This window comes from Cetorhinus maximus, chromosome 2 (genome assembly GCF_964194155.1).
Source record: "Cetorhinus maximus chromosome 2, sCetMax3.hap1.1, whole genome shotgun sequence".
Classification (NCBI taxonomy): Eukaryota; Metazoa; Chordata; class Chondrichthyes; order Lamniformes; family Cetorhinidae; genus Cetorhinus; species Cetorhinus maximus.
Genome location: NC_135880.1, coordinates 124,204,860 through 124,349,038, shown reverse-complemented (window position 1 = coordinate 124,349,038; position 144,179 = coordinate 124,204,860). Strand labels below are relative to the sequence as shown.

At 40.2% G+C, this 144,179-nt stretch overlaps 2 protein-coding genes across 2 annotated transcripts; both read right to left on the bottom strand.

Annotated features, from left to right (window-relative positions):
• Positions 1-25,346: 25,346 nt before the first annotated feature.
• On the bottom strand, positions 25,347-46,962 carry LOC144697328 (very low-density lipoprotein receptor-like). Its single transcript, XM_078569317.1, has 16 exons — positions 46,860-46,962; positions 45,415-45,537; positions 43,758-44,129; positions 41,487-41,609; positions 41,288-41,410; positions 35,225-35,341; positions 35,020-35,145; positions 32,488-32,659; positions 31,948-32,169; positions 30,626-30,744; positions 30,404-30,543; positions 29,877-30,018; positions 27,765-27,914; positions 26,034-26,147; positions 25,683-25,763; positions 25,347-25,493 (listed from the first exon to the last, which is right to left on the bottom strand). The coding sequence occupies exons 1-16, from the start codon at positions 46,960-46,962 to the stop codon at positions 25,387-25,389; spliced, it is 2,334 nt and encodes a 777-aa protein (XP_078425443.1). The 3' UTR covers positions 25,347-25,386.
• Positions 46,963-50,190: 3,228 nt separating this feature from the next.
• On the bottom strand, positions 50,191-142,747 carry LOC144691378 (uncharacterized). Its single transcript, XM_078559420.1, is given in 56 exon segments — positions 50,191-50,393; positions 52,154-52,295; positions 53,321-53,460; positions 54,471-54,589; positions 58,238-58,462; positions 59,197-59,368; positions 62,715-62,840; positions 63,706-63,822; positions 64,982-65,101; positions 65,194-65,316; positions 66,757-67,122; positions 73,400-73,519; positions 73,974-74,096; positions 74,714-74,860; positions 75,345-75,486; positions 76,169-76,308; positions 76,391-76,509; positions 77,151-77,372; positions 77,725-77,896; positions 78,376-78,501; positions 78,584-78,700; positions 83,988-84,107; positions 84,184-84,309; positions 86,065-86,183; positions 86,185-86,434; positions 87,412-87,534; positions 88,424-88,510; positions 94,968-95,111; positions 95,659-95,800; positions 98,735-98,874; positions 98,957-99,075; positions 100,551-100,775; positions 101,236-101,407; positions 102,066-102,069; positions 103,719-103,840; positions 104,631-104,750; positions 106,946-107,123; positions 107,125-107,264; positions 111,143-111,511; positions 112,040-112,048; positions 112,953-112,972; positions 112,974-113,064; positions 115,600-115,722; positions 117,260-117,406; positions 118,042-118,183; positions 118,953-119,092; positions 119,171-119,289; positions 119,786-120,010; positions 121,682-121,853; positions 122,815-122,940; positions 123,017-123,136; positions 124,438-124,560; positions 124,643-124,759; positions 126,037-126,405; positions 126,957-127,079; positions 142,462-142,747. Coding segments are annotated over 56 exon segments (8,433 nt in total).
• Between the last annotated feature and the right edge of the window lie 1,432 nt (positions 142,748-144,179).

Here is a 144,179-nt window from a genome sequence, read left to right as displayed (position 1 = left end):
CACCACGAGGGAGCATCTATATCCAGGGAGATCACCATGTGGTACTGGTGGTTCTGGGAGATCACCATGTGGTACTGGTGGTTCCGGGAGATCACCATGTGGTACTGGTGGTTCTGGGAGATCACCACGTGGTACTGGTGGTTCCGGGAGATCACCATGTGGTACTGGTGGTTCCGGGAGATCACCATGTGGTACTGGTTGTTCCGGGAGATTACCTTGAGGGACAGTTATTGTGGGTTCGGCTACACTATAGCAGTGCAAAGAGCACAGGAACTACATGGAGAATGTCATAAGGTCAACAGTATAAAGAAGAAGTGCACACTTCCCCACTTCCCCTCCTCCATCCGAAACGATCTATACCTGTTTAATGTAGAAAGAGGGGAGACTGGTTTAAGCGGTTACCAAGCTGAGTGCAATGATGATTATAAACTGCCAGTGTGGATGGGGAGGATGCCATGGAAACCAGGCCACTTATTCCAGCAGACAGTGAGATGCCATTACACACACCCGGGGCGAGGCAGAAAACATTGAGAACTCACAGACCCTGTTGTTGTGGAGCTTGCCAAGCCCACTTGTGGTTTTTCTTGAGCAAACCGTATAATGGAGCCAGCACTGTTGATAAATTTGGGAGAAAACAGCCATAATAGTTAATCATCCCCAAGAAGGACTTGAGTTCTATAGTGTTTCTCGGTGCTGCCGCCTCACGAAAGCTCTCACCTTGTCTTCTGGGTGAAGGCCCTGCGAGTCAACCCTATGACCCAGGTAAACCACTTATTTTGCTTGGAAGATATATTTTTTCTCTTTTCAAACGTACTCCGGCTTGTGAGAAATGCTTCAATACCTCTTCCAGGTTAGCCTGGTGTTCTTCATCAGTTAGTCCTGTTACTAGGACATCATCGAGATAAACCACAACATGGGGCAGTCCTTGAAGTAAATTTTCCATAGTCGATTGGAAAATGGCACAACCTGTTGAGATTCCAAAGGGTACCCTAGTACATTGGTATAAACCCTTATGTGTGTTGATGGTCACAAAATCCCAAGAGACCTTTTCTAGCTCGACTTTCTGGTAAGTGTGGTTCATGTTGAATTTCATATATGCAGTTCCCCCTGCCAGCTTGGAGTACAATTCATCAATTTTCGGAAAAGGATGCCTGTCAAGTCTGGCCATTTTGTTAACGGTCAACTTGTAGTCCCTGCATATTCACACACTCTGGTCAGGCTTCAATACTGGAACTACGGGTGCTGCCCATTCAGAAAATTGTACAGGTTGTAAGACTCCCAACCTTTCTAGCCTGTCTAATTCGACATCAACTTTTTCTCATAATGCACAGGGGACTGGCCTCACCTTCAAGAATCTGGGGGATCCATGTGGATTTTAGCTTGCAGCCCCTGAGTCTTCCCAAGCTCTTCCCTGAGAATGGAGGCATATTTCCATAATAATTCTTGCAGATCTTTCATTCTGAGTTGAAAAATCTCAGCCCACTCCAACTTTATTTCCTTAAGCCAGTTCCAACCAAGTAGACCTGGACCCTCCCTTGCTACCACTATCGGGGTAAATTAACAGACTGATTTCCATACAGTACAAGAACCTTGCATATTCCTCTTACTGGCATATCTTCATCTGAATTTTCCAGATTTAATGAGTGGTCTCCTTCATTCAGATATTTGAATGTATGTTCCCCTATAACTGCCGTGGATGGCCCTGTATCCACTTCCTTTCGGATGGGTTTCCCATTGCCTTCCACTGTCATGTAGATTGGCTCTGCTTTACTCATTTTTAAGTTGTGTAGTGAGTAACTATCTGACTCTGTTTCTTCCGGTTCCTCTATTATGTGAATTTCACGATTTCTACCTTTTTGCTTAAAGCTTTGTTTTAATCTGTCTTTACAATATAGCATAATGGTGCCCATTACGATGGCTTCTTGATTTCTTTAAATTGTTGTTCGCTTGCAGGCTGTCTGGTTCCATTTCTGCCATTAATAATGTGGGTTTTCTCTGTTAAACCATTGCTTTTTGCTGGTCTGTTAATGGTGGCCGTTTCCTGCCTTTCCGCAGAGCCCCGCGCTTCCGCACCATTTCTAACCGGTGCTTCCCTCCCGACACGAAGAACGGCACCATTTTGCACTCCCTTAATTGCTTCTGAACCCTTGACTACGCTTTCAATTGTGAGTGCCAACTCCAGCGCTTTGCTGATGTCTAAATTCATTTCTGACAACAACCTTTTATGAATGGCGTCTTCATTAATCCCACATACTAACCGGTCTCTTAACATGTCATTAATCGATGTCCTGCAGTTACTGTGCTGACACTTGTTTTACGGCTGCTACATAGCAAGTGACTGTCTCTCCAGGGGCGTGACAACTTGAATTAAATTTAAAACGCTGCGTTGTTACTGAGAGTTTCTGCTGAAAGTGGCTTTTCACAAGATTTACCAACTCATCAAAGCTCTTCGAATCTGGGACATTGGGTGCCATTAGATTATGAATTAGGCCATATGTTTTACTGCCGCACATCGATAAGAGGGCACCTCGCCTCTTTTCCTCCCCTGATATATCATTGGCCAAAAAGAAGAAATCAAGGCGTCCAGTATAATGTGACCAGGCATCAGGGGTCTGATCAATTGGTTCGATACAGCCACAAACTGTGGCATACTGTGTGGAGATAACTTTGACAACTATGATGAAGGCTGTACTTACAATCGCCTTGCAAGGTATGGCTGATTTACTTCTGTTTAATTTCTGCGGTGCCGTCAACTGGTTGTGTTTTGCCTCATCGCCAGTTATTATGTTCCTTCTGTCACACTGCTTTGCTCAGCGAATACGGTTGCACACCTATCTACTGGTGAGTGAGTTGGTAAACAAGATACTGCAGACGCAGAGACCGATGTAAGATGAAGCACATGCTGTTTATTAACACAAGTAACGAGCACTAACACATGTGCTTCTTCAACTAGACCCTATTCTAAACTACTAGTTAACATTGTAACCCGCGCTATACGGCAATTGGGTAATGCCATCACATGGTCAATCTACTCATATTTTCTTAATCTGCACCTCAGATTACCACAGTTTCATTTCTCTCTTTATCCCTACATGCTGCATCCAGACAGCTGCTATATAGCTATCCACACCTCATCTGGACACATCTTTTGTTACTATACTATACCCATTACCATTCTCTTTAGCTTTTGTACCATGAAACCTTTTTCATTTAATCTCTGCCCTCCACCCTATCACAGACTTTCCCTTTTGTTCTTCCTGCCCCTGCCTGCTCCCCACCCTCTCCCCCATTCACTGGCTGAAAACCTGTTACGTTTCTATCTTTTTTCAGTCCTGATAAAATGTTATCAACCTGAAACATTGAACTGGGTTTTGGCTACCAAAGTGGGCAGCTCAAGTCGGGAAATTTTCTGACTTGCCTGACCCAGCTTGGAGAAAAAGGCCACCAAATGTTGCAATCTTTGCTCCATGGGCGCAGGCGTGGGTGCTGGATAGAGCCAGGCCCGTTGACCCCAGAAGCAGAGTGTAGATGGCCACCAACTGCCAAGGTGGGCTGGTTAAAAGACCCACCTTCACTTTCGAGGACTTTGTTCCAATTATATTATCACATTTTAGGCCCTCTATCCCTCAGCCCCCCCACCCAGGCCCCATGGGTCCTTATGCCCTCATGCCAACTCATGCCCCCATCCACCTCCAATGGTCCTTTGTACCCCATGCCAACTCATAGCCTCACCCACTTCCTTTCCTCTTATACCCATATACAAACTCATGCCAACTCAGCCAGTATCCACCCTGGGCAGACTTCAGGAGACATTAAGATGAAATAAAATGAAGTTCTAAAAATCTAATAGTGTTCTCACTATTCAAACTTGATAGTTAAAAAACCTTTCATGAAAGCCCGTTCAAAGCTTATTTTTCATCTCAAGTACTTAATTTTTAATAAAACAAACAAACCTCGATACATACACCACACCAAAGATGGCTAATTTTTTAATAGGCTTTTTAACCTGTCAATCAAACTGTGATAAAAAGAGAAAATGGTGGGAAAATGCTGGTTTTATGCTGTTGAGAAAGGGAGAAGGGACAGGTGGAGCAAATTAAAAAGTCAGGGATAGGTTGGAGGTCAGGAGAGATTAAATAACAAAGATGCCATGGAACACATGACAAAGAGAGTGGTAATGTTAGTATTAAAGACTAAAGCAGGTGTTAATAGCAGAATCAAGGTCAGCACTGCTGAAAGCAATAAAGCAGAATGTGTTACTAGCAGAAAAAGTGCTGTCTGAAAGCAAAATAACGAGAACAAGATGCAGGCTGACAGTGTGTGGGTGGGGGGTGGTGGGGGGGAAGTGTCATATCAAAATAGTGGACAGAGTACATGGTCTGAAGTTATTGAATTCAATGTTCAGCCTAGAAGCTGAAAATTGCCTAAATGGAAGATGACGTAGTGTTCCTCCAGCTTGCGTTGGGCTCCACTGAAACATTGTAACAGGCCGAGAACAGAAATGTGAGCATGACAGTGAAATGGTGAATTGAAATGGCAAACGACAGGAAGTTCAGGGTCATGCTTGCAGATTGAGCGAAGGTGTTTTGCAAAGCTGTCACTCAGTCTGTGTTTAGTCTTCACCATGTAGAGGAGACCACATTGTGATCAGCGAATACAGTAGACTAAATTGAAAGAAGTGCAAGTAAATTTGCTGCTTCGCCTAGAAGGAGTGTTTGGAGACTTGGACAGTGAGGAGTGGGAAACTAAAGGGCCAGGTGTTACACCTGTGTTTGTATGAAAAGGTGCCATGGAAAGGGGATGAGGTGTTGTGGGGGGGGAGCGGTGATAGAGGAGTGGACCAAGATGTCTTGGAGGGAATGGTCCCTTTGGAATGCTGACAGAGGAGGTGAGGGGAAGATGTTTTTGGTGGTGGTGGCATCATGCTGGAATTGGCAAAAATGGCAGAGGATGATCCTTTGGGGTGGAAAGTGAGGACAAGAGGAACCCTATCATGGTTCTAGGAGGGAGGGGAAGGGGTGTGGGCATAAGTGCAGGAAATAGGTCGGACAGGTTGAGGGCCCTGTCAACCACAGTAGGACGAATCCTCGGTTGAGGAAAAAGATATGATAGAAGTGCCATTGTGGAAGGTAGCATCATCAAAACAGATGTGACGAAGCTGGAGAAACTGGGAGAATGGAATGGAGTCCTTACAGGAAGCAGGGTGTGAGACGATGTGGTTGAGGAGCTGTGAGCATCGGTGGGCTTGTAATGAATATTAGTAGACAGTCTATCAACAGAAATGGAGATGGAGAAGTCAAGGAAGGGAAGGGAAGTATCAGAGATGGTCTATGTGTAGGTGAGAGACGAGTGGAAATTGTAAGCAAAATTGATGAATTTTTCCATGCCCAAACAAGAGCACAAAGCAACACCAATGCAGTCATTGATGTACCAGAAAAAGTACTGTGAACTCAGAGCTGCTGAGCTAACTGTAGCTTTTGGAAATCAGCCAAGCAGTCATAAAGAGTCCTTATGGAAATATCAACAAACGATTAGTGAAATTGCAAGAACAGATGCTACATCACTTGGCCTGTCATTCAAAGCATGACATCAGAGCTTTTTTTTAACTCTCACGCTCTCCTGCAGCCAGTTTTTCTTTCATTTTTAAAGGGCTGGTGATTTAAATAACTACACGTCATGACAGTTAAACAGACCTTATCCACCCTTCAAGAATGTTTATGTCTACTCCATAAATTTCTGACTCCTATATTGCAGGTTAAAGCCCTTATAACAGTCAAAATGGGGTCTGTTTGAACTGGCCCTGTTAAGTTTGAGTTTCTGTCATGTGTGATTCATACCCTGCCCCCTTTCTCCTGCTGGAAAAAAATGGGAACTGTCGGAAATGGGGCAGGATTTCCGCATCCAAATACTGTCTGCCATTTTTGAAGGTTCATGGAGTCTTTCCAATTCCACAAAATTCCAGCCCATTAATATTTTTTCTCCTCAGGTGCTGCCTAAACTGTTGACTATTTCCAGCATTTTCTGTTTTTGTTTCAGAGTTCCAGAAACCACAGTATTTTGTTTTCATGTTCATCCATTGCTATATCCAATTAAACTGATCTGAGTAGCATTTTCAGAAACCTTTGACATATCTGATGATTTATGCATCCATTACACTTTGTGGGTATACTCAGATAAATATGAAAGGGTGTGATTAATAAGGAATGATGAGGGGATTAAATTAGAAATGGACATTTACTAAAAATTTCAAAATATCAACTTTGATTATTATAGTAGAGGATGCATAAATCATCAAAATACTGTGGATTCTGGAAATTTGAGGGCAGAGCATGAATCACACGTGAGAGAAACCCAAACTTAACAGGACCAGTTCAAACAGATGTATTGAAGCAACTCCAACAATGGCAACTTATATTTTAGAGCAGCTTTAATGCGATAAAATGTCCCAAGGCACTTCACAGAAGCTTTATTAAGCAAAATTGGACACTGATCTATATAAGGCGATATTAGGGCAGATGGTCAAAAACCTGGTCAAAGAGGTAGGTTGCAAGAGTTATCTTAATGGAAGAAAAATAAGTAGCAGGGAAGGGAGTTTTAGGGATGAAATTCCAGAGCTTGGGACCTAGGCAACCACATAGAAAATAGGAGCAGGAATAGGTCATTCGACCCTTCAAGCCTGCTCCGCCATTCAATATGATCATGGCTGATCCTCTATCTCAACACCATACTCCCACTCTCTCCCCATACTTGATGTCTTTGGAGTCTAGAAATCTGTTTCCTTATAAGTATATTCAGTGACTTGGCCTCAACAACCTTCAGCGATAGAGAATTCCACAGGTTCACCACCCTCTGAATGAAGAAATTTCTCCTCATCTCAGTCCTAAATGGCCTACTCCATATCCTGAGACTGTGACCCATTGTTCTAGACCCTCCAGCCACAGGAAACATCATCCCTGCATCCAGTCTGTCCATCCCTGTCAGAATTTTATACATTTCAATCCCCTCTCATTCTTCTAAACTCCAGTGAATACAAGCCTAGTTGACCCAATCTCTTCTCATACGACAATCCTGCCATCCCAACAATCTGTCTGGTGAACCTTCGCTCTACTCTCTCTATGGCAAGTATATTCTTTCTTAGGTAAGGAGACCAAAACTTCACATAATACCCCAGGTGTGGTCTCGCCAAGGCCCTGTACAGCTGCATTAAGACACGCTTGGTCCTGTACTCTAGTCCTCTTGCAATGAAGGTCAACACGCCATTTGCCTTCCTAACTGCTTGCTGTACCTGGATGCTTGCTTTCAGTGACTGGTGTACAAGGGCACCCAGGTCCCTTTGTACATCAACATTTCCCAATCTAAATAATACTCTGCTGTTCTGTTTTTCCTGCTAAAGTGGATAACTTAACACTTATCCATGTTATACTGCTTCTGCCATGTATTTGCCCACTCACTCAACTTGTCTAAATTACCTTGAAGCTTCTTAACATCCTCCTCACCACTCACATTCCCACCTTGTTTTGCATTGTCAGCAAACTTGGAAATATTACATTTGGTTCCCTTATCCAAATCATTGATATATATTGTCAATAGCTGGGGCCCAAGCATTGATCCCTGCAGTACCCCAGTAGTCACCGCCTGCCACTCCAAATAAGACCCATTTATTCCTACTCTGTTTCCTGTCTGTTAATCAATTCTCAATGCATGCTAATATATTACCCCCAATTCCATGTGCTTTAACTTTGCACACTAACCTCTTATGTGGGACTTTATCAAAAGCTTTCTGAAAATTCAAATACACCACATCCACTGGTTCTCCCTTATCTATTCTGCTAGTTGCGTCCTCAAAAAACTTCAGTAGGTTTGTCAAACGTGATTTCCCTTTCATAAATCCATGTTGACTTTGTCTAATCCCATTTATATTTTCTAAGTATCCCATTATCACATTCTTTATAGTAGATCCTAGCATGTTCCCTACAATTGACGTTAGGCTAACCAGTCTGTAATTTGTTGTCTTTTCCCTCCCTCCTTTTTTAAATAGTGGGGTTACATTTTCCACTCTCCCAATCTGCTGGGATTGTTCCAGAATCTACAGAATTTTGGAAGATGACAACCAACGCATCCACTATTTCCATGATCACCTCCTTTAGTACCCTGGAATGTAAATTATTGGGCCCTGGGGATTTATTGGATATCAGTCCCATTAATTTCTCCAGCACTATTTTTTTAGCAATACTAATTTCCTTCAATTCCTCCCTCTCACTAGACCTTTGGTTCCCTCGTATTTCTGGGAAGTTATTTGTGTCTTTCTCCATGCCACAGGAATCAGTGCTGGGGCTTCAACTTTTTACAATTTATATAAATGATTTGGATGAATGCACCAAAGGTATGGCTGTTAAATAAGATAGATAGGAAAGTAAATTGTGAAAAGGACTTAAGGGGGCAAAAATGGGAAATAGATAGGTTAAGTGAGTGGACAAAGATCTGGCAAATGGAGCATAATGTGGGGAAAAAGTGGAATTATCCATTTTGGCAGGAAAAATAAAAATGAAGCTTATTATCTAAATGGTGAGAGATTGCAGAGCTCTGAGATGCAGCAGGATCTTGATGCATTAATCACAAAAGGTTAGTATGCAGGTACAGCAGGTAATTGGGAAAGCTATTAGAATATTATCGTTTATTGTGAGAGGAATTGAATATAAAAGTAGGCAGGTTATGCTTCAGTTGTACAGCGCATTGGAGAGACCACATCTGGAGTATTGTGTACAGTACTGGTCTCCTTATTTATGGAAGGATGAAAATGTGTTGGAAGCAGTTCAGAGAAGGCTTACTAGACTAATGCCTGGAATTGGAGGGTTGTCTTATGAGGAAAGGTTGGACAGGCTAGGCTTGTATCCATTGGAGTATAGAAGAGTAAGAGGTGACTTGATTGAAACTTATAAGATCCCAAGGGGTGTTGACAAGGTGGATGTGGAAAGGACCCAGTCTTCACTATAGAGGATGCAAGTAACATTCCAGAAATAGCTGTAAATCAGGAAATGGAAGGTAGGGAGGAACTCAAGAAAATTACAATCACCAGGGAAGTGGTACCGAGCAAATTGTTGGAGTTACAGGCTAAAAAGTCCCTGGATCCTGATGGACCTTATCTTAGGGCCTTAAGGAAGTGGCTAGTGAGATAGTTGATGCATTGGCTTTAATTTTCCAAAATTCCCTAGACTGGAAGAAGGTTCCATCAGATTAGAGAGACAGATTAGGGAGACAGAAAGCAGGAAACTACTGGTCAGTTAATTTAACACCTGTCAGAGGGAAAATGTTCGAAGCTATTATTAAAGGTGTTATGCCAAGGTGCTTAGATAAATTCAAAGTAATCAGGCAGAGTCAACCTTCCCCATAAGAAAACCTTCCCATTCCAGGCAGTAAGGATTTTCCGGCCCTGTCGTGGTAGGAACCGCCGCAGCAGATTCGGCAGCCCAGCCAAAAATCCATTGACTTAGTGGGACCAGACAATCCCAGCAGCAGGCAGGACCAGAAAATCCCGCCCTAGCAGTCCTTGTTTAAGAATAAGGGGTCACCCAATTTAGACAGTGTTAGGAAATATAGTTAAAGTAAGTTATATAGGTATTTGTGGGTGTTAGGAATGAGTTTTAGCTTTAAAGTTTAAGTTTGATTTGAATTTCTGTATCTCTGTGCTAAGAATGGTCAAATGGAGCTTTAGTTTCACTTTTAAAAAGGTGCTTGCATTTCTAATGAGGAGTTTTATAACTCCCAAAGAGAAGGTAAATAAACAAGGGTAGAAGAATTGGACTGTTGTCTAGCAACAGGGGGCCAGAGATGCGGGTCCCTCCCACAAACACACACACACACAGAAGAAGAGGACCAGCAGTTTGTTTAGAAACTGTTGGAATTCAGCTGGTTTCGAAGCTGCTGCCAGGAAAGACTGGAGCAAAGGGGACAGATAGCCAGTCCCAAGCTAAAGAAAAGACTCCAAAACTCCAGGGGAGTGGAAGAGAGGAAAGTCAAAGGCCTTCTAGCCCAAGGAAGGACAGGAACCTGGGAAAAGGCCCTGTTAAGTGAAGTTAAGAGTGAGGGACAAAGAAAGGCTCCAAACTTCAAGTTTAAAGCTTCATGCTTAAAGAGATAAAGGTTTGAGAAGAGGCAAAAAGGCCCAAAGAGACAATTCTAGGTTGTAACTCTTTGCTATGGGCATGTGAAGCAGTGGTACTGTTGACAGCTGAGTTGATGAGAGAGCTTGAACGCATGTGGTGACTCGGAAGAGGAACATCGGAAGGAGCGTTCAAAACCCTGAAGGTGAAACCTTGCGAAAGGCATCTGAGAGAAAGTGTTGGTTTGGGAGAAGATTCCAAGGTGAGTTCTTGGAGAATGGAGATTAGAAACCCTCGTGTGAAAGATGAAGTTCAGTGAGACCAGTGTGATAAGCGTCTGGGGTAGGGAGCGTGAGTTAAGGAGAGATCCATAGCATCTGGTTGAGGTGGCATCTGTCACTTGGTTTCAAGAGTGTGGTGTGTCTGACCACAGGATGCCATAGGTTTACATGGACTGTGTACTTACTGTGGACATTAGAGTATAAGATAGCATTTGTAACTTGTGTTATCCTTACAAATCTGTATACATCTGTAAAGGTATATTGTTGGTGAAAGAATATTGCAATATAGTTCATCCTTTCTTGTTTGATAAATGTTTTATGTTGTGTTAAAAGTTCATTAGCTGACTCCAGTGACTCTGTTCAGTAGCCACTCTCCATGTATCTAAACAAACAAATTAAAACTTAGGATCGATCAAGCTGGATCTATCAACACTGGGATCAGGCTTCTCCAAGGGTAACCTCAGCTGGGGATCATAACAGAGATAAGGAGAATTTCTTTGTCTCAGAGGGTAGTGAGTCTTTGGAACTCTTCCTCAAAAGGAGATGGAAGCAGAGATTTTGAATATTTTTAAGACAGAAGTAGACAGATTCGTGATAAGGGGGTGAAAGATTATCGGGGGTAGGTGGGAATATGGAGCTGAGGTTACAATCAGATCAGTCATGATCTTATTGAATGGCGGGGCAGGCTCGAGGGGGTGAGTGGCCTACTCCTGTTCCTAATTCCTTTGTTCGTATGATTTCATAATTGTGAAATTTAACTCTTTGCCACTTAAAGTAATGCGATAAGAAAATGCCATTTATGTATTGAAGAATACTAATGTCTTTGTCATTAATTGTGAATTGGGATTGTGCTTATAAACTTGGAATTGAAAACAGCAAGTGGCTTTCCTTTAAGGATGTGTCTCTGCACCTGTATATTAGTGCAATGTAAAAGTAATATAGTGCAGGTGAAAGCAATACACTGAGTATGGGAACAGCACATCCTATTGTTAGGTAAACATTATATTCTTGAGAGGAGAGCATCTTACTTACATACACTATATCTGTAATGCATCCTGTGGTCAAAGATAACTACGTTTTTATCTGCCAGTGGGTCTTCATTGCACAATTGTCCATAAGAAGAGAAATGACAACACCATGTTCAGTGAAATGCTTAACAAAAAATCAGATTTTTAATTTTCTTTTTCACAGGATCACAGAATCTTTACAGTGCAAGAGGAGGCCATTCAGTCCATCAAGTCTGCACTGGGTGCTTCCTTTTTTCTGTTGGCAATGAGACTTTATCAGTTTAAACATAGAAAAAGAGATTAGAAAGAAACAGAAAGATTTATGGTGCCGAAGAATGCCATTTCATCTATCATATCTATGCCAACCAATAAACAGCTTTTCAGCTTCGTCCCATATTCTAGATCTTGGCCTGTAGCCCTGTAGGTTATGGCAGCTCAAGTGCATATCCAAATGTTTTTAAAATGCCTTGAGGATTTCTGCCTCTCTAAGCCCCTTTCAGGCAGTGAGTTTCAGACACCATCCTGCCACACCCCTAACCTGCCCCACCAGCCACAGAGTGAAAAAAATTACTCTTCAACTCCCCTCCAATCATTCTACCAATTACCTTAAATCTATGCACCCTGGATACTGAACTCTCTGCTAATGGAAATAGTCCTTATCTACTCTATCTAGGTCCCTCATAACTTTATGTGACTTAATTAATCCTCCTCAGCCCAGACATGGTAACATCCTTGTCAGTCTTCATTATACTCTCTCTAGTGCAATCATATCTTTCCTGTAATGCAATGACCAGAACTATATGCAGTACTCTAGCAGTGGTCCAGTAATGTTTTATTTGGCTCTAGCATAATCTTCCGGCTCTTATATTTTTGGCCCCAGCCAATAAACTAAGTATCCTGTCTGCCTTCTTAACCACCTTTCCTACCTGTCCTTTAGGGATCTGTGAGCATGCATTTTGGCCCCGATATTCACTTGGTTGGGGTGTTGGAGTGCGATGAGAAATTACCATTGGGAAACCAGTAGGGGTTTATCTCCATGTCAGGTGTGCTTTTTTTTTTTAAAAACAGATTCCCAGCCTGATGAGACTATGGTTAGGGGCATGGAGAAGATCACAGGTGATCAGGAAAATTGGAGATTGAGGATGGGGAGAACAAGGGTTGGTGATGGGGGTTGGGTGTCAGTGATTACTGCGAGATGTCTTGACGGGAGTTGTTAGGGGAGAGATTGTGGGGTTGGGCTGCAGTCATAGCATGAACCATTCACCTGATCCTTGGGGCTGCAGATTCAACACTATTATGACAACATTGGTCCCAATCCAAGTGGCAGATACTGCTGACTCTCAGAATGGCAGCACCTTACAGACCTTCCTCCCCCCTGCCCTCCATGTCAAAGCAGCAGGATATTTGGCTGAGAGTCATTTTGGCACCAGGTGGAAGTGCAGTGTCTTGAAGAATTAGAGCAAGTGTCTGCTTACTGAGTCCACCACCTTCAATTTTCACCTTGATACGCTGCTTGCACTATGAAATAACTGAGGGATCAGTGTACTGTTAAATATGATTGAATTGCAAATTCTGATCAGTTTGTTTTTGGCCATCACAGTACAGGGTTTATTTTTCCCCTCTGACAGTCCCACAGACATTTTTTTCCTGTAATTACTGCAAACAGCTTAATAATGTTGCATGGCATCTGCTGCAGTCCTGTTTGTCTAAGGAAAGTTAAGGCTGAACAAATATTTAAACAGCATTTGTAGGAAAATTCTTATAAAGTTACATAACACTTTAAAGTTGCTAATCAGTTACTTCTGCATTGTCATTCATGCTGGCTTTTGACAATAATCAGATCTTTGTTAAGGTAGAATGCTTACCTGTTGCATCAAATGTCAGAACTTTGATTGCAATACACAGATGAATTATCAGCTTTGGTGAAGGGTGTCGGCCTCACCATCTGGCACTTTTGTTTAAAAGTTACGTTTTAATGGTCCATTGCTAATAAAACCAGTTTTCTGAATAAAAGTTCAATGTTACAAATTCATTTTTTACATTGTTTTGTCTGTCCAACTTTTCAATTACAACTCCACAGTTAATGGTCCACATGGATGGTTGAAAGTTCTGATGTTATTGATGTCAGTTCACTGCCAGTGGTGGATGGAGGTGAGGAAAAGGGGAGCAATCGATTGCTGGACACCTGCAGAATTGACAGTTCAGCACCTCTTAGTCCCAGGATGTCCAGGTTAGGATTTGATGGCTGTTATTTCTAGTTACCTCTGCCATTGAAGGTGGGCAAAAGTAATATTTTCACCCCTGTTAGTCTGTTTGTAAACAACATCTCTCAAAAACTAATGGTCAGGCTTCAATGAAACTTAGTACAGAGATAGGGTATGGCCCAAAGAGGAGCTGATTAGTCTTTGGCGATGATGCGGATCTACACCTGATCCTGGAATTTTTTAAAGGATCCATTAACATTGGGAGTGGGAAAATTGATTCTCTTTTTTAGACTGTTGTGGGTTGCTTTATTTAGAATGTTAATTGTTTTAGAATATTGTAGATTGTCTCAGCTGCTGTGATAGAAATTGTCACAGATGTCAAAATGGATGCAGAGTTTTCAGAGCAGGTTTTTTAATGTGGATTGGCCTGAAGCTTCCTCAATGAGATGGAAGCTCTTGTGAGGAAACATGTGTTTTAAATTCACTCTGTATATCTTTGAGGCAGAGGACTACAAATTCTGGCATGCTCCAGCACGAGCACAGAAAGCTGCAGAGGAACAGACTTGCATGCTCAAAGATGGCTTAAAGCATTTATTTTAACTTAAGGGCTTGGCCAGAGGTAGCAGTGTGCTTGTGTGGGGTGATGGTAGGAAAACCTGACCATGGGACCTGGTAAGATGACTTGAACAGTCACTCAAAGGAGAGGAGCTGAAATCTCTCATGAGGAAAAGTGTTTACTGAGAGTTACAAAAATCCTTCAATCACTGATGTCTGGATTGTCTGCTGAGAAAACTTGTGGAATTTTTTTTGGTTGTATATGCCATTTAATACGCAGCTTATAGTATACATTCTTCCACAGTTTGCTGGTTAAGTCACTTTTAACTCATGTTAATTCTGGATGTTAAAGTATAGGATAGATGGTATTGGCTGTTTGCTTTGTTGACTCTTGTATAAGTATTTCTGCCTGTTTTTAAACTGTGAAATCTTGTGGCTTTATTCTCTCAGTAAATACCTGGGATTTAAAATTTTGTCCGCTTTAAAAAAGTTACTGGTTCCTAACTAAATCATAACACTCTTATTGAAATGATTTCTTTTTTTGAGTTTTGTAGTTACAGAGCATAAACCAGACAGGGATAAGTCTGAAGAAAGAGCTGTATAATTGAGTTAACACAGTGTGGCGGAGTTACGCGTACTACTGAGTGCTCCCTTCACTTGTTTCAGTTTGAGATTGTCAATAAAACACTTCATATACCTTGGGCAGAATGTTATGGTTCCCAGCTGGCAAGTATACAGGTGAGGTGGTGTGTAAAATTTCCCAGGTGGCCATTCTGCCACCCTAATGCCAGTCCCCAACCTGTCCACAATTTTACATGGGACGGGCGAGACCTAGCCACTTGCTGCCAGGCCTCTGAGGCCAGCAAGAGGAGTGCAGGGGCAAGGGGGAGATCAGCCTGCTCATGCGTGTAGGAGGGCATGATACCCTCAAGGACCTCCTTTCCACTTTGGGTACCCTCAAAGGTTCTCCCTCCCTCTAGTCTCTCAATCAAGATCCTCATGATCCCCTCCCCCACCCCTGCCCACCATGCCCCTGCGCATCACCTCCCCTCCCTACTTTGAGACTCCCCCACTGGCACTTAACTGGTCCTGGACTCTTGGACTTAGAATCTGGGGACTGCTTATAGTCCCAACCCTAGGCACTGCTGCCACTAGAGCTGCTAGGACTACAAAACTGTTGGCCAGTCAGATTGGCTGTCAGATCTCTGAGGCAGGGTTTCCACCTAAATGAGGGGTGGAAGTCCCTTCAATAGTCAATTAACCTCGGAGTGTTAAATGGCCACGGAGATGCTGTGATTGTTGAGATGCATTCCCCACCCAATCTTCAGGGGGGTAGTCTTGCAATCTGAAAAATCCTGCCATAATCCTAGAGGAAAAGCTTTTATTTTTAAAACTTAGATCCCACAATGAATGCAAGCTATTCATTGATTGTAGAATCTCGTATCCTGAATAACCCAAAAGAGTATTTAATGTAATAGTTCTCAAGTAAGATTTGTCAGCTGACAAGCTTTTTTTGTTGTGTTGAACTTTGTGCTGGGAAAACCCTGCATTTAATTTTACACAATGTCCCTTTAAGACCAAAAGGGGCTGGTGATTATTCTGAAAGAGGGTTAATTGGTTTCCTGATTATAACATCATTAAGTTTCAAGAAATGCCCATGTGACTGGAAGTTGCCATGGGGATTCACAGCTAAGAAGCAAAGGGTAAAGAGAAAGCCAATTGCTGTGGGTTTGGGTCAGTCTGCCTTTTCTGTTTGGCAGTTCAAAACACACTTAGAATTTATATAAAGAGGAAACAAGTAAAGTTCTCTCCAAATGGAATAGTTTTTGGTTTAGCAGTCTTTGAACAGATCCTAATGTTAAAACAAGTCCCTGAGAATAGAGGAGAGATTATGTTACTGTGTGCGTCATATAGTTGGAAAGAGAAGAGAACTGAAGACAGAAGAGCAATGGATTGGACAGCACCCATTTCTGCTCCTTCAGTGCTGTCAGAGTGCACCAGACCATCTAATGGGTTAAGAGAAGGGAGCCTCTAGGGATCATGACCAAAGTGAGAAGATTCATAGAGATGTACTTTGTCAGTGGTAACTGTGTCCAAGAACTTCGGATGGAATATAGTTACTGGAGGATATGACTCAACAATTGAAATGATTGTGGGGGAAGAAAGAGACTACACGTAGCAGAGTCCGAGTTGGAAAGATGTAAGATTACAAGTGGCCCCATATATGTGTTGGAAGTAATACAAGTGCTTATAACTAGGTGAGATGTATGTTTGTTGTATTAACTACTTAAAGTGAAATTTACCTTTTTTTTGGGGGGGGAAACACTGTTCTACTGTTAATTTTCAAATTATGTTGATTTTAGTTAGTCTGTTATAGTAAAAGTTTTAAAATGTAAAATTGTGCCCAGTGGTTTTCTTTCCATTAACTTCATGGGGATTCTCTTTTTAAAAAGTTATCGTCTCTTTTGGGATTGTAACAAGCTGGGGGCTCGTCTGGGATCTTGAAATGCTGAGACAGGAAAACAAGCACACTAAAATGCTCTAGGATTTAAACAAATAAGGCTTCACATTTACATTTGCTGTATTCAAAACACATCAATATGTATACCTTTAATACTCATACCTTTCTGGAGAGAACAGATTTATCTCTTGGTGCCTTGGAATGGCAAACAAGGGTTAACTTAAAAGACATCGTAGAGGAATTAAGGGTTAACTTGAAATCAGGAGCAAGAAAAGCAGAGATTGAAGTAGTGGCTCAGCACTTGAAGCTCAAAGACAAAAGGGTGGTTCTACTAATTAGCAAAAATTGAATTAGAAAAAAGAATGAAATTCAGAGAGAAATAAATGCAAAAAACTTGAGTTCAAGAGAGAAAGAGAAATGAAATAAATGAATTAGAAAGAGGGGTAAAGAAGAAATGAAAAATAAACTTGATTGGAAAGAAGAAGAGAGCAATGTGAAAAGCCTGAATTAGAATTAGAAATGGAGAAGTTAGAAAGCAAGGAAAAGAGTAAGGAAAGAGACAAGCTTAAAGCCCATGCATTGGAGGGGAACAGTGAGGATGGTCCAGAGACAACAGATCATACTTTTGATTTAGCAAAGGATTTTTGCTTGGTACATAAATTAGCAAGGAAGGAGTAGAAATGTTCTTTGTGTCATTCGAAAAAATTGCTACAAAACTGAACTGGCCTAAAGAAGAATGGATTGTGCTCCAACAGAGTGTTTTTGTGGGTAAAGCCTTAGAGGTGTGCTCAGCAGGTGACTATGACAGAGTGAAGACTGCTTTTCTCAATGCTCATGAGTTAGTACCAGAAGTCTTCAGAAATAAAAATAGATATTTTAAAAGAAAACAGAATCAAGCTTTTGTGGAATTTGCTAGAGAAGGAAATGGTGTTTTTTAGGTAGTGTAGATCAATGAAGGTTGAACAAGACTTTGAGAACTTTAGAGAAGTGATTCTGGTGGAATAATTGAGTGTCCCTTTGGGAATACATTCATAAAACAAAGGATGCTGCAGAAATACCAGATGATTACAAATTGACTCAAACATGTGAGGAACAGGCGCCAGTTTGGAAACTCACTGGTGGAATTTTCCTCACCCACGAGCAGCAGGAATCATGGCAAGCGAGGAAGCAAGATTTGGTGGGATGCCAAAAATCAGTTTCCCAATGTTGGTAAATCAGTTTGGAATCTTGTTCTCTTGACTTTCACAGCAGCTTAAAGGTGGGTCGAGTGTCCCGTGGATCTGTTGGGAACCCTATCTACATCTCATGAATGCTCATTAAAAGCCCAACACACCGGAATCTTGTCCCCCGTCCAAAATTTAGCACCCCACCAGTGGGAATTTAGAGTGTTCACTTTCACTACTGTACATAAGAGATGTGCATCTGGTGATGTAGACTTCTTCCTGGACATTGTCAGTAGACGTTGCTTTCACCTTCCTTTCACACCATCACTGAGAGATATCAGCTGCCTGTCTCAAAATGCACCAAGGTTGGGCACAGGGAAGGGGTGAGACCAAGGCAGGACTGGGGTGGAGATTGGTGGGGGTGCAGTGGTCAGTGGAAGAGCAGAGTGGAAGGATGAATGGATGTTCAGGTGCCATTCAAATATGGCGCCCAGATGTTGGGCCCCAAGAGGTAATGGCAGGGCAGGCCAGGCCATATGCTGCTGGCCTCACCATGAGATTCGACGTGCTCCTTGTGGCTGCATAATTAATAAGCAGAACAGCACATGATTTCACGTGTTCAGCCACCCTGCTCTCCAGCGGAAGTCATTCCAACTTTCGCTTCCACCACTGGAAGGGAAAATTCTGCCCCAGAGAAACTGGAGAGAAAGGGTTTTTGGTGGTGAAAAGTAACTCGGTTCCAGTAAGAAAGAAAAGGTAAAGGTACAGGTGCTCCTCAAGTTAGTAAAAGAGGAAATCCAGGTGCTAAGTCTGATTTGAGGTTCTTTTGCATAAAGCTAATTTAAAATGTGACTTTTATTGATCTTGTTACTGTGGGGATCATTCCTAATTTGCTTGTTGAAAGGGTGGATTTGTTATTGAGAAATTACTTGGCTGGGGACAAGGTATTGATATTTCTAGTGGTTTTGGGAGAGCCTGCTAGGGTTGTGAACACTTAAGTTTGAGGGAAGAATTTCCTGGACTAGCCCTGGATTGTGTTGATGCTAGATCCCAGCTTCATAGGGCTGGGTCAGATGAGAAGGATTCAATTGCAGTGGAGGACAAGTTGAAGGTTTGGTTAGCGGAGACCTTTTTTGGAGGGGGCGGGAAGAGAATGGGATTTGAATGAGGAAAATGAGAAAGCATTTAACAGGTCTTCCCTGATTGAAACACAACAGGCCCAGAAACAGGAAGCTTGTGCCAGACAACATGTACTGAGACAGAAGCTGAAAAGGTCCCTGGGTATTATGATGTCAAAAATGACATTTTGATGAAGTGCAGGCCTGCAGAGGCCAGCTGCTGAGGCTTGTCCATCAAATTGTTGTCCCTCCTTGTTACCACAATTGGGCATAGATAGCTCTTAGCCATCATGGATTTTTCCACTCTGTTTCCTGAGGAAATACCCTTGAGAAAGGTCACGGCAAAATTTATGATTGAGGAATTAGTAGTTTTTTTTTTTAAAAAAAGTATGGGTTGCCTAAAGAAATTCAGTCAGATGCAGGGTTAAATTTCATGTCAAATGTTTCAGGAGATCATGCGTGAAGAATCCTGCTTCAGACACCATGAAGTAGGTTTTGTAGTCTTGTGTATACTACAGCACATCTTTAACAATTCATTACTATATACATATACAGTAGAGGGTACAGGCATGGAGCTGACTCCATCCTAGGTCTTTACACATTTGTCTTTTTACACTGCTCCTGGCTCACGTGCTTTCTTACATCGTGCGAGCCGTACTGTACTCAGTCCCACATTAACCCTGTAGGTACTAGACCCAACCAATACAACAGGTACTTTAGAAATAAAACAGCTCAAGTCATCTGCCTATCCTCCAGAGTCCCAAAGGGCATTGGAGAGATATCAAACTTTAAAAGGTAATTAAAGTAAAGTATCGCTAGGATTGGGATAAGGGGATATTGTTCTTTTTTGTTCACAAGGAACACACCAAATGAGTCAACTGGTTTCAGTCCTTTTGAATCAGGCTGTGGCCATGAGGTTGGGAACCCCCTTAAATTCAGAGATATTTTTGGCACAGAAAGAAACTGCCCTCCTGAATTACATGTTGAAGTTGACAGGCTCTCAAAAACCTGTGAAATGACTAGTGAACTTCTTAAAATTTCTCAGGTGATAAAAATCTAAGTAGATAGAACTGCTAAAGCCCATGGTGTGAAGGCTGGGATAGGTGCTGGTATAGTTGCCTTTGCCCTGAGATCCATTGAAGGCAAGGTTCAGTGGACAATCTATAGAGGAAACTCTGAGGTGTGTTCAGTACCCTAGGCAGACAAACGAGTCAGTGTCATGTGAACATGTTAAAGAGGTACTGACTGTGAATCTAGTCAGCCCAGTTAATAGAAAAAGGGAGATGGTGAAAATGATGCCAGTGATGAACCAGATGATGAATCTGAGAATTCTCAGACTGAACCTCCTGTGGTGAGACTGACAAATGCAGTAGTCTTAGTGCAGTTCCTTACCACCTCCCTGGGCAGATAACAAACATAGCTGATCAAAGGAATGTAAGCCTGCAGGTAGGCTTGATCAAACCGTTCTGACTATACATGAGGTTGATGTAGGGGAAGCTATCCTAATTAAAACAGAACCCCTGCAGACTCAAGAGCTCAGTAACTAGACTGAGGTTAGGAAAGAAGCTCAACTCATACTAAATAAATTTATAATCGAACCCAAAGTATTTGAAGTCCATCTGTTATGCTGGTACCTAAGCCAGACTATTGAGATTTTGCGTCAATCACTGCAAACGTTAATGATAACTAAGATGGATTCCTACCTGATAAACAATGTCTCAAAGATTATATTGATAGGGTGGGTAGTTCAGCCTTTGTCAGCAAGATTGATCTGCACATCAGCTATTGACAAGCTCCCTTAATTGAACAAGAGAAGGAAATTGCCACTTTTGTAACACCAGTTTGTTGCAATATAGTCATGTCATTTGGTCTGAAAAATGCACCTGGAATGTTTCAAAGACTAACCAATCAGGGATTTCTGGGTTGAGTAATTGTGTGATGTTCATTGATGGCCTTTTGGTATACAGCAATCAGACATTTGGGAGCTCTATTTGACCGACTAGCCAAGGCTAACCTTGTCATATACCTGGCAAAGACTGTGTTTGCCTACCCCAAGGTCACTTATTTGGGGAACTACTGTAGGCCAAGGTCAAGTGTTGCCTTGAGGTGCCAAAGTTCAGGCCACAATAGACTGTCCTAGCCCCAAGACAAAGAAGGACTTAATACAACTTCTGGGTATGTGTAGGTTCTAGAGGAAGTTTGTCACCAATTTCAACACAGCGGTCACCCCCTTAACAAATTTGTTGACCAAAAACATGAGAACTGAGTGGTCAGAGTCCTGCCAAATGATATTCAAGAAATTAAAGGCTACTTTGATAATTAGGCAAGTTTTGGCAGTCCAATTTTAGTAAGCTACATAGTTGGCTATCAATAGCAGTGATGTAGGAGTAGACTGGCTTGGAGTGGCCAGTTATTAAGCTTGAGCGAAGTAGCTAAGCAAAGAAAGTACTCAACCATCAAGAAAGAGGTTTTGAGTTGTGTACTGGCTCATCAACAATTTGAAGTGTATGTGACCAATTATCTGAGGGGAGTTGTGTCCAATTTGACCACAACCCATTAGAGAAAAAAAAGCAACCCTCTGGCTTTTCCCTTGGTGTTTAATGCAGTGTAACTGCTGATGTTGAGTCCAGAGTTTGAAAAAGTGTAAAAGGAGGAAAACTAAGTTATGATAATTCCCTGTTAGAATTCCTTAAAACCTGCCACATGTGATTGTTTTTGTTCTGGGTTAAGCCTGGTGTTGACAATGCAAAATGTTAAATTGTAAAATTAACAGGATAATGTTATCTGAAGCATGTGTTATAAGATTAATATTAGAGTGTTTAATGTGCTGTATTTCACTGATGATCTAGCTGGCGTAAAAAGCCCACATTTTCTTGTATGATGTCCCTTGAAGACCAAAGAGGGCTGGCAATATTCTGAAGGCAGTGGGTAATCAAAAGCAATTAACCTGTATCCTGAAGTTGCCGTGGGGATGAACAGTTAAGAAAGCTTTCTCAAAGCACAGTAGGGGTGGATCAGTGTTTTCTATTTGGCAATACAGAACACAATGTAATAGATGAAACAAGTCTTCAACTAGATCTTGGCATTGAAACGAATCTCTGATAATAGAGCAGAGACTGTTACTGCATGCTATACAGATGGAAAGATCAGAGAGCTGAAGACAAGAAAGGCAATGGATTATGGACTAGACAAGGCCCATTGCTGCTGCTGGGGTCAGAAAGGATTCTGTACCATCAAGACCATCATGACCCAGCGAGAGGGTTTATGGTTACCACAGAGTGCACATCTATGGTCCAGGGCAGATGGAATATCGCTACTGGTGAATGTGACCCAGGAAAGTAGGTCTCCTATTCAAACAGATCACAGCTGATCACCTACCTCTACACCATTTTCGCCACTTTCCCCATATCCCTTGATGTCATTAGTATCCAGAAATCTATTGACTTCTATCTTGAAGATGTTCAATGATTGAGTTGCCACAACCCTTCAGGGTAGAGAATTCCAAAGATTCACCATCCCAAATGAATTCCTCAATTGAGTCTTAAATAGCCTACTCCTTATCCTGAGACTGTTCCTTGGTTCTCATCTCAACCACCAGGGAGCAAAGCCTTTCCACATCTACCCAGTCACATCCTGCAAGAATTTTTAAGTTCTAATAAAGATCACCTCTTATTCTTTGCAACTCTAGAGAACACAGGCTCAAATCCCCTTGCATTGAAGGCCAACATACTATTTGCCTTAATTGCTGGCTACACCTGCACGCTAGCTTTTAGTGACTCATCAACAAGGACAGATCACTTTGGACACCTGCATTTCCCAACCTCTTACCATTTAAGAAATACTCTGCCTGTTTTTTTTTTTCTAGAGGTGGATAACTTCACTTATTCACAATATATTCTATTCACATTATATTCCATCTGCCATGTCCTTGCCCATTCACTTAGCCTGATCAAATCCCTTTGAAGCCTCCTTGCATCCTTCTCAACACAAAACTTGGTGGGAATGCATGATATCAGCAAATTTGGAATTACATTTGGTATCCATGTCTAAATCATTTATATAGATTGTGAACAGCTGTGGCTTAAGCACCAATCCTGGCAGTATCCCACTAGTAACAGCCTGCCACCTTGAGAATGACCTGTTACTCCTACTACTGTTTTGTCTGTTAACCAATTCTCAATCCATGCCAGTATATTACCCCTAATCCCATGTGCTCTAATTTTGCTTGCTAACTTCGTGTGGGACTTTATCAAAAGCCTTCTGAAAGTTCAAATACCGCATCCACTAGTCCTCCTCTACCCAAGCTACAAGTAATATCCTCAAACTCCAAAACGTTTGTCAAATATGATTTTCCTTTCATACATCCATGTTGACTCTGCACAATCACATTCTCAGTGTCCAGTTATCACATTGTTTATAATAATAGATTCTAACATTTTTCCTACTACTGACACCAAACTAATAAAAGTCTTAGTTTTGAGTTCTCTCCCTCCCTTCTTAAATAGTGGGGTTACATGTCTACAGGAACTTTCCAGAATCTATAGAAATTTTGAAAGAACCATCAATGCATCCAATCTCTAATCACCTCTTTCAATATTCAGGGATGTAGATCATCTGGTCCAGGTGATTTTATCAACTTTCAATCCAATTAATTTGGAGTAAATATTAATTTGTTTCTCATTTTCACTAGTGCCTTGGTTATAGTATTTTTGGGAGACTTAATGTATCTTCCATCATGAAGACAAAGTATTGGTTTAGTTTCTGACATTTCCCTGTGCTCCATAAACACCTTCACCTGTTACTCATTTATCCTTGCTAATCTTGACTCAAGGGCTGAAAACAAATGGAGTGGGAAGTGAAAGACCTTACATAGCAGGCAGAGTTGGAAAGAGATTGCATGTGGTTCCACATTTTGCTGCAAGTACCAAAGTACTTTCTACACGGATATCCCGTAGTTACATCAACTAGTCCTTTCCCTACAAGGATTGTAACACTATCCACTAAACAAACTGATGGTTAGCAAGTCTGGTAGGTACTACTGTAGATAAAGCTGACACAGGGTGCAAGCCCTCAAATATTATTCAAGGCCTGAAAAAATGTAGTATTAGGTTGAAGGACAGTTACACAATAAACAAGAGATGGACTCATGAACTAACAGGACTTGTATTAAACAAAAGGAGTGTCATTTCCTTCACACCTAAGCCCCAATCTTTTGGCCAATTCATCTAGATGGAGTATCACTTCCCTCATCACCCACCTACACTCTTGCAAGGTGTTTGCCTATTTTACAAATAGGCTGTTGTCTTGTTGTGCTCCATGTATTAATTATAATGACTAGATAATCAAACTATCAAGTTAAAAGTATTTTGTATTTTAACCGTCTCACTAATACATCCCCTTCCTGGTATATAGTTTGATAGTAAGCTATCACAAGCTCCTGCTTGCTTGTAATTGGAAAGATGAATAGACAGCTTGCAGCACCAACTCAAGATAATGGAGGCCAGAATTAGTGTTAGGTTAGTTTCAGGATTGTTTACAGACTGGAGTTACTGAACACAGCTTTAAGTTCAGAATCTAGTAATTTTTCACACTTTTACTTGACATCCAATTTGCTTTTATGACTCATTAATCTGATCCTTGATAAGCGTAGGCCACATCTACAGGCAAAAATCATGCAGCACACAAACCAACAACAGTACAGGTACACCAGCAATGCTGTTTAGGAGTTTTGGATTTGAACCCAGCAATTTACAAGTCAGGATGGTGTGGGACATGGACAGGGAACTTAGAGGTGGCATTTACACACATCTGCTGCCCTTGTTCTAGGTCAAGGTCATTGGTTTTGGAAGGTGCTCTTGAAAGAACCTTGAGGAGCTGCAGTCCATTTTGTTAGCAGTATACACTGCTTGCACTGCATACCAGTGGTGGAGGGTGAATATTTAAAACGGTGGCGGATGGAGGGCCTATAAAGCAGGCTATTTTGTCCTAGATAGTGACAAGCTCGAGTATTGCTGGAGTCCCACTCATCCAGAAAAGTGGAGTGCATTCCATCATACTGACTTGTCTTATAGATGGTAGACAGGCTTTGGGGAGTCAGGTATTACTCACCTCAGACTTCTCAGCCTCTAATCTACACATGTAGTCACAATATGGCTGGTCCAATTATGTTTCTGGTCAGTGGTGACCCCACAAATGTTGATAGGGGATTTGTTGATGGTAATGCCACTGAATGTCAAAGGGGAGATGGTTAGATTCTCTTGGAGAGAGTCAATGTCTGGCACAAATTTTACTCATGACTTAAACTCAATCAAAACCATATTGAACACATTAAGTTTTTCAATTCATTGTATAAGACATGAAAATTTTACCTTTAGATTACAATGTGAAACCCAGCGGGGTCACATTTTTAAATGCTGTCAATATCTCATTGTTCTAATGAAAATAATGAAATGAAAATACACTTTAAAAATTAATTTTATTTTGCCTTCTGCAATTAATCAATCACATTCAAAGGCTGGGTTCTCAAAATACATGCTTTGTTGAGTCTTCCTCTTCCAGTCCTGCCATTTAATGTAGCCAGCTACACCAGCCATGGTCAAAAGTACTGAAATACAGAAGTCTGTATTAGGCAGAGGAAACAAAATATATTCTCATACTTTATCTTCTAAATCACTAACTGTTCAGTTTAAGAATTATGGTGACTCTTTAGAACTGTTACCCTTTGATTCAGGGCAGGCAAAAATTAACAGCTTTAAAAGTCAATAAAGGATGTTTTCTGTGTAGAAATACTTACAAATACCAAGTGCAATCCAACCTGCTCCAGAACCCCACTCTGATTTGTTCACTTTATCAAGTGTAGCATTTGCTTTTTTTCCTGTATGGAAATAGTGATATTTGAATTCTACTGAAAAAATAATTTTAGAAGCTACAATCCAATCTAATCTGAAAAAAAGACAGTTTGTGCTTTAACTTCAAATAGTGCACCATTACATACTGCTAATAATCTTATGAGTAACCACCAACTATACAGTAATAATGCTGAAAGTCAAAACAAAGTTAAGGTACTAACTAATGGTTTGATGCTATAAATTATAATAAGTGACTATTAGAAGAAAAATTAACATAATAAATGCACTTGCATTACCTCTGGAAGGCACAACCCTTGCAGAGAGATCAGTAGACAGGTGTTTTGCAGTACCCGAGGATAAAGTAGACACCAGTGTGGTTGCAGTTGCTGCAACAGTTGCATGTACTGCGACTGAAAGGGAATAAAATCTCATGAACCATCATTCAAATTTAATTTGAAGGATTAAAAAGATTAGTGCAAACTTGGGTGAAGGTGCAATTAAGTTGCCTTTTTAAAAAAAAAGGCAACTGAGGTAGTGTCGATTTAGTTTGTGATCTGTACAAGGACTACAACACAACCACAGGCTTTAACATAAGATGGAGTTTTATGGAAAAAAAAACTGCCGAAAATTAATCTAGTTTCTATGGACTTTCTTTTGGGTCAACCTAGTGTCCAGCACAGAGAAAAATACTGCTATGTGGAAGTGTCTTCAACCAAACAATTAAATCCACAAGCATACAGTATGCCCAAGACATACCAATCTCCCCTCAGGGGCCCATGTGACTGGTGATCTTATTCATGGAGCATTGCATCAAAGCATTAGTAATCTTCATGTTGATTGTCCAAACCTTTAAAAGCACCGACTTATGGGAAGAACTTCAGCTAGGTGGCCTAATCTTCCAGAAATGAGCCAGCCTGGGTGATCAGCATACCATAAACCTGCTTGGCTCATTTAGAGGCAGGTAAGGCACAGACAACTGACCTTGTTCTGAACTTCTTACAGTCACATCTTAGACAGTAAGATAGCAGAGACCCTACTTATCCCTCAGCAATCTATCTTCAAGGATGAGATTAAAAATCAAATAGTGACACTCATCTTCTCCTTCCCCTCCTCCTCCCACACTAACTGCCTAGATGACTTTACATTTGTTATGGGATAAGAACATTGAAAGGCAAATACGAATAACTGAGCCAGAACAATGGGTCGAGTATTCTCCTGCGCTGTATCATTCTGACAATAAGTTAACATCTAAATATTGTACATGTGCACTTGAAGATCCAGTTTCCATCTGATTGCTTTAAGAAAAATTGCTTACATGGGCAAGATAAATATCAATTTCACAATTCTAAATAATGGGCCAGAATTTGCTTTCAATGTAAAGTGAGGCTAACAGCATACACTCACTTGCATACATGCAAACTGTACAACTTCTGAAAAGAGGAGATATGCAGCTAAGTGTGAAAATCTGGATGTTGCTGTCCAACATATTGCTGCTGCGCCATTAACTTTGTAAGCTAGTTATATGGCTGCCTCACCATTCAAATTCAGTGAACAGCATGAAGTTTCTGCTTGCAGAGTTGATATGAACTAAATATAGCCATTTTAATTCATGTACTTTTTTTTAAGTGTCAGACATTATCCAAACATCTATGGCACCAATTGAAAATGGAGTCTCAGCCCTTAATTCACTATCCTAACTTCCTGGTTCAGACCCTACATTGCATATTCAGTATTAGTTGAGATATAGTTGCTTGCTCTGTTCAAATTCCAGATGCCTTTAAGTCTCCCACTTACAACTTCCAATGCAAAATTTGGTGGTAATTAAACATTGAAGGGCAAGTCTAATAGCAGCCACCACTCACTGAGTACAGTAAGTTCTGGCCCATTACCCCAACTCAAGTTAAAAAAATTAAAAGGCCCATTCTCACTGAATTTTACATAAAATTGCATCCATACACTTCCTTCATTGTGCAGAGAATCTATAAAGTTGGTGCTAAGTGTATGCTCTATATAAATTTTATACATACCCATTCTACAGTGTTGTCCATTTGGCTCCAGTTCCTTTCCAGATGGACACACACAGGTGTATTTAGGTGACCGACTGTTAAACCAAGGAGCAGGAAGACACATGAATTCACAACCTCCATTCTGGAAGCTTTTGACACACCAATTTTTACCTGTGAATGAAGTATAGATATTCAATTAATGCAGAATTGGAACCGTGACCTTTGTTCTATAGCACATTTTCCCCCCTCTGCCAGGTCAAAGTGAAGATTAGCAAATCATATGTTGGAAATAGAAGATTGCCCAATAGTTCCTGGAAAATTCACAACACTGGAAAAAGCGAAAGGTTGCACGATGTTGTAGTGGACTCTTACAAACATGAACTGATTTGAACATAAGAGGACCAATTAGCTGAGTCACTGTACATGTTGGCTTAAAAAATAACCAGTAGTTCTCTCAACTCTGCCATTTTGTGGCATTTGTTTCCAAAAAGGTGACAGATGGCATATCTGGCCAAACCCTCTCCGTCACAGGGAATCTTTTTAGTTTCTATATATGTTCCCAGTATCCAGCGACATGTTTTACCACCAAACATTCCACCAGCATCCCAGACACTTATCACCAGTAATTATCACATCCTGGATGCATGCATAGGAACGTTGGAGGAAAATTCCTCCATTCTCTCAGTTCCTTCGCCTCCGTCGCATCTGTTATGATGATGCTACCTTCAAAAACAGTTCCTCTGACATGTCCTCCTTCTTCCTTAACCAAGGTTTTCCATCCACGGTCGTTGACAGGGCCCTCGACCGTGTCCGGCCCATCTTCCGCGCATCCGCCCTCTCCTCCCTCCCAGAAATATGATAGGGTCCCCCTTGTCCTCACTTATCACCCCACCAGCCTCCGCATTCAAAGGATCATTCTCCGCCATTTCCGCCAACTCCAGCATGATGCCACCGCCAAACACATCTTCCCTTCACCCCCCTGGCAGCATTCCGTAGGGATCGTTCCCTCCGGGACACCCTGGTCCACTCCTCCATCACCCCCTACTCCTCAACCCCCACCTATGGCACCTACCCATGCCCACGTAGAAGATGCAACACCTGCCCCTTCACTTCCTCTCTCCTCACCGTCAAAGGGCCCAAACACTCCTTTCAAGATAAGCAGCATTTCACTTGCATTTCCCCTAGTTTAGTCTACTGCATTCGTTGCTCCCAATGCGGTCCCCTCTACATTGGAGACACCAAACGCAAACTGGGCAACCACTTTGCAGAACACCTGCGGTCTGTCTGCAAGAAAGACCCAAACCTCCCTGTCGCTTGCCATTTTAACACTCCACCCTGGTCTCTTGCCCACATGTCTGTCCTTGGCTTGCTGCATTGTTCCAGTGAAGCCCAACGCAAACTGGAGGAACAGCACCTCATCTTCCGACTGTTGGCCAAAACTTCAAGCAAAATTCCAAACATCTGATCAGAGCATGGAGCAGGAATCAGAACAAACTGGATAAGAGACAAGCTTGTGGAATGAAACCAAGCAACAGGGGAAAGGAGGGGGGAGAAGCAGGGGAAAGAGAAAGAAGCAGGCATTGTCGTCATTTATTCTGTTCAAGTCCGAATCAGTAACAGTTGAAAGCTTCAAGCACATTACAAGGCCATGTTCCCTTCTGTTATTAAGTTGGTGAGAAAAAGATTTAGCCTATTTTCTAGACGGGTTTTTCTTGCTGGGGAGGGGGAAGGAAGAAATATGACAAGGAGGTAGAGATTGAGTGCTGCAGTAGGGTGAGCACTCAAAAAAAAGAGTGCGCTTTTCAAAAGGGGAGGCAGGGAAGAAAATAGTCCAGAAATTTCTGGATATTTTGATGGAATGTAATCCAAGTCAAATTTTTAACCAATTCTTTTGGCATCATAGAACATTTCATGGTGAAATTAATGCAAATGTGATTCCAAAGTCCAATCGTAAGTGATTGGCCAAAAGAATTGAAGCTTACTAAGTAGCAGACTATAGCATTACAATGATAGGGTAGGAAAATTGTGTTGATTTAGAAGTTCCTCCATGATTTTACTGAACAGCAGAGCAGGAAGTGAAGATACAAATTTCCTTTTGTACGATACAAGATCTAATGAAATAACAAACCCTACCAAATGGTTGCAACAGCTTATTGTAAATAATGATGTCTCGAGGCTCATGAAGGTCAGAAGCCAAAACCACCACATCATCTCCTGTATACTTGTTGGCTCCGTAGATGGCTTTGCTCTCCTCATCACTCCAGAAGACACGATCCTGGAACAAGACCATTCACACAAGAAATATAGTAAGCGACCCCCAAGGTCTAGTCAGATCAGTACACTCCCTGAATGATCAGAATTAGAATTCTGAACTTGATATATTTAAAAATCAGTTATTCTCTGTTCTGCTTTGTCCCACAGAAGTGCAATAAAGAGACAGTAAACTCCAGTCCAACAATTTAGCTCAAGATCAAAGTTCAGCTTGCAGCTTATTTTGTACCAACTAGCAGCTACATTTCCATTGTATGTTTAATCTCATTATAGTACAAGTGTCAATGAACAAGCATTCCATCTAGCATCATTTAACATTAAAAACTGCCTTCATTTTGAATTCTAAGTTTATGGTAACACTTCCAGAATATGGGAAAAAAAAGCAATACCTCAAATACAGAGACAGCAGAAGGATGACTAAGAAATTCCAGCGACCACAGCACAGTTCTTCTATCCTGACCATTCAGGCCTACACTTGATAATGTGTGCAACTTTGAATCGATCCAATACAAGCAGCTTTTCACAAGATCTGTGGATAAAGTTTACAAAGGTCTAAACCATTTGTCAGTGAAAGGCACCTTTTCCAACTTCCTAAATAAAAATCTTCTTACCAAGTGTAATGCCACTTGGCCACTGAATCTCTCTGGCAACAAGTTGCTGGCGGTCAGCACCATTCATTCCTGCTTTTTCAATCACTGCTGGATCACCACAGTCTGACCAGTAAATAAACCTTCAAAAGTCAAAGCACAAGAAAAAGGTTAAATTTAGGTCCATGAAAAAATTACTTTTAACAGATCAGAACATTAACCTTAGAGATAAAAACAAAAAACTGTGGATGCTGGAAATCCAAAACAAAAACAGAAACAGAAATACCTGGAAAAACTCAGGTCTGGCAGCATTGATGGAGAAGAGTACAGTTGACGTTTCGCATCCTCATGACCCTTCAACAGAACTGGACCCTTCAACAGAACAGACCCTTCAGTTCTGTACAAGGGTCATGAGGACTCGAAACTTCAATTGTACTCTTCTCTGCCGATGCTGCCAGACCTGCTGAGTTTTTCCAGGTATTTGTTTCTGTTTTTGTTGTAGAACATTAACCTTGTCGAACTCTGCAAAGGCAATAGGGAAGTGTCAATAAAATGTTTAAGAATACAAACATTGCCAAGTGACTTCCTCCAACCAAGCCATTTTCAAATCACTAGTAAATAATTGCTAACAGAAACTCAATTTGGGGAGATTTCCCAGCCCTACATTAATTTGATCATTTTCTATTTCTTGTTTCTCTAGTCTCTCTTCAGCTAGGACAGGGGACAGACTTCTGCCAAAGTTGCTCTACTCTATCAGGATATAATAACAGTAGGACAATTCTCCTTTCGATTCTTCAACCAAATGCACTACAAATCAGAATATAATTCAGTCAATAAGGCAGAAGACTGGAGGAACCTGAGGGGTCTTGACAGAGCCGATGTGTAGAGGATGTTTCCTCTTATGGGAGAAACTAGTACTAGGGGCTACTGTTTAAAAATAAGGGGGTCGCCCATTTAAAACAGATAGGAGAAATTGAGGGTTCAGTGTCTTCAGAACTCTGCCTTAAAAATATGTAAAGGCTCTATTTCCACTGCATTCGGAGGAAGAGGTAGATAGGTTATCAAGAATCTTTCACCCCCTTGCTTATCAGGGGTAAGTGGGAATGTGGAGTTGAGGTTCCAATCAGACCAGCCATGATCTTCTTGGGTGGTGGAGCAGGCTTGAAGGACTGAGTGGCCCACTCCTGCTCCTAATTCATGTGTTTGTATGAATATTCAGCTTTGAAATTTGGTGCTAATGCTACTTAACCATAGCAAAATTGTATCAATCCAAAATGATTACATATACATTTGTGTGCAAAACTATACACATTTGCATTTTAAAAATACACATTAAATTTCAGTACCCAGTTATTGGATCAACTGCAACAGAAGCTGGTTCCCTCAGTTCAGTGTCAAAGAGTGTCTTCCTTTTGGTTCCATCAAACATGGCCACAGATATAGTCTTTGTACCCCGATCGGTCCAATAGATGTGTTTGTAGATCCAATCCACTGCAATTCCTCCTGGGATTTCAAGATCCTCAATTTTGGAAACCCCAGATGAGTGTTCCCATTTATTCATGGACATGCTGGAAGAAAGATACTTGTTTAGGGTCCAGAATTTTTGACCAAGGAAAAACTTGCACTTTGTATAGTCTTGCCTAAGACAAGCCACACATTTGCTTTGGAGTTGAGTTACTTGTTCAGCAAATGCAGCAACGAATTTGTACAGTGAGGTCCTACAAAGATAACACGCTGATCTATTTTGGTGGCCTTTGATGAATGCTGAATAATTATGCAGGACACTGGCCTGCTCTTTGATAATGCTACAGCATCTTGGTGAAACATACAGTGAGGTTTGTGTTGCTGTAATCAATGTATAATATCAGTTCAAGATTTAAAATTACCTGAAAATTGCTTGCTGGCCCAAGTCAGCCCAAAAGATTCTCTGTTCAGCAATATCAGCATCCAGTGCTACAGCATTTCTCAGCTGTGCAGCTACCTGGGTGTACTCACGGTGATGCAGTCCTAGCTTCCGGATGTTATGACGATTAGTGAAGATCAAATAAGGCTCTTTTCCTATGCAGAATAAAAAATTATCCACAAATTTAAAATGACCAACACCAGGCCTTTGCAGCTAAGAAACCTTTTTCGTTCTAAGATTTGCAATGTTAACAACTTCTATAAAACCAAATATATCCAGCAAAACTATAGTACCCCTTTTACTTGGTGAACTGAAGTGTATAAATTTGGCTGCAATAGAGTTTTCAATCTGGACCACAGCCACTTACAGGACTTCAGTTTATTGTAAAATGCTCCCAAGGGATTCTTTATTCTTACCATTCCCAGAAAGACCAACACTTTGCAACAGGATTCATGTAGCTTATACATGGAATTAGGTATAATTCTACTGCAAGGAGAATTAATCTATTGCACATTTGGCTCATTGCATTTTTCTTTTCAGTTCTCCAATGAAACTCATGTTCATATTTTGTTAGTAATTAAATATGCATGGATATGAAGTGTCATTGCAAAATAAGGATAGAACTTTAGTGAATGGAATGGTAGGAGTGTATCCATTTTAGAGTGGCTTAATTGGGATAAGAATTAGAAGCAGGCCTTTAGGCCCCTCAAGCATACTCCACCATTAAGATCATGGCTGATCCAATTATGTCTTCATCTCCACATTCTGCTTACCCCGATAACCTTAGACACCCTTGTTAGTCAACAATCTACCTTTGTTTTAAATATTCAGTGACCCTGCCTCCACCACTCGAGGGGGAGTTCCAAAGACACTCAAACTTCAAATTTCTCATCTCCATCTTAAATGGGGAGACCCCTTATTTTTAAAAACTGTGCCCCCTCATTCTGGTGTCTCCCATAAGAGGATATCTAAGTTTTTCTAAATTAGGGGATTGCTTTCCTTTGCAAGTATCCTGGTTGCATTTCTTCCATTCATTGCATCCCTGAAGCATATCTTTTGCATTCCTAGTCACAAAGTAAACAGGCTCATGCCTGTTAACAATTAGAAATATGCAGAATATATTAAATCAGCTTGAAGTACATGAATATAGGTGAAGGTTGTAAGTTAAGGCTGGGGTTCCCAAACTGTGGGCCATGACCCAGTGGGCTTGCAGGACAAGCAATTATGGTCATAGCCTCCAAAGCAGCAATAGAGGAGACACTCAGATTTGACAGTTCTGGGATCAGCTGGGAGAATCCTTCAACCATGCATAACTTTCGCCCATAGGGGTAGGCTAAACCAATGAGTGAGGCCCGATCACAGACAGAGCCTGCAGAATGTGATAAGTGTCTTAGTTGCTTTTTTCACCTGTATCCCTGCTGCTTGAGCCCCCATCCCACTCCTCCTCCCCCCCCCACCCCCAACCCCCAAAACAGCCTCAATTTTCAGTCTAGGATTGCACCAAGTGTGAAGCTTTAAAATGGGATTACAACAGAAAAGTAGTTTTGGAAGCATCATACTAAGGCTTCATTTATCCAGAAACAAAGCTGATGGAATGATTAAGAGCAAAAAACTGCTGATGCTGGAAATCCAAAACAAAAATAAAATACCTGGAAAAACTCAGCAGGTCTGACAGCATCTGCAGAAAGGAACACAGTTAACGTTTCGAGTCCGTATGACTCTTCAACAGAACTGTAATGATGAAATGATTGTTTAGGTAATGAGCAGCAGTAGCTATCTTGAAAAGGGACTAGAGTCAGCTGAGGGTTCTGCAATAGTGGGGCAGCAGTTCATAAATACTCCAAATAACCATACTTCAAAGTAGAGGGGAATTTCAGTTAACCTTGCTTAATTAAGGGGCTTGCTGGAATATGGACGTTGATTAGTGTACAGAAACAGGAGTTCTCAGCGAATCACCTTATTAGTTCAATAGTCTGATGAGGTGAGACTGGTTAGACTGGGTAGCCATTGCAAACAGAATAGTAAGCAATATGAAAAGCTGAAGAAAACCTGATACGGGTAAACACACAAGGGCCCTCAAAGTAGGCTTGAAGGCAGTTGTGAAGTTGATCATGGGGATAAGAAAATGATGCAAAGGACTATTTAAAAATCAAGGACAGAGGCATGTGCAATTGAAGCTCAATTTGGAAATTAAAGGGTCAACTTTGACTCCATGATTTAAAGAAAAGTCAAATGCAACACACTTGGACAGTTAATTGTTCTGAAAGTTGTTACTATGAAGTCTGTCAATATAACAAGTCTACCCCAAGAAAAAAAAGGTAGAAGGCTATATTTTTAAAGGAGGCCATTGCAGTTGGACAGATACATGCCGACTTTGGTTTAACAGTTAGTGCCCCACATCAACTTCAAGACTAACCAAGAGGTGGTGAAATTACATCTGTCAAGGACAGTTCAAAAATCTAGGATACCCAATTATTCTTTTAAACTTAAACTGAGCAGAATACTTTGAGCTTACCTACTGCCTTGCAAACTGAATTAGTTAGATCCATGTGATATCCTGTATGACATTCACACTTATAGCTTCCTTCTAAGTTGATACAAATTTGGCTGCAGGTTCCAGGATTTTGGCATTCATCAACATCTAAAAAAAAAAACCAATATCTTTAGATTCATAAAGAATATAATTTTTCTGATCTACAAAATTCAATGGTTCAACTTGCCTTCACAAGTCTTATCAACCAATTTATAACCAGCAGGGCAGTCGCATTCATAGCCAATGACAAGATCTTGACAGATGTGAGAACAACCTCCATTATTCAATAAGCATTCATTCACATCTGCAAAAAAAAGGGAACAAATAAAAAAGTGAGCATCTTACTCAGGTTCACCTCCAGTTCAGGGTGGTTATCTGCATTACTGATCACATTATGGCTAGTGTGAGAAAAAAAGCAAAAGATTGTGTGATTGAGGAACGATTATGGCTGCTGCACAGAAGAGACACTATTGAAATTGTTAGCTGAAAAATTCAGTCAACTGCTAGTGTTTATATTTAAACATTCTAATTCTATCCATACACATGTAGTCTTTTACAAGATCAAAAATGCGCAATGCTGGAAATCTGAAATACAAACTGAAAATGTTGGAAATACTCAAGTCTGGAGACAGTCTCTCCACGATTTCAGACCTGCCGAGTATTTCTAACCTGTTCTGTTTTATATTGTAGACATTTAAAAGTTGATTCCCAGAATCAAACCTAACCAAAAATTATATTTCATTTAACCAAGTCTGCCATTTGATTAAGTTTAATTATACTCAATTTAATTATACACTCAATTATAAAGTAAATTGCTAATTTAGTAACAAAACTGAGAAAATTAGAGCATGTTAACTGATATTCTAAACATTGTGTTAGAGTCAGATCATAGAAGTCTACAGCACAGAAAAAGGCCCTTCAGTCCATTGAGTCTGTGCCAGTCAAACAAGTACCAACTATTCTAACCCAATTTTCCAGCACTAGGCCCATTGTCTTGTATGCCATGGCGTCGCAAGCATACATCCAAATACTTAAATATTGAGGGTTTCTGCCTCCACCACCCTTTCAGGCAGTGAGTTCCAGACTCTCACCACCCTCTGGGTGAAAAAGTTCTTCCTCACATCCCCTCTAAACCTCCTGCCCCTTACCTTAAATCTATGCCCCCTGGTTACTGATCCCTCCACCAAGGGGAAAAGTTCCTCCCCGTCTACCCTATGCCCCTCAATTTTATACACCTTAATCATGTCCCCCCTCAATCTCCTCTACTCCAGGGAAAATAACCCCAGTCTATCCAATCTCTCCTCATAACTAAAGCTCTCCAGCCCAGGCAACATCCTGATAAATCTTCTCTGCACTCTCTCTCTAGTGCAATCACATCCTTCCTATAATGCAGATCCCAGAACTGCATGCAATACTCTAGCTGTGGCCTAACCAGCATTTTACAGATCCAGCATAACCTCCCTGCTCTTATATTCTATGCCTCAGCTAAAGGCAAGAATCCCATATGCCTTCTTACCCACCTTATCTACCTGTCCCATTACCTTAAGGGACCAGCAGACATGCACACCAAGGTCCCTCTGATGCTCAGTTCTTCCCAGGGTCCTACCATTTGTGTATTCCCATGCCTTGTTTGTCCTTCCCAAGTGCATCACCTCTCACTTATCTGGATTAAATTTCATTTGCCACTTATCAGGCTATATCCTTTTATAATCTAAGGCTATCATCCTCACTATTTACCACTCCACCAATTTTCATGTCATCCGCAAACTTACTCCTACATTCAAGTCTAAATTGTTTATATATACACACACCACAGCAAGAGACCCAATACAGATCACTGTGGAACCCCACTGGACACAGACATCCAATCACAAAACATTCCTCAACCATCACCCTCTGCTTCCTGCCACTCAGCCAATTCTGGATCCAATTTGTCAAATTGCCTTGGATCCCATGGGCTCTTACCTTTGTAAACCAGTCTCCCATGTGGGACCTTATCAAAAGCCTTGCTGAAGTCCAAGTAGACAATATCAAATGCATTGCCCTCATTTACACACCTGGTCACCTCTTTGAAAAATTCAATCAAATTGGTCAGACATAACCTCCCCTTAACAAAACCATGCTGACTGTCCTTGATTAATCCCTACCTCTCCAAGTGTAGATTAATTCTGTCCCTCAGAATTGCTTCCAATAGTTTCCCCACCACTGAGGTTAGATTGCCTGGCCTGTAGTTCCCTGGTTTATCCCGTTCTCCCTTCTTGAATAACAGTACCACACTGGCTGTCCTCCAGTCCTCTGGCACCTCTCCTGTGGCCAGAGGGTGTTGAAAATTGCCAGTGCCCCTGCCATATCCTCCCTTGCCTCACTCAACAACCTGAGTTACATTTCATCCGGGCCTGGAGATTTATCTACTTTTAAGCCTGCCAGACCACTTAGAACCTCCTCCCCTTCAATGCTAATTTTTAAAATTATATCAGTTCTTCCACCTGATTTCCATACCCACGTCGTCCCTCTCATTTGTGAGAACTGACACAAAGTATTCATTTAGAACCCCACCTAAGTCTTCTGGCTCCACACACAAATTACCACTATGGTCCTTAATGGACCTTACTCTTAATGTACTTGTAAAATGACTTTGGCAGGTAAAATAAAGGAAAATCCAATGGTTTTTCATGCCCCTTTTTTTGTTCTCCTAATTTCCTTTTTAAGTTTCCCCCCTACACATTCTATACTCTAGGGCCTCTGCTGTTTTGAGCCCTCAGTATTGCCATAAGCGTCCCTTTATCTCTTTATGCAATCCTGTATATCCCTCGACATCCCGGGTTCCCTGGATTTGTTGGTCCCATCCTTTGTCTTTACTGGAATATGTTGGCCCTGTACTCTCCCTATTTCCTTCTCGAGTCCCATTGCTCTGATGCAGATTTTACCTAAAAGTAGCTGCTCCCAGTCCACTCTGGCCAAATCATATCTGACCTTATTAAAATTGACCTTCCCCCAATTTAGAACTCATTTCTGGCCCATCCTTGTCCTTTTCCATAACAACCTTGAATCTAATGGTTATAATCACTATCTGCAAAACGATCCCCCACTTATACCTCTACCACTTGCCCGGCTTCATTCCCTAAAATTAAGTCCAGGACCACCCCCTCTCTTGTAAGGCCTTCTATGTACTGGCTTAAAAAGCTCTCCTGGATGCATTTTAAGAATTCCACTCCCTCTAAACCTATCACACCATGACTAACCCAGTTAGTAATAAAAACAAAAAACTACTGCGGATGCTGGAAATCCAAAACAAAACCAGAATTACCTGGAAAAACTCAGCAGGTCTGGCAGCATCGGCGGAGAAGAAAAGAGTTGACGTTTCGAGTCCTCATGACCCTTCGGCAGAACTTCTGCTGAAGGGTTATGAGGACTCGAAACGTCAACTCTTTTCTTCTCCGCCGATGCTGCCAGACCTGCTGAGTTTTTCCAGGTAATTCTGGTTTTGTTTCTAACCCAGTTAGTGTTGGGGAAGTTGAAATCCCCCACTATTACTACACTATTATTTTTACACTTCTGAAATTCGCCTACATATCTGCTCGATTTCTGACTGTTTGCTGGGAGTGTACTGTAGGCCCCCCAATGTGATCGCTCCTTTTGTTTTTTAGTTCTACCCATATGGCTTCAACCACAGAGCCTTTAAAGATGTCATCCCTCCTTACTGCTGTAATTGATTCCTTGATCAATATTGCAATATCCCTCCTTTTACCTCCTTCCCTGAAGACCCTTTATCCTGGAAGATTGAGCTGCCAATCCTGCCCCTCTCTCAACCATGTCTGTGACAGCAATGATATCATACATCCACATGTTAATTTTGCCCTCAACTCACCTGTCTTATTTGTCAGACTCCTTGTATTAAAATAAATACCATCCAACCTTGCCAAGCTCCCTTGTACCTTAACTGGCCTATAATTTCTACACCTTCCAGGCTCACTTGCTCTAATTTTGGATGTGCATCTCCCCCTGCGGAATCTCCTCTCAGGATCCCATCCCCCTGCCAAGTTAGTTTAAACCTTCCCCAACAGCGAACCTCCCTGCAAGGATGTTGGTCCCATTCCGGTTCAGGCGCAACCCATCCACCTTGTACGGGTCTCACTGCCCCCAGAAATAGTCCCAATGTCTCAAAAATCTAAAGCCCTCCCTCCTGCACCATCACTCCAGGCATGCATTCATCGGGACTAGTCTATTTCACTCACTGAAATTAGTACAAAAATCTGCAAACGTCAAAAGGCCAATTCCCTCCGGGGTATATTTTGTTTATTCCAGTCTTGAAGTTCTGGCAGGAGCGGAGAAGGGAAAGAAGGAATGTGCTTAATACAAGAGCATGCAAGGTGTCTCAGGGAAGCAAGCGAGAGGGATAGATAATCCCACCATTAAATGGTCTATTGAGAGGATATAGAAAGACACATCAGACTTTTTGGAGTGGGGGTGCAGGGCAGTAGAGGATGACATCATCCAGCAGAAAGTCAAAATAAAACAAAGTGATGGCAGTGGCGAGGGCAAGAAAACTGTTTAAGGCTTACTAGTATCCTCCTGGCTTAAATTAGCACTTCACCAGTCACAACTTTCTATAATTGTAATGTCGGTTTTCAGATTCAACATGTTAACATACTTTCCAGATTTCAGTTGCCAAGTGTTTATGCCAAGAACATAGATCTCTCCTTTCCAGATACTGATAGACCAACATTTGTGCAGGTTTAAGGATAAAAACAAAGTATTTGAATACCAATGCCCCATATTGCAGACACCCAGCTATAGTATTAAAAAGGGATTTCCAGTTCAGATATAAAGTAAACTATATTCTCTAGAGCTTAGAAAAATGAGAATGATAGGAATGAAAGCATACAAAATTCTTATAGGGCCAGATGCAGAAGGATGTTTACCCTAGCAGCGGGGAGGAGAGGGGGGTCTAGAATCAGGGGAGTCTTAGGTCATTTAAGGCTGAGATGAGGAGGAATTTTACTCAGTGGTGAATGTGGAATTTTCGATCCCAGCAGGCTGTGGAGGCTCAGTCATCAAGTATATACAAATGTAGATAGATGGATTTCCAGATATTAAAGAGGTATGGGGGTAGGGTAGGAAAATGGCATTGACAGATCAGCCATGATCTAGTCAAATAGCAGAGCATGCTCGAGGGGCTGAATAGCCTACTCCTGCTATTTCCTATGTTCCCATGTAAACCTGTTATTTTGCTCAATAGGCTTAATGCTAACCCAAAGACCATACTACCAGAAATTTAGCCATGTCTATACTAGATTATTGGAATAAGCATTAATTGTGGTGCAATATTAAATTACCAGTCAATTAATAGATCACAAAATAGTACCAATGGTTTACTTGCAGGATTAAAACTGACCTGAAAGTCATGTGTAATTCAATGATGTATTCCCTTCATTAGGGAAGGATCATTTTTCCAATTCCTCCTAGGCTCTCCTACTCTTCATATGCCTGCCCAAGTTTAAAAAGCTTGGGCCCAAGAGTTCTGATAACAGACCTCATTTTAGGAACTCAATTATAAAACTTGCCAATCTTTAAACTTGGTGTGAATACTTGTGCTTACAACAAATTCATGCCAGTGCTCAAGTTTGAAATATTTGACCAAGACATGTTGAAAATTGCCTGATATTCAGTTATAAATGTATTCCAATTATTCCACAATTCTAACCAATTAATTGAGTACTTTGTGAAATAATAAGTGGTTAAAGGCATATTTGTTCTTTTGCCTGCCAGCATCAAATGAAGACTACAACTCCTAAAGGAGTTATCTACATGTGGTTTAAATCTTTATTGTATTCAGTAACTGACAGCACTATTGATCCTGCTGGATTACTGTCTTGTCATACCAAGATACAAGTTAAGAAATGCTGAAGGACATTGAATACTAGAGCATGTTCAGCAACAGAACCAGATTTTTAGGAAGCAACTTTTCATGGAATGTGTATTTTGCATTCAAATTAGTTGCTTAATTGCAGAGAAAAAAAAAGAGGGCCAACTGATATCAGCAAGGTGCTGGGATAATTGTCTAATCTGTTTAGGAACTGACAGACTTCAATAAAGATAGTTTAATTTGATATGCCAAACTCTCATTTAAAGATTACCTAGAAAAGATTTAAGCCATAAGTCATACAATTGTAGTCAAAACAGATTTGTAAAAAGGGGGCTAAAGGACTAAAAATTCAGATCAACTACTTTTAGCCACAAAAATACTTACAACATTTTCCCAGGAGTTCATCGCTCCAGTCTTTGCAATCCTGTTGATGATTACAGACTTGAGATATGTTTATGCATTCACCACTCAGACACTTGAAGTCCATGGGTGCTGTACACTCAGCAACTGTCAAAATTAACACATGAAATTGAGCTTTGAATGCATATTTAAAGGCGTTGTTGTAGTAAATTTGTGCACTCACCCTTCTTGCAATTGATTTCATCACTACCATCTGGACAATCAGCAATTCCATTACATTGACTATGTCCAGGGATACAGCTGCCATCACTGCATCTAAAATGATCTGGCCTACATGTTTGAGATGCTAAAAAAAACACAACTGTGCATTACAACTTTAATAGGACTTGCATAAGTGCATTACAAAGCATGAGTTTGTGGACAATGCTACATCACAGAAACCAGCCATTCTCCACACAAGTCACCTGATCAAATGCCACCCTCATTTACTCTCCATATCTTTCAAGTATTGTCCCTCAAGTAGCATATATGGGGATAAGTGACAGCTATTGGTTTCTGCAGGGGTGTAGGGGAAAGCTACAGGTTAGATCAGAATTAAGGGGATCAAAGGAGGACCCAAAAGGATGGCTTGTGGTGGATGTGTCAGATTTTTGCTCCGCAGAAAATCAAATTTTTAAAAAAGTGAAATTCTTGCAATGGTACAAGGTCAACATACTGGCGAGACTTGTTCAGTCTGAACAATACACTATTAGTAATGCACAAAAAATTGACTAGCAGCTTTTAGCCAGGAAGATAGCCTAGTGAATTTTACACTGCTCGATGCAGTTTTTGCAAAGCTAGCATCTAGCTTTCAACTGATGTTGCATTTTCAGATCAAACTCACCACAGGTTTGATCTACTAAACTATGAAAATGCCCTTTTAGTGACAGACTGATGGTCTACAACACTATCTTTACCAATGCCTTTTGTCCAAACAACTGTGGGGGACTAAATTCATCTAGTCTATTTTTAGCTCTTTAGTTGTAGCCTGAAAAATCACCTCCAATGATTTCTCCTCTGGTTCAGTTATCTGTGGTGTCCCCAATGGGCCCATCCTTTATCCCCCCCATTTCTCAGTTAGGTGTTGCCCCTCTGTAGCATTGAGGGAAAAAAGTGCCAGTTTTCACATAAGCACTGATGACATCCAGCTTTACCTCACTGAGCTCTCAAACCCTCCAGTATCTAAAAATCACCCAGGTTGATTCTCAGGCATCTAGTTTTGGATGAGACAAAGCCTTACCTTTGGTCCCCATGAAAAATTCCATAATTCTTCATGGCAACTGTGGCTGAACCAGACTGTTTGCAATCTTTGACCAAGGTGTGTTTTACCTACTAGTGCCATCACTAAGACAACTTATTTACACAGCAGTTGAAAGCTAGATGCTAGCTTTGCAAAAACTGCAACGAACAGTGTAAAATTCTTAATTCACTAGGCTCTCTTCCCAGCTAAAAGTTGCTAGTCAATTTCTTGTGCATCACTAATAGTGTATTGTTCAGACTGAACAAATCTAGCCCAATATGTTAACCTTGCACCACTCCATCCCTACCTAACTCATCTACTGCTAAAGCCTTCATCCATGCCTTTGTTACATCCAGACTTGATTTTCTAGCTACCATGCTCCACTCCCATAAACTTGATTTAATACTAGATATTTAAAGGACACCTTTGGGGCATGTGGCCAGGTGTAAATATTGACAACAGAAAAGCAACTGTAGACAACATACATATTTGTATTGCATTACCACAATAAATTCAGTTGTTTTTGTACGTAAACCTTCAATCCCAAAACACAATGGAGCAAGTGTCAAGTTGGGAATCTTGTGCATTTTCTGTTCCTTGATTCAGTCATAGAGCAGCTGATTTAATCAACTTTGAGTTAGTGTATTACTGCACCATCTTCAAGTTTGATCAATATTTTTGGGTCCTGCAGGTTGCACACTTGCTATTTTATGCTATATGGAACTAAGCCATCCTTTTAGCAAGCTTAAATAGATTTATTTAGATTCCCAAATTACAGTCAACATTTCAATGGTTTCTTGGCTGTAATTTTACAGCAAACAGGTTCACTGGAAATTTAGTCCCAGGATCCCCTTTCCTAAACATACATAGGGCCCTCCTAGCCCCAATTGTTTCTAGTTCTTTTACATTGAAGGTGGTTAGCAAAATAGCTACAAAACCATTGGCAGTCTCCCCTATAGTTACTCAGGATTGTCACAGCAACTTGGAAAATCTTGTCACATCTACAATGCCCATTTGGGAAAAGGGTTTGGTGAAACAAATTCACAGCAGGCACATTGCTAGAGTCAGATGAAGCAAACTTTACTGTAGATGTGGGTATTTGGCACAGAATCTAGGGGTGCCAGTAGCACCTAAAAATTCCTTTATATTGTCCTTCACTTAAAATGGAAGAAAGAAAAAATAAGCACAGGAATTTGATTATCGAAAATCACTTACGACAGTTGGTTTCATCACTTCCATCTTTACAGTCAATGTCTCCATCACAGTACCATTTGTGGTGAATACATTCACCTGAATCACACTGAAGGTCACTAGGTGAGCAGGTGACAAATGCAGCTGTGTGCCCACATCTGTCTGGAGCTTCATCAGACTGATCAGTACAATCAGCATGGTGGTCACACACCCAACTCAAGGGTATACACTCTGAAGAATTACTGCACTGAAACTCATGTGAGTCACAGGGAAGTGGAGCACAGCTTTTTTCATCACTTCCATCACCACAGTCATCATGGCCATTACAGATAAATTTCTTAGAAATGCATCTGCCACTGGAGCAAGTGAACTCTGCTGGACTACAAGTGACATGGCCTGAAAAAGATAGAAGACAGTAAGACCAAAGTAATGTTCAAAAGCCATTTTAAAAGATTCATGTCTTCAGAACTGCAGAACCACTAATGAAATTCAAATGTTAAATCTCAGTACCTAATGAGAAAATCCAGTTTTAAATATACTGCCAAGTAAATAAGTGAGCCATTTCACTATTAACCAATTATGAGTGCACAGAATAATTTTACACTACAAGTAAAGAGTTATTTACAAAGCTTCAGGATATGATACAATCAACATGTTTAGTCACAGACTGGAGACAGTGGTAAATCTGCATCAAAATTCTTGATCTCTATTGCATTGCATGGGGAGAGGGAAGGGCATCTTCTACTCAGTTAGCCAAGTGGTGGCGGCCTGGGAACCATTTATCTGTAGACCTAAATAACCCTGAGGACCCAGTCAAAAGTCTGCAGAATTGGAAATGAGCAATACAGCTAAAAATACTAGGTATTCCATGAAAATTTAAAATGCTGTCTGGCACTAACAGTATCCCTACAAATGTTACTTTGTAACCTCAAGCTTAAAAGGTTAGTTACTGGACCAGTAATCCAGCAGCCTGGGTTAATAATCTAGACAGCATTCAAATTTTTCAAACCAAAAATGGTTTTTAAAAAATCCAAATTAAAACTGGGATCAATTTAGAAAAAAAAGTGACCATGAAGCTATTGGGTTCTTGAAAATGTTCATCTGGTTCACTGCTGTCCTATAGGGAAAAATTACATCCTTAACTTGTACGAGATGCTACTGGTCGACTCTTAATTGCTCAATTGTTCTTTAAAATGACCTACCAAGTTGCATCAAAAATCAATACCAACACTGCATTGGTCTAGCAAGTTATTCAGTTAGGACAATTGGGGATAGGCAATAACCACTTGCCTTACCAATTATGCCCACATCATATAAATAGAAATTAAAAAATGCTAGGCAAGACCATTTTCTCCAACTATGCAAACATGCCAGCCATGTATATACTTAGATTACCTTACAACTATTTAGGTGTTAATATTCAACCCATTTAGTATAAAGTGAATGGAAGTTGTAGAATTGGGCAGCTGTGCACTATTGGTCACACTTCTTTGGTGGGGGGGGGGAGAAAGAGGTGGAAATAAATCAATCCTGTATCAAGGAATAAATCTACACTTCAAATCACAACCTGCAATTTTGAAGGGAGTGGGGTGTTGAAGGGAACAGAGTGGAGGACCAAGCAGAAAGATTTACAAGAATTGCCTTAGGTCAAAATTAAAATCAATTTCCTTCATAAACTTACCACAGTTTTCTTCTTCATCACTATCATTGCAGTCCTGTACTCCATTGCATTTCCAAGAAGCTGGAATACACTGAAGCGATCCAGAGCCACATTTAATTTCACCAGTGGGGCAGATTCTCAAGTCTGAAAATGAGTAACCAGGTTGCAGTTAAAGTGGTCAGCTTTCTTTGCCTGTAGGGTAGGTTAGGTTAGTAATTATGGTTTTATTTTGTGTAATGCACCTTTAAGAATAACACTTGTTAGGGAAGATCACATGACCTGTAGTAACCAATTGGAGAGCAGTGCAGAGTTGGAGTTGAAGGCACACATGTAGTTGCTGCTGAGTATATTGTCAATAAACTTAATATTTTCACCCAAATGTCTGCAATTCAACTCCATCACTAATAGTACAACGTGCCCCCCTACAACAGCAGGGCTGATTCACAACTGAACAGGAACCAATCAAATGGTAATTCAGACCAAATTAAAAGAAAATCAAATTTGTACCAATGATACTGTTCTTGAAAGTCATCACTACATATCCTCATGATCAGCTCTGGTTCCATCCTTTCCCACCTAAAGTACTGTACAAGCTTTGAACTTTTCACATCTATTTCTTTCCATTTATTTCCTCCTAACCCTAGTTAAATGCTTCATTCCTTGTCCTCACGACAGTGTTTTCCATTTACAGTTTCTGTAGTAATAAACTGATGAGGCCAGGTTTACAAAATATCTCTGGACTAATGCCAGATCGCTTCCCACTCTTTCCTTCTCCCATGGTTTTGTTCACATCCTCAATTAGTACATTTACTGAATATTCCTCATGTTAAATGTATTCAAACACTTCCACTCCCATCCTCCTCCACACCCCCACAAGTTGTCTGATTTGTTATGGAAGAGGATCTCTTAAGAAAAAGATCTTTTCACCAGCTCAAAATCATAAGTTCATCAAATGTCTCATCTGAAAACCAGATAGTGGTTCATTGGTTATAGGTGGAGAGAATCATTTCATTACAACTATAATACTGTAGATATTAGCATTACATAACACCTAGGACATTTTGCAATGACAATCAAGGAAAAAGTGCTGAACCACAGGCAATTTTAGAACAGTAACCACAACCTTGGTTACAGATGTGATTTGAGGGAATTATAGAGCATGACTGCTCCATAATTATGCTAGCTAACTGAAGACTTGGCTGTTAATTGGGTTGCAAGGGGGAGTGAGATGAAGCAACACAAACATCTTAAAAAATGAAGGGAGCATGATAAATATTGAGGCAGGGAGACAATAGGAGGAAAGCACTCAAGGAGTTAGCTATTCAGCCAAACAAGTGGATATGGAGTTTACTTAATCCACGTGGACTGAAGTATTGAAATAAGCAACAAATACAAATTCTCATTAGTAAATAGACATTTCACCGCTTAGTTCTTACAATAAATAAGAATTCCATCTAAGTACTTACAGCAAACATCTTCACTTTCATCTGATCCATCATGACAGTCAGCTTTACCATCACATTGCCATCTATCAGGTATACATTGCCCATCATTGCACTTGAACTCCATTATTCCACAGGTAGCTTCAAGTAGCAAAACAAGATATTTAGTTAAGAAATGCATATTGATTGAAAACCATCCAACATTCTTACTAGTAGAGTGATGAGCAGGCTCAAGGAAATGAGAAGGTTCTCATCTTCAGATAAAATGAAATGAAATAAATTGCAACATTGCATATAGAAACAGCCAATGGAAATCAATTTCATTTGTATAACATGTCAACTCCTTCCTTTGTCCAGGTTATTTTATTCCTAGTCTAAATTGTTTAAAAAGGGAGAATTTTGCAATGCAGTGTTAGAACTGTAAAAGCAAAGATTGCTTAAAATTGGAATTTACCAAATAAACAGTTTTCTTTCTTGGTGTTGAATCCTTCCTTGGCAATGAATTGACCTATCAACAATACCATGCCCAAAGTGGATTTGTTTTTAAGTTTTAGCTAAGAGAAAGTCATCAGCAACTGGACTACAACTTGGCTTGACCCAGTCCTTCCACAGCAAAAAAAATGATCACAAGCAGAATCCATTCCATTTTGTTATCCCTCTCCCTCCCAAACCCAACTGAGGTACATTCAAGCCAATTATAGCATCTCCAATTAATTGCTATTAAATTCAGACCAAAAATCAAAAGTACAATCTCAAGTTCAATGGCTAATTGAACATGGTCAATCAAATCACAGGGGCTAATTGTTTTATGAGCACGTTTTCTCCAATTTCTTTTAAAGATGCAAAGACAATGAAAGATCTACAATTTTACATGAAATTGTTTTTTCTGAAGCCAGCACATCATTGGCACTTCTACATTGGCTTTTAAGACTCAGGACACACTCGTTCTAGCCAGTGGCCTGCCCTGCAGCTATTCCTGTTGCTATAAAAAGATGCAAATGGGGGAAGCAAAATTTATCAAATCTAATATTCAAACTGTACTAAGTCTAGAGCGCAAGGAGTTAAAAAAATGACCTTTCCCTTTGACCGAGACACATTGTTCTTGTTAAACAAATATTTACATATTTTCAACTTTAATATTCTGTTCAATTTGTAGCTGATGAATATATATAATATCCAAAAAATCCAGATTAGTTACAACACTTTTGCAACTTTGAGAATCTTATTTGGTTCACAATTATGCAGATTTGCAGTACATACAGATGGCAAAAATATGAAACACAAGGTGCCAGTTGTACAAAATGGAACTCTCCCTACTCCATAAGTCTATTTTTCAGAAAAATTAGATTTTTACTGTTTAAGCAGGATCTTACTGGCTCAAAGCAAGGGGATTTTTAACCTCAATTTAACAGACAAGCCTGAAATACTAGTTTACCTTTTGAAAACATTGATGGCTCAATAATATTCACAGTTCTATATATGAGCAACCTTACGAACTGATACTTGTGCAAACTGAAGGAAGCTTTCTGGTGCTTGGTAGTCTCTACTTAAATTAGCTGGATTTATGTATCTGGGATGCATCCTTAGTGAGATGAGGGAAATTGAGATGAAGTTGATGCTCAGGGTTCAATAGGATGCTGAGGTTACAAATAATCTGGTTCAGCAAAGACAATAGCATTAGGTGGAATGGGTGACAGGAGTAAAGTTTGTGTTAGGCATTGAAGGCAACAGCTTCAGTCTTAATCTTTCATTGCAAAAAACTGTTGCTCTCTCAGTACTAACTGGATGACTGTCTGACGACCAATGCAGTAGTGGAGGTCAAAAACAGTGGTAAAGGGTAGAGACAAGATGTTGCCAGGACACATGTGGAAGCAAACTCCATGTCAGGATGTTGCTGCCAATAAACCACAAATGTAGGGGCTCCAGGTGGCAACACTGCAAGGTCAGGAAAAAAAGCCAGTGCTGGAGATAATCCAAATCATAAAAGAATGGGGTTAATCCCAGAGCAGGATAGCTAAAAGGGAGAAAAATTTAGAGAAGGCTGGAGGGACTACAAGGGGCTTATAGCACAAAGACAGGTCATTCAGCCCAACTTTTGTATTAATGCTCCATACAAGCCTCTTCTCACCTATTTTATCTAATCCTATCTGCATATTGTTTGCTTCCTTTCACCTGCATGTACTTATCTAGCTTCCCTTAAAAAAAGGTACCTATACTATTTGCCTCAACTACTTCTAACCACCCTGGGTAAAGTTTCCCCCAAATTAGTGGTTGGTTAATATTTTATTCATGACCTAGTTTTGGACTGCCCTACATGTGGAAACATCTCTACTATGGTGGGGAGAGTTTGAATTTGATGTAAAGGTCTCCATCAGGTCATCCTTCTCATTCTCCAACCTGTTCAATCTTTCTAGGTAGGTGGTTCTGGTGTTGTCCTTGGAATTTTTTGCACCTTTAGCACCTCTATCATTTGTGTATTGGAGACCAGAACTGTACACAGTATTTCATGTGGCCTAATCAAGCTCAACTTGTCTTTTAATTTTATTCCTCTAGAAATTAACTAATGCTTCATTAGCATTTTAATCCACTGCTCCTCTGTACCATTTAGACTTCAAATGTGGCCTCTTACACCTCCTACAAAAATGAACCATCTTATTTTGAAATGGTTAATTTCAATTTGTCATGTCCATTCTGCTTGGTGTTTTGTCAGTCTTCCTCTATATTACCTGCCCCCAATAGAGTAGAGTGGTCTACAAATTAAAATTTTATAAAGTTTGTAGCACTAAATGATCCAGCACCAATCGCTTGGGAACACCTTCCGGCCAATTTAACTATAGCCATTACAATTTTGTAGCCAGCTTCCCATCTGTTCTGCTCCTTGCCCCAACTCCACATGCTCAGACTTTGTCATGAGTATTATGCAGTTTTAGTGACAATCTTTTGAAAATCCAAGCATATTTCTACATTATCCTTATCTAAGAATTCAAAGGCTGGTCAAGGAAAACCTTACTTTCTGAAATCATTGACTATTATAGATTTGGTTTCTTGATGCATCTAGGTTGATCAATAGTTGCAAGAGCAGAGCAAAACGAGGGAGAAAACTACACTTGTCTTGGAGGTTGCCAGCTTTGATTCCACAATGATAACTCTACAAATAGGTGATTTACTGCTGAAAACTAAGAAATTGTGTACAAGCCGCTTCAGGAGTGAGTCCTTAATTTTCAGGTTTCTCTCAGCACAAGTTGGGCAACACCTGAGAAGAGAGTGTGTTTTAGGTTGATGTCCATTACTGATCAGAAATGTAACAGTCTCCATAGATGCTATCTGACCTGAGTACTTCCAGCACTATGTACTTCTATTTCATTTCCAGCATCTGTAGTACTTTGCTTTTGTACTTCATTCTCATACCTGTTCTACAGTGCTGTCCATCCTTTTGCAACTCCATTCCAGATGGACACATACAGGTGTATTTTGGAGAGTAACTGTTGATCTGAGGAGCTGGAAGACACATGTATTTACATCCTCCATTGTTCAGATTCTCATTGCACCAGTCTTTGCCTGAAAACAAGGTTTCAAAATAACCTGTTAAGAGGCCAGGATCCTATGGCAGCTCAAAGCATGTTAAAATATATTAAGATATCCATACTAAAGATATCTAATCTTGTAGCTAACATTCCAAAGTGCAAAATATTATAACAGTTTGCTTTCATCAGTTCATTCCATAAATTCCCCACCAGAGCAGTCGTCAGCAATTACTGCTATAAACAGTGGATGGCAAAACCAATCTCACATCTAACAAAAGCATGTCCAAGTCCCAACACAAGTACACAGTTTAAACCAAGCCAAATTTATTGCATTTCATTAATTTTCATGCACTCTATTCTCTTCCAATACAACCACAATACCTCCAAGTGTTCCAAAAATTTCCAGTGCATAGAATGAATGCTGCAAAGAGGAGTGTTGTGGAAATCTGCAAGTACAGGTGATTAATGGGCAAATAACAAACTGCCAGAAATAGCCACTTGCTTAAATGGGATAACATTTTCATTGTGGACACCAGCAATTTTGCTCATTTGCATATCACAAAACTGACCATAAAATGCAGCCCATTTGCACTGGTTTAAGACATCTTTAAAAATTGCTTTAAAAGAACTGATATGTTTAAGAGTGGTAATTTAGTACAGGTTAACACCTGGAGTTTCAAAAAAGTGGATTAATTGATTAAAAATACTGAGTAATTCAATTAAAAACTATTGCTAATTAGATTGGGATATAGTATAGTCAGTTTTAGTACATCAAAATTAATAAGCAAATTTTAAAAGCTTTTGAATATAATGTTCTCGTGCCCAAGAACCAGATTAATCTAAACACTATTTTAAGGCCCACAAATGAGTTCAATTAGTAGAAACCTTTATATTGATTAATTCGTCCTGGGCTTATGGTCACTAAGCAAGGCTGATCTCTACCAGTTTCTCTAAACTAGTGCAAGTGTTGGGAAACTTGGATTTGTGCTTAAATTTCAGTGATCCTTTGTTACACTGGACAAAATTGCACTGACTAGAGCCAGTACAATCAATTTGAAACTCTATTCCAATGTTTAAGTTGAGCATAGTCTTTAACTGACTATTGGTGCTGGCAACTGGTTATTGTCATTTGTCAGATATTGGTGGCTGCCTGTGGCAAGTGTGGATGGTATAAAAGGCTTTGGGGCGAGGGGGCAAGCTGTTAATTCCTCCTCCCCGAAAAGTTCAAGATTAGATGTGAAACTCAGTTTTGCTAGATTTGATGACCAGCAACAGGAATTTACCAAAAAAAGTTATATTTTTGTATGTTATTTACACACATCATATTGCATCATTTAGCTTGTACTTGATAGGTTTAAGCCTTTGAGGGCTTGGAATGAGCAAAAAGGAAAAACCATCTGAGCATATCTTGAATGATCAAATGGCATGGTCAGTATTTGAAGCAGAGCAGGACTACTCAAAGCTAAACTTGCCCCACTCAATGTTTAATCCAATAAACAGCCATGTCAGAGTGACAGATACACTGGCATGGTGAGCATCCATATTTGCATTTTGCAATGCAAGGTCAACTGATCTTACAACATTTGAAAAAGTGAACTGACAGTTCAGAATTCAGAGAACCATTTTTGATAATTAAGGCATCATAGGCTTTGGAAATAATCATCAGCTAGTTTTATTTTAGTTAGATGCTTGCATAGATTTTAGAAGAAACAAATAGTAAACCACCAGTGGTAACTGAAAATGGAATGTTAGTTTTGTTCATTTAAAAATATCAAATTTCTAGTAACTACCTACCTGTTGGCTGTACAAGGTCATGATAGACAATGATGTCCTGAACTTCCTTAAGGTTGGAGATTAACACCATCAGATCCCTTCCTGTGTATTTATTAGCTCTATAGATTGTGTTATACTTCCAGTCAGTCCAGAAGACATTATCCTGAAATAAGACCACTTTCAAAGTTCATACCAAACAAAAGCAAAGTCTATCAATATTTATCACAAATCCATAATCCAGTGGGTGGAAGTAACTACAGTACAAAGAATGAAGTTGAGTTATTGGGTAGAATTGCTGAATGGGCACCTACAATTAACTGCATCAGCAATGATGTTTGACCTCAAATTTTAATGTTTCATCTAGCCAGTTTGAATCCATCATACAGAACTTTTGTCCACAACTTTTATCCTTCCATTTTTAAAAAGCAAACAAATGGATCAACTTCTATATAGAAAATTCTGAAAATATGTCTGGCAGCATCTGTGAAGACAAATTAGGTTTCACTACTGTCCTTGAAGGAAGAAAATCTGCCATCCTTACCTAGTATGCTTACTTTGTAACCCACAGCAATGTTGTCAACTCTTAATTGCTCTCAAGGACAATTAAAGGATGAGCAACAAATGTTGGCCTTACCAGTGACACCTATATCCAATGAATGAATTAAAAAAGTAGAATTGTGCCCACTTCACCTGAAAAGTTGATTTACTGTGTAAGCCATGGCTTTTCAGACACCTCTCTACACTTGCTACCAGACCTGTAATTCCAGCACTATGTGTCTATCTTGCAGCAGTATTTTACTTTATCAACACCTACCTCCATATTGCAATGCTCCACACTACAGTTAACATAACATGAATTCAGTGTAATGAATATAGCATAACAAAAGTAGTAATTACAGTAAAAAAAATGCTGAAGAGGTTAGATGTTTTCCTGAAGAACAATGCTGTAGTCATCTGTGCTGCATAAACAGCCTTAATTGACTAACTGCCTCGACTTTGGGCAGATGAGTGCATGGAGAAGAATACAAGATATACCCAATACAAGCTGAGGAGTTTCTGTAAAACTCGAGAATCTAAAGAGTTTTTTTTTTTAATGTCACTTTTTCCAAAAGTGGGATATTTAGATATAGCAACTCATTTAATACAAGTTTCACAACTTCACACTATGTACCTTTTATCAAGCCTTACCTCAAATATTGATACACCAAAAGGATGAGCAAGAAATTCATGAGAGGAAAGTACAGTTCTTCTATCCTGTCCAGTCATATCCACACTTGATAGTGTATGCAGCTTAGAGTCAACCCAATATAGGTGGTTTTTCACAAGATCTATGGGAATGTTGAACCAAATAACTACAGCATGATTTAAGATAAAATTTAAGAACTGCATTCTTATGGTATGGCAGGTGGTATTTGCCAGATTGCCCAAATCCCAAAAGGGAAACTTGGCCAAGCTATCACAACGTTTTTACAGTTTATATTTAGTACGAGAAGGTTTATGCACCGAAGTTAGAAGTTAAAAAGAGTCCACTACCACCTTTGGAGATTTAAAAAATTTAATTATAACTTAATAAATGTTTGACACAAAAAATTAGTTACACAGTTAAACTTAGTCTTAAGTTTCCAAAAGATTTCTACTTAGACTCCCAACTACACACTCTTCAGTCACCAGTCCAAATAGATTCTTAATCTATATAACATCCAGTATTATCACGAGGTACCCACAGTTGCTATAAGGGAGGTATTTCACAGCATTGCTCTCCTTCGATAATGGAATTTCAAAGCTTTTAACAAGACCTTGCTCTCTGGAACAAGCAAACACTCCTCTGGGGTGGCAAAAGCCTGCCTCTTCACAGGTCTGTTTTACACTGTCCACCTTTCATATGGCCACATCCCAGACGGCTTTCCATCTCTCGAAATATATGTTCTCCTTTTGATCTGTAAATCCCAATGTTTCACCTTTGCTTTGGAGGTTACTTTTCCCAGAATATAAAAATCTTTCTTCATGTTGTCCTTATGGCGAGCACTTGTGAAAAATAAACTTAATTTTGCCTATTTATCTTGCCAGTTGTAAAACATCTCACGTCCCTTTGAAAATTAAACGACCTCTCAACTTATCTACAAATGCAAATGCTAGCTCTACCCCATTTACTCACCTTACTTCGCTCATCCATTTCCACTTCAACACTGGTTTTTACACTGATTCAAACTGTGCAGTCTGACCGTCTGCAGTTAATTAAACTAGTCTCTCACACAGCCCCGCATAAGCCTGCTTCAGTATCCAACAGTAATATTAAGACATTGTTTCCTTTACAGTACTCTTATACAAATCTACTCACCAAGTGCAATGGCATTTGGCCATTCAATGTCTCTGGTAACTAGGAGCTTGCGATCAACACCATTCATTCCTGCTTTTTCAATTACTGCAGGCTCACCCCAGTCTGACCAATAAATATACCTTTGAGATTAAAAAGAATATAGATTAAAAAGAATATAATCTGAACAGTCCTTGTTGCATTCCACTGAAGCTTCTGGTCATCACGAAATATCACTACAATTCCACCTAGAGATCCTGGCTGTTTATAAAGGCATTTTTGAAAATGGCTAGTTGTTACATGGTGGAATTTGCCCAAGCCATAAGCACATAAGATGTAGGAGCAGTTGGCCATTCAGCCCAGCGAGTCTGCTCTTTAATTTCTATGAGATCATGGCTAATCTGATAATCTTCATTTTCCTGCCTTTTCCCCCCATAGCCCTTTATTCCCTTACTGATTAAAAATCTCTCAGCTTTGAATATATTTAACCCAACCTTGACAACCTTCTATGGTAAAGAATTCCACAGATTCACTACCCTCAAATTTCTCATCTGTTTTAAATGGACACCCCCTTACTCAGATTATGCCCTTGGGTCCGAGACTGCCCTACAAGGGGAAACAAGTTCTTAGCATCTACCCTGTCAAGCCCCCTAAGAATCTTGTTTCAATAAGGTCGTCTCTCATTCTTCTAAACTCCAATGAGTACAGGCCTAACCTACTCAACCTCTCCCGAAAAGAAAATCCCTCCATCCCTGGGATCAACCTAGTGAACCTTCTCTGGACTGCCCCCAATGCCAAAATATCTTTCCTTAGATAAAGGGACCAAAACTGTTCAGTATTCTAGATGCGGTCTAACTAGTGCCTTGTATAGTTTTAGCAAGACTTCCCTATTTTTATACTCCATTCCCTTTGAAATAAAAGGCCAACATTCCATCCACCTTCCCTATTACCCGAACTTGTAAGCTAGCTTTTTGTGATTCATGCACGAGGGCCCCCAAATCCCTTTGTGCTGTAGCTTTCTGCAGTCTTTCTCCATTTAAATATTCAGTTCCTCTATTCTTCCTGCCAAAGTGCATAATCTCACATTTTACCACCTTATATTCCATCTGCCAAGTTTTTGCCCCGTTAACCTGTCTATATCCCTCCGTAGACAGTCATCCTCACCAATTGCCTTCATCTATTTTTGTCATCCACAAACTTAGCAATAGTACATTCACTTCTCTTATTCAAGTCATTAATATATATTGTAAATTGTGGCCTAGCACCAATCCCTGTGGCATTCCACTAGTTACAGGTTGCCATCCTGAAAATGTACCCCCCTCCCTCATCCCAACTCTGTCTATTAGTTAGCCAATCCTTTATCCATGCTAATAGACTACCCACACCACTGTGGGCTCTTATCTCAAGTAGCCTTATGTGCAGTACCTATCAAATGTTTTGGAAATCCAAATATATTACATCTACTGGTTCCCCTTTATCCTGCTTGCTACCTCTTTCAAAAAAAAGGTCTAATAAATTTGTCAGGCATGATTTCCCCTTCATGAAGCCTTGCTGACTCTGCTTGATTATATTATGCATTTCTAAATGCTCTGCTATTACATCCTTTATAACGACTAACATTTTCCCCAATTACAGATGTTAAGCTAACTGGCCTATAGTTACCCATTTTGTCATCTCCTTTTTGAATAAAGGGTGTTACATTGGTAGTTTTCCAATCCTCTGGAAGCTTCAAAATCTAAGGCCCCTGGATTAATAGTCTAGTGACACTACCACTACACCACCATGCATTTAATGTGCTTCCAAATGTGTAGAACTCCCCATACATTTTCTTTCTCCACTCAATTGTTCCCTCCTGTAGAGTGCTTTGCTGTTGGGATGCAATTCATGTAAGAACCTGGGAAATCCAAGTCAATAGGAATGTAATATGAACCCACAGTTGGAGTTGGCCCACAATGGCTGTCAAATACAAAACCAGAACAGTTTCACGCATGCCAACTGCTCCAAATACAAGTCTAAAGGAGCCTTACATTGTTTTTTTTTTGGGGGGGGGGGGGGGGGGGGGGGGGGAGAAAGAGAGAGAGAGAGGAAAAGAGAGACAGGAGTGGAGGTAGAGAGAGAGTGAGGGTGTATGCAGAGGTGGCAAATGAGAGATTTGGGGTAAACAAGTTAAGCTCTACTTAAATTCCAGATTTTTCAATTTTGTGGAAGTTTCACAATTGCTTTTTAATGAAAATTGACACCAAGGGTGTACAAGTGATGTGATATTAGATCCACATGCAGCTTTTATAAAGAAAGTGATTCAGTACATATAGCCTAGAAATTAAAAAATGCTTTCTTGCACCTTTCCACTTTGGAGGCCCGGTTGCCTTTTGAAGCAAAATACTTGGGGGATAGATGTTTCTGCTTAGTTGTATGGTTTCTTCCTGGCTTTTTCCACAAACATTTGCACTCTTTTAGAAAATGTAAAATGCCAAAATCAGGCCCTGGCCCAAGGTTGAATCAACCACCATTGGAAGTTTGGTAGCTGTGGTTGTTTGCAGGATTTCCAGGGGACTTGAAAAAGGTGAACTGGTTCTTTTGGGCCCAAGGACACTAAAAAGTTGGATTTAAAAAGGCTTGAATGCAATTTTATCTGCATTTGTGAAGCAGCTAATTACTGTTCCCCAAACTAAAATGTTATGCATATTTATTTCAGTAATTTAAAGTCAGGTTACTCATGTGAATCAACTAAAAAATGCTATTTTACAGCAAAATGTTCTGCTAGTTACCAAAATTTAACAGTTTTAAAATGCTGCCTAATCGCATTACATGGCAATGTGTATTGACAAAAAGAAAATAGCTTCAAAATTAGCAAATTTTGCATCCAAAACAGATATTCTTCCAGTGCGTGTCTGGTAGATCTGATTAAATATTTTTGTTGCAAAAGGCAATGTAGAATGAATACTCAACATTCATATGCTATTGTTGTGATAATTAAACAGCTCCTGGTCTTGCATATGCAAGTAGCCCTTTTGGAAGGTCTAAACCATGAAATGTTTGAACTAATTTTGGCCTAATGTCCTGTGCAGAATGAAATTAGCATCCATCAGAAATAAATATAAAATTAATTGGACACAGGGGCATAGAAATGCAGGCAGAAAACTGCATTTAAGGCAATGAATATAAACACAAGGAAATGTTTACTGAGCACAATACTGGTTAGGTTACAGTTAGTATGTTGTGCTCAGTTTTAGTTATAGTTATAGGAATGATTAGAAGCATGAAACATGCACAAAAAGATTCACACTAGAGTATAAATTGAGGGGCTTTGGTTGTGTAGGCTAAAAATATGGGGTTTTCATGGGTAGAAAACGGTTTAAACAGGGAAATGAAAGGTTTATAAAACTGGGTGGTGGTTTTGGGTTAGTGAATCAGAAAGATGGAGGGTTGAGAGATGGAGGCTGGGAGGGTAGTTAGAAATTAATTCATTTCAAGGGAGTTAGGACAATATATACACACAATGGTTATTGAGGTGGAGACTAAATCATTAAACTGGAGCTGGTTCAATATTTGGAGAAATGTAAAAAATGAAAAAAAATGCAGTTGACAACTTCAATTCAAAAAATATCACAAGGGAAAAAAAAAGTGTCTTGTGCTAGTAATTCTGTAATGCAAAAAACTTTCTGCATAATTAGCACCTGTGGATACCTGATCCTCCAAAAGCCTTGGTTGCAAAATGCTTGAAAACTCAGCTAAAATGTGCACTTTGAATCAACTGTCAATACTCTGGTAATTTAAGGCAAGGTTCATACCCCAATAGTGGATCAACTGCTACAGAAGCCGGTTCCCTCAAGTTGCTGTCAAAGAGCGTTTTCCTTCTGATTCCATCAAAGCTTGCAACAGATATGGTCCTAGCACCCATATCAGTCCAGTAAATGTTATTGTAGACCCAGTCGACAGCAATTCCCACATGAATTCGTACATTGTTAACAATCTTGGAAATACCAGCGCTGCCTTTGTGTTTATCCATCTGCATACTGCAAGAAAAGTTAAAGCAAAGAAATTGCAACCATTTTTAGCATGCAAAAGTTAAAAATAAACTCATGGACTAAAGTGGTCATATTAATTAAATTGCCTTAAATGCATACGTGTATGGTTATAACTGATTTACTGGTTGTGTCCAAGCCTCAATGCAAGCCACACATTAGGCCATGATTTGAAGAGGTTTAAGTAAAATAAGACAATGCTACAAGGTAAATTTGCATTAGTGCTTACTGGTTTCATTTAAAACATGAAAAAAACCCATTGTAGATCAGTTTTTAAGACCAGGAGAAACTAAACATTTGCAATTACTATGAAATAAAATCAAAGCAACTCAAAACTATTTATCCTCAAAATGTTCAAAGATGGAGGTTGTTGTAGGGTCATCGAGTTGCTATTGTTGATAGAGTTGATCTGCAGTTACTGCTTGGGTGGAAATATTAAGTTTATTTACAATATAAATCAGCAGCAACTACACGTGTGCTTTCAACTTCCACCATCTCTACACTGACTGCTGAGGTAGCCCAAGCTACTCTGGTTACTCCAGATCATGTGATCTTCCTTAACAAGTACTATTCTTAAAAAGTTACATTACACACTAAATAAAACCATAATTACTACAGAGGCACTTTGTAAATTTTGTCCAAATTGGATATTGAAGCTCGTTCAGTGCAGTTTTGTACAAGGCCAGCTACAAGATGCAAGATAATAAAATTAGGATTTGAATTACCTGAAAATAGCCCGTTGTCCCAAGTCAGCCCAGAAGATTCTCTGCTCTGCCACATCAGTATCCAGCGCCACAGCATTTCTCAGTTGTGCAACTACCTGACTGTACTCATTGTGGTGCAATCCCAGTTTCCTGATATCATGGCGATTAGTGAAGATCAAGTATGGCTCCTCTCCTATTTAAAAAAAAAAAGGAGGGGAAATTGAAAAAACGTTATGTCCCTCAATTCACTCAACCAACTGGCATTTACCTTGGGACCAAGGCATTTATGCAGAGGCGTTGAAGAACAAAAAGTGACAAGTTCTATTAGTTTGTCCCAAAATCCTCACTATTCCCAATAGAAATGAGGTGAGCAAAGCTAGAGTTCACTAGGTTACCACAAACCCTGTAAGAGGACGAGTGCAGATTGCTCAAGCCATATTCATTCCTATTATTCTCTTGGCACTAAAAAGATTGTCTACACTGAAGCAATTATATTGCTTCTATGCCCTGCAAAATCCTGTTAAAGTAACCTTGTCGAAACAAGCTCAGCCGAGGGGAATTGCTTACATTACTTCCTTACATTTTACTTCAATGACATTACTAGAAAATAATTCAAAAATGACTGAATTCATGTCACTCCTCTGAAGATTATATCTTCCTTTTTGTTTAATTGATGTGAAGATGGATGTTATCTTTAATATTTTTGGGAATATGGTGGTAAAGGCAGCTGTGTGCCCATGATTAATGAAACTCAGGCTAGGTTCATAGTTCCCATAGATGAGCTGTCTGAGATGAAAAGGTAAAGATGCTAGATGCATACATTTTTAATGAGGGGCAAGTAAATAAGTTGCATTTTAAAGTTTGCCATGAGGTGATAGGCAAGGACAGCTTCTCAGCTGCTAAATTTCAAAGGGAGTTTAAGAGACTTTTACAGCTTACAAAGGTTTCGTAAGCAAACAAGGGAAGGATATAAATTATTTGGCCTGAAAGTGGAGGCAATAAGACATGAACATTTTATATTTTAGAAAAGTTGAGTTCAAAAAGATAATTAGGGCAATGGAGCCTAGGATGAAAAAAAGACATTTAGGGAGAGGGGTTTAATAGATTGAAGGTCACTGCATGGGGGAGATGTCCCAAGACCAGCTGTGCTGAGTTGTGAATTTGAAGCACCCATCCAGTTTCAAGCCAGAGAAGTATTTATTTTCAGAAAAATAGTCGGTTTCTGAACTTCCTTCTTCAGATTTCCCCAGCAGAGAGGGAGAGGGAGATTGTAGGGTATACTTTAGTAAAATAGTTTTTTTGCCTTGGGGTAATTTTACTGGATTTTCATGGTTCAAAATCTATAAGGGAGCTGCTGCCAAGTAGATTATTTCTGTATAATGACCAAGTGGGTTTTTTGCAGGGTGGGGGGGAATGTTTTGTAAGACTGTTTCAACTGTGCAATTTTAACCTTGTTTGGTGTTCAAGTTTTTCTCCTTTAATAAATATCTTTTAATTTTAAAATCCTAAAAAAAAGTGTTACTGGGATTCTACGCTTCTAGGATCAGTAGTTTTCCCTCGTTTTCAAAATACTAATTTATATTTGGCTTACTCAGCTATCAGCTGCAGTCATAACATTAAACAATTTAGGTGGTCTAATATAGCCAAGCATTATGCTATAAACTTTTATAAAGTTGGAACTGAATTTAAAATCCAAGCCAGGAAACAGACTGGTAATAGTCAGCTCAGTTCTGATTATCTAGTTGAGCTCACACAGAAGCAAATATGCTAGGAGGTACTTTGTGCACAAAAGTAATCTCAAATAGATTGCAGATCTGTGTCAAATATGGATTTTCTACAAGTATTTTTTTTTTTTTAAAAAAAAAAACAAATTCCTACAGCCAGAAGTCAGTCATGGAAAATTAAGTGGGCTAACAGGGTCTAACCAGCCTCCTGGACCTTACCTGATCGCCTTAAAGCAACTTTCCCCCTAAACTGAAAAGTATTTTGTTTCTCCTAGAACATTGCTACTCTTATATATGTTGCAATGTTAGAATAGAATGAATTTAATGATTAGCTAGACTCCTGTCCCATTTTGTATGTAATTCCTACACAAGGTCAGTATGGGTTTCAAGATAAAAGTAATGCTGGAGAAAGCAATAGTTTGATATAAACTGTTAAGTCTATAGGTACCAGTGTGCTACTGAAAGCAAAGTGCATATAGTTAAGAGGAAACGCACAAATATTTTGCATGTGGGCAAAGACAGGTCACATGAATCATACAAAAGCAAAATACCCCAGATGCTAGAAATCAGAAAAACAACATGCTGAAAACACAGGTCAGGCAGCATCTGTCATGAGAAACAGTTAATGTTTTAGGTTGATGATTTAAGTTCCAGTGAGGTCAGAATATGAATTTTTTCTCCAGATGCTGACTCATCATTCATTGGCCATAAGACACCGATTCATCCAGGCTATATCAAAATTAACAAAAAAGGGTGTAAACTTGTTTAGAGACATTTGCTTGGTTAGAAGGCATTAATGATAAAGGACATCTCTTGTAATGGACCCTTGGCAAAAATATACAAATACTTTTGAGGAAGCCATTAAGGTAGGGAATGTGGGAAATCTGGTAGACATACTTGATAAGCTATAAGGAAGTGGGTCAGTGGAAAATTGCATTTAATCTAGATTGACAGTGTCATACATGTTGTTAGGCCCAACAATGTGTACATAATTTGCAAGGGATACCACTGAAGTAAGTTGCAAAAAAGGAAATTATTGAAGGCTCATGACAAATGCAGAAAAACTATACTTAATGCTAACAGGGTATTGGGTTATATTAATAGAACCAATGCAAATCAAAGGGATAATTGCCACAATGCAAAATACATATGGAGCACTACAGTTTTGGTTCCCTCAATGTGAGCAAGTGACCTTGGAAAGGTTGAGAGCAGCTAGAAAAATGACTACTAGCTTGAGAGTCAGTGCCTCAGACTCAACACGATCAAATTAAGTCAGTCAGACTTAGATTACCTAGTGATGGCTATAAACATGACAAACTGAACAGTGTCTGCATTGTTTAATCCAGTTTGAAAAGATTAGGGGGCACGAGTATGGGTGGTGTTTAGTTATGATGCTCCTATCATATACAGGGCAAGCCTTTTCATTCATGTGCAAGCTTTAGTGCTCAAATGTCAATAGTGGAACACAGCAGCACTCATTCCCAACATTTAAAGTGAAATCAAGCCAGATATATCACCATGATAAAGGAAAATTTTATAGCCTCAATACTTGAAATCAAAGTTCAGAAAAGCAATCCCACTGCACAAGTGGAAGTCTCTCCAATTCCATGGGTCTCCCTTCCTTTCATCCCAATTACTAAATTCCAAATTGTGAGCAAGTCTGTCACTGGAACTTAAACTGAGGGACCAGTAAAATGATCAACCCATTTTATGAAAAGCACTTCAGTCTGGGTGCTTCAAATAAAAAATCCTGGGCGTACATCCATCACTAACACCCAATACCCTTACTAGATTTTCAACTGAAGGTATACTTGCCTACAGCCTTGCAAACTCCACTAGCTGGATCTATGTGATATCCAATGTGACATTCACACATATAGCTTCCCTCCAAATTGATGCAAGTTTGACTGCAGGTTCCAGCAATTTTGCATTCATCAATATCTGCAAATAAAGCACCAACATCTTTTTGAGTATCAAATGAGTCACTGTTTCCTTACTTGTTATGGCACAGCAGATGTTAGATGCTGAGCTGTTCAAGTCCCAGAGGGAAATTTTAAATAACGACCATAACTATTTTAGTTTGTATTTATTTTGAGATGCTCGTTTTGAATTCAGTAGTAATAAGACCGAGTGTTATAGGTTTTTTACAAAACGAAATTAAATCTTTATTAATAAAAATGGATTTTAAGCACATAGGTTTACAAATTATTACAATAACTCAGATTAACTAGGAGAGCTAACTCCAAGTTAGACCTCCATTAAGGCAACAGTAAAACAGATTTTAAAAGACCCAGGCAAAGTAACATGATCCCCAGAACAGTCGAATTCAAAGCAAGTTTTTTTTTCACTTCAGTTCGTGTAGTTAGCAACGAGGCTTTAGAGGCTGGAGGCTTTTTACACTTTTAGATCTCAAAATGCCTTCCTCCTACACATCACCTCCTTTATACAGGTTTCTCCATTTTTAATGCAAATCTCATTGTCCCAATATGTCTTTTTAACTTTACTTTTCTAAAAAAAATCTTTCATAGTACCAATTTTATCAGTAGGCTTTGGGAAAAATAAACACTGTTTGGCTAAGTGTAACATTTCGCCACCTCTCAAAATTCAAATTACTCAAATAGAACTCACATTCAAACTTCAGCCATGTTTACCTATTTCACATTTCAAACCTAGCTTCCCTTCTGAAGCAAAGTCTTCAGACCAGCTGTCTTTAATTCAATTAAAGTTCTACACACACTATTCCTACCTTACAATAACATTATGAAAATTATATTTTCATGACAACTGAATAGTGGGATCAACTTACCATCACAAGTTTTATCAATTAACTTAAAACCAGCAGGGCAATCACATTCATAGCCAATGATCAGATCGTTACAGATATTAGAACAGCCACCATTGTTGTTTAAGCACTCATTCACATCTGGAGAAAAGAGAAATCACTTTAGTACTCTCCCAATAAAATCACTTCCAAAAATTTAGTTTTGTAAGCATACAAGTGCTTTGTTAATAAGCTACATAACTAAGCTGACTTTTTGCATGGTTGACTCACATTCTGATGTGCTTTCAACACAATACCCTACAGATTAAAGCTAGTCTTGTCAGCTCCATGTATTTAGATCCTGATGGAGATACCCAAGTCAGGGCTGGGTACTAAGTTCCACAAACTGACATTGAGAGACTTAGTTTCTTAATTCATGATCTAGCTAGAAAGTATTGCAACAGCCTTTGCCCCAGAGACCCAGAAGCAGTAACAGAATGGAAAATTTGTAATACTTAAAAAAACAATTACAGATTCCCCAAACATTTCAACGTTTAGAAAGGACTTGCACTCAATCCCTTTACAAGTGATCGATTGTAACTTTTGGATAAGTGTAACTTTTGGATAAGTGTGACTTATAGGGGATGACTGTGGACAGAACCCTGTTTAAGTGGACACTGCTACCTGCAGAGAATTGGCCAAGTCCTTGAAAGGGACTGGAATTCTACTTTGTCTGTGTAGTAGTCCCAGTTTCTGCCACAGATCTGAGTGGACTGCCTACCACTTCAGATAGTCTGTTGTATCTGATATTCCATATAAAAATTTATAGTTAATACCAAATGATATTTAATTTGCATTGATTTCATAAAAAGTGAAATCTTGATTGCTAAATTTCTTAATTTGGGATCACTCAGTAAATTTGGTTATTTTGGCTTGTGGATGCCCACAGGGATTATAAACAAGCAAAAAAAAATTGTTCTGTAGATAGCCTGCATTGGAGCTGGAAGTGAAACAATTGCATACTAAACCAGAGAGTCCAATATTGTTACCTTGACAAATATTTTGAATATAATATTTTAATACAAGTGTAATGAAAGTCACCAATGCACTGCATGACAAAAATCAGTCTTCAGGCTTAAACCACTTGGTTTTACTAGAACTAGACTACAATATGCTTAGTTTATTAAGTATCTTTAAACCCATTCTGAGTATTAGAATGTTGGCACAATAGAAACCTATTTAACTACAGTCAAGTATGTGCAGGTTTTGTCTTGCATCAGGAAAGCTTTTATGCCTGCAATGCAACTAATTCACTACTTACTACATTCCTTGGATGGCTCGTCACTCCAATCCCTGCAGTCTTGATGCTGGTCACAGACTTTTATCATATCAATACATTCCCCACTGCCACATTTAAAGTCAGTGGGTCTCATGCACTCTACTGCAGAAAGATAGGGAAAATGTTTATAATGAGGGGAAACATTTATAATGAAAAACTTGTATCATTTATTCTAAATGATACTTCACACTTACCATTCACACAGCCAGATTCATCACTGGCATCAAGACAGTCATTCAGTCCATTACATTTTCTGTCATTATGGATACAGACACCATCCCCACATTGGAAGTGATCTGGTCTACATGTGTGATGAGCTGAAAGTCAGAACAGTATGCTCACATTTAGGTAATCCAGCCTGTTTTGAAACTAATGGTTAACATGTGCACCTAAAACAGCTGCTTCATTCCCATCTGAAATACGGTTAAAGTTTCTGGTTCTTTTCAGGACAGCTTTTAAAACTCATCGACTAGGATGACAAATCTCAATTCCATTTTAGTACCTCTTGTTGCTAGAAAAATCCCCATGTTGTTCATAGAATGTAATAGAGTACAAAAAAATACAAGCTGAACAAAAAAAAGTCAGCTTGAATGTGAGAAGCTTGCTGATGTCTAATCCAACTTAATTTTGGAGGGAGTAATAAGATAGGGAGTTTCTACCAATGTCTTATGGACTTCCAGAAAGCCAGAAGTTCTGCATGAGATCAGCAGCAAAAATAAAAGTAGAACTGGGGATAACCTTGCGATATGACATACATTGATAACTAATGAGGCAAGGGAAAGATAGGAGATAGAGAATGTACTCTGGTGGTATGCAATGTTCCCTAGGGATCTATACGAGGAAACCATCTATTTACAATGTGTGTCAAATGATTTGACTGGAGGAAGAGTGTATACCCGAGATTGCAGATGACAAGTTTGGATGAAATGAGTTGTGCAGAAGGGGGCAGAAGTTTTAAAGGATCACATGGATTAACTGAATGGGAAAACACAGATGGGAAGATTAGATCATCCACTTTAGTTAACAAAAAAAATCAGAATGGGAGACTAACTGCAGTGGAGGAAATTTGCATCTTACACTTTCAAAACCTAGTTACACAAGGCCAGTTTTCGTGTTCCTTTAAATTTTAATCAGGGAACAAGACCTGTGCAACACCCTTTAGGCTTAAGCATGGCCATGCACCTTTTGTTGCCCAAGTACACAACACCTAATGCACTATTGGTGATTTAACAGCTAATGGAGTGTTCACTTTTGTCAACACATGCACACACCACAACAGTCCCCAAAAAAACCGGATTCTTGAGCAATTAAAAACTGGACAGATTGACAGCCAGTTTTAACTTTAGCAGCAGTATACAGATTGAAGAGCGATAAAACAATTGAAATATATATCTATTACATCTGAATTAGCCAATTGAACAGGTTAAATGGCCTATTCATGCATGTTCCTTAGAACTGATCAGATGGTACCTGGTTAATATCTACCCACTCTCTCCCCCACCCCCCCTACCATCCCACCTCCCATTCAAATCACAACTAGAAGATACTCTTGAGTTATCAACAGTCACAGATTGCAACTCTTTTGAGTACAATCACAGTTCTTGGTTTCCAGGAGTGGGACATGAACCCACAACCCTCTGATTCAAAGGCGAGGGTGCTATGAACTGAGCCACAGCTGACACCTCCCACAACTAGAAGATAGAGCACCACTTAAGAAGCCACTCAATAGCTAAAGCAGCAAAACTTGAACTACTTACAGCAACTGACTTCATCACTTCCATCTCTGCAGTCCATATCTCCATCACAGTACCAGTGACTATGGATGCATTCACCAGAGTCACACCGAACAGCATTTGGAGAACAGGTCAGAGGATGAATGTGCCCACAACGGCCTGGGAATTCATCAGATTGGTCAGCACAATCAGCATTTGTGTCACACACCCAATTCAAGGGGATACATACAGAACTATTGCACTGAAACTCATGTGGGCCACAGGAAGTTGGTGCACAGCCTTTTTCATCACTTCCATCACCACAGTCGTTCTCATTATTGCAGACAAATACCATAGAAATGCATCTACCATTGGAGCAGGTAAATTCTGTTAGGTCACAAGTAAAAGCACCTGAAAAATGATCAAAAGTCAGGTAAGACTGCTTGAAATAGATGATTTCTATCTGGGGTAATTTCAAGACTTAAATATGATTGAACAGGCAATAGAACAAAAAGGCAATTATACAGTAGGATATATATTCACTGTTCAATATTGCAAGCTCTCCTGCATAGTCACTTCAACATTGTCAACAAGGTGTTTTTAAAAAAAAAGCTCTCAACTGACAAGATATTGAAAAGTTGCCCCCATGATCATAACTTCCATATGAAATTTGCACACAAACCCATTTACATGTCTTAAAAGTAGGCCAGGATTAGTTGCCACACTTCCAGCACCATATTTGATGAATGGGGTTATAGGAACAGGAGCCACCCATTTATTCCCTTGAGCCTGTTTTGCCAATGGGGATCATTTTTATTTGTGGCATAGTTCCATATCCCTTAGTTTCTATCAAATCTCAGACTTTAAAATAACTGATTGCAGAAGAGTTCAAAACTCCCACCACCCTTCAAGTAAAAGGTTTCATAATTTCACTCTTGGAAGCCTATAAATTAGAGCCTGATCTATGTTCCACTGTCTTAGATTCTCAGCTAGCAGCTTATCTACTCTGCTCTCATTTTAACAACTTGATAAAAATCACTCCACCCTGCAACCTTCTAGATTCCTGTGAATACAACTAGTTTGTGCAATTGAAGTCTAGATATCAAATAAAGATCAACAGCACTTCCTCCAACACCAATCTATCCTTCCTGAAGCGTAGTGCCCAGAACTTAGTGCCCCAGATGTGGTCTAACAAGGGCTTTGTATAGCTGAAACACAGCACCCTGTCCAAAGACCAGCATTCCAACAACCTTTGATTGCCAAGTCACTTTGGATGTCTACTGCTTCTAGTTTACAATGTTTTATTTTGGATGACTTCATACTTCTCTATATTGTAATCCTATTATCACAGTTTTGCCCACTAAATCTATTGATCTCCCTTTGTAATTTTGTGCTTCCATTCACACTGCTTCTATTCTGCTCATCTTGGTCTTAATCAAGAAATCTAGATGGCTCTCCATCCTGCTATATTAGTTAGTAGTGAATAATTGAGACCAACCCCTCACTGAACCTTGTGAGACATTAGTCATATCTTGCTAATTATTCCTACCTCCAGTTTCCTGCTGCTCAGCCAATTTCCCACAGGCAGGACAATTTACCTCAATTCCAGTCTTCATTTTCAGCTAACAAACTCAAGGGACTTAATCAAAAACCTTCATGTAAATAACATCCAAAAGACATTTCTCTGCCCATTATTTGAATCACCTTTTCAAAAAGTTCAATCAAGAGTCAGGCCTTTAACAAAATCAAGCTGGGTCTCCATTTAGCTGAAAATTCCAAACAGATGTTAGGCTGATTTATAATTTCTGGGTTTTCCCCTCAACCTTTTTCAACATGTGCACTTTTCCCAATCTAAAAGGAACAGTTCCTGAATCAAGAAACCTTGGAAAAGGTTAGTTAGACAATTTGTAATATCACCACACTTCATCTCAGGGCTTTAAATGAAGTAAACACTGGTCCTTGGATTTGGAAGTGCCATTATTTGTAGTTAATTTGCATCCAGATTCAATAGTGCCCTTGGATGTATGGCATGCTCTTCCTCCACTAAGTACTGAATTTTTAAATATGAACACAACAGCTACATTCTGGCTTAAGGGCCACAGAAATTAACCATTTCCTTCACTACAGATGCTGCCTGACCCAAGTATCAACAAGATTGAAATATAAACAATTTCCAGCATTCACAATTTGTGATTCACAATTTTACTGCACCTGTCACAAAGAGTGCAGGTCATGCCAGCAGCACCAGTCATATCCAAAAATGGAGGTGTCAACCTGGTGACACTACAACACAAGACTACTTGCATGACCAGCAGCAAGCAATCCTACAACCAACAGACCAGTTCTAAGCTCTACAGTCTTGCCTCATCCAGTTATGAATGGTAGTGGACAATTAAACTCACTGGAGGAGGCAGCTCATCCTCAAACGATAGGGAGCCCAACACAGTGCAAAAGATAAGGCCAAAGCATTTGCAACAATCTTCAGCCAGAAGTGCCAAATGGATGATTCATCACAACCTCCTCCCAAGATCCTCAGCATCACTGACCCTATTCCTCAGCCAATTCGATTGACTCCACATATTAAGAAACAGTTGAAGGCACTGGATTTTGCCAAGGTTATGGGTGCTGACAACATTCTGGCAATATTACTGGAAACTTGTGCTTCAGAACTAGCTGTGTCCTTAACCAAGCTGTTCCAGTACAGCTACACTAGCATCTACCCAGCAATGTGGAAAATTGCCCAGGTATGTCTTGTACACAAAAGCAGGACAAATCCAACCCAGCCAATTACCACCTCTTCAGTCTTCTCAAATCAACATGGTGGAAGGGACCAGCATCAGTGAGCAGGTTGTTTAATTGCTGCTTGATAACAGTTTGGGTTTTGCCAGGGCCATTCAGCTCCTGACCTCGTTAGTCTTGGTTCAGACATGGACAAAGCTGAACGAGGGGAGAGAGTGACTGCCCTTGACAGCAAGGCCACATTTGACCAGGCATGGCATCAAGGAGCCCTAACAAAACTGGAATCAAATGGGAATCAGGGGGAAAACTCCACCAGTTGGAGTCATACCTAGCATAAAAGATGGTTGCTGATGTTGGAGGTCAATCAGTTCCAGGGCATCACTGCTAAAATTCCTCGAGGTAGTGTCCTAGGCCCAACCATCTTCAGCTGCTTCAATGACTTTCCCTCCATTATAAAAAAGGTCAGAGTGGGGATGCTTACTTATGATTGCACAATGTTTAGTACCATTCACAACTGACAATGAAGCAATCCATACCCATATGCAGCAAGGCCTGGACAACATTTTGGGCTGATAAGCAGCAAGTAACATTTACATCAAAGTGCCAGGCAATGACCATCTCCAAGAGAAACTAAACATCTTCCTTCATTCAATGGCATTACCACCATTGAATGCCCCAGTAACATCCTGGAAGTTACCATTAACCAGAAACTGAACCAGCCACAAATACAGTGGCTGCAAGAGGTCAGAGGTGGGCATTTGTGGTCAGTAACTCACTGCCCAATTCCCTAAAGCCTGTCTACCATCAAAGGTGGAAGTCAGGAGTGCAATGGAATACTCTCCATTTTCCTGGATGAGTACAGCTCCAACACCACAAGCTTGACACCATCCAGGACAAGACAGCCTGCTTGATTGGTACCTCATCCACTCCTTCCACTAGTGCTGCAGTGGCAGCTGTGTGTACCATCTACAAGATGCATTGCAGCAACTCACCAAGGCTCTTATGACATCACCTTCCAAACCCATTACTTCTACCACCTAGAAGGACAAGGGAATCAGATGCAGGAGAACATCCCCAACATGTTTCCCTCCAAGCCACACCATCTAGACTTTGGAACTATATATAGTGGCTCCTTCACTATCACTGGGTCAAAATCCTAGAACTCCATCCTTCAAACAGCACTGTGTACCTGCACCACAGCCTGCAGAAGATCAAGGTGGTGGCTCACCACCACCTCAAGGCAGATTAGGTATGGACAAAAAAAAAACAAAGGTAGCCTAGCCAGTGATGTCCACATCCATGAAAGAATAAAAACAAATAGAAAGCCATTTCAAGTTTCACCAAAAGAAAGTGTAGCAGCATGTCAGTCAACTTCTGATTGGATTCAAATACACTTAACCAGGCACTCAACCCAGCATTGCAATGGGTAGAATAGATTGTAGACGGTTATGAGGTCACTTAATGGATCTTTTAAAAAACAAATGCATGCACATTTAAAATTAAATGTCCATTGGGGAAAAACCAGTACTAGATGCCTGCAAATGCAGTGCCTGGTGTTGAAGTCATTACCTCCAGTACAAATTGGGCTCTGCTAGAGTCAGATTTCAAATGCTAAAATGTAACAGTCACAGGAGTGTATTTGTTACTTCAAATTAATTGGGATTCAAAATAGTAATTTAACTTCATTGAACACAATATTAAGCTAAATTGGATTAATTTAAACATTCTTCCAGGTCTCCAGATAAATGGTTGAGTTCCTTTCTCCCCTAGTTAAAGATTGGAATTTAAGGTGGCCAATGATTTTGTTACTAAATGTGGGAAGTTTGCCTGTATGTTGGATGAGTGCAGTCATCATCCAAGTGGAGGCTCTTTTACTCATCTGTTCCCTTTGCTCCAGCATCATGACTCCCTGAAAATTGCAATTCACTGGCAAAGCTGAACAATGGTTACCATCTCAAATTTGGGCCCTTCAAGAGCCCATTACCTCTATATCCTTGTTATACCAATCTGGCACACTAGCTCTACCTCATCCTGCTCCCACCAACCCCTCCAATCTCCCATAGCTTTTGAGACAGTTAATTCCCTCTTCCACTTTCCAGCTCAAGGGACTGCCTTGCACAGCTCCTGCACTACCTATGGGCACAGCAATCACATCCAGTGTCACAGCAGGTCATTGCCCAAATTACTTACGGATGTATTAAAAAAGTGTCTTAAAAGTTCAAAAAGGACAAACAAAAAGCTGGTTGAGACTGTAAAGTAACCACTTGCTGGAAAATTCCTGTGGATTACACTTGACTAACTAGTCCAGAGAATGGAATGTTGCACCTAAAGAATGTCAAGGCCCACTTCAGACAGACACTTCAAAAGGAAAAGGTGCAATGCAAAAACTGAACTATAATCTCCTGCGGTTGCAAAGATAATGAAGGATGATTCCCATCTCCTGTAGGTTAAATCCCAGACTCTGGGCATGTCTTCAAAAGAAAGCAGCTTTGGGCGAAAGTAGCTTGTTTTTTCCCTTCCAGGAATACACAAGGGAAGGGGTTAAAAAGCCATCTGCATCCCTGATCTATGCTAGTTTTGGTGTTCCAGGCCTGGTGTGCAAGGGTGTGCTGTGAAAGTCACAGCTGCAGAACATCAGCTCAGCATCCCTGTGCTTGCAGGTAAAAGTCCTGATTTCTGGAGGCTAGTCAGCAAAATAACTCAAAAGGAACAAGAAAACTCTTTTCAGCCAACTTTCTGAACCAAGGAACTCCAAACCTACTGCTCAACTGCCAAAGTCAGCTCTACCAGAATCACCCAACTCAACAGCTGCAACATTTTGCCAACTACTCCTCACAGACAAGCCAAAATATATTTTTAAAGCTTTATTTCTGGACTTGTTTCTCATATCTAATCCATGTTTGTGCATTTTTTTTTATGTTTTAGTAACTAAAACTCACTGGCTCAAGAAAGCCAGGTTAAATTAGTTCCTTTTAAAAGGAAATACATTTGGACTGAAAAGGTATCCACGAAGGAAGGGATCCTTTTTAAAATTAAACTTGTTGTGACTGAGGGGGTTGAATAAAGAGGGGGAGCCAGTCCATCCATCCCTCATCTGGGAGCATAACAATTTGGGGTACCTCGACCAGGATCATAAATTGAGAGAACCTCACCTGGTGACCGTTCGTAACACCTGCAATTGTTCTTCCCCTCCCTCCATCATTGACTTTTTTCCTCATCCATGTGCTGACTGGTGGCATCTGGGGACACCAGCCAGCACATTTATTCCAACACCTAATTCCATCCCTCCACCACTGTTCAAGGCTCCACAATCACGGATGCCATCAGTTCATCAAATATCAAATCCTGGGGTCAGTGAATCGAAAATTCCCTTGGCTAAAAAGGAAGAGGTTAAAAACCATCGTTCAATGCCAGTTACAAACCCAGCACTTGAGAAAGTTTATGACCCAGAGTTGAGCCTTTAACCCCTGAAACTAATATCTCATTTCCATCCCCATATTGTCTTCCATTCTCCCTTCTTTACCCCTCTGCTACAAAAACCCTCATCTATACTTTTGTCACGTCTGGACTGATAGCTACTTTAAGAATAAAACCTGGCGCTTTCATTATACTAGGAACATATGGTGTTAATGGCTACAAACTATCCATTTTGACCGGCTCTCTACTTCTGCACTCATTTCTAAATTGGGTTTTTAACAAAAAGTTAGCGTAGCAACAAAGTATTTCCCATTGGCAGAGATATCCAAGGCACATGGTAGGCAGGTCACATTGCTCCTATCACTAAATTGGGGGTAGTGCTCAATGTTCATTCTGGCATGAATATCACATTTTACACAGATCATTTCAGTCCTTTGGCAGTACAAAATATTGAAAAGCAAACCAAAAATAACACCCTTCACCATCCTACCCTCAGCACCATGCAATACCAGTTTGTTTTATGCCACATTACCACAGTTCTCATCACCACCATTATCACAGTCCTTTTCACCATCACACCTCCAAGAAGAAGGAATGCATTGAGATGATCCAGGACCACAGCTGATTACATGGATATGAAAAGTTTTCATATCTCAAATAACAATCAAAGTGCCAGGTTAGATAGTTTAGAGAATCACATGCACAAATAGAAGCAACTTACTTTGACTGTTTACACAGCCAAGTTCCTGGTGCAAGTTATTTTTCAATGATTGATCTGTGTATTTCCACTACCCAGATTGAATGTTTCTAATGCTAGAAGTAACTGAACTCAATTCAGTAAGTGCACTGTCATGTGCCCCAAATCTTGGGTAATGGGAATATTGAATTCCTCACTTTTCAACTAGTCATTTGAAGGTTTTGTAGTATCTCACCTGCTGCAGTTTTTACTTTAAGTATGTCAAAAAATTCCACTGGCTGATTTGGAGCATTGCTTCTTAAAATAGCGATTAGTGCAGGTGAATTGAAAAGGTTACATGCATGTTCCTGTCAAGGGGCAAGAAGCTATAGGCAATGAAATCATTAGAGGTGACCATGGAAATACTTACGACAGATTTCAGGACTTTCATCAGATCCATCTCTACAGTTCACATTACCATCACACAGCCATCTACTGGGTATGCATTGTCTGTTGTGGCACATAAAGTCTGATGGCCTACAGGTCATATTAGCTAGAGAATAGAAACCAGAATGTTAAAACCATACCTTTTATTCTGTAAAATCTGCACTATTCTATTATCTTGTCCACTTTAAGCAATGACTGTTGTATTGAACAGGTTAATTTGCACAAATTCATTCAGCATGTTGCTTTGCTAGAACTCTGGTAGAAAATGTGTAAATTCTCTGCCACCCAAGCCTCATTTTTCCCAAAAAAATGAGAAGGGGTGTGACCATAAGGATTGCACATCAAGGTGGAAATTCAGAGAATTCTAAATACTATAACAAAGACAAATGCAGAAGTGCAAAAAAGAAGCTAAGCCAATACAAAAAAGACTGAAGACCTACATGTTCACACCTATGCTTAATTTCTTCAGAGTAAAGCTATCAATTCACTGAAAAGGCCATTACTCTGCATTGTGAACAGTTAGGTTATCCAGATTTTATAAAGGATGAATACAGATTAGCCTTCAGAATTAGACAGCATATGGAAAATAGCATATGGAAAATTTTATCATCTCTACAAGACATCAATATCAAGTTACTTTTCTCCAGGCTGCAAGCTAATCTGCTGTTTGGTTATTTCCCTCCAAGTTTCCTCAGAAGTTATGTAAGAAAACTGTTCATGTACCTGCCCTACAATATCGTCCATCCTCAAGCATCATTCCAGGAGAACACATACAGGTAAATTTCTCAGAATAGCTGCTAATCTGAGGTGCAGGCACACACATATATTCACAGCCTCCATTCTTTCCATTCACACTGCACCAGTTTCTTCCTGCAAAAGAAAGATCAACCATTCTAAAAATATTCAGAACTGAAGTACACGGTGAATCAAATACATTAGTTGCCAAACCCAAAAAGATAATTAATATATTTCCCACATTAACTTAATGAAAATTCACAGATTCTGGCTGCCTCTGTTAAATCACAGTTCAAGGTCAAAGGAGGTGTAGCTTCCAGTGTCACATTTTAACAAGCACTGCCATTTCCAACTTAATTACATTGCTGTGACCTCAGTAATACTGTTCCTTAAGATAAGCAAATACTGATGTCCATTCCTCCTGCCCCGTAATGGATCTACTCTTGGTGAGACTGGTTAAGATTTTTCTTGACAAATTAGGCCTGCAGCAAGGAAAAAAAGCACCCAGGTCTATAGAAACCTCACTTCCTAATAGTGGCTGCATTGATCTTTTTAAATTGATTGTACAACATTTGAGTTGCCTTTTTTTTTCTGTTTGCAAAAGACAGCCCAAGCTTACCCGATGGCTGGATTAACTCATGATAAACAATGACGTCTTGAGGTCCATTCAGATTACTGACCAAAGTTACCAGATGTTCTCCAGTGAACTTGTTGGCTTCATGAATGGCTTCATTCTCCTTATCAATCCAGAAGACACTATCCTGGAAAACAGTCATTTAGCAAAAATATTTTGTGACCCATTCAGTGCCCAAGTTATGGAGCAATAGGTACAGCCCTTGTACAGTTGGATCGTATTTGCATACCCAAATCAGAGTGCTTTCGAACATTGAGTGAATAATCAAATCTAAAATGGTGAGCAGAATCCCCAAACATCTACCCAAGCAGTAAGTACAGCCAACAGAATGGCTCATGTGTATATGCTTGATAATAATCGCACCCAAGTCAGAATATGGTGGGAGCTCCAAGTTAGTTGTAACTATAGATGGCCATAGCCTTAAAAGTACCATGACAGGGTTCTTTCCAGTAAGTAAAAGTTTTCCATGCAAAGCTTTGATTTTTGAAATGGGACATTGTAGGGTTTAAAAAAAGTAACTGTGGCCTTGTGTACACTCCAGGAAAATGGAATGTCTCCTACAGCAAATCTTGCAGATTCTGGAATAGTAGCACTTAAAAGAGCTCTTTTTGGATCTGAATATATGCAACGTCAATGCTTCCTCCCTACCACTGTGGTACATTTGGCAGAAGCACTTCACGGTGGAATATTCATGACAAAAAGATTTAAGATTCAACCCAATAGGGACTAAAATTAGATATCAAACCGCTGTCTGGTTATAAAAGAGTTAATCTATTTTATAGACTTCTTTGGATTTCCAACATTTTCACCTGAAATACTGAGACAGCAAATGAACGAGTAAGGAATTCTTGTGACTGCAGCACCGTTCTTCTATCACGACCATTTAGATCTATGCTGGATAACACGTGCAACTTTGAGTCAGCCCAATAGAGACGGCTTTTCACTAGATCTAGGGCCAAAGAAAGTGTTTAAGTCAGGTTTCAATAGAAGGCATAAAGCAGGTTTTAACAAGAGGCAGTTCATTAACTAACCAAGTGCAATGCCACTTGGCCACTGAATCCCTCTGGTAACTAGGAGCTGCCGATCCACACCATTCATTCCTGATTTTTCTATCTTTGCTGGTTCACCACAGTCTGACCAGTAAACAAACCTTTAAAAAGACAAGAGTTGTCAAAAACAATATGGCCTACATTGCAGTATAATAAACTGAACAATGTCTTGTTGCTCACTTTTAGATGGCCAGCCAAGTTTTCTAATTTAAAAGCAATTCCTCAAATTTATGTTGCTGACTAGAATTTTTGATCAGCCTTTTGTTAATACAACTTAAGGTGTTACAAGATCAGTCTGGTTAGTCAATCACATCCAGCTCATGCTGCAAATGAGCATTAACAAATGTTAATTAGGCCTATGGCTAATGAGCCTTTTTAGAAAGATGTAATTATAACCTTGTAAAAGCTTTAACTTATTGTATTGAAAACATTTGATTGTAATGTATCCAGCCTTCAACTACTGGCTAATAGAAACTGCTTTTGAGTTGAAAGTCAGTTTTCCTTCAATGCTCATTATGCCATTTGACTGTACTACTTTCCATGTATTTCTCTCAATTTCACACCTTGATTTTCAGCATGTGTGAAGGTTGAAGGGCCAGGAAACATAATATTTACCCAGTTTGATAGATTAACATTACCGTGGCCAGCATAAAAACTTGCACCTTTGATACCAAGCTCATATTAAAAATCACAGCACTAAAATAGAAACATGTTGTAATTACAGAAGGTAGAACTACTATACCCAGATAGTGGATCAACTTCTATGGAACCTGGCTCCTTTAGGTCTGTGTCAAAGAGGATAGTCCTTTTGGCTCCATCAAATGTTGCAACAGATATAGTTTTAGTACCACGATCAGTCCAGTAGATATGCTTGTAAACCCAATCAACAGCAATCCCCACAGGGCTGTCTACATCCTCGACTACTATGGAATTACCAGCTACGTTTTTCCACTTCATAGACACACTAAACAGGGAGAAATGATCAGTTGCTTTGCGCATGCACTTCATTTTATAGTTACAGTATCAAATCAACACTTCATTTCTAGAAGAGAAATCTACTTTTTAAAAAAGCCAAATAGTTCAATATACAAAAATTAATAGTTTGTAGTGTGCAGTTACCATTAAATCTTGATTCCATTTCAACACCAAGTGCCAAACAATAGAAAAATAAACCACAAGATTGGGAAACAATATTTTTAATCCAGAACACTGTTCATCATTCTGAAGTTTTATTCAAATCTAAGTTTTAATTCCAATGCTACACAAATAGAAAAGTTTTAGTATTAAGCCAGGATTCATGCACAATACTTTATTACCTGAAAATTGCTTGCTGGCCCAAGTCAGCCCAGAAAATTCTCTGTTCAGCAATGTCAGCATCCAGTGCTACAGCATTTCTTAGCTGCACAGCTACCTGGGTGTACTCATGATGATGCAGTCCTAGCTTCCTGATTTCACGGCGGTTTGTGAAGATCAAGTAAGGTTCCTTTCCTATGCACATTAATAACTTAACCAGCTTAAAAGAGCCAAACATACTTAAAGCAAAAGACCAATGCAATGCAACATCCATATTTAGGAATAGGTTATGCATTTAATTTATAAAGTCCAAAATTTAAAACACATAACTATGGTATTGTTCCAATAATTTCCAATTACACATCAGGACCCATGCAGAAATTCTATCCTACTACACAGCTGTATACTTTAGCTAGTGAGATGTGTGACTGATCCCCTCCAATCCACTAGAGATTTAAGGTGCCACTCAAACAATACAAAAATTAATGTACAGGTTGTTCATTTGCAGCCAAGAGATCCAATGCCTGAAACTTATTCAGACTGAATAAGTTTATGCACCAAGGATCAGGCAATATTTGGAGATAGAAGTTTTAAAAAATGGTAGAAACTGAAGACAGCTTCTACCATTAAAAATCAGTAAATTTCCAGTTTCAAACAACTCAAGTTGTACTTGCCAACAGCTTTGCAAACCCCATTAGTTGGATCCATATGATATCCTTGGTGACATTCACACTTGTAGCTTCCTTCCAAATTGATACAAATTTGACTGCAGGTTTCAGGCGTTTGACATTCATCAATGTCTAATAGAAAAAAAAATAAACTGATTTCACTTCAAACTTAGAAGGTGACCCATTTTACATTAGCCTGTTTTAGGACTCTTACCGACACAGGTCCTTGCAGATAACTGAAAGCCTATAGGACATCCACACTTGTAACCAATAAGATGATCAATGCAGATGTGAGAGCAGCCTCCATTGTTTATTAAACATTCATTCACATCTGCAAAGATAAATCCAGAATGTCAATGTCTCCACTTCTCCAGCAGAGTCTTACTGCCCATGATCTTCCTGAAACAGTGTTTGAATAGATTTGTTAAAGTATTCGAAATGGAGAACTATACAAAACTGATACAAATTCAAACTTTTTAATAAGCATCATTACTAGTTTTGATGTGATGTGCAGTCACAATGTAAAGAAAGCTCATGACAGTCGCACCCTTCAAGACAGGACACATAATCTGCTTAACTCATGCAAGGTACACTTTTAAATTATGGAGATTGGATTTTTTGAACTTTCCCAAATTTAGATGTACAGAAAAATCAATACAACAAGAATTTGTAATTATCAATGTGGTGAAGGATTGGGGCAATCCAATATCAAAAATCAGCACCTTTGAATGATACTCAAGCTAGAGCAACTAAAATTCTAGCTGTCACAGAAGACAGACTGATTAAAATGCTCAAAGAACAATTACATCTGGAACCACATTTGTTCGACTATCACTTCAGGATCATAAGTAATGCATGCCTGGAGCTCTTCCAAAGTAGAAATTTGAGCAAGTGACCAAGGTTAATCTAGTGGCATGAGGATAAGATTAGATATTTAACCATGGAAATTGCAAGGAGCCCAGCTGAAATGGTCAAAATTGAAGGTATCCTAGAAGAATCAATACACTCAAGTTCACTTAATTTACATATTACAAGGTACAATTAACCAAAAATTTAGAACTCTAAAAATTATTTAAGACTCAATAGGGGAGAATGCAAAACATCTGTGGTCAGTTTCCCAGTTGGATTGTCAACAAACAAGTTCAAAGGATAAGAATCCTTAAACTTGGATTTGAGAGGTTCTATTCAAAAAGGAAGAGTAGGAGGGTCAACTGCATAGAAATTCAGGCAACAAGAGTGAGTTGTAGTTTAAGAGGAGGCAGCGGCACTATCAATTGACTTCGTAATCGAGAGGCCCAGGCTAATGCTCTGGGAATGCTGGTTGAAATCACACCACAACAATCTAGAATTAAGAAAATCTTAGTAATAAATGAAGCAATTAACAAGGTCATAAAAACTCATCTCTCGCTTGTGTCCTTTAGGAAAGGAAATCTGTAATTTATACCTGGTCTGGCCTACATGCAACTCAAGACCCAGTCCCATCTTCACGTTGAGGATATTCTCTATAGTTTTTAGAGATGAAATAGATGTCAAACAGACATAGCAACTCAAAACTGGGCATCTGAGGTGCTGTGAGCATCAGCAGCAAAATTGTATACCACACAATCTAACCTCATGGCCCACTATATCCCCCACTCTACCATTACCAAACTGGGCAATCAATCCAGATTGAAATGCCAGAAGCAGCACCAGGCATACCCAAAAATGAGGTGTCAACCCGGTGAAGCAACAACACAGGACTACTTGATTGCCAGTGTGATGGACAGAGCAGAAACCTCAAAAAAGGATCAGATCCAAACTCTACACTTCTGCCACATCTAGTCATGAATGGTGGACAATTAAACAACTCACTGGAGGCAGCAGCTTCACCACAAATATCCCCATCCTCAATGATTGGGGAGCCCAGCACATCAGTGCAAAACACAAGGCTAAAGCATTTGCAGCTATATTAAGCCAGAAGTGCTGAGTAGTTGATCATCTCAGCCTCCTCCTGGTCCCCAGCATTACAGATACCAGTCTTCAGTCATTTGTTTCACTCCATGTGATATCAAGAAACTGAAGGCACCGAATACTTCAAAGGCCATGGGTCTTGATAAAATTCTGGCAATAGTACTGAAAATTGTGCTCTAGAACTAGCTGCACCCTTAGCCAAGCCGTTCCACAACAGCTACAACACTGGCATCTACCCAGTAACATGGAAAATTGTCCAGGTATGTCCTGTCCACAAAGCAGGACAAATCCAACCTGGGCAATTACAACCCCAATCTGCTGTCAGCAAAGTGATGGAAAAGGGTCATCAACAGTGTTATCAGCAATAACCTGCTGACGCCCAGTTTAGGTTCTGCGAGGGTACTCAGCTCCTGACCTCATTACAGCCTTGTTCAAACATGGACAAAAGATGCACTCAAAGGTGAGGAGAGTGACTGCCCTTGATAGAAGGCAGCATTGGCCAAGTGTGGCATCAAGGAGCACTAGCTAAACTGGAGTCAAATTGAATCAAGAAAACTCCACTGGTTGGTTGAAGTCATAACTAGCACAAAGACAGTTGTGGCTGTTGGAGGTAAATTATCTCATTCCCAGGACATCACAATAGTGATAGGTAGTTTCCTTGGCCCAACCAGCTTCAGCTGCTTCCTCAATTACCTTCCTTCCATCATAAGGTCAGAAGCGGGGATGTTCACTGATGATCACAATGTTCAGCATCATTCATGACTCCTCATACTTGAGCATTCCATGCCCATATGCAGCAAGACCTGGACAACATCTTGTGCTGACAAGTGGCAAGTAACATTCATGCTGCATGTGAGAGGCAATGGCCATCTCCAACAAGCGAGATTCCCACCATCTCCCCTTGACATTCAATAGTATTACCATCAGAACCCACAGAACAGGGGTTACCATTGACCAGAATATAAACAGTGGCCACAAGAGGTCAGAGGCTGGGAATTCTGCAGCAACTAACTCACCTGACTCTCCAAAGTCTGTCCACCATCTACAAGGCAAATGTCAAGGAGTGTGATGAAATACTCACTTGCCTGGATGAATGCAGCTCAAACATCACAAGGTGCTCTACACCATCCAGGACAAAGCAGCCTGCTTGATTGGTATCCCATCAACCACCTTCAACATCCACTCCCTCCACCAGTGACAACAGTGTGTACTACTATCCACAAGATGCCCTGCAGGAACTCACCATGGCTCCTTCCAAACCAGCGACCTCTACTATCTAGAAGAATAAGGGCATTAGATGCAATGGGAACAGCATCACCTGCAAGTTTCCCCTACAAGCCATGCATCATCCTGACTTGAAACAATTACCTGAATTTCTCAGTCAGTGGGAGCAGTCTGAGCCAATCGCTGCCTGTGATCAGCTTTGCGCCACCATTTTATGCAGGTGGGCCAATTAAGGCCTGCCCAGCATAAGACATGAGCCATAGCACCCAGCGCTACCTGTGTGGGTGGGGGAAGAAGAGTGCGCAAGTGTTGGGGCCAGCGCTTGAAAGAGTGCTTCAATCTGAGACACGGAGCTACCTTGGAGATTGAATTGTTATTGAAATTAAATATGGATTAAAAAATTAAACATGTCCCCTCATGTGACTCACATGAGATGGGACCCAAATATAAAAAAAATGAATAAAAGCTTTAGGAAACCTCATCCCACTCGTGGATGATGTTTCCTAAAAAAAATCTGAAGACTGCTTAGCCTTTGCCTGCCCACCAACCTTAAGGTTGGACAGGCAGCATTCACAATTACTTTATTTCCTTAATAAGCCATTTAAATATCAGCAGGCATGCAGATGACTCCCGTGCGCACCTGCCAAATGAAACATCGCGAGACAGTGTGGTGACATCAGGACACATGCCTGACACCACACCTAGAGTATTGTGGAGAGTTATGGTCTCCTTAACAAAGGATGGATATACTGGTCATATAGGCAGTACAACAAAGGCTCACCTGACTGATTCCTGGGATGGCAGGATTGTCCCAAGAGGAGCCTAGCCTGTATTCTCTACAGAGAGTAATGAGAGGTGATCTCACTGAAGTATACAAAATTCTTACAAGGTATATGCAGAAGGAATGTTTTCCCTGGCTGGGCAGTCTAGAATCAGTGGAGAATCTCAGAATAAGTAGGCCATTTAGGATGGAGATGGAGGAATTTCTTCAGAGGGTGATGAATCTTGGAATTCTCTACCAGAGGGTAGTGCAGGCTCATTGAGTATGTTGAAGACAGATCAATAGATTTCTAGATAAAGATAAGGGATATGGGGATAACCTAGTCAAATGGCCTACTCCTAGGTTCTTATGTTTGGGGCTTGCATATTAGAACTACCGGAACTCTCATTTAATATGGTAGGAACAGTTAGACACTAGTCTTGTTTTAATTAGTTCAGTTCAACTATAAGCTCAGACTAGTGAAGCAAAAAAAAAATTAACTTGAGGATCTAGGCCATGCACAGTTAAACAGCATAAAAACTGCCTGTAATTTTAATTTCTCAATCCAGAGGACAAATCGAAGAGAACTGAAAATTAGAAGTGAGCAGGATCTTGAAAGTTGGGACAAGTAGGCAGTTTTACTTTGAGCCCAATTGAGGAATATTGAAGACTTTCACTGCCTGCATAGAGCCCAAATAAGTTGAAGTCCAGGAATGGTCTTCAATAGACCCAAGTGCTCAGTTTACCCTGGAAGGCCTCAATTTCAGCCATCAGCACTTGAAGGCTTAGTTTGCATTCTAGTTCTTGCAGACAGCTTCTGAACTCAATTGTAATTTAATTAAGTTTAACACTGCTGCAGCTCCCTCAGTCAGTAGTGTTACTTAACCTGGGAAGTATAAATGCCAAGAGCATATTACAGCTTCAAAGAGTAAAGACAGATTTTAGAAGGAATAAGATCTTGCCCATGACTGTTATCAGTGCCCTCATTTGAATTATAAGAATTAATAAAAGCACAATTTATAGATACAAGAAATGTCAAAAGTGACAATGCGCTTAATATTACAAAACGATATATGAATGGGTATAGCTGCAGTTTAAGACAATTCCCCAACATCAAATGTCAAGGCCTGTACTCAGGACTAGCAGGGCAGTCAATTCTAAGCAGATCAGGACTTCTGGGCATTTTCATAATACTCCGAGGAAGTATGCTTGCAAGGTTAAATAGGTAAGAAAACTTAGATTGCCAATGTTAGTTTCAAATGAAATTAGGCTTTTACAGCATTGGAATTGAGGTCCATCTGCTCTCAGGTGGTGCACAAAATCCCATGACACTAATTCAAGGAGCAGAGAAATTCTGTGTCTTGCCCAATACATATACTCCAATCAGTATTTTAAAGAGATTCTGGTCATTATCACATCGCCATGTATAAGAGCTTGCCATATGTAAATTGGCTGCAACATTTCCTACATCACTACAGTCAAAGATGTGTAACAACTGTTATGACCTCTGGATATCCAGAGGTCATAAGACACTGCATAAATGAAAGGCTTAGCCTTAGAGAGCCAAAGAACATGATCAGTATACACAAGGCTAATTAGATTTAGGAACTAACAGTATCACATTCACTTCTTGATTCAGTTTAGTATGAACCCAACTGCGGCTGCAAACAATTAAAAAACTTACTGCATCCTTCAAAGGGTTCATCACTCCGGTCCTTGCAGTCTTGATGTTGATTGCACACTAGAGATGCATTTATGCATTCCCCACTTTGGCATTTGAAATCATTGGGTCCTGTACACTCTAATTGTAGAAGAGAACAAACAATGTAAAAGCTCCAAAAGACTCATAACTTTGGGTGTTATTTCATGAATTATAAACCTAACACTTTTGCAGATGACTTCATCGCTACCATCAGAACAGTCCCAAAGTCCATTACATATTTTATTTCCAGGAATACAAGCACCATCACCACACTGGAAATCATCTGGGCTACATGTTAGAGGAGCTGAAATCAAAAATGGAGACATTTGACAGTTCAATCCATTCATAGCACTGGAATTTACATTAGTTGTGGATGTACTTTGCAATATCCAAGCAACATTGTGTTTGAAATTGCATTGCTGTTCTGAAAAGTTTAACTTGGCAATGACATCATTTGTTCAAGAGTAAGCACGTGACCAGCTTTGGAAGTTGTGAATACAGCAGCTCTGACCTGAAGATTATTAAAAAATTGTCCTCAATTGTGGCATGCACAAGGAACTTCAAACTGCAAAGTGAAAAAAAACTCTGGCACTTTATAAACTTGTTCTTATGAACCAAAAAGGGATCCTAAAAATATAGTACACCCCATTTGAATCATCGCCAGTGCAAATATGCTCCAAACTTTTTTTTAAAAAAATTAAACAGTTCTACCATTTAATCCTTTAAGTTTTGAATGTCAGCTTAGGTTTTCAGAAAGCATTTCCAGATTCTATATCAATTGTTGAAAATAGAGTCTCAAAATAATGAGAAATGCAGATTAACAAAACCCAATTTTAGGTACATTGGGACTTTCAGCCTTGAACACCAATATCCAGGCATAGCCTAAAGCCAATTAAGGATTGGTACATGCCCAATAAGGAGATAACTTTGACAGAAAGCTCTGAAGTAAAAAAAAAGCTCTCCATATTGGCAGAAAGTGAGCCAGTTAAGAACCACATGGTCTCATGCGGAAGTGAAAAAAGGCTCAATTTAATCTCCCACACTCCCATGATACTTCATGTATGACAAGTGCTGTGTACACAGTGCCATGTTGCAATTGGTGAAATGAATAGCACCATGGCTCAAAGCCAACCCTGACAACCTTGTAATTCTAATGAGCAGCTTTAGAAAATTAAATTTTTGCCTAGGTTAGAGGTATAGTAAATGCCCAATAGTAAGTTTAGAAAGATTGATTTCAGACAACAGGACTACTAAATGGGAGACTGCTCAACATGGAAAGTTAGTGTATGGATTAAAGGAATTGAGTTGAACTAGATCTAGCCCAGATAAAAGTTCATTGAAGACCCAGTTAATTGGGCTGCGGAGAGAAAGGGAAGGTAGTTCATTGTAATAGTGCTCTAATTTAAAAATTGATTGTTGCTTTATAGAGTTAGATAATCAATGCATATAATCTGGATGCTAATCTAAAAGAATATCTTTCAGTACAGAAGAAATAGATGATGCCAATTGAAGTTAAAGAAGCTGGACTAGTTTTGGGAAAGCTACAGCTAACAATTAAAAAAAGTAAAAATCTTACCATTCCTGGTATTCAAATTTATTAAAGTGCAAGATAATTGAGAAGTTGTGTGAGATTGGAAAAAGTTACAGCTAAAGTACCAGGGAAGGTTATTTAAAGAGATCATTCAAAAAGACAATTACCAATTGGGCCATTTCTGGTGAAAAATTGAGCCTGTTGGTGATTCTGCAGGTAGATAGGTTGAGATTGAGATGGAAAAAACCATCCTTACCTCATTTCTTCTAAAGGTAAGTTGCACCCTCACTCCTTGAAAAACCCAATAGCTAAAAGTACATAGTAATCCACAATTTTGAACATTCCTCCCATACCCACTCCACTAAGACTAGCACGCTGATTATACTGCAGATGGTTACAAATGCAATTGTAGGCCAGTTGTCCTTGGTGGCTGGGTTTAAATTGCATACATTTTCCCTCCACCATACAGGGCCAGTCCCAGCTGGCAAATTTATGCCAGGAGTGCATGGCATAAAACAGACTACTTATGACAATTAACTTCATCACTTCCATCTTCACAGTCTGCATCACCATCACAGTACCATTTACTGTGAATGCATTCACCAGAGCTACATGGAACATCACCAGGAGAACAAGTCACAGGAGGAAGGATGATATGTCCAATGGTCTGGAGATTCATCAGTCTGGTCAGCACAATCAGCATTGGTGTCACATACCCAATCCAAGGGAATGCAATTAGAATTATTGCACTGAAACTCATGTGGGTGACAGATAGATGGAGTGCAGTCCCTTTCATCATTTCCATCACCACAGTCATCTTCCCCATTGCAGATAAATGCTCTGGAAACACAACTGCCACTGGAGCAGGTAAACTCTTTTGAGCTGCAAGTAAGGTGGTCTGAAAAAGTATTTTATTCAAATGGTGTAGTTTAATGTCTATATCCTAGTGCCAGTCAATTGTGACTAAATTTCCCTCATTCAGAAATTGGCCAAAATACTAATGATATGCTGTAGACTAACGAGGTTGATAAAGGTTTATATTAGTATTGCTTGGCATACCTGTATAATTGTGAACCACTAAGCTAGCTTTCTCATTAAGCTATTTGAATTCTGATGCTCAAGTGCAGCAACCTTCAAATATTCATCTCTATTTCACCTCTTCTTTCTCTATACACCACAACCCAACCCAACAACCTAGCAGTGACTATTACTTGAAAGACTGGGGATCATGGTTACTCATTCCATAGTGCACCCAGAAATTCTCCACTAATCCAAAAACTAACTATTGCAGATGCTAGAAATACTCAGGTCTGTGTTTCTCTCCACAAATGCTGACAGTTACCATTTCAGATTGTAACATTTCATCACTTCTGACCTGAATGGTTTCTCTCCAGATGCTGCCAGACCAGAGCATTCCCAGCATTGTTTTTATTGCAGATTCTCCAGTGGTAGAACATTGCCAGCCAAAAATTCTCAGTAAACCAATTTGCTCTTAACGTTTCAGATTTCAGAGTGGGTTATTTCAGCCAGCAGGTGATGCTTTACCAAGAGGAGCTGGCAGCAGATGAAGCTAGTTTTAGTATTATAGTGCTGCCAGTTGCAAGGTCTCAGCTTCGATAAAATGGCTAGCATCACATTAGTGGCTAAAAAATTATCAACTGTATATCCTTAATTTAGGATGTGTGTAGTCAGAGCCAAGCAATAGCCTGATCTATGGTTAGATGGAGTTCAAGCTCACTTTCAATTAAAAGCTGCCAGCCAAAAGATGTTTAATCAAATGTTATTTTCTTTCCCACCATCCTTGGAACATTCATGAGCACTTGCAGACAGACAAATTTAAAATCAATGAAAAATCTCATGTTAATATTGAGCTACCACAGTTCTCTTCATCACTACCAGCAACACAGTCCTTTTCTCCATCACATTTCCAATTTACAGGAATACACTGATGAGATCCAGAGCCACAGCTGATTTCATTCATATGACAGATTCTCTGGTCTGAAGCAAAGGCTTCAAAATTGGTCTTAATATAAAGTTATTCTAGGATTGTTTTACAGAAGTAAAATTGTACAGGTGATAGTTTCTCAAACACTCAGCAAATCTTTCTATTGGAGGTCTTAAATCTATGGTAGACCAAGATAACACAGTACTCGTGAGAAGTTTATCACAGGCTCATTTCAGAAAACAACTGATCTCTCCATTTACTCAAGAAAGACCAACTTTGTGAAGAGATAGTTCATGTAACCTTAACAGCTTTGGACCAGCATAATGGCTGTTGATTTGTTGCCAGATGAAAAACAGGCAGTGAACCAGCTTGTGCTTTATATACTGTTCAGTTTTAGTTCCCATCAACTCCAAATGGGAAGAGAAAAACCAGCCATTTTTACCCCTTTGCCAGGTTTGCCCAATCTAGTAACATTTGATTTTTCCATCCATCTTTCCACCCATTATTGGTCTAAGTTAGAAATACACCAATCTTCATTTAAAAACTAGTTAAAGAAAAAACTGTTGAGAGCTTGAAGTCCAATAGGTAAAATTCAGTGCATCCAAATAGATTTTGCTTTGCACTGCAGATGGCACCAGTTCTCAACTTTACTTCCACTCCAATTGTGGATGCTGGTAAATTTAAAATATATTAAGAGATCAAAGTAAAGTTGACTGAAGTTTTATATTAAAGTTCAAGCCAAATGCAGAGGTGGTGTGCAGTGTAATAGTTTGTAGAAAGAAAACCAACAGTGGAAGTTAGTTCTACACTGATACTTGATTTAGAAAAATGATTGACATTGACAATTGAACTTGCCAGCATCCTGTGAACAGGTGCCACAGGGAATAACAGCAGTATACTAGTTTTAAATCTCACCCAGGTTAAGTGGAAGATACTTATGACAAGCATCTGGGGCTTCATCAGCTCCATCTTTGCAGTCAGCATTGCCATCATGACAGGTGAAGTCAGATGCTTGACAGGTAGCATTAGCTAGCAGGGAAAACAGACATGTTTGAACAGAACTTGTGGTAGACAAGCTACAATTTTTAAATTACTGCTGACTGAAATTAATTCAAGATACATGTCCAAGTTGAACATTTAGCATGCAAGATGCCCAAGAAATCACACCCCTCCATTTAGCCACTGTGAAAGTTCAGATCAGGCAGAATGTAACAACCAGCCGTTAGCTATAACTATAGTCTAACGAAAAAAGTTTAAAAAGGAAAGTCAGATGTTATTTTGCAAAGTTTGAATATTCAGAGATTGGTTTTTGAAGTTGTATAGTTTGTGTACCTGTAAATTCATTTAAAAAGGGTAATGTTACGAGCATGCCCAGTGTATGATGTCTTTAAACAGTTGATTTGGCCATCTTTACAAGTTCCTCCAAATAAGAGATTTTGGCAATGGGATTAAAGTAAAAACAACATTTGCATCGAATGGTAACAGAGACCAATTAACAAAATCTAGTTCCCAGCACCTCAGCTGCTAGGGTGGCAAATATTTTGGCTGGATTATATAAAGCCTGAGCTTCAAACCATCTCAGTGAATGGGATGGCACATGGGTCAAATTGTCCACTAGATTTAATTGTGACTATACTGGCTTTGACAAATACAACACTCCACCCACCCCAGGACTGGCACAAAGTGCCACTCATTTCTTGATAGAACCACACAGCTGAAGACACTAAGCCCATCACTTCTATTTCCACTTTATAAACTTCTCTCAGCCTTCCCAAAGCTTTGTATTATGCATCCTTTCATTTTTGCCCTTGGTACTATAATCAAATCCCTACCCCAACCATTCCTCCTACTGCTGCAATTCTGGGGTCACCTCTTGGATGAGCCTACAGCTCTCCAGTTCCTCCAGATGCCAGTATTTCTAAAATTCTCTCCCTCATCTACATCAGAAAAATGTCAGTTTTCACACTCAAGGGGTCATCAACAGCACTTGCTTAGAAAGAACCTGCTCACTCAGTTTGGGTTCCACAAGGGCCACTCAGCTCCTGACCTCATTTACAGCCTTGGGTCAAACATGGACAAAAGAGCTGAACACCAGAGGTGAGGAGAGAGAGACTGACTGCCCTTGACATCAAGGCCACATTTTTACTGCATGTGGCATCAGGGAGCCCCATCAAAATTGAGTCAATGGGGATAAGGGAAAACTCCCCACTGGTTGGACTCTTACCTAGTACAAAGGAAGGTGGCTACAGTTGTTGGAGACCAATCATCTCCACTCCAGGATATCACTGAAAGAGTTCCTCAGCCCAACCATCTTCAGCTGCTTCATTGACCTTTCTTCCATCATATGGTCAGAAGTGGGGATGTTCAATGATTGCACACAATGCTCAGCACCACTTGCTGCAATTCAGGCACTGAAGCAGTCCATGTCCAAATGCAGCAAGACCTGGACAACATCCAGGCTTGTGGTGACAAGTGGCAAGTAACATTCACACCACACAAGTGCCAGGCAAAGACCATCTCCAACAAGAGAATCTAATCACCACCCCTGGACTTTCAATAGCATTACTATCACTGAATCCCCCACCATCAGCCTGGGGGTTACCATTGACCAGAAACTGAACTAGCCATATAAAATACTGTGGCTACAAGAGGTCAGAGGCTAGGAATCCTGCAGCGAGTGACTCAGCTCCTGATTCCCACCATCTACAAGGCACAAGTCAGGAGTGTGATGGATTACTCTCCACTTGCCTGGATGAGTGCAGCTTCTACACTCAAGAAGCTCAACACCATCCAAAATAAAGCAGCCCACCTGATTAACACCCCATCCACAAAACATTCACTCACTCCACCACTGGCACACAGTAGCAGCCATGTACCATCTACCATCTACAAGATGCAGTGCAGAAACTCAAGCCTCCTTGGACAGCACCTTCCAAACCCACAACTATCTAGAAGGACAAGGGCAACAGATACATGGGAACACCACTCACCATCCTGCCTTGGAAATAAATCATGCTTCCTACCTGTCAGTGGGTCAAAATCATGCAACTCCTTCTCCAACAGCAACTGTGGGTGTACCTGCAGCACAGGCTGCAGTGGTTCAAGGTGGCAACTCACCACCTTCCAGGGAGATTAGGGATGGGCAGTAAATGCTGGCCTAGCCAGCGACACCCACATCCCTCAAACAGAATAAAAATGATTACTTCACTGTCCCTAAAACAGAGCTCGTCAGACACACTGTCCTGGATATGCAAAAATTCCCTTCAATTAGCTGTTGGGCACACAAACCATTGCCTTCTGTCCCCACTACAAAGAGTTCCCTAGCCACTGACTGCATCTCTCTCCTTGGCATCCAAGGTTATCTAGATTACTCAACCTTGGTGTCATTTGGTAGACAAGCTTCTAGCCACCTATCCACACCAAGGCTGCCCATCTCCAGTAACATCACCTGACTCCACCCCACCTCCTGAAACCCTGATCCGTGCCTTTTGTTACTTGGTCATCCAAAATTCTGCTGCCTGTTTCCTTCACTTACACCAAGTCCTGCTCACTCATCCTAGTTTTCAAAGCCTTTCATGGATGTGCCCCTCCCACCTCATCCATTTCTAATTCTGGCCTCGAGTATCCCAGATTGTAACTGCTCTACCATGAGTGGCCGTGCCTTCAATTACATGGATGGGCCTTAAGCTTTGGAGTTCCTTCCGCAAGCCTCTCCACTTCTTTCCACCTTTAAAAAAGACACCCTTAACCCACTTCTGAGCATTGCCCTAATATCTCCTAGTCTGAAATATTTGCTTTATAATGCTCCTGTGATGTGCCTTGGGATGTTTAGTATATAAAAAAAGACCAGATAAATAGGTCACCATCAACCTACACATTGAACAGAAGCCATCATTTTTGCTCTGTAGTTTTTCCATCAAGCAACCAAAAGCAAAAAATGCATTTTGCTGAATTCAGGAGTCCAAAGCTGTAGAATTCTACATTTAGTGATATGGAAAAATTTGATAAAGTTATGGTTATCAGTAGATTTGATGTCAGAGCCACCCATGGTAAAGCAATTACAATCAGGAATACTCAAGGCCAGAATTAGATAAACATAGATGACAGGCATGGCTGGAGGAGATTGGATAAGGAGAGGCAAGTCCATAGAGGGCTTTGAAAACTAGGATGAGTGAGGACTTAAGGACGCAGGCAGCAAACTTTAGGATGATCAAGTAAAGGCATGGATCAGGGTTTCAGCAGGAGAGAGTTAAAAGAATGCAGCTAAAATAAAAAAAAATCTGAAACGGTCATCCATTCATCCCTACTTAAGTAATGCACGTCAAACTTCCTAGTCAAGTTGTCAGGACAACTGCCTCGGGTATAAGACTAGATGCAAGTCTTGCGTAAATTGCAAGGTTTTGCAAGCTTCAAGCCATAGATAAATAAAAGGAGTCAAATAAAGTATTAGTGAACACCATATCAAATGCAGAAAAAAGGTATTCCAATTCTGCTGAATCCTACATTGCCAGGATAAACATTTTAAAATTCCAACTTTACAATTTATGACCAAATTGATTAAGTCAGTTGCACTTGATTTTGCCTAGGTTATTGAGCCCAAGGCTGCATTCTGTTCATCTTGACCCTAAAAATAGGACTGAGTTATTGCAGACTAGTGAAGACTTCAATGTTATCATTAAGCTAAATGATCAATATAGCAAGCTGTGCATGCTATTGCCTGAACTTTTAAACATACATGGAACTAGATATTTCCCTCAGATCTTGAAGTTGAAAGTTCAAGGGCTAATTTAGCACCTAATAGCCTTTGTATAGATATGAAAGTGTCAAGTTTAATACTTTTATCCAATGCCAGGGATGGATTATATAATTGCCAGTTTGATCCTTAAATTTGTATGCCTATAGAACCTAATATGCTTGATGAATCCCTCTGCTAAACAATGTTTCATAGCTCAAACAACTTGGCAATAACAGCTGTACACTGGATAATAAGTCAAGTCTATGGGCCCTGAACATTCCAGCAATACTACTGAAGACTTGTGCTCCAGAACTTGGCACACCCCTAGCCAAGCTGTCCCAGTAGAACTACAACACTAGCATCTACCCAGCAAGTGTGGAAAATTGTTCAAGTATGTCCTGTACACAAAGCAGGATAAATCCAACTTGGCCAATTATCACCTCATCAGTCTACTCCATCATCAGTAAAATGATGGAAGGGGTCATCAACAGTGCTATGAAGCAGCATTTGCTTAGCAATAATCTGCTCACGGACACCCAATTTGCTTTCCACCATTGTCACTCAACTCCTGACCTCATTAGAGTCTTGGTTCACACGAACTAGAGCTGAACTCGAGGTGAGGGTGACTGCCCTTGACATCAAGGCAGCATTTGACCAAGTGTGGCATCAATGAGCCCTAGCAAAACTGGAGTCAATGAGGAAACACTCCACTGATTGGAGTCATACCTAGCACAAAGGAATTTGGCTGTGGTTGGAGATCAATCATCTCAGCTCCAGGACATCACTGCAGGAGTTCCTCAGATTAGTGTCCTCAGTCCAACCATCTTCAGCTGTTTCAATGACCTCCTTTCCATCATAAGGTCAGAAGTGGGGATGTCTGATGATTGCACAAATGTTCAGCACCGTTCATGACTCCTCAGATACCGAAGCAGTCCATGTCCAAATGCAGTAAGGCCTGGACAATATCAAGGCTTGGGCAGACAAATGGCAAGTAACATTCATGCCACACAAGTGCCAGACAATGACCATCTAACTATCTCCTTGTCATTCAACAGCATTACCATTGCTGAATCCTAACATCCTGGGGGTTACCACTGACCAGAAACTGGCCAAGACTAGCCAAAAATATTGTGGCTACAAGAGCAGGTCAGAGGCTAGGAATTGTGCAATGAGTAACTCACCTCAACACCCCAAAGCTTATCCACCATCTACAAGGCACAAGTCAGGAGTGTGATGGAATACTCTGCACTGACCCCAGCTCCAACACTATTCAAGAAGCTTGACACCATCTAGGACAAAGCAGCCCACTTGATTGTTTGTGGATGGGGTGCCAAACATCAGCTCCCTCCAACGCCAATGCACACAGCAGCAGTGTACACCATCTACAAGGTGCACTACAAGAACTCACCAAGGCTCCTTAGATAGCACCTTCCAAACCCATAGAAGGACAAGAGCAGCAGATGCATGGGAGCACCACCACCTGGAGGGTCTCCAAGCCACTTATCATCCTAACTTGGAAATATATCGCCTTCTCTTCACCGTCACTGGGTCGAAATCTTAGAACTCCCTTAACAGCACTATGGGTGTACCTACACCACATGGAGTGCAGTGGTTCAAGGCAGCAGCTCACCACCACGGGAAATTAGGGATGGACAATAAATGCTGCTCTAGCCAGTGATTCCCACATCCCATAAATGAATTTTTAAAAAAAATCATTGTTTCCATCTGTAGAATTTATGACTTTACAATATTCAGTCTGGGATGGGATAAGATAAAGTTTGCATTGAACAAAGCTGATCTCAGCTAGGGCAGGAAATCAGACCTGGGAATGGGAAATGGGGCTTTTCCTCCTAATTACCAGCACCCAATGTTGGAAACTTTGGGGGTGGAGGTGGGAGGAGACGATGATAGGCATGATCTGGTTTATCTGACACTTGATGTGTATTCACAATTACATGGGTAAGGTACAACACTTCAATAAGCACTTGCAAAACCCCCAATCCAGCAAGGAGTGAATCCCTTTGGGGAACTTGCATAATGCTTCCCCCTGCCTACACAGGTCATTTAGTATTTGCTTAATGTAATCTTTCCCAAATTATGACACAAACATTAATTTTTTGACCCCAAGGGTAAGAAAAACTATTTTACATTCAACATTTGCAGGGCCAAGTTCTTTTGCAAATATGGAAATGTGTTTGATTGCAGGTTAGTCTTTCCAATGCTTAATCTCATTTCAATTTCTATTGCATACATTTGTTTTAAAATAAGAAAAGCCAAAAGACTGTTCCAACCCAATCCTTCCACAGTACATTCAGATCTATTGAAAATATTTTCTGGAGGCTTTCCTTACATCAAACTACTCAGACTTCACCTCCCCACTTGAATCTGGCCACTGGGTCAATCACCTTCTTACAGTATCCAAAAGCAGGCCAATTAAGCATATGCTACAAAAGCTACTGTAACTAATACACAATTGAAAATATTGTCTTTATGTAGGATGCATAAAAAGGGAAACCAGAGATCGATTACAGTAATATGGTGATTTATCACAACTGTTAGAGTTGTCAAGTTGCTGCATGCAATTTCCCAAATGGCTGTTAGTTCTTCTATCTTTTTATGCAAAGTTTAAGCTAGTCTAGTTGAGGTTTTGAACTACTCAGTAAAATCATGCCACAATCTCCAAACTCGTTCCACTATCGCCTCCATTTCTCACTTATGTAACATGGATTTTGAAGTTTGTTCAATATTTACCCAATTCACAATGTCTTCCATCCTTTAGTTTCATTCCAGATGGACACACACAGGTATATTTTGGCAATTGACTAATCAGTGGACCAGGGAGACAAAGGTATTTACAGCCTCCGTTTTTCAACTTCTCATTGCACCAGTTTTTGCCTGGTTAAGAGACCAAAAACAAGATCAAAGTCAGTAGTTCAGACATGAAAATCCCACAAGTTAGTGGCCCTCAAATGAAACATCAAGTGAAAGCCCAAATTTTACTGTACTATATCAACAGTCAAAATTTCACTAGTGTCATTCAAAGTCCAAGACAGATAGTCATTGTGCATTGGAAATTTGGACTTTAGCACAAATGTTTTGCAACTCAGGTCATACATGTTGACCCCTCATCTGAACTGTCAAATAAAAATTGGACAAAGATATGATAGTTATGAAGTTCTATATAAAAATGGTATGTCAGATACCATTAACTTAACTAAGATACCTTAACTTGAAAATATTTTCTGGAGGCTTTCCTTACATCAAACTACTTGTTTAAGTTCTATATCCGCACTGACTAAATTACTGAACTCTAACTACTGGCAGTCTACGTGGTAGCAGTTAGTCACATCCACCCTATAGTTCTATTGTTAGAGAGCAAAAGGAGTAAATACACAGAGCCAATAATACTAAATAATTTAAAAACAAATTTCAGGTTTCCTACCAGATGGCTGCATTAAAGTGTGATAAATAATGACATCTTGAGGTTGATTAAGATTGGAAACTAAAGTCATCAGATCTGTTCCAGTATACTTGTTGGCTGCATAAATGGCTTTGCTTATTTCATCAGTCCAGAACACATGATCCTGAAACAAGTGGGAACAAGGTCATTTGATTACCTAGGCAAAAACAACTTGATCTTTGTAGAATTGTGTTGTGCATGGTACTGCAACAAAACCCAAAAGACAAGATGCCCCACTAGTTAGATAATAGAAACAAAAAAGTTGAGGCACACACATCCCTGGTATTCTGCTTACATGTCAGAATTTCCACCTATTTTCCAAGCCATTTTTGTCCAAGCAGGAACCTGGCTAGCAGAGTTACCAACCTCTTTTCCAACCCTGTCCATCTCTCCCCACTGCAATATACTGCACTTCCTGCTTAGTATAGATTAAGTTAAAACAACTACTTCAAAGATGAAAGAACACTGCAGATGCTGGAAATAACAAAAAGCTGGAAAAACTAAGGTCTGACAGCATCTGAGGAGGGGGAGGCTCCTCGGGAGAAAGCTCCTTCAGTGCTCTGAAGGGTCACGGACTTGAAACGTTAACTTTCTCCCCCCACCAGGTGCCGTCAGACCTGTGGAGTTCTTCCAGTGTTTAGTTTTTACTTCAAAGCTACCCACTCGAAACTGTATTACTTACTCCTCATCCACTGCTCTTTCAAGAGGATGCTCCTATTGTCAATATTTACTCATCCATCTTTTGGATAACTAGATGCTCTGCTAAACCACTGGTGGCCCATTAGCCAGCCAGCCATTGTAAAAGTACATCTTAATTGAATTTGATGCCCAATTGGAACACAGCTTTAGGTCATCATCCAGCAAATTTACATCACTCAGCTTGCAGTCAAGAAACAATAGAGCAGCAATCTCAGCTGGTTTCTGATTCATGTTTCACTCAACATTTACTCCCAGGGCACAGCAGAGAGTCAGTCATGGGAGCAAGAGTCAGAAGGTTATAGGTTCAAGCACCACACCAGAGACAAACACAAAGATCTAAGCTGACATGCCTGTGCAATATGGAGTGTTACTGTATTTCCTTTGCAAAGTTATTTGATTGATTAAAGCACTTTGAGACAAAGTTCCTGAAAAGGTGCTGCAAAAGGTCTTTACCATTAAGCCATGGAAGAATTGACATTTTCCCCAGCACAGCTGCCAGTGCTGGAAATCTGAAAGTAAAATAAAGGTAGCTAGAAACACTCAGGCCTGGCAGCATCTGTGGACAGAGAGAGTTAACCTTTTAAAAAGGTCATCAACCTGAAATGTGTCTCACCAGATGCTACAAGACCTGTTGAGAATGTCCAAAATTCTTTTATCTCAGAACTTTTCATTAGCATGAACATGGCCTCTCAGAGTTAAGCTACACTGTTATATACAACAATGTTAAAATGTTGATTAAAATGGGTTGCAGGCAGCGATCTACTGCTTCAGTCTGTGATCTAACTTCAATCTTGTAGGCTGCTTGCAGTCCCAGAAGCAATCAATGGTTTTCTAATATCATGGGTGTGCAGTATTCTGTAATCGAGAAGCTAAAGAACGGATTTACAGATCAAAGGCTGGATTTCCATCTTTGAGACAGGTAGCCAGGGTCAGCAAACTTCCTGATTCAGCAGACCCAACTCAGTTGAAGTGCTGGGTTAGACCCAATTTTGACCGAGTGGAGCAGGTGCAGATGGAGTCAGGCCCACCACCCCTGGAAGTGGATCAGAGGCAGCTGCGTATCAAGACAGGCTGTTTAAAAGGCCCCTCAATTCTCTGGGACTTTTGTCCCAGCTGTTTGCTTATTATATTTTAGGACCTCTAGCTGTCAACCCTCAACATGCCCCCTCACACCCCTGCCCACTCCCCATGTCCTCAGTACTTCATGCCCATTCACCTAGCACACCTTGAGCCCTATAGCAACAATAGGATGTGGGAACTGCTCAAAAACCACTCATTCATAATTCTTTATGAAACTGCTGTTGGTACAACCCTAAGAGGGTCCATCAACCAAAACTTTAAAGTATTAAAAATAGTTGTCAAGTGCTTGTAGCTTCTATCTATGCAAATAAACAGCTATTGACAAAACAAATTACAGAAAAATAGAATGACAGCTTTACGATGTAATCAGGCAAAGCTCTCTCTTCCCCCCAGCTGTGTCTAAGTAAAACATTTTATGGGAGTTTGGGCTCTCAAAGCCTCATTATGCAGGCAGCTAGGAAGGGTGTGGGCTCCCTACCTGCGCCCTTATCCCATGCCACTGAGAACTGGGGGCTGTTGGGAATAGGCCAGGAATCCAATTCCATCCACCATTTTTAATTCCCTCCACCTCCATTCAGGCTGATGGAGACATGAAAATCCTGCTTAAGTCTCAAAAGCTATCTTATTTAGTATTTTAACTACAGAAACTTTGCCTGAAAAAAAACAATGCTTAGCAACTTCTAAAGTCCTGTGGAAAAGTGACAAGCCCTGAAACATTATATAAATTAAAGTTACTGCAGTCAGTGATGTTAAAAAGTTCTGGGCTTCAGTAGGAGAGATTACTGCAAAAGATTTGCCTCTTTGATATTCAATGGCCAAAATTATAGATTATGCAAAATACCACTCAGGCATTACCTTTTTTTTTTAAAAAAGAGCTTCAAAGAGCAGAACTTGTTACACAACATTGACTTGCATTGCCTGTAATGTTCAATGTCATGCTTGTTTTTTTTTTAAAAAACAGCTATGGAGGGGAATTGACTTAACTATTGCCTCTTTGGTGGTAAACAAGGTGAGCAGATTGCGTTAAGACTAAAGTTTACTAGTATGAAAGTAATTAAGCTTTGATATGGGTAGACATTGCATAACTTGCTAATTACTTCTTAGTCTTTGAAGGCAAACTTTCCAAATATGGCAGGGTTGTTGTTACAACTAAAGACAAAACTCTGCTCTCCAGAAGCAGTGATTCAGAATGATCACTGGAATTGCAGAAGTATGCTCAAAATCCAGGTGTACACAACAAAACAGTGGTTTCAAATGTCATGATTGGTCAAATGACTACCTCAAATACTGAGATGCCACACGGATGAGCAAGGAATTGACGTGAAAAAAGTACTGTCCTTCTGTCTTGTCCACTGAAGTCTACACTGGACACCATGTGCAGTTTTGAGTCAACCCAATAGAGACGGCTTTTCACAAGATCTGTGAACAAAATCGAAAGATTAACAACCAAGTTCAATTTGGAAAAAAGGGAAAAATGAAAAAGGTATACTAGCTCACTTACCAAGTGCAATACCATTTGGTGACTGAATCTCTCTGGTAACCAGAAGCTGCCTATTGACACCATTCATTCCTGCTTTTTCTATCATGGATGGCTCACCCAGATCTGACCAGTAAATAAACCTTTGAAAGGCAAAGGACACTAATTAGTCAAAAAGACACTCTGAATTTAGTCTCAGGATGAACAAAAACAGTTTTAAAACATCATGGATCTATATGGACAAGGGTAGAACTAAATTTAATACTTAGTACAAGTATTAAATATAAATTGTTGGAGATGTTGTGTATCCTGTGGAGATCAACAAACCAAAAAGGATGGAATTTGCCAATGAGCTAAAAATCAATGGACATGATTTCAACTTTATAGCTATTACTTCAAACCAAAAACATTAAACATGAGCAAGCAAATCAGTCATTAGAAATTACACAGCTAGAAGATACAAAAGCTCTCAATCAGGCAGCTCACTCAGCAATATGGCACCAATTTCAGCCACAAAATCCTTAAAGATTCCTTCAGGTAGCATTCCAGCTCCATTTCAAGGATTTGGTCACCAATTCTCATCTGACAGCAGCTCCCACACAAGTACATGACGTGGCATATTTCACTAAAACCTTCTCAGCTCTTCTCCCACTGGTATCATAGATCCACTAGAATCCCCTTTATCTGAGCTGTTAGTAATGGCCTTGTGCCCTGTATAACAATCTGGTCACTCAATTTAAGAGTAACTGAAACAACTCTGTATTCGCTTAATGCTTGCTCCTGGATTCAGCCTTGGTATCCTCCTTAAAACAAGGTCGCCACCTACTTCTCCCACACAAACCTGGTCACATAAGCCCATTGCACCACCCTGCACCCACAAATTCCACAAGCTTGAGAAAAGTTAATGCTAGGGAATGGAACACTCATGCACCCAATGCTAGTATTAAGCCTAGTTTTAGTTGTTTTCATCATCTGCCCCAGAGCATAACAGAAAAAACACCCTTCCTGAACTAGTAAGACATTTCCCAATTCCTGCTTTAGCTAGTCTGTGGTTTGCAAGATAAGTCCATGATCAGTAACATTGGACCAGAGCCAGAAAACTTCCAACCAACTGAACTGGTAAGGCCATCTAAATTCTAAGTTTTTTTTTAGAAAGAATGTTCACAGGAGCTTTGCTGATATGACCATGTTCTCTTTTCCCTCTTCATTGAGGATGCCCTCAACAAACACAAAAAACAATATTGTTCCCTCTTGAATTGCCTTCCAGGAAAACTGGTCTTTAGATAAATCCCAACATTCATAGATTATTTGATCACACTAGTCATAGGGGCAGGACATGGGAGATTATCACTAAAACCAAATATGAAAAGTAATTTCCAGTTCCATTTAGACTTTAGAACTGGAGAGAATTTCATCCTCCTGATCCAAGCACTAGCACCCTTGCATATGGATTAACCACTTACACATCCCTGGTCAGTTTTTGCAAGAGGTTAGCCTACCTCAATTTCCCACGTCACTCAACCATCCTAAAGAAAGACCCATCACAGATTTAAACAGAGTGCATTATTTTTTTTTTTACAAGTACCAAGAAGCTTCAATGAAAGGTAAAATTAAGTACCCAGTTAGCGGATCAACTGCCAAAGAAGCTGGTTCCCTCAAGTCAGTGTCAAAGAGGGTCTTCCTTTCAGTTCCATTAAATGTAGCCACAGAGATAGTTTTAGTGCCACGATCAGTCCAGTAGATATGTTTGTAGATCCAATCCACAGCAATCCCCGTAGGAATATCTACATCCTTAAGAACTCTAGAAACACCAGTTTTGCTTTTCTTTCCATACATAAATAAACTAAGGGGAAAGAAAGAGACCAGAACACCAAACATTGTTACATCGACTGTAGTAAATTTGAGCCTTAGTACTTGGGAATACTTATACTAGAATCATGAAGTTGAGATGTACCCTTCCTCATTTAACACATTCTTTATGTATGTTGAATTAAGAGAAAGAATGAAATAGTGTAATAAAGGGCAGCTGAAGTTAAGGCAGACTATTAAACACTATATACACACAGTGCTAAAAAGCTCCCACTGAAAGATTTTACAAGACAAAGAAAAAAATGCAGTTTAAATCCCAGCTTCATGAATACTTGGTTTAAATCAGTTCTTAGAATGACTGCTGCTATCTTATATTCTTGCTGTGGTTAACATGAACCTTTTACCCAAAGCAATACCAGTCTAGCATCATTAAAAATAACTGTCTGAAGGGCAAAGTTTCAGTGCTGTAACCATCATTATTACTTCAGGATTACCTGAAAATTGCTCGCTGACCCAAGTCAGCCCAGAAAATTCTCTGTTCTGCAATATCAGCATCCAATGCTACAGCATTTCTCAGCTGCACAGCCACCTGGGTATATTCTTGGTGATGCAGTCCTAGCTTCCGGATATCGTGACGATTAGTGAAGATCAAATAAGGCTCTTGGCCTAGAAAAGATTGTATTTACATGGTTTTGGAGGAGAACAAAACACCAATCTCTTTGCTCAAAAAACAGCCTCTACATTGATAGGCCTTATCAAGGGCATGGTTATATAGTCCCTCAAACCAACTCATGACACTTTTATCTGGAGACCCAATTCATAGCAATCATGAATTAAATGTTGCTAAAAGAAAAAGACATGAAGCTTTTTATCTTGCACTCATCAGGACACTGCAAGAATCTAATAAAGGGGAAAACAATGTATACTGTATGAGGATGAGTGCTGATTGGTTGGCAAGTAGACTTATTTGCATGAACTCTGCAACTCAGTCAAGTTCAGTTTTAGTTACACCATGTATGCCCAAATAGATGGTGTTGCCATGGGATGCCCTCTAGGCCCAGCTCTCGCCAACATCTTTGTTGGGCTCCATGAAAAACAGGGTCTTCAACGGAAGGACACTCAAGCTCCTACCCCTCATCTATTTCCATATGTGGATGATACATTTGCTATATTTAAATCCACAGCTGCATGTACTAATTTCCTAGCATGTCTTAATGGACTCCATCCTGCACTCAAACTCACCTTTGAAATGAACAAATGACTCCTCCCTTGACACTAGTTGGGAAATCTGCCAGGGCATTCTCTACCATGGTTTACCACAAACCTACCTTCACTAGTCAATATATACATTGGAATTCTTAGTTCCGCACACAAGATTGGCCTTATCGACAACATTGTAAATCGGGCCTGAGCCATTTGCTCACCATGCAAGCTTGATACTGAAAATAGGGTTCAAAGGCATCCTGCAGGGTAATGACTACCCTGATCAGATCATTACAGTGTATATTATGCAAACTCACAGGCCTAAGGTTAACACTTTCAGCCCTGAAAAACAGTCTACCTCAGGAGGGGCAAGGTGAGGTATCAAAAATTTGATCAACAGGCAAAGCTAGCTGTTTCACACTGCTACTAAGCAGTAGCAACATGTGATATTCACCACTAACAGGATGCTGCTGTCAAGCCAAAAGGCATTCTACCAATCACAATTGGAGTAATGTGGTGTATGAACTTCAATGCCAATGTGATGCTAGGTATGTAGGCTGTATGCTCCAAAGACTGAGATCATATCAAAACATGTCCCAGTTGCTGTTTGCAACAGGCAAGGTACAGACAATACCCCACCAGCCTACTTACAAAACGGTGTCCAACATTAGATGTGATTCTGCAATTGGGCAACACTTGCTAAATAATCTTGTAACAAATTACACTGAACCAATAACATCAGTCAGGCAGTGTGGTGTATTTGCATGTACTGGAAGCTGCATATTAATACAGGGCCCTGTTCTTTGCAGACAGAAAGAACATGTACACTGTTTAGCTGAAACAGGTACAAAGTAAGTGACAGGTGTTCGCAGACTCATTCCTCAGGGCAATGCCTTGACCAAATCAAGGACAAGGTGCCTGATTTAAATTTCAAATACTTGACAGTTCACTGTCAGGCACCATCACTGGTGCATTCTCCATGGCAATGCCTCTACCAGAGTCCAATTGCCAACCAATTAGCACACTACAGTACAAATTGTCTTCTCCTTGTATTGGTATTCTTGAAGTGTTCTGATGAGTGCAAGGTGAAAAGTTTTGACATCTCTTTTCAGCAGTATTCAAGTTCTGACTATGAATTAAAATTAAATTCCATGCAGTGAGATCTACAGTTCCAGTTTCCCCAATGGTCTGCGTGCCCCAACTTTATATTCAATGACAGGATTGCCAACACTGACCTGCTTTTAAAGGCCCCAAGTGCATTATGCATTTAGATGAGACACAAAAAACCTTCACTTGTGTGCTTACAACAGGCTATTTCATGGATCTGAACATCTAGCTTCTTGGTCTGGTATTAAACCCATGCAGATCAAAAAAAGGTCTCTTGTTAATTCCAAATACATTATTAACTGAAGCAGTGGAGGGGCAATGCTTTTGGTGTTCTAGCTAGGGATGGAAAAATGAACAATTCCTCAAATGTATAATCAGGGAGGTAAGCTTGACCATCCATTTAAGGCAATCTCAAGCATCCAAGATATAGCAATTAGAAACAACAAAAGCTTACTTTGCTTCAACATGCCTTAGCAGAGAGCACCCACTTGCTGCATTTGTGACAATCACCTTTGCCCCCCGCCCCCCCCACATCTCATTCAGCCAGTAAGCATTTTTCAATTTTCCACTTGACATATCAAATGAAGTCACTCAAATACTAGAAAGCTACCCAAAACTCATCTCATTTAAAACAGAGTTAGGAAGTCATGTTCTACTTGCCTCCTACTGCCTTGCAAACTTGATTAGTTGCGTCCGTGCGATATCCTGCAAAGCACTCACATTTAAAGCTTCCTTCTACATTAATGCAAATTTGACTGCAGGCACCAGGATTCTGACATTCATCAATATCTAAAAAAAATTAAAAATCAGGGCTCGCTTTTTGAATGAAGGAGATTTTGATTTGATTTCTAACCAGTTAATCTGGGCTTGTTCCAAATCACGTAAAGGAATCTAATCAATAGCTGGTTTCAGAAAGTGACTAAGTTTCATCACTACCTCCGAACAATTTCCAGGTCACTGTAGTCTTGCTTAATTACCCAAATATCAATTTAACTATAACCTTCCTTGAGCATGTTCCAACATGTCCCAATTGTGACCTTAAAATTGGTGCGCAGCCTTCCAATCCATGCAGTGAAGGTACTCCCAACAACATGGATAGGTAGGAGATCCAGAACTTTGACCCATGAAGGAGTAAAATACATGTGCAAGCAAGAATTGTGCAATATTGGCTGTTACATGCAACAGTTGGCTCAGTCCTAAGTGGAGTAAATAAATCAGTTTGCAAAATGCTGCCCAAGAAGCCTTGACAAGTAGCTACAGTGTCCTACAGAGTGCACAGGTACAACTTGGGGTGGAGGGGAAAGTCAGGAAGTCAGCAACTTACTGTAGGACATCCAGCATTTGACTTACTCAGGTAGCTACAGCATTTGTGGCTAGAATTTAGTCATTCATGACTTTCTGAATGTTGATAGTGGAAGATCAATGGCAATACCACCAACCATTGACTATAGTCATTTAGACTATTGTTGAATTTGTACTATTGCCTGGCATATGGGATAGTCAAAGCACTCCCTCTTTCCTCCCCCCACCCCCAAAATGAAATTGCCTGTATTGTACGTCACTAAGTCAGTTAACTTACCTTCACACGTTTTTCCAGCAGTCAATTCAAAGCCAGCAGGACAGTCACATTCATAACCAATGACAAGGTCTCTGCAGATGTGAGAACAACCTCCATTGCTCAATAAGCATTCATTCAAGTCTGCAGAGAGAAAGAACAACTTCATTGCCCAAGCTAATCTTTTCTTTTATAAATTTGGCACCCAAGAATACTCCTTCAATGATTCTGCATATTTTGAGGGGCATCACCTTTAGTCCAGAATTCTTTGATAGACTATTTGTAGCTGTGCTGTATTTAAACAAAGACATATCTAACAATGGAAATTATGATAAACCTACACGTTTCATATGTAAATAAGGAGTATTGCAAAACCACTTAAGTTACCCAAGCAGAACATTGAGAGAAACAAGATTTTTGTAGGTACCTGTATATGTCTAGACATGACCAGTTAATTTTGGTTTACCACAGAATCTGTTCTGTGCCAGTTACCTATCTGCAAACTCTCTCCATTTGTAAAACACTCATCCTCCATTTTGTATATGATTGAACTACTGAAGTCCAGCTGAGTTAACGCAAGTTTGGTTTGAATCATGAGGCACTTAATATTCCACAGCACTGAAATGGCCAGTAACAGGCATGCTCAGATTCAGAATTAAATTACTCTCCTTCATGCCAGTGATAAAATGAATGCTGTAGCGCTATTCCAAAAAAGGTAGGAAACTCCCTGCACAAAGATCAATGGTGTCTAAAATGGGCTGGATTGTGAAATGTGCAGCCAATTCAGTTCAAGTCACCCAGTAAGAGTCAACTATTCCATGCAATTGTAATCTAGGTTGAGAAAGCTGAAAACTAAAAGCCAATAATGTACTCTAATGTGCTCTAAGTGCAGTGAGGATTAATCATCAAGATAGATTTGAGTTTCTCAATGTCAAAATTAATTTCATACATTGGGGCCAAGATGCAGCTGATCATTGTTAAAAACCCATCTGGTTCACTAATGCCCCATAGGGAAGGAAATCTGCTGCCCTTACATGGTCTGGCCTACATGTGACTCCAAACCCACAGCAATGTGGTTGACTGACTCTTAAATGCCCCTCTGTACAAGGGCAATTAATGCTGGCCCAGCCAGCAATGCTACCATCCCATAGATGAATAAAAAAATTTTACAAATTTATTTTAAAAAGTGTCAAGACTATCAACCGGAATTCACTGTATTAGGAGGTCATGTCCCGTATGTTTAAAAGTGGAGAGGGGGACACCAAGGTACTTTTACACAAGCAGAATCAGAATTAAAAGGACAGTCAAAAAGAGATCAGGTGACAAAATTTTGCTTAAAACCCACTTTGATCGGAGTATAAAAAGGAAGACCAAGAAAGGTGCTGATGCAGAGGGGTTTAGGGAAGGAATGGGTTACGGAGTGCAACCCATCATTGGCAGTAGAGTCCGGAGAGTCAGAGGAATGCAAAATTTGTTGAGCTGGATTAGATTAAAGAAAGGTGAGGGATGAAGTCTATGTGGTGGTAGTTATAAAGGCAAAAATGAATTGTGTTGGGGAGCAGGGAGCCAAAAAAAAATCAATGAGCACAGGAATGGAGATTTGGTACAGGATATACAGAATTCTGGATGAGCTGAGTAGAGGACGTGAAGCTGGCCAAGCAAGCATTAAATGCAGAATCATGAGGCAACGTGAGGATTTCTGCAGATGGATTGCAGCAGAGGCAGGCATGAGCAAATGTTCAAGGCAAGTAGGTGCTCAGGTGATGAGAAGGATATGGATACAGAAGTTCAGCTTGTGGAGCTAAAACATGCAGAGATTGTGAACAGAGTCTGGTTCAATTTAAGGCAATATCAGGATTATGGTGAAACTGGGATGGATTTTGAGACAAAAGTTAACACAAAAATTGCAGTTCATCCAAGATTGGATATCAGGCAAGGGAATTGAACAAAGCAGTGGGAGGCTGATAGTGGAGGGCAGTAATGTGAACTGACCCCATAATCTTCAGATATTGGGGAAGGGCAAAGAATAATCCATGGGGGAAATTGATGTAAAATTGTGGGACAGGACAAAAAATATATTGCTAGGGATACTTGGAATTGTATAGATAAGAGTGGAACAAACTCAAGTTGGACAATAAATGAGGTTAAAGGTTACAAAGGATAGAGAGAAGAACAAGGGATAATGTAGAGTCAAATGTAATTTGACTGATGACAGCAGTTTCAGTACTGCAAAGGGTAGAAACACAATGAGAGATATAAACACTGGTTGGGATAAATTTAGGCAAAATGTTTTTAAGCCGATTTCTAAATTTATGGCTACAACATACAAAACCACTTACAGCAATGTTCAAGGGGCTCATCACTCCAGTCCTTACAATCCTGATGCCGATCACATACTTGGACTTTAGCTATGCATTCTCCACTTTGACATTTGAAGTCATTTGGTCCTGTACATTCTAGGTATGGAACAAACCAGGTTAGCAACTTGAAATGGAGATTGTCAATTCTTATCCAGTGGATTTAGACACTTACCATTCTTACAGTTCAACTCATCACTGCCATCAATACAGTCTTTAAACCCATTGCATTGCTTGTTTCCTGGAATACAACTACCACCACCACCACATGGAAGGTAACCTAGTTGACATGTCCGATCAGCTGAAAAAAATCAGATGACCGTTTGTATTTACTGAACAGCTTTAAATCAAGTATTTCTAAATATGTACAATTTGTCAATCTCCATTTGTCTGGGATCTGGAAATTCCAGGATAGGAAGAGCAAAAAGTCATGGCTCCAGCTCCTCTGATATACGGAATACAATGAGCAAGATTAAGTTGAGCTATCCTGCTCAAATAATTTAACAACTCAACCAAAACCCAAAATGTTATGGTTACATGAGAAAACCAAAATAGAAGTTCCAGCTGGCAACTGCCATCTCATTGTAAAACTCTTGCATTGGAAGAGGTCTGCACCTCAAAACTAGCTTGATCACTAAACTCAATCTATGGAATGCAGCTGGAATTGTGCAGAGAACATCCATTGCTGCTCAAAGTTTTAGTGTACAGCGCAGAATATGCACAATCCAACTGCAACCCATCATTTACCAGCAGTCAACAATAACCCACATTTAAATATTAATTACAAAAGCAACGTTTCTAGCAGCTTTAAATAAGTCAGTTATAAAAAATTAAACAGGCGCAAATTAGAACATAGCTAATGAGCAATTTGTTCTTGCTAGGTTTCTATTCGTGTGCCATCCACTTTGAATCAAGACTAGGCATTCCTAATGCCTAAAACTGTAAAGCTAACACTAATGACTAAAAAAAAGTGCATATAATTTGCATATGTAAACAGATGACCAGCGTTGGAAGTACAGAGAGAAAAACAGGGTTTTTAGAACTCCAAGTTTTAGTTTCCAGTTCCCACCAGAAAATTGTGGGCCAGGTGTTATGACCCAGCAGTTGGTAAAGCTGAGTTATTTAAAAATCCCAGAAGGAAACTTAAAAATATAGGTTAGGACAATTGTTTCAAGTGGTAGGTTTGACATGCAACTCTAAATTCAGGAATCAGACCACCAGTTCAAGAGGTTGATATTAAACCAAATGAAACATTTTATTAAGTTACAACATATTAAACACATACATGACTACAAATTACTATAAAACTTAAATTCCCAAACTAATCTCCATTAAGGAAACAGCACCCATAGACTTAACTAGACACCAGGCAAAGTATTTTCACTTTACGAATTCAAAGTGAGGTTCGTCTCACTATGATTCCTGTGGACACAGTTGTAGGCTTACAGCTGCTTTGATCTTACATCACCCCCTGCACACCTCACTGAATGTAAATTCTCATTGTATCACCAGCCTCTGAACCCCACTTCTAATAATAAAACCCCTCTCATAGTACCAATTTTATTAGTAATATAAACATTGCTTGGTCTCCGCTAGCTAGGTGCCAGATTTTACCTACTTCTTGAATGCTGTATTCAAAAAAAAGCAAATGTACTCTACCTCTTCTCAAAACTAGGGCATAAAAGCACTCAGACTAGCTGGATTTAATCCAATTAAGGCACACAGACTAAACCTCTATTTTAAAAGAAAAACATTTTCCAATAATAGCTTCATGCCACAGGGTGCTGTATAATAGACACGGGCTCCTTGTAAGAATCATCATGTTTTGTAGGAAAGGGAGCAATTACAGGCTCTCAGGATCAGTGACCAAAATTGATATTTGCCTATGCACAATATTCAGTAGAGACAGTTCTATATTTTCAAAATTGGTTACACAACCTGCAGGATAATAGACAGATGCAGAGCAGTCATCATTGGCTGCAAAAATACCTGCCCCCAAGACACTTTTAGACCTAGCCCAATAATACAGTAACTGGTCAGGTATATCCTCAAGTGCTCTTTATTCTACTAGGCATGATGCAATCATATCAAATGGCCTAGTGGACAGGATTCCCAGCAACTTCACTCCACTTCATTCTACATTAACATAATTTGACTAGCAAATGGGTGTAATCACTCCAGTCATTTTTTTTTTATAAAAACTGTCATGTGTAATATCCCAGCCATTGGTTTCTGCAAACAAATTGCTCACAAAACCACTTCTATAAAATGGAAGTGCACAGCAAATTTGTTCAACATTGTCACTTAAGCATTCCTCGAATTAAACAATTTTTTTGCCCTTCCTTCCCCAACTTCACGTCCAAACAATGGAAGCTGATTTTGAAAAGTTAGCACAAGCACAGCAAGAGTTAAATGGTGCTTAGCGTCCACTTGAGAAGACACCCAATTGGAAAATGCATTCCACTTGGTCAATAATGACCAGTTTTGGGAAATCCAATTCTCCTTGGCTGAAGCTTCTCCCTCAAGTTCATTATTGGAATATCCCAAAACTGCACATCAGGTTTTGCATTAAATGAGGGGTTAAGTGGAAGATCACCTTATGCACATAGAAATACATCAAGAGTAGCAGCTGTAGGAAGGGATTTCCCATCTGTATAAAATGCAAAATACTGCAGGTGCTGGAAATCTGAAAAAACAATATTGCTGGGAAAAAACACAGGTCTGATAGTATCTGTGGAAAGACAGTTAACGTTTCGAGTCATACGGACTCAAAATGTTAACTCTTGTATTTCTCTCCACAGATGCTGTCATTTCCCATTTGTATGTGGAGGATATTATAGATTCAGCTATTGAACATTTATGACATGGAACCATTTGTTCAAGGTAGCTAGTGAATTTGGACTGAAAAATTACTTGGATACACCTGGCTATTCAAAAAAACCTGGGGAGAGAAGTAAACCTCTTGTTCATAATTCTATTTTCAATTCTCCTTGCAACATTGCACCTCAAAATACAGCTACAATGTGATTTAGAGAAAGGCATCTTCTGGAATCTGTGTACAACCCAAAAGCACTTTTCTGAAAAAGATTTAAGTGCCTCATCCACAAGGATTTGATGGGGATTGAAAGTGCAGTTTTCAAAATGGAGTCATTAAGTCATTCTTAAAAAAAAAATCAATGAAAAAAACTAATAAAGGCAAGCTTAAATCTGTGCCTAATGTACTCAAATATTTCATTGGAACTATATTGGTATTATCCTCAAGAGGTATGGCTTGGTTCATGAGCTGACTTGCAGTATAGCATCATGACATGTTTATGCAAGATTCACTCATCTCTTAACCTTTGAAGTACACCTTAAAAGTTTCAAGTGGCTGGAACGTGCATCTAACAAATTTATCACAGCAAAACGAAATGTATTTCATGAGTGAAAAAATCTGAACCTGAAGATCCAAATCATAGCTTAATTATTTCATTAACCCATTAAGATAGCTCTTTCAAAAAAGTTATTTGTATGCTCTCAAGTCAAGTATTCCTGCTTTGCTCTCACTGAACAGCACCACCCCCTCACCTCCCCAAACTGAACATGCAGCTTAAAAACCCTAAACTACTACAATTGACCACCTTTGGTGAGGAAACAGTAGTCAAAGTAAATTGGAACTAGAAGATGTCAACAGTATATGGCTAAAATATCAGTGATGAATGTAATAATGAGCTGGGTAAATGCATCAGCTTCCCTACATAAAAAAGCTAAAGGCAACAAAATCAGACATCCCTTCTTTCATTGAAAGATATCCTGGAAAAATGGGTGCTGGCCTTCCACACACTACCATTACAATTTCAAGTATAAAGAGATAATGACTCATTTGTTTTCATTTGGCAGTATAATCAGTATTCCGCACTTTAGAAAAAAATTGGAATAATCAATCTCAATTCTGTACAGACTTTTACCTACCAGAGGTTTCATTCATCTTTCACATTAAAATGACCAATTCTGTTCAGCACGCTAAAATCAGTGATAATGTCAATGAATTCTTGGAGCAAGCTTGCTAAAGGTGATTGACAATTTCACTTTACTACAATAAATCTTACATAAAATTTAAAGGCAATTCAGAGCACATCAACTAACATCTGCTTACTATTTACTACCCCAATAATGGTACAAATAAATTAGACCACTTACGGCAGTTGGCTTCATCACTTCCATCTTTACAGTCAGTTTCCCCGTCACAGTACCATTGACTATGGATGCATTCACCAGACTGACACTGGACCTCATTAGGAGAGCAAGTCACAAAAGGAAGTATATGCCCACAGCGTCCTGGAGATTCATCAGACAGGTCAGTACAGTCAATGTTAGCGTCACATGCCCAGCCCAAAGGGATACATTCAGAATTATTGCACTGAAACTCATGTGGGCCACAGGAAGTTGGTGTGCAGTTTTTCTCATCACTTCCATCACCACAATCATCCTCACCATTACAAACAAATGCCATGGAAATGCATCTGGCACTGGCACAAGTAAACTCTTCTGTACTGCAAACAAGGTTGTCTGAAAAACAAGGTTTTATTACAAACTTAGTGTTACAATCACAGTAAATGGTTATTGTTGAGCAAGCCAGATCCCAGAGAAATCTAACTAATCATTAACTTTGTGAAAAGGAGGAAAAGTTAGACCTCAAAAGCATAGAACTCCCATAACAGCCTTTTAAAAATTAGTTTTTCTTACCTTTAAAGTTACAGTTAAGTCTTCCAGAACAACCGCCCCCCCCCCACCCCACCAAAAACCTGCTTGTTCAAAAAGTACACAATTAAACTACCCTCTTGTTAACAGCCCCTTATAGATTTAACCATTAAAATCCAGTATTACTCAAATCAAGGAGTTGTCACAATAATAAAAAAGTATCTCTCATGACTTCAAACATTTCCACTGATGTGGAATTCCAAAAGAGGTTCAGAAACAAACTCTTAAAACAGACTTTCCTGGTCGGGTGGCAGCCTTCATTTAAAACTTTTGCAGCTTTTAATAGCTCACACACCAAAGAGCTGGTCTTCAAGGCTTTTTTCCCCCCATAGCCACCACAATTCAGTTAAACATCCTTCCTTAAATATCTTTCTCTTTCCCCCCCCCACCCCACTCAACTTCTCCACAAAAATCTCATGTTTTCTATTTTCAGGTCAATAAAATTTAATATACCTCCCCCCCCCATTTCCTCATGAAGCAATTGTTCTTTGCTACCCCCAAAGTCCCTTTTGAAATTCAATAACTGAAAAACCAAGTTTCCCACTTATCTCAAATAGGATGGATTTCGAATTTGCATTATTTGTAACTCAACCTCATTACAAATGCACCAAACCAACACCTTTAACCTTTCATCTTAGCCCTCAGACAACCCATCTCTAGTAGCCTCCCTTGTTGAATTAACCCTGGACACAGCTTTCTTTACCTACACAGAATGCCAACATAATCCAAAAAGTTTAAAAATCACTAGTTTTGAAACCAAAATATAGGCAAGCACATTTCAACAGCTAACAATTTTAAGACAGTATTTCTTTGAAGAACAGCTTATTGTAAAATTAACATTAAGCCACATTTTTTATACCAGAGCTAGGATATTGCATCCATTCTGGGCACTATTTTAGAAAGTGACAAAGACAGCAGAATATCCAGGGTTCAGAGACTACACGAAGACTGGGGCCATTCACAGGAGGGACAAAAGGATACAAACTTAAAAATTGTTAATAGTACAGTTTAGCCAGTGAACTTGTGTCCAAGTTTAAAAATCACTAGTGGCAAAGGAAAGCATTAGGAAAGAAGTTCTAACATTTATAAGGTTGGCATTAAGATTGTCTTGAGATGACATTCTATGGTGGTAGCATAAGCCACAATAGTTTAATGAAAATATGAATCAGGATATGAAGTAAACAATTCTACAGCACAGCTCAAAAGCTTTCAACTTGAAATAAGCCTGGCATCTATTTAGCACAATCATCCTCATCATTGCCAGTATCAGTCCTTCACTCCATTGCACTTCCAAAAGACTGGAATACATTTGAGTGACCCAGGGCCATAACTTATTTCATCAATAGCACAGGTGCTTGTGTCTAAAAGAAAAGCATATTAAAGCTAAAATAGAAGTCCAGATTTGAGTATAAAGGTCATTCAAGGTTTTACCAACATTAGGACAAAGCAAAAGAAATGAAGGCCCTGATTTTGAGTTGAGAAATGTGAGGCTAGTTAGAACAGTAAATTACATTGCAATTTTTGGCATTTGGATATGCGAAGCTAAAGGCAGAAATCCAGTTGTTTATATCAGAAACTCCTTCCTTCAGTGAGGAATGCTGTAGTATCCCTGTGAAGGAATGGGAAGACAGACTTGCATTTATTAGCACCTTTCATGACTACTGGACATCCCAATGCACAGTACAATACTGACTACATTAACTGTTGTGCAAGAAATGCAGTGGCCAATTTACATAGAAGCTCCCACAAACTGCAATATGATAATAGCCAGGTAATCTGTTTGGGATGCCCATTTGAATATTAGCTAGGACACTGGGGCTAACGCTCCTGCTTGCCCACAAAATAGTCCCATGGGATCACACCCACCTTAGGGGGCAGACAGGAGATCTATCCAAAAAATGAAAATCAATAGCAAGAACTTTGAGTAATTACCCACTAGTCCCACACAATGTGCCAGAAAAAGTAAACACTGATTCATTCAGAAGTGGTTGAAAATTTTAAGTGCTTACTGCCAAACAACCTCCTGGTCCTGAAAATTTAAATATGGTGCCAATTCCTTCAGAAGTTAGTATTCTCTCCTAATCTCAACTCTTCCCCAATCTTTATTTCACTCTAAATGATATTATTCCTACAAAATTTATTGAACAGTGTTCAATCTTTACTGAGACATTGTTGTTTTCTAGTGCAGAACTTGAATACTGCAGAAAAGTAAACTACTTTGCCAAAACTTTACATCTTGCACTCATCAGGACAACACAATGCCAAATATCAAATCAACAAATTATACTACGAGAAAAAAAAAGGGTGCCAATTGGTTGGCAAGTCCAACTCTGAATAGCCAAGGCTGCCATGGCTGAGGCACTGCCATGGAGAAAGCAAAGAGAAACTATAAGCTTGTTTGCAGACCTGCATATGAACACGTCACTTCTAGCAAGTGAAAGCGAGCCACATTAGGAGCTCAACTAATGTTAATTTGGCTGTGTAGCTATTAGCATTCTCTGGGTTGGATTGTTCAGCAAGTGCTGCCCAATTACAGAGTCACATTTAATTAGCAGACAGACATTTTGGATTTTGCAAGTACAGTCTTTACTCTGCCCATTATGAACTGAAGGAACCTGCTGTTTATTTGATCAATCACTGGGACATACAGCCTACAGACCTGGCAAAATAAAAACAGAATTACCTGGAAAAACTCAGCAAGTCTGGCAGCATCGGCGGAGAAGAAATCAGTCAACGTTTCGAGCCCTCATGGCCCTTCAGCAGAGTAAAGACTGTACTTGCAAAATCCAAAATGTCTGTCTGCTAATTAAATGTGACTCTGTAATTGGGCAGCACTTGCTGAACAATCCAACCCAGAGAATGCTAATAGCTACACAGCCAAATTAACATTAGTTGAGCTCCTAATGTGGCTCGCTTTCACTTGCTAGAAGTGACGTGTTCATATGCAGGTCTGCAAACAAGCTTATAGTTTCTCTTTGCTTTATTTTGTTTTGGATTTCCAGCATCCGCAGTAGCTTTTAGCTTTTTGTTTTTATCTACAGACCTGGCATCTCACTGGTGCTGAAATCCATGACATTGAGCAATTGTGTGGTAGGCAGAACACCTTTTTGGATCAACTGCAGCATCCTGTTAGTGGAAGATACCATTCACCTAATGATTGTATAGGGAGCAGTGTGAAAGATTCCTTAACCTATTGTTCTGCATGGCATGCCTTGGTCAGAGTCAACTATCAACCAGTCAGCACCATTTCTCCTGTACTGCAACTTGTAGATGGTTTGAAAGTTGGCATTCTTGGATGTGTCCTGATGAGTGCAAGGACAAGAAAGCTCAGCAACATGGCTCTTTTCAGCAATATTGTTCAATCTGAACTGCCCTGCTATTTCTTGTTCTTCTCACACCACATCATAGAGGGTGCTCTGCTGGATCAGATCCCAGATTAAGCAATGTCTTTGGTCAAAAGTCTGGAAAAAAATGGATAATTTAGTCAGGGGAATGGGAAGTGCTTTTGTAAAACAAGGTTGGAAAATATATGGGAAGAAAAGGAGCAATAGAATGACCAATAAGCTGCTTGCTGGAAGTCAAATAGCTTTATGCCCAAGTAATATCCAGCAAAAAAAAAGGGGGAGTGGCAATTCACATTCTGAGTCAATGTTAATAACCCATTCCCAAAAGTTCAAAGCAAGTGTGGTATCAAACCAAGATCAGAGTTAGGCAGCCAATTCAATATTTTTCCAAACCATTGAAGAGGCTAATTAAGTTTTTTTGCTGTAATCAGTATACATGGAAACTAATACCTACACGACTCAAATCCCCTCCAATTCAAGTGTCATCCAGTGTGGCTCTTCCCATTTAACTAAAAACAGAACATTTCTTTTTCTGCAATTGTAAATACTTACAGCACAGTTCTAGGTTTTCATCAGTTCCATCTTCACAGTCGGTATTGCCATCACACTTCAGTTTACTAGGTATGCATTGCCCATTATGACACACAAAGTTTGATGATCCACAGGTTGTGTTAACTACCAGATGAAATAGTCAATTAAAATTAAGTTCTACTTACAGCATTACTAAACAACAATCCACTAGTGAGAAACAGTGAGACAGTAGTTTAAGCTGCCAAGGATTTGTATGCAGCTCTACTCTATGGCTCCATTAGCACTAGTTAACCTAGCAACACTGACATACCCAGACAAGTGACAGACCATCCTACCAGAGGTTTATTCATTAGCTCATGAGCAAGAGCACCTCAACTTCAAGACAAAACATGAAGTGTTCAATCAATAAGCCAGTATTTATAATAACTAAACACAAATGCTTTGCCTGGAACTGGCCAAGAAACTCATGCAAGTATTAGAATTGGATTGTTTTACAATTCCCCAATTAGCACATCTAAAGCTGAAACAGCATTAGAGAGAGGAAAGGAGAAACTGCTGAATTAAATTTACTATCAGTCCAGATGTTGAATTTGCCAAGCTTTGAAAGATGACCATCCAATTGTATAGATTCTAGTTTTCTTTGCCTAGTCACCTTTCATGAAGGCAAACCCAGGTAATATTTATTTAGGAAAAGCCCAGATCTTATTTCAATCCATCAGTGGTTGTGGATCTTTTTAGATTTCAGCCTTTCCACCAGTTTAAGTACATAGAATGGAAAGCAAGCTTGCGATCTGAAGACATGGGGAATCTCTCTTGTACAGTATTTACTAGAGGCCTTTGGAAATATAGGTATTTCATCTAAAGTGATACTTAGATGTATGAAGCTTGAACTTAAAATTGTTCATAAAAAAGGTGTCTTAAGTATAGCTCCAAATCGGATATGTTTGGTACAGGAGATGGATAGAGGTTTTATGCTTGCAAAACTGAGACCCCTAGAAAACATCCTACAATCACCAGGGATCAGAATCTCATAATTAGGACTTCATTCTGTTTCCAAATGTCAAAGATAAAACATTTCAGATCTCCAGCTTAGGTTCCATATGGTTTTGAGCAAGATATGAGGCAACTGGGTAGTATTGACTGAAATAATGCACAAGCTCAATTTAAAACAAGTTTTATATAGAGTTTCTACAATCTTAAGCTAGTTCAAAATTCAATTCACTAAATCCTACCCACACTCGGCCTGTCAATTGCACTCATTGGAGGGCATTCACCACATTGTGGCTAAAATTTTAGCCACATGGGCATCCAAGGGTGACATCTATTGTTAGTGATCTGTAACAGCCAGTCACCTGAGCTTCCCTTAGGACTGCTTCTCAGATGTGACTTTGAACTGTACACCAGTACAGTACTGTAGTCTGTACATTAGTGACCACTGACTTGCTTCTTCAATTGCAATTTTGATCAATCTACTACAAAAAATTGAGGCCTCTTTCCAGTCAATAGCCATGAACATGATTCTTGGGCTTTTACATTTGAGCTTGTGTAAATGAATTGGGTAGAAATTTTAGACATAAGTGGCTCAATTTCTAATGCATTTTTCCCCCTCCCCAATTGTGCCCCCACAATAAAGTCCAGACCATAATATTCAATATGAAGAACAGAAGCCAATTGTTTTTACCTGTTGCACATAGCTTTCCATCTTTGTTCAGTTCCATGCCATTTGGACAGACACAAGTGTATGTTAATGAATGAATAGTTATTTGAGGAGCAGGCAGACACATGTATTCACAGCCTCCATTCAAAGTCCCATTGCACCAGTTTTTGCCTGTTGAAAATTTTAAGAATCACTGGGGAAGCCTGGCATTATACAATCCAAGTCATTCAAGATTATAGTTTTGCCACAGATGAATTTGCTCATTCTACGCTTGATTTACTTTACAAAAGTGCCAACATTAGTCAGTTGTTGAAACTGACAACTTCACAAACTAAGATATTTCCTATTGTTTCACGTGATGTGCCTTTGTTAAATTGAAGTTAGAAATTATGTGTCAGTCAACTTAGTCATAGAATCAATTGGCTTCTATTTTGTCATTAACTCTTGATATAGGGTGACAAAAGGAGGGAGTGGCTTAAGACCAAGCACATCAGTACTACAAACAATAGGAAGTACCATTTTACCAGATTGACCGATGGGCAGTTAAAGTGGAAGATTATTTCAGCACCAAATTCATTGCTTGAAATAGCTTAAATTAAATTCAAAACAAAACAAGAACTGCAGGATACTTCATTCTCCAAACTGATCAAGTTAGTTTTGGATAGCAAAATGTCACTAGCTGATTGCTTATACAGCTCATAAGAACTGCAGCATATGCATTGTAAACTGAAGTGTAAGGAAATTGAAATTTCATAACTGGCAAGTCTTACCTTTTAAAAAGGAAAGCTAAACTCAAGGCTCCCTACCTGATGGCTGTATTAACTTGTGATAAGCAATAATGTCATGAGGTTCATCAAGGTTGGAGGCTAAAGTCACCACGTTGGCTCCTGTGAACTTATTAGCACTATAAATGATTTCATTCTCACCATCAATCCAAAAGACACGATCCTAAAACAAAATATTTTCTCATTAAAGGCATATATTCACCCAAAGTCTTCTCAATTCTGATGCTAGCACAAATATACCAATTACCTACACACTTGAATGCATAATTCAATTAACATCCTTTAGTCTTCAGGTTTAATGTATACAAACAGAATACAGAAAGTACATACTTAATGCTGTAACCAACCATTGAGTTTCTTTCAAATAGCCTTTAGGAGTGACCTTCAGCAAAAACACACCCAGTTTGCAAGTATCATTTGGCAAATTACAAAATGAAGTTACAAATTATATAATGCAATAAGTCATAAGAATGCCTTTATGCAGTCTGTTTTTTTTCCTTAAGCTACTGCCTCACTTTGTATATATTAAAGTTGAAAGTACTTTATTAGCACCTACCACAGTTTACTTTTGGAGTGGGATGTTTGTCAGCCATAACCTGATAATAAAACAGTATGCTTAACTCAAATGTATTCATCCTAGTTCTGCACAAGTCAAAACTGGGGTAGATCAATTACTTTTCTATACATTAAGGAAATTATATGCTCCTTGCATATTCTGAGACATTAAATCCATGTCTACTGGGCAGTTCAATAATTTTATTCAGCACTACCTAGCCATCCTACAAGTCCACCTTGTTTAGAACTAAAGGCTTCAAACTCAAAAATACAAGCTCTGTAAAACAGCACTTAAACTAGCCTACAATCATAGGTTGCTCTAGTCTAACTCTACTTAAATTAATCAGTGTTGTCAAAGCTGTTGCAATGCATCTTACCTCAAAGATGGATACAGCAAGAGGATGAGCAAGGAATTCTTCAGACTGCAATATCATTCTCCTATCCAGGCCATTTAGATCTACGCTTGACAATGTGTGTAGCTTTGAATCAACCCAATAAAGACGGCTTTTCACAAGATCTATGGACAGATTTGAAGTAATGTATAAATACAATCCCAATATGAATGCTGCCAAACAAGTTTTTGTTGTTTACTTACCAAGTACAATGCCATTTGGCCAATAAATCTCTGTGCTAACAAAAAGCTGGCGGCCAGCACCATTCATGCCTGCTTTTTCAATCTTTGCTGGCTCACCCCAATCTGACCAGTATATGAACCTTTCAATCCAGAACAAAAACAAAAAAGTCAACTTTAATTTAAAATGCTTTGCTGGATGATCATTTTTACAATGCCAGAACTTTACATTTTACTAGTTCCAGTTTGATAAGTTATCATATGAAAACACAGCCTTGGTCTTCAATGATCTAATAAGCAAAAGGTCCTATATGAAAATAGCAAGTACACAGTCAAAAGGATAGCAAAGATAGAACTCCAAATTGAATTGTAGCAAACTAAAGTTAACTATGACCAATCTTGCCACTCTAGCTCCTCATCCCAACTCAAACCTATAGTCTCTCAATACTATAGTTATTTTGTTTATAAAATTGAGGATCGAGCTCACCAAGTGGCTTGCATCACTAGTTAATTGGCCAATAAAACATTCATTTTACTGTTTAACCAACTACCCTGGTGTTAATTACTGCTAAATGCCTTCTATCATTAAGTGCCAGTATACTAATATCCTGATTGTGCAAGTTAAAAATTATTTAATACCCAGTTAGTGGATCAGCTACTATATATGCTGGTTCCATTAGATTGGTATCAAAAAGGATCTTCCTTTTGGTTCCATTGAAGTTGGCCACCGAAAGGGTTTTAAGGCCCACATCTGTCCAGTAAATGTTCTTGTGGATCCAATCGACAGCAATTCCAAAAGGGAGGGATACGTTACTGATGGCTCTGGTAATCTCAGTAGTACCACCATGGTCATCTATTGATTTACTGCAATGAAGTCACAGTAGTCAATATAAAAATGATTCTCAAAGCAAACCTGGAGAAAACATTCAAATTGAAAACCTAGAAATTCAGAATTGAAGTTACATTTGTAGTTATAGTAAATTGTTAAATCACAACCCACAGATAGGCATTGCACATTACTGGTTAGAGCTCTTGCTATCATTAGATATCATTGCATGTTTAACTCCAAAGCTCAGTTCTGGTCAAATTGTAGCATAAATTTGTCTTTAGTTCAAGTGTTCAAGAGTGATGCAATGAACAGTTATTTCATAAGGTCTGGTTTCAACCCTTTTTTCTCAAAGGCCTTATGAAAAACTTAAACCAATTAGGAAAGAGGGCTACAAAATAGAACAGAGGTGACAATCCAACAAAAAATTAAATCAAATTGTCTTAATACTAGATTTCACAGCCCTGTTTGGATGGCAACAAGAAGGGGTGGTGGGAAACAATGATTGCTAGACCATGTGGCCAGGAGTCCTGTTTCCACCATCTCATTCAAGGTTAGGGGATGAGGGGGAGCAGGCCCCTGAACAGGCTTGTTCCTATTAAAACTAATTTGCTGTAGGCTCATTAAGAGCCCATCTCTGGCAAGTTGTCACTTTTCAGCAAGGCAACCAGAGTTCAGCAGCTGTCTTATATCAGACCAGATGAATGGAGGCAAACACCATAGGCGGCAAGAAGTTTTAAAAATGAATATTTACTGCAAACAGTCAAGCTATTGACTTCATGCAGCATTAAAATCTACAGCATTCAATTTTTGGCAGAAGATAGCTAGATTTTAACAGCTGTATTTCTTTGAAATGTTGGATGCCAGGTTGTATAATTAGAAGACACTTTGGGTGCTATTTTAGAGAAACCCAACCTTTGATCACCAAATGATCTACCTGTATCACCCAATTGTTAAGAGCCTTGGTTTCTGACACTCCACAATCCAGCCAGATATGGCTTTTGACACTTTATTTTTGACTCCCTATTTACAATTCTCAAAAGGAATCTCAAGAGTGATCAGAGTTAATATTCTCCATGCATCAGTTCTTAAAAACCTCAGAATTTAAGATTTTCAAATTCTAATTCTTGAATTGCACTTGGCCTTTGATAACCGAGCAGTTTTAAATTTATTCACTATCTAGTTCAAAGAAATTAATGGTTCCAGTTTGTGACTCTACAATCCATATAGCTTTCATTTCAAGTAAAATGGGCAGCCCATCCTTTGAATCAGAAATTACTTTCTCCTGCTTTTTTTGCATATTGAACTGCAGTTGAATGAGTCTCTTCATTCCCAGCTTTGAATGTTGTACTATAAATCAAATTCTCTCTTCAGGAAAAAATACATTCCCCCATCTTGAATCAGAACAGAGGCAGGCCTTTAATCTGCCTGCTCGAGTCAGTCTGCCTCAGTCCACACTTTGGGTCTACCTAATTGAGCAGGTCCGTCTACAGGCCAATTATAGCCCTGACCCCCAGAAGTTCCACTTGCAGAAGGCTGGCGACAAAGGTAGGTGCACAACCCAAAGAACTCTCCTCAAGGGAAAATCCTTGATGTATGTGTGTTCACTCAAGTGACTAAAAATAGAAATGTATGAATAGATCCTGAATTTAAGGTTAAAATAAATCATTCTGTACTGGAATTAATTGTTGGGTATTCAAAACTCTTACCTGAAAATTGCATGATGTCCCATGTCAGCCCAGAAAATTGTATGTGCTGTAATGTCAGCATCAATTGCTATAGCATTTCTCAGCTGGTCAATTATCTCAGTGTATTCCAAGTGATGCAATCCGATTTTCCTGATATCGTGACGATTGGTGAAAATCAAACAGGGCTCTTCTTCTGTTTAAAGAAAACAAACTTATGAACAATGGTTCCCTCTAGTCTTTGGAATCATACAGCACAGAATAAAGCCATTTAGCCAATCATGTCTGCTCCAAGAAAGAATAATCCCCTTCTTCCTCAAGTACCACCCTCTTTCAGGAAAGAGAAAAAAGGACAGGGGTAATAATAGTTTACAAAGGGATACAATTCTTACTTATGATTGGGAACAATAGTTTGAGTGTAGGTACTAACTGAGTTACATGCAGTTTTCTGTGCAAAACAGGTGCAACTCAAAGATATTGAGCTACCATTAGAAGTAAATTCTAATCTTTGCACCCCAGATAGATGTACAGCTTTATGCACCCTACCTTAAGGAATAGTAAAATTCCCAACTGCCTTTTTGATTGTAACCGCTTACCTAAAACATATGACAATGCAGCTCTCCCTTACCCAGTGTCAGCCCAATTTAAGAGTTTACATATGTAACTCTTTCGAGTTATCAACAGTCACAGATTGTAACTCTTTCGAGTACATTCACAGTTCTTGGTTTCCGGGAGTGGGACATGAACCCACAACCTTCTGATTCAAAGGCGAGGGTGCTATGAACTGAGCCACAGCTGACACCTCGAGTTTACATATGTAATGGTACTTTAAACACAGCCTTCAGAATCATCTACCAATTGAACAATTAAAACCCATAAACATTATCCACTTAAACAAGCTTTGTATCAGGTTAGATTGGTAGGGAGAGGAAAAAACAGTTTCCTCAGGCTAGATGTGTGGAGCAGAGGCCAAATGAGGTGATCACATTTTTACTGAGTTTACTATGCTATTGGCAAAAGACTGGGTCAGGATTAAATTGGAGATTTAGAGTTTAGATTTAAGTTAAATACTTGTATTGTATGCATGTATGAGAGACCGACCAGATTGGCTTCACAATAGTCATGATTAATTGAATAGTTTCAAATATTGTACTTGCCTATGGCCTTGCAAGCCCCATTGATTGGATCCACATGATATCCTTTGAGACAGTCACATTGATAGCTTCCATTTAAATTGAAACAAATTTGACTACAGGTTCCTGGATTTTGACATTCATCAATATCTGAAAAGGAAAGCAAATATCCCTTTAAGTGTAAGATCTGGGCCAATTTTAAGGAGAAAAAGTTAACTGAACTTGCCTGCACAGTATTTTCTGTTAACCACTTCAAAGCCAGGTGGACATTCACATTCATAACCAATGAGAAGATCCCTGCAGATATGAGAACAGCCACCATTGTTCACCAAGCATTCATTCATATCTGTAAAACAAATTAGAATTTGTGCTTCAAACCAGAAGGACAATGTGGAAGTCTTATCAGATAGTTTAAGGCTATTACTAGACAACTGATATCATCCTATATGCAGGCAATAAAATTGAACAGTATATTAACAACCAGTGCTAACATAGTTAGAACTATTGACATGTTGAAAATGCAATCTGGCATACATGTGCAAACTTAAATTAGGAGCAGGAGTATTCCTTTCAGCCATTTGATAAGATCATGGCTGATCTGATTGTGGCCTCACTACTTTCCTGCCAACCCCCATACCCTTAGATTGATTGGCACAGGAGTCAAACTCAAACCTTAAAAGCATTCCATGGCCCTACCTCTACTGCTCTGAGGAAGAGAATTCAAGATTAATAGCCCTCAAAATTTTCATCTCCATTTTAGAGGGGCGACCCCTTATTTTTAAACCGTCTTGTAGTTCTAGCGCCCCCGCCAAGGGAAAAAACATCCTCTCAGCATCCACCCTGTTCAAGTCTTACATTTCAATATGACCACTTCTAAACTCCAATGTATACAGGCCCAATCTGTCCAACCTTTTCTCATATGAAATCCCTTCACCTCAGGAATCAGCAACTGAACCTTCTCTGAACTGCTTCTAATGCAATTATGTCCTTGGGTCCTTTCTCAAATGAGACCAAAACTGTGCAGAGTGCTCCAGATGTTGTCTCATCAATACAGCAAAACTCCCACTTTTATATTCCATTCCCCTTGTAGTAGAGGCCAACATTCCATTTGCCTTCCTAGTCATTTGCAGTACCTGCATACTAACTGATTCATCTACCAGCACATCCAGATCCCTCTCTAAGTGTACTGCTTTTCTATTCTTCCTAAAGGAAGAGTTCACATTTACACACACTAGATGCCACATTTAACCAAGGTCATCTCAATAAGCAATATTTTATCTTGTATTAGTTTGAGTGCTTGGTTTAATCTAATTATTGGATTGCAAGGAGAATCATGACATAGCTTGTTCGTGCATTGGAAGGAAATTTATTAAGTAATTGATTAAGAGTGGACATTTAGTTTAAATAGAGCAACTGGATCTAAATCAAGCATCGAGACACATTTAATGCTACCAAAACAAGAATTCCAAACTTTCATAATTGTGATAATGGCCCAATACACCAGCCCCTGTCCTCCCCCACCCCATGTTACAGGTAAGGAATTTGGAAAGTAGCTCAAGTGTTTAAAAAGACCATTCTGCTTTAGTAACTAGACAGGTATAGGTTCACTGAAATTTCAGGGGCACAAGAAATAGGTGAAATACATACTACATTTTTCAAGGGGTTCATCACTCCAGTCTTTGCAATCTTGTTGCCGATTGCACACTTGGGTCATATTTATACATTCTCCAGTTTGGCACCTGAAATCAGAAGGTCCTGTGCACTCTAGAACTGTTGAGGGAAAAAAAGTTGAATGAATTTTGGACCAAAGAGCTCAATAAAATTTACTCACTTACCTCAAGTGTGTACTTACTCTTACAGTTGAGCTCATCACTACCATCAAGACAATCAATAAAGCCATTGCATTTCTTGCTTTCAGGAATACAGTTATCACCACATTTGAAATGACCAAATTTGCAAATTTTAGATGCTGAAAATTAAATTCAAAATTCAAAATTAAACAGGAATCATGTAGCATACTAACAGACTTGATATTTAATGTGCTCAATGCAAACTTAATCATGGTTGGCAACCCTAAGCTGGTATTAGAGAATGTTTTGGGTGTATTGTGTGTATTTCCAGAGATTTCATGACAAGGTTCCACCACCACCTGCCACACTCCAGCCATTTGTCAGCCAACACCTTGATCCTTGTGATGCATTGTCTTTCTACCCCAATTGAAGACTCATTACCCAATTGGATGATGTCAAACAGCCTGTCCCCACCCACAATTTTCAATCTTTTTATATGTGGTAAAGAAATATTCAAAACAAATTTTAAAAAACTTTAATATCACTGATTTTTCTCCAGAATTGCATACAGTAGTGTCCTGAAGATTGATCTTTAATTCCTCAAGGCTCATGGTCAATCCTGAGGGTTGGCAACCCTACACTGGAAGTCAAAATTAAGTTTTAGAACTGGATTAAATTAGTCCCAATATCATGGGCTCCATTTTTAACCTTAAAGTAACTTCAAACAGAAATAAGGGTTTGCTTTTATACATCTTTCATTACTTCAGCATGTCCCAAACTGTTTTAGACTCACTAAATCTAGTCATCAAACAGTGACAGTTTCAATGGCTAGATCTTACTTTTCTAAATGTTGAATAGACAAATATTGGCTAGGATGCCAGGGACAATAATGCCTGTTATTCAAATAGTGCCATAATCTTTTATATCCACCCAAGACATCAGAAAGGGCCCTTGATTATTTCATTTGAAAGACAGCACGTTTTAGTGTGGTGCTCTTAGTGCAGGACTGGAGTGGCTGCCTAAATTTTTGTGCTCTAACCTAGGGAATAGGACTTGAACCAACAACCTTTGACTCGAGAGGTTGTATCCACTCAGCCACAGAATACAACACAGGTACAGCAACTGGACTTTTTAAAAAGGGAGGCTAGTTCTGAACAAGTTGTGTCAGACACTAATATTTAATAACGAATTGTGCACTTGATAGATGCAATTTGTGTTTTATCACTGGCTTATTTATTCCTCCATTCATACTGTCAATTGCATTCAGAATTCTTAAGATTGGTTATTGGGGTTCAAAATGTCTCAGTACAAGAGCAGTCTATTGGATTAGAGATAGTAAAGTATTTTAACGTCACTTGACCACTGTCCGTGAGGAGATTGACAGCTAAAAATCATTTAAGTACCATCTAATTAAAACTTAGTGAATCCCAGAGTGTGGAAGAAATAGTACACTTACAGCAATTGGCTTCATCGCTTCCATCTTTGCAGTTTTTATCTCCGTCACAGTACCAGCTGCGGTGAATGCATTCACCAGAATCACACAAAAACTCACTTGGAGAGCAGGTCACAGTTGAAAGCGTAAACCCACACTGGTTTGGAGATTCATCAGATTTGTCAGCACAGTCAGCATTGGTATCACATACCCAATTCAAGGAGATACATTCAGAATTATTGCACCGAAACTCATGAGGGCCACAGGTATGTAGCTTGCAGTCTTTTTCATCACTTCCATCACCACAGTCATCTGCACCATTGCAGAAAAATTTTTTGGAAATGCACCTACCACTGGCACAAGTAAACTCTAATGGGTTGCAGGTAAGGTTGCCTGAAAGAAAATAATTTTTCATTATCTGTTCATGTGCTTCAAACTATGGACTGTGCTTCTAATGCTACTCAAGGCCGAGCATCTTTCAGTCCTTCTGAACTCAATTTAGTTACATGATCAGTCACTGTGGACTGGTGATAAACAGTTGCTGAACATGCATTCAAATGCAAGTTCAGAACGACGGAATGACACCTGGATTTTGAAGGAGCCCACTAGTTAGTAAGACAATGCACATACCCTGCATGATATTCCATGACAAAAGTACATGGGCCCCAACAGAGGTACAAGTGGCATCAGTGCCTTATTTGTTTCTTTTTAATGAATCAACTTTAGATGAACTAAAATCTTCTTTTGACACTAAGGAGGTTGTAGTTGATTTTGCTCTTATTTGTTGAAAGCCATATGGAGCAAAGTAAATGAACAAATAGTAAAATGCAAAGTGGTTACAAGTCAATTGTTGCTCATCCCCTTCTATTTTATAACTATTTGAGGTCTCAGTCAGTCTAATTTAATGGTTGCCAAGTGCCTCCAATTAAACTTTTAGTACCCACCACAGTTCTCCTCATCGGCACCATCACGGCAGTCTTCTACTCCATCACATCTCCAAGAGGCAGGAATACATGGAAGAAATCCAGAACTACAACGTATTTCATTGGCTCGACAAGTGTTCATGCCTGAAACAAGTGAGACTTATAACCAAGGTTACTTGCAGCACGACTACTTTTATAAAATTAAAGGCATTGCCTTCAAGGAGGGAAGTGCAAGGTCCATTTCTTTCTAAAGTGAAATTAAATTTTATTCATCTTGTTTGGTTCTTACTGGTGAATCTTGAGCCCAGATTACAAAGCAATTCTTTAAGGCATGGCACCAACCTGTGTATTACTGTGGCTTAGAACTTGCTCAGATGATCTTATCCAAAAATATGCCTAGCATTTCTACTTAATCTAAGATTTTTTTCTTTCCTCAACCAATACCCTCCTTAACCAAGCTTTTGACAGAGTGCGCCAAATGCAGAGAGTACATGGAATTCTCCACCTCCTAAATGGAGATTATCTACTCAGCAACTGCTTTGCACTGTCCATTGCGCTTGCTCCTTAACGGGTGAGAATAGCATCATCAATAAATGGGAACCAGCTGAAGACAAAACTTTAATTTTATAAAAGATCAAATAGATAGTGTAGGGTCTATGTTAAACATGGGGCCTCAAATATGAATGGTTAACAAATTATGGATAGAAAGCCACATTCTAAATTTACAGATGACAAAGATATGCAGTTTTGTAAGTAGCATAACATTACAATAATATTTACAAAAGTCAATTACGTGAGTGGGCAAATGGATTTTAATATAAGCAAATGTGAGATCATTCACTTCAGTCCCAAAATGATAAAAAGTACCTCATTGTCTAAACATGAAAAATTAGAATCAGAGGCCCAAAGAGACATGTGCAGGAACATAAAGTAATCAAAACATCTAATGGAATGCTGGTGTTTATCTAGAGGGCTAGAATACAAGGGAGTGGGAGCTATGCTTTAAAAATATACAAAGCTCTGGTTAGACCACACCTAGATACAGTGAGCAACTCTAGGCAGCACACTTTAGGAAGGATATATTGGCCTTGGGAAGGAGTGCCTCATGGATATTATTAGAATTATACCAGGTCACCAAGGTTAAATTACAAGAGGAGATTACACAAATTATTAGTTGTAGTTCCTAGAACCTAGAAGGTTAAAAGGTGACTTGATCAAAGCTTTCAAGATAAAGGAGAACAGTAGAGAAAAAATACTGCAGCTGGTTGGGGAAATCTTGGATAGGGGGCATAGTCAGACCCTTCAGGAATGAAATTAGGAAACACTCCTACATGCAACAGGTAGACATTCTTACATCAAAAACTGTCACATTTTTAAATTTTAAACTGTTATAGAGTCAGTCAGTTACACAGCACAGAAATAGGCCCTTCCAGCCCAGGCAACATCCTCTGTACCCTCTCCAGTGCAATGACATCCTTCCTATGGTGTGGCAAGGAGAACTGCACACAGTACTCCAACTGTGGCCTAACTAGCATTTTATATAGCTCCAACATGGTTACATTAGACTACAAATTAAGATAACACCAGAGGTAAGGAAAGCTGGAATGGGCTTATTTTAACCTTGCTCTGAAAAGCATGGCAGTTACATTGCCCTGAACACTGTTCCTAAGTGGTAAGAGGATTTTAATTAATATGAACCATCAAGCAAATGATTTCTGGTTCTAATGTACACAGTGCACTAAACATTTTAAATGCATACAGATGGGTTCTAGAATAAATCTCCTTGCTCTGTTATGCTATGCCTTGGCTAATAAAGGCAAGTATCCCAAATGCCTTCTTAACCAATTTATCTACCTGTGCTGCTGCCTTCAGGGATCTATGGACATGTACACCAATGTTTCCCTGACCCTCTGTACTTCCTAGGCAAGAAGTAGTCTTCACAAGGACTGTGCGATGGTCAGTCCTACCAATGCAGTCATGGGCAGATGCATTTGCAGTGGGCAGTTGGTAATGCTGAGGTTAAGTATGTTTTCCCCTCACCACCTGCTATAGACCCACTCTAGCAGTATGTCTTTCTGCCAGCTCAGTCTGTAGTGCTACTGAGCCACTCTTGGTGATGGACATTGAAGTCCCCCACCCAGAGTACCTTCTGCACCCTTGCCACCCTCAGTGCATACTCCAAGTGGTGTTCAGCATGGAGGAGCATTGATTCATCAGCTTGGCAGCAGGGGAGGGGGGGGTTGGGGGGTGGTAGTACATGGTAGTCAGGAGATTTCCTTGCCCATGTTTGACCTGATGCCATGAGATTTCATGGGAGCCAGAGTAGAGGTTGAGCACTCCCAGGGCAGCTCCCACCCAACTGTATGCCAATGTGCCACCTGTCTTGCTGGTGGGACAGTACATACCCAGGGATGATGGTAATGGTGTCCAGGACATGATCTGTAAGGTACGATTCTGTGAGTATGACTATGTCAGGTTGTTGCTTGACTGAGCGACAGCTCTACCAATTTTGGCACAAGTCCCCAGATGTTAGTAAGGAGGATTTTGCAGGAACCACAGGGCTGGGCTTGCTGCTGTTGTTGTTTCCAGTGCCTAGGTTGATGCTGGGCGGTCTTCCAGTTTTATTCCTTTTTGCTGACTTTTTAGTGGTTTGAAACAACTGATTGAAATGGCCTGCCTAGCAAGCCATTTCAGAGTCAACCATATTACTGAGGATCCGGAGTCACATGTAGGCCAGACCAAGTGAGGATGGCAGATTTTCCTTGCTAAAGGGCATATGACAATTGACAATGGTTTCATGGTCAGACTTTAATTCCAGATTTTTATTGAATTCAGATTCATGGTGGGATTCGAACCCAGGTCCTCAGAGACCATAAAGCGTAGGAGCAGAAGTAGGCCATTCGGCTCATCGAGTCTGCTCAGCCATTCAATGAGATCATGGCTGATCTGAATCCTCAACTCCATTTCCTGCCTTTTCCCAATAACCCTTGATCCCCTTACTGATTAAAAAGGCGGTGTCTCAGCCTTGAATATACTTAACAATCCAGCCTCTACAGCCCTCTGCCATAAATAATTCCACAGATTGACTACCCTCAGAAGAAATTCCTCCCCATCTGTTCTTTAAATGGGAACACTCCTTAATCAAATTATGCCCTCTGGTCCTAGACTCTCCCACAAGGGAGAAAACACTTCTTAGCATCTACCCTGTCAAGCCCCCTAAGAATCTTATGGTTCAATAAGGTCACTCCTCATTCTTCTAATGAATGGGTGTAGGCCCAACTGACAACCTCACCTCATAAGAAAAATCCCTCCATCCCTGGGATCAACCTAGTGAACCTTTTCTGGACTGCCTCCAATGCCAGTATATCTTTCCTCAGATAAGGGGTGTTCACAGGGGTCTAAGTACGGTCTAACTAGTGCCTTGTATAGTTTTAGCAAGACTTCCCTATTTTTAATACTCCGTTCCCTTTGAAATAAAGGCCAACATTCTGTTTGCCTTACCCATTACCTGAACTTGTATGCTAGCTTTTTGTGAATTATGTACAAGGACCCCCAAATCCCTCTGTGCTGCAGCTTTCTTCAGTCTTTCTCTATTTAAATAATATTCAGCTCCTCTATTCTTCCCACCAAAGTGCATAACCTCACTCCCAGATTATATTCCATCTGCCACATTTTTGCCCACTCAACCTATACCCCTCTGTAGACCATCATGCTCACCACTTGCCTTCCCACCCATTTGTGTCACTCAAACATGGCAATCATACATTCATTTCCCTCATCCAAGTCATTAATATGCATTGCAAATATTGTGGCCCCAGCACTGATCCCTGTGGCACTCCACTAGTTACAGGTTGCCATCCTGAAAATGCCTCCCTTATCCCAACTCTGTCTATTAGTTAGCCAGTCCTCTATCCATGCCAATATACTACCCCCAACACCATGGGCTCATCTTATTAAGTAGCCTTGTGTGGTACCTTATCAAACACCTTTTGGAAATCCAAATATTATTATATCTACTGACTCCCCTTCATCTATCCTGCTTGTTGCCTCCTTCAAAAGAATTCTAATAAATTTGTCAGGCATGATTTCCCCTTCATGAAGCCATGCTGACTCTGCTCAATTAGACCATGCATTTCTAAATGCTCTGCTATTATATCCTTTATAATAGATTAACATTTTCCCAATGACAGATGTTAACCTAACTGGCCTTTGGTTAGCTGTTTCTGGTCTCCCTCCCTTTTTGGATAAGGGTGTTATATTGGCAGTTTTCCAATCCTCTGGGACTTTTTCAGAATCGAAGGACACTTGGAAGATTACTACCAGTGCATCCACTATCTCTGAAGTTATTACCTTTAAATATCCTAGGATGTAACCCATCAAGTCTAGGGGACTTATCAGTCTTTAGCCCCATTAGTTTGCCTAGTACTTTTTCTCTAGTGAGAAATTGTATTTATTTCTCCCCCCCACAACTTTTACCCCATGACTTAGTATTTTTGGTTTGCTATTAGTGTCCTCTACCATGAATACTAATGCAAAGTATTTATTCAACTTCTCTGCCATTCCCTGGTCCCCCATTATTTCCCCAGCCTCATTCCCTAAGGGGCCTATATGGACTTTGGTCTCTCCTTTTTATTTATTTAAAGACACTCTTACTGTCCATTTTTATATTACTTGCTAGTTTACCCTCAGTTTATTTTCTCCTTTTTTTTTTGGTCATCTTCTGTTGGTTTGTAAAAAACTTTCCCAATCCTCTGCCTTACCACTAATCTTTGTCACATTGTATGTTTTTTTTTCTTTCACTTTGATACCATCCTCAACTTCCTTAGTTAAGCATGGTAGGTTTATCCCCTTCCTAAAATCCTTCTTACTCATTGGGATATATCTTTGTTGAGAGTCATGAACTATTTTCTTAAATGTCTGTCATTTTTCAACCGTCTTTTCTGCTAAGCTCCATTCCCAGTCCACTCCAGCCAACTCTACCCTCGTTCCTTTGCAATTACCCTTATTTAAGGGTCAGTTGTTTCCGAGCCAAGTTTCTCACTCAAACTGAATGCTAACCTCTACCATGTTATGGTCACTCTTTCCTAGGGGATCTTTTACCTAGATCATTCATTAAACCTGCCTCATTACAAATCTACAACATATTGTTCTCAGAAAATTGTCCCAAATACACTGGATTCTTGCTCATAGCTACCTCTGCCAATTTGATATTCCCAATCTACATAGAGATTAAAGTCATCCATAATTAACATACAGCTTTTTTTTTTTTACGTGCCCTCATTATTTCCTGATTTATTCTCTCTCCAACAGCATAGCTACTATTAGGGAGCCTATGACTACTCCCACCAGTGTCTTCTTCCCCTTGTTATTTCTTACCTCCATTCATATGGATTCTATGTCTTCTGATCCATAATCATACTTATTCCATCTCATACTAACAAAGCCACCCCACCACCCTTTCCTTCCGAAACATCACATACCCCTGAATATTTAGTTCCCAGCTTTGATCTCCTTGTGACCATATCTCCGTAATGGCTATAAGATCATATCCATTAATTTCTTTGTGCCGTGAATTCATTTATATTGTTCCGAATACTATGTGCATTTAAGAGCCCCTAACTGTGCATTTTTACCATTTCTCCCCCCACCCCTTGACCCTCTTTGCTTTTTAAAAAAAAAAAATGTTTTTACACTGCCCCTTCCTGCCACACTGAGCATCATTATCTAAGTAGCTGCCCTGCAATGCCACCATATTCTTTTGCTTTGTAAGCCTACTTGTTCCTTCACCAGAACCCTCCCCCCTCTATTTAGTTTAAAGCCCTCTCTACAGCCCTAGTTATTCGGTTCGCCAGAACACTGGTCCCAGCACGGTTCAAGTGAAGCCCATCCCACTGAAACAGCTCTCTTCTACCCCAGTACTGGTGCCAGTGCCCCATGAACTGAAACCCATTCCTCCTACACCCATCTTTGAGCCACGCATTTAACTTGACATTATTTACCCTATGCCAGTTTGCCCATGGTTCAGGTAGTAATCCCAAGATTATTACCTTGGAGGTTCTGCTTTTTAAATTTCGCTCCTAACTGTTCAAATTCATTCAGCAGAACCTCCTTTCTAGTCTAACAACATCATTGGTACCAACATGGACAATGACAACTGGATCCCTCCCCTCTCACTCCAAGTTCCTCTCCAGCCCCAAGGAGATATCCTTAACCCTGGTGCCACAGCGTTCGGGATTCACACTCACGGCTGCAGAGAACAGTATCTATCCCCCTAATTATACTGTCTGCTACTTTCCTATTTCCTCCCCCCACTGGAATGGTCCCCTGTAACACAGTGCAGTGGTGAGATCATTCATCCTCCCTGCAATCCCTGCTCTCGTCCACACAACTCGCAAGAACCTTGTAACTGTTGGACAATTTTAGGGGCTAAGGCTGCTCAAACACTACCCCCTGGATCCCCATAACTGCCTCACCTGCAGTCACACCCTCCTGTCCATGACCACAGGCCAAATTCAAATGATCTAACTTGTGGGGTGCGACCACCTCCTGGAGGAAGTGTCCAGGTAACTTTCCCCTCCCTGATGTGGCACGATGTCTGCAACTCAGACTCCAGCTCCTTAACTTGGATCTGAAGTTTGAGATGCAAACGATTACTACAGATGTTTGCGCTCTGGATCACCTTGGTGTCCAGCAGGACCCACATGCTGCAGCAGCAACACATCACCCGTCCTGCCATTGCACCTTATTTTATTTAATTTATTAAATAATTACTCTAGTATCCCTGCTCTTTACACTTTATTGAAATTATTTACACCAGTATCAATCCTGTACTTAAGCCACTTTTTGAGAAAATAAAGACTAGAGATCTAAACACTAATTACAGACCTCAATTTTAATCTAAAGACTAGAAATACTTACCAATCAGCTGCTCTCTGCACTTTTTAAATGAAGTCTCCCAGCTCCATTTTAAATAAAGTCCACATGCTCACCCACAAAGTCCATACTCTCCCGCTCGGTTTTAAATGAGGTCCACGCTCACTCGCTGTGTTTGCATTACCCTGGGCCTCTGGATTACCAGTCCATTGACAATACTACTACATCATTGCCTCCGCAGAATAGCTTAAAACAGTTCCCTTCCAGCCATCCAACATTAAGCTGCAAGGTCCAGGTGGTATGAATCTTCCAGCAAGAGGTCAGATAACCACCACAAGGGATGACAGATTGTTGCAACCCTCTATGTTGTCTACAATCAAAGGATATCTTTACTGAATGGAGATGTCTGTATACAACTGGGCATGCTAAAAAACAGATGACGACCGCTAGCAGGAGAACGGAATGCATTTATGGAAGAATTTCCAAAGTCATGTGCAGAACCGATGATATTCATCCAACAGCAGCTGGTGACGTTTATTCCTTGAGCGGTGGTTCATTTTTGTTATTCAAAAGATATTACAGCAAATGGGGAAAGTTCAGGGATCAGGCAAGGTCAGGGATCAGCCATGATCAAATTGAATGGCAGAACAGGCTCAAAGGGTTAAATGGCACTGTTCCCACCCTCCCAAAAGATACATCAGCTACATAAAATAGTTTCTTTTACAAGAGGTCAAAAAAGCAACATCGGTATCTACATCTCCCCTCTATGTAATATAGAGTACTAACTCACCAATTGGAATGTTTCTCATATTACATATTTGTCCGGCACCTGTAATCTTAGGCAACTCTGATCGATAAAAGTATTAACTACATCACAAATACTTTACTTTGGATTACAGGGGCACAAAGTTTCATTCAAAGCATTCTATCGCGTTAAAAGCTCCTTGCTTGCCAGTAAAAGTTTTGTGATCAGACGCTCACTTGGACACGAAATGAAATTATTTACGACGATTATTTTGTCATTTGTTCAGTGGTATTCAAGGTACTTTTACACAGAAGTTATTTGTATTAAAAATAAAATCATATTTAGCATAAAGTCACATTACTCACCATCTATATAGGTGGGCGAATATGAACATAATGCGAACAGTAATACAATCAATCGAAAGGGAATCATATCATTAGTCAAAGCGGGGATCTAAAATCTATAGCTGCTCTTCGATGACCAAATACGCTGAATTTGTATTTTCCCCTCCCTTTTCCAACTGATCTCAACTAAGCGACATGAGGCATGCTACTTTATTGTTTTTTCCCCTTCCGACGATTAATTGGTCATTATGTGCCTCCTATCCCAATTACCTTGTTCATCTGTCGAAATGTTGATTCGCATTGGTGCTTGATGAAGATTAATTAATTGGATATCATTAACCTTATTGCAATCGGTTCTTGTTGTTAATTGTAAGGAATTCTGATTGTCCTATGAGCGTCCACTGATATTTCACTCTTCTCATCTGATTTGTTGGACTAGGGTTGCCAATTGTGATTAAATGTATTCCTGGAGGTTTCATCAGATGACTTGCCCCCACCGCCCCCACTCCAGCTATTGGTCAGCCAACACATCCATCCTTATGCAGTGATGCCTTCTTACACCAATTGGAAAGCAAAAAGACTCCTCATTGGATGTTGCTTGACTGTTAGCCAAAGAGCCTTTTTCCCCATTTTCAATGTTTTTATATCTGGTAAAGAGAAATATTCAAAGAAAGTGACAAAAAATGTTTTTAATGTGCAGATGAGTTTTCTCCAGAGCTGTAAACATCAGTGTCCTGATTGATCTTCAATTCCTGGAGACCCCAGGCCAACCCTGGAGGGCTGACAACCCTCTGTTGGACTGAAATATTTATCACTTAGTGGTTTGTTAGATTTCCACGTGATTATAAATTCAAAGTCTTGTTTATAGATTATAGGATTCCAGATTTCATGTCACCATTTTGCCAAGTGATTTAGAATTTAATGTTTGAAAGAATTTGATGCGTTATATATATACACATATATATAATTTCAATTTAATGCATGAATAATTCTGTCTCTTACCGTTGCATTATTAAAATTTCATTTGACTGTTAAATTCTTTAGTTATGTTTGTGATTAATTGATACTGGTATTGTGCATCATCAGCATATGCACAAGTATCGGAAGAGGTGTAAAATATAAAGACCATTAAGTGGTGTGTGCTTATTGAAATGAAATCTAAAAATATATTTGAATATTCTCTGATTCTAATATCAGAACCTTTTTGGGGGGACATCAACGATCATACAAATCAATTTATTACTCTGTGGTAATCTTATGCCAGCCCAAATGAATTCAGAGTACCATTGAAAGAAATAAATCCATTTTATTGTTCTTAATACTTTGCCATGCTGTGCTGGGCTAAAGGAGATCATGGAAAGAGTGCGAAATGTCCTGCATAGGGAAGGGAGTGAGCCAGAAGTTGTATACATCCATTCCAATGACACAGAGAGGTCAGGTATTGAGGTCCTACAGTCAGACTTTCAGGAGCTAGGGAGGAAGTTAAAAAGTAGGACCTTGCTGGTAGTCATCTCTGGATTATCCCCAGTGTCATGCACCAGGTGAAAGAGTAGGAAGATAAGGAGGAACAATGTGTGCTTCGAAATATGGTGCAGGAGGAAGGGCTTCAGGTTCTTTGGGCAGTGGGGCCAGTTCTGGGGCAGGCGGCACCTATTCAAGAGGGTCGGATTACACCTTAACAGGACTGGGATCAACGTCCTTGCAGGGAAGTTCATTAGTGTAGTTGGAGAGGGTTTATGCTAAATTTGAAATGGTGGGGACACAGTTCAGGTTGGGCACCAGCTTATGGCAGTAGAAAAGAAGAATAAGGTGCATAAAGAAGTGAAGATGTTGGATAGTTCTAGAGAAATAAATAGTGAATTTTTTGCTCAGCATGCGGGTGCACGCCCAACGCGCTCGAGTGTAAAATAGCGCACGATGACGTCAGGTGATCATCCCGACATCATCGCGCACTCGCGCGATATTTTGCTCGGCGGGCACACACAGGTGCTGGAGCTGCGCCCACCTATTAATTAAGAGGCCAGTTAAGGCCATTAGAAAGTCAATTGACGCTGATTTTTTTGTTACCCGTGTGATTGCGTGCTCGTTGCACGGGCAAAACGGGCAGAAAGCCAGCCAACAATTTCAAAAGCCTCGTCCACAGGCGGGATAAAAAGGGTCAGCAGCATCACCAGTGTGAGTAGTGAGGAGTTTGGTAGATGGTTTGCTGCTGGTGACTTATTGGTATATGGCAGCTACATCTCTGTTTGGGGCTTCATTTTTAGCATTTCCAGGCTTCATTTCAGGACTCCTTGGTGTCTCCAATGCCCCTGGAGGATTCAGACCATGTGGACCCTTCCAGATATCAGACAGCCTTCTGTTACCCTGGCAATGGGGCTTGTGGTCTCCGCTGGTGGCACCTCCTCTGAGGAGGAAGAGAGGGGCACAAGGGAGAGGAGGCCAGGTGTCCCAATGCAGCCTCCAGGGGAGCGATCTCTGGGAGGAGAGGCACAGGCACAAGGGGTGCAGGGCCAGCAGGAAGTCCAAGGCGGAAGGGGCCACAGAAGACACCACTATCCTGCTGCCAGGGTATATAGACAGCGAAGCAGCTACCTCAATATGTCTGAGGTGCAATGCCGAAGTTGGCTCCGCCTCTCAAGGGAGACTTTGACCTCTATCTGTCAGATGTTTGGGCCTGAGATCACCGCTGACTATATGGGTGGACACCCCATGCCAGTGGCTCTGAAGGTCACAATAGCCCTCCGCTTCTATGCCTCCGGCTCTTTCCAGGGCTCAGCGGGTGATTTGTGTGGAGTCTCCCAATCAGCTGTCCACAGTTGGGTCAAGTTGGTGACAGAAGCTCTTTTTAGGCGGATATTGACTTTCATTCATTTCCGTAAGGACGAGGCCAGCCAGGCTGACTGAGCCTTGCAGCCATTGCTGGCTTCCCCTGCGTCCAGGGTGCTATAGACTGCACACATGTGGCCATCAAGGCGCCAGCAGGTGAGCCCAGTGCCTTCATCAACAGGAAGGGATTCCACTCCATGAACGTGCAGATAGCGTGTGACCACAGGATGCAGATTCTACCAGTCTGTGCAAGGTATGATGTGTAACAGAACCAGTTCAAACTGGTCCTTCTAGTGTACAAGGCAGCATGACAAGTTAAAGAGTTCTGATCTTTCCAAGCTTAATGTGTGATTATGATCAACATCAGGGATCCAAAAGACAACAAGAATACATAGCACAGGGGAAAAATGAACAGGGGTTTGAAAAGATTTGAGTTAAAGAGATCCAGCATGGGTTTCTAAAAGACAAGTTGTGTTTATTAATCTAATTAAATCTTTTGAAGAAGTAACACAGAAGGTTGATGAAGGGAAAGCATTGGATATTGTCTATATGGATTTTAAAGAAAGTGTTTGACGAAGTAACACATAAAGCACTAGTTAACAAAATTGAGTCTCGTGAGATATTAAGGTCTGTGTCAGTTTGGAGAAAACATTGGACTAATGTAAAGGAAAGGTCACTTTTTTCCTAATATTACTGTGGGATACTTTAAAGCAGGCTTATATGGACTGTGTATATGTTTGTGTGTGTGTGTCTAGTTTAATTAAAATGCAGATAGTTAGACTGCAAGGTTTGGATCATCAAAAGTGATTAGGTATAAAATAGGCATTTGAAATGGAGATAGGTAAGTTAAGATGAAGTCTCAGCAGATACAGGATGAATGGAATTTGCATTTTTAGATAAGCTGAGAGGTTGTTTGAATTTCAAAGGGACATGATAAGATTTTTACAACTGGCAAGATAAATAAGGCAAAGTTATTAAGTATATTTTTCCCGAAATTGTTGGCTATAATGACAATATGAAAGATTTTTATATTCTAGGAAATGTAACTTCCAAAGAAGGGTTGAAACAATGGGATTTACAAATCGAAAGGGAGAAACATATTTAAAGAAAGATGAAAAGCTTTACCAGATGTAGCCATGTGAGATCTTGGAAGGTGAACTGTGTGAAACAGACCTGTGGGAAAAGCCTGTAGCCACACTGGGAAAGTTTGCTGTTCCAGTAACCAAGGTTTCGTTAAAAGCCTTTGGAGTTCCATTGTCAAATGAGAGGAAGAAAGAAGCTGTGAAATATCTCCCTTACAGCAACAGTGGGTGCTGTGTTATTTTGCTGGATGTTTTATAGATTAAGGGCGGAATTTTCCCAAATTTGCACTAAGTGTGGTAGTGGGCGGGTAAAACGGTGTCGTCCCGAACCTGCCTCATTATTAATGCACTCCCGGGAATCATGCCGCTTCATGCCAGGTGGCTCTCATTCGCCCGCCCGCCATCACCCCACTGCTGCATCACGCCGGGCGCCATGCTTAAAGTCCAGCCATAAGCACACATCTCAGTGCTTCCAGCTCACCACTGCTGCATGGAAGACATGGCCCTAAAACTGAAGAAGACTGCAGCACCCAGGTTTAGTGACACATCTCTCGAGCGACTTTTGGATGCCGTAGAGACAAGCCGTGTTGTCCTCTAACCCCGTTCTGGCCACAGGATGGGCAGCAACAGCACTAACCGGGCTTGGGAGGAGGTGGTCAGTGCCAACTGCAAAAGATGACAGCCACCCAGTGCCACAAGAAGATGAATGATCTCCTCTGTTCTGCCAGGTTAAGTCACTTATCTCATCACTCTCAACTCACACACTTACAAACCCATCACACATCCACAGGGCTCGCGCTCACTGCCAGTTCAAGGGACATCACCATTCACTCTCTCACACTCACCATCATTGTCCTCATCCCGCTCATGGGGCCACTCAACACCCACACAGGACAGGCATACTTATCATCTGGCCTGGCAGGCATCCTGCTAACACTCTCTCCATCTCTATCCATGCAGGACAAGCTGGCACATAACAAAAGCGAGGGGTCACAAACCAGTGGCGGAATGCCAGAAATCAAGGTCCCCATGTACTTGAAGAATAGAGCCATCCAGCTGGCCGGTGAGGATCCAGACCGGTCCTGTGCTGACAGTGAGGTCCGCGCTGCTCTACCAAGTGAGGATCCAGCAGTGCAACATCCATCAGACAGCCATGCTGTGAGTGATGTGTCCTGTTTCACAGGCCACTGCCATGCACTAATTATCCCCCCTTGCTTTCGCAGGAACATCTGCCAAACAGCCGACAGAGTCCATGACCCAGGGCCTCCAAACAAGCCCCAAAGAAACCTCTGGAGAGGAGTCTGGAGGCACCCTCCCTGAAGCCCCGTCACAGCACTCACCCAAACCCTCAAAAGTTGCCTCAGAGGCAGGGCTGCACTTTCCCCCGATCCCTCCCCTGCCACCAGTCGGGAAGGGTGGCACTTAAACCCGGCCCCCCGGTGCCCCTGAAACATGCACAGCAACAGACGACCCTGGTGAGCTCTGCAGAACGTTGCTGTGCACTGACTCCAGTTCACCCAAAACGTAGGCTGCCAAGTGCATGTTGCCTCTGTGCTGTTGTGAAACATGTCAGTGTCCTTTCCCGCCGACTGAAGGTGGGAAACATGGTTTGCCGTTGGCAGTCTGAGCAGACAATCACGATCTGCCTTCCCACCGTCATGAAACCGATTACGCCATATTGTCCGGTCACGCCACCTATCACGCCCGCTGCCAGCGGGCACGGAAAATTCTGCCCTAAGAATCTATTTGGAGTGTTGCCTGAGTGTTGGAAGCCTGGTTAAGTGGAAATCTTGTGAGAACTCTTATAAAACTAAATGTAACAGTGTAACTGTAATCTTATGTGCTGAAGTTTTCTTTTCTTTCGTTAATAAATGTTTTCATTTAATCTTTAAAATTTCTAAAGGTGGTAGTGGACTCATTACTCCTGACTTTTGTGCATAAACCGTCTTGTAATAAGTACAAATTGCAAAATCGTTGTGCTAGCCTGACCAAGTTCCCCTTTGGGATTTGGTCAGCCTGGCAAATACCACCTGCTGTATTATAACACTAAAAACAGAAAAAGGAGAGTCATGATAAATGATCATTTTTCAGAGGATGGTGAACAGTGGTGTCCCCATGGGTCAGTGCTAGGACCACTGTTTTTTATGATAAATATAAATGAATTGGATATTGGAATATAGAGTAAAATTTCAAAATTTGCCCAAGATACGAAGCTTGGAGATGTGGCAAAGGTGTGGAAAGGATGAAGTGGATATCAATCAACCGCAACAGAACATAGATAAGTTAGCAGAATGGGCAGACAAATTTCAGATGGAATTTAATACAGAGAAGTGTAAACTGATGCATTTTGGCAGAAGGGATAAAAAGAGGCAAAATAGACTTAAGAGTACAGCTCTAAAGAGCTGGATTTTTCCCATGGAGCTGGGAAACAGGAGACAGATCTATTTTTGGGTCAGGGACTCTCTTCTGGTGGGAAACTGATTAAAGTTCAGATTTTCATGGGGATGAAAATCCCTCATTGATATAGGGGCCCTTTATTGAAATGGAGACAGGTTTCCTGACAATGTAGAGTCAGAATGGAGTTGGGTCAGATGAAATGTGGAACTCATTTAAACAATCCAGGGCAGTCCTCACTGAGGCTGTTGGTTGTCCTGAGGGAGAGATCTTGGATTGTACCAAAACCTTCCATTTCAGAGGGAAGCCTGAGGGCTGGCACCTAGGGCACAGCAGACCCTCGCTTCATCAATGCTCGCCTGGATCTAATGCTGGAGGCCCTGAGTGAGAGGAAGGAGGTTCTCTTCCCAGAGGGTGGCAGGATGAGGCCACCACATTATGCAGCAGGGGGCACATCTCTGTTCATTGTTTTCTCCCTCCACCTCCAGGTCCTCCTCCTCTCTGACTTCCTGCTCCTCCCCTGATGAGATGTCTCCTTTCAGGGCCTTACCATTCTCAAAGTCCACTCCTCTTTGGAGGACAATGTTATGGAGAGTGCAGCAAAGCATCCCAAGGTCCATGAGCCTTGCAGGAGGGCATGGAAGGGCACCATCCAAATGGTCCAGGCATTGGAATTGCATCCTCAAAAGCCCAATGGTCTGCTAAATAGTTGCCTTGCTGAGCAGGTGGTATTGGTTGTATCACCTCTGTGTCTCTGTCTGAGGCTTCTGTACAGGGATCAGTAGCCATATCGTCATGGGATTTCCTCCAACTCCTGGGATTCATCCACTCACTGTAGGGTTTGGAGTAAAGGCCTGAGGTAGTCTGGACTGGCAGAGGATGAAGGAATCATGGTAGCTACCAGGAAAGTGAAAGCACTCATGAAGGAAACTCTTGTTGTGATCATAGACCAATTGCTTGAGGAATCGGAAGCCCATCCTGTTGATGGATCTCATTGGCCAGTCCCTCAGTGCCTTGATGGTCACATGAATGCAATTGATGATGCCTTGTACCTCAGGGAATCCAGTGATGGGGGTAAAACACTATCCTCTGTTCCTGTGAGGTTGTGTCTATTGTTAAATTAATGTGTTATCCAGCTCTGGCGAAGAGGACACCAGTGACCTGTGAGATGCAGTGGCGTGCAACTGTTTTTGAGATGCCGCTAAGGCCACAGCTGATCCTTGTAAGGAGTCAGAAGCTCAGAAGTTCAAGGTCACACTGACTTTGACAGCTTCTGGAAAGACATGGTGAGCAGTGTTGCAAGGTGCCAGGTGTTTGGTGACAAGGCACAGATGTTTGTGGCCATCTGCCAGGAGAGGCACAGTGCTGCACTGGTTCTCGGTCATCTTCAATAGCTTGATCTTCTGCGGTTGAGCCTGTGACAAGGTTTGGCCTCTTTCCTGATCTTCTTTCCTCTCCTGTGTCCTCCTGATGCCCAGGGTTCTGCACTTCCTGTGAAAGGTGTTGCCCCTCATCGCCATAAGGCCCAGAATCTAACAGTTGTGCCATCTTTTGTTAGATGGAGGCTATCTTCTGGGCATGTTGGTGCCCAGATGCCCTTAGCACCCTTGCCCCCTGCTCGTCTGTCCTGATGATGCCAGGGGGTTGCTGACAACATTCAAAACCTGGGCATTGAGTTCCGACCAACCTTGTCACCTGTACAGTGCCAAGAGGATCCACTCACTAAGTGTCCAGTTCCCCTTTGCCCAGCTGACTCTCTCATGAGGCTGGGGTGATGCCTTGCAGCAGCCATGACTCCTTATTATTAGCTGCGTCCCCTTACCTGTTCTAAAATTGATAGCTTCTAAAACCTAATGGGCAATACTTTTACCTTGGCGGGTGGGCGCACACCCGACCCACTCAAGCGTAAAATTACGTGCATTAACATGGGGTGAGCACCCCGACGTCAATGCGCAATTGTGTGATATTTCGGTTGGCTGGCACTCGCCGGAGTCGGCAGCATGCCCGCCGACAATTAAAAGGCCTATTAAAGCCATTAAAGGATCATGTTCTGTTGAAGAGTCATACAGACTCGAAACGTTAACTGTGTTTCTCTCCGCAGATGCAGTCAGACCTGCTGAGTTTTTCCAGGTATTTTTGTTTTTGTTTTGGATTTCCAGCATCTGCAGTTTTTTGCTTTTAACTTAAATTTTTCGCTGCCTGTCCAACCTTATGGTTGGCGGCAGGCAAAAAGGCCAAGCAGCCTTTGCACCTTTTTGGAAACCTCATCCATGGGCGGGATGAGGTTTCCAACATCAAATAAAAATAAAATAAAATTTTTCCAATTTCACTTATAACATGCCCCTGTTCCTGTGAGAGAGTCACATGAGGGGACATGTTTTATTTCATTTTTCTAATCTTTATTATTATCTTTTAGAACTCTTCATCTCGCTGAGGCGCAGAGCAGCGCTCACTCGCGCGCATGCATGAAGTTCACGCTCGCACTCACCCCCCGCCCGCACAGGCAGCGCTGAGCGCTGCCACTTGCCTTTTGCCCTGGTGGGCTTTAATTGACCCGCCAGCATGAAATTGCCTTCCGGTTTTGATTGCGGGTGGCGGTCAGATTCATGACCATTCCCGCCTGCCCCAGCCAAGGGCTAAATTCTGCCCCATGCGTCCCTTTTAAATGTCCCACCCTCCATCTTCAACAAACTCTAAATGAGCTTTTAAACAAGTTTTCAATGGAGGGTACAGCACGATTCCTTTCCCACCCTCTCAGCCCTGGTGATCATTGCCAGTACTGGGTTCAGTGCTTTAAAATTAGCACACTGACCTGTGCTGGTATTTTTGGGTCCCCCCCTCACCTTTGTTTCTGCTTTTGGGGGGATATTCAGTCCAATGAGTGTGCAGGAACAAAGGGACTTGGGGGTTCATGTGCATAGATCTTTGAAAATGGCAGGACGTATTGAGAGACTATTTAACAAAGTATATGGGATTTTGG

Bases quoted from the DNA above. Each gene is read 5' to 3' on its own strand.
- LOC144697328 (XM_078569317.1), bottom strand. From the start codon at position 46,962: ATGGAGTTCAAGTGCAATGATGGGCAATGTATACCTGATAGATGGCAA. The intron at 45,538-46,859 runs GTAAGTACTTAG...ACTCATTTTCAG, and splicing joins TGAAAGTGAAGATGTTTGCT to ACTTGAGAATCTGCCCCACT. The intron at 35,342-41,287 runs GTAAGTATTTTT...TTTTTTTTGCAG, and splicing joins TGAACTCCTGGGAAAATGTT to ATGTGAATGAATGCTTATTG.